Source organism: Brassica napus, chromosome A5, assembly GCF_020379485.1.
Source record: "Brassica napus cultivar Da-Ae chromosome A5, Da-Ae, whole genome shotgun sequence".
Lineage (NCBI taxonomy): Eukaryota > Viridiplantae > Streptophyta > Magnoliopsida > Brassicales > Brassicaceae > Brassica > Brassica napus.
In genome coordinates, this window is record NC_063438.1 from 14288154 (window position 1) to 14411671 (window position 123518).

The following is a 123518-nucleotide window of genomic DNA, read 5'->3' on the forward strand; positions in this document are numbered from 1 at the left end:
CTATTATTTTATGTTTTTAAAAAAAATTTAGAAAATTAAAACTTTAGTTTCTATTTTTTTATCGTACATAGCTGATATATTATTATATAATAAAATTTATTTATTTATTAACCCGCAGTTCACCCGCGGTCGACCCAGTAACCCAGCAACCCGGTAAATCGTCCGGTTCAGTGTCCGGGTCGGATTTAAAAACATTGACTTTTAGATAGCAATATTGTCCTTCGCATGCCACGTGTATTTTTTCTTGACACTGCATGGATTTAAATTTTAAATGTGTGTTAATATTCATCTAGTCAATAAATACACGCACATACTTTACAGCCACCTACGGAAGGAACATTTTTTCCCATAAAAGCATTATTAGTAAAATATATGTACGAAATTATCAATTAATTATATATATATATATATATATATAATATATTTATATAGTATTAGTTTCTTGTGAATAATAGATGGATAACTCACAGTCAAAGAATTAAGGGGCGAAATATTGTTGCATAATTCCCGCAGATGGAGCTGTCTGCAAAAAAGTTGATTAAATAAATGAATAATTGTAATTGTTTGATCAATTAGTGCGAGACATGTCTCTATTAAATTTTGTGTATACTTTTCACTTTATTCCGTATCTCTTGCGGCCCGTCCACGTTTTCGTGTCACCTTGTTCGCATTTGATGACTCTGATATTAGAAAGAAAAATATTTTGTTATTTTGACTGTGGGTACTGATGGAAAACTATACCATGTATCAACTACTATTGGTTAGGCTTTCTTATTCAACTACACGGAATACACGTTTATATAAAATACCAAAAATTGATTTTTATTATTTTGGGCTGAGAATGGGGCTTTAGGGCCTTTGATCAGAATCAATCGATAATGTTATTAAATCCACGCTTCAAATAGATAAAAACTGATAGGAATCAGAGAACTCCAGATGTTTTAATAGGCTGGTGAGAATGGTTTAAATGGGCTGCGAGATGGGTCAAATGGGCTGCAAAGGTGACTAAATTTTTTTAATTTCAAACCCAATCCGAAATGACATGGCTGAATGATTGGTGAGGATTTTTTTTGCCTTTGTGGCAGTGTTTAGGGAGCTTTAATTTAGCCCCTTTTATATAGTAGGATAAATGGGCTACAAAATCTGTTCAACGACTAATTACCCCACTCACATGAAGATAATATAACGAAATTGAATTAACAATATCATATATCTGCATATTGATAAGAACCATTAAGATTTCTGAAATTTTATTTGTTCCTTTATTTTTTGTTGTTTCGGTTCTCTTGTCTTTATATTCGGTAGTTCTATAATACTCTTATAGCTTAATGTGAATGATTTTGACGAACAATAAAAGAAACTTCAAAAATATGTTATCTACTGTTTTTTCTTTCATCGTTAAAAAATCATTGTTATTACTCAAATTTGATGTGGTTAGAAAAACCAAACAAGAATAGAACAACCAACAAAGTAAAGTTCTATATGAAAAACTTTAACAATCCGTTAGGATAAATTTGTGCAATAATTCGTACTCAGCTTTATGAAATAATAAGAATATGAAGACAATATGTCGTAGTGTTTTCTACTGCTCTAGTTGTTGATATAAACCAGGAGATCATATCTTTGGTCTACTACTAAGAAGACTGCTAGAGGTAGGCCGTTGTTGCGGATTTTTTTGCTGCGGCAGCTTCCTGCATCTCTTTATTTGTATCAGAATCCAAGTCGTCGTCTTATGCATGGTTGCTTGATCGTAGTATTGGTCCCATCAGTCGATTATCCATTTAGTGGTGGAGCCCGTCAGGTGGCATTGCCTCCTTTAGTCGGAGTTTACAGGGGTTGCATTGGTCAAACACGGATTCGGTACCGGCATTGTTTCTTGCTCATCGTGTTGAGAGATGAGTTTTCTTTTCGAAGAACTGAGTTTTCAGAATTAAGCTGTGAAGGTTTTTTCACGCTTTGCTTCAAGAGCTTGGAGTGCTCGTTCATCGTGTTTTCAAGACTTGAACCTCCAAGAAAAGTTCATGATTATCTGTAGAGGTGTTGTTTTCCCTCGCTGTGTGTAACTCGCTGAATTGACTTTATAAGGCTGCAACTTGAGCCCGAAACTCGATTTTGACCAGAGTGGTCAGAGGCTGTTCGTTATGCTTACTTTCTATCATCGTCACATGGTCTAGATTATCCCCCTCCTCCTTTTAACGCCAAAGTATTACGGTAAATTCGTGCAGAAACTTTGTTGGCACTACGAAAACGTAAAGTAAGCAGATAAAAAGCATAAAAAGAGATCAAAGGTAATGTTTTATTGATCTTTAGAGCTGGAGCTCTAATGTTTGGTCTATCAACCCTAGTTCTAGCCGCCTAACCCTAATATTTTTTATTGAATAGTTGATCTCTTATTCTAGGGTTTGGGTCCCCCTTATATAGACTGTTCGCAGTCATCAGTTAGGCTAGAAACTTCCATATTCGGAAATATGGAAGAATCTCATTTAGTAAAACTTTACCATTTTATCTGGAGGCAGGGATGGAGCTGAGATGTTTCTATGCAGGAATTTGAAGGGCGGTATCCTGCTCTGAAGCATGAGTAATATCTTCATGAATTATTAAGCATGATACTTCTTCCTGTCTCCATTCGTAGCTATATGTTTGACCATCTCCTTCCAGACCGATTTTGGCTGACGAGCACTACGAGCTCCTCTGCTGACCTCTTTGTTTTGATTCCAGACCATATTTATCCCATCTCTGCGTACATAAGGTGGGACAGACCGCCTAGGACTCTCGTTGAAGAAAATGTTGTACGATGAACCTGAGAGGCTGTGATGTTCGATCATAGGTGTACCGATCCTTTGCATTAGTTTTTTCCTTGTCCAAAGCCCTTTGGTTACGCTCATTGATGGGAAAGGGCCATGAAAGCTTTGGCATAGGCAACTGAACTTTAGAGAAAACATCCCTTGCCTTCTCTTTGATTCTCAGCCTTTATATCCGAAACCCTCTTCTCGTAAAAATCAGCTCGTGAGATAACAATCCACAGTAGGAAAAATATTAAAACATTTTTTGTACTTGATCTAGATCGTAACTTCCTCACCATCTTTAGACTGGAGTTTACGAGAGAATATCAATGGTTTACAGCTTTCTATTTCAATCAACATTCTACATTCAGATACCTGGACAGTCCTTACCAGACCGAGCTTTCCCCCAACATTGTGATCGAGGATCTAATTAAGCACTGTTTTCTGTTATTTACTGATTTTGTATTGTAATGTATACTACTAGGTTAAGATCCGTTCATTGCGCGAAAAGAAATATATATACTATTTTTATGTGTTATATGTTCTTTTACATATTTATAAAATAATAAATATATATTGAATAATTAAAAAGTTAGTAACTATTAAAATATAATTAAATTGATGTGAACACATAAATAAATTTCATTAATCCAAACAATCACTTTTTCTACTTTATATGGTATATAATTAAATTTAAATGACGTTAACATATATATATATAGTGTGTATTTTTAGTATTGATATATATATATATATATATATATATATATATATATATTAAATGATGCTTTCTACTCATATGATTTTTTAAATCAATTGTATATTTATTTTTTAACAAATACTTTACATCACTGATAACAAAATTTTCATTGTGTGATTAATAGTTTTAGTAATTAATAAATTTTAAAAAGTTCAAGGCTAAATTTAAAATTAAAATATTAAGTTTTCAATATTTGTTCAATAGCTTTTATCAAAAATATTGTTCAAATTTTGTCTTTAAAATTAAAATATTTATATATTTTATATGGTATATAGCTTAGTTTAGTATATATATATATATATAAATCTTTTACACTTCATATTTATTAAATGAGATTTTTTACTTATATGATTTTGTAATCAGTTGTATTATAAAATAATTTAAACCATGGATCACAAAAATTTGAATGTGAGACTTTTAATAGTTTTAGTAATTTATATTCGTTTAAAAAAAATCAAAATATAACATATACAGAAAAATCTAAATTTTTATTATATGGTTAATGTAGTTGTATAATTAAAATTTTTAATTTAAAATTTTAAAAAATATGATGGAGAAAAGACTAATTTTTATCAAATCTTTACTATTCAAAATCATTAATTTTCATATATATACTTTAGCCACATTAGAAAATTCAGTAATTTTTATTTAAGAAAAGAATGAAAAACATTAATAATGAATTTATAGTTAGTTTAATAAAAAACATATTATGTATTTAGATGAACGAACCTAATTCTCTAAAGATTCTAAGACTCATTATGGTGATAACACATGACTACCTCAAATGTTGTAATGCTTCTCCTTTAATATATATGAGACCAGATTTTGATTCGTGCAGCCGCATGGGTGTTTATATTATATTTTATATAAATATATATTTGTTGTGAGTAGACAGTGTTATATACTTTCTATTAAATGTTATTTTTTTTAAGTATAACATAATATTCCATATTTTTTAAAAAACATTTTGCTATTTATTTTTCATGTCACTAATATATATATCATATATCTTTTATCATATAATTAATGTAGTTTATATGTGCCATCATATAATTAATCATATAATTAATAGTATTTTATTTTTTTGATGAAATTTCAAATTTATTGATCATACTAGAAAGAATATATGTACAAGCCTATGTGGTTACAACTGAATAATGTGAGTAAACAGCCAAACTAAGTATCATGAAACAAATTATGAAACAGCCAAACTAAGTATCAATGGTAGAGAGAGAAAATTGAAAGGACTTTTTCACTCTTAAAATTGAAAGGAATTATGAAACAAATTACCTCCCTTCTTGTAGGCATGAGGATTTACTGTTCAAACTCGGACTTTCGGATATTAATTCCATCCAACACGCCTAACTTGCCAAACATGCCTAACCGCACGCTACGACCTTACGATGCATGGTCCTAACGGGCTGGGGGGCTAACTGTTGGGGTCAAAAACGGTCATGACGGAATTATCACCCGAAAACCCTCGGAAATCACATTTCCGAAAGAGATAGTAAAAAGAAAGATATAATTTTCGTAAAAAAATAACCAATACGAAGTTTTTACGAAGAAGTATCCTTGAAGATTCAAAGCAACAAACCAAGCTCGATCGTTGCGTAACTACCGCACATACACGCTGTCCGGTCACTACATAGCAACCAAGTCCGAGCCGATGTCGGTCGCTACGTAACGACCGAACTTCCGACCCGCTCGGTCGCTACGTAGCGACCGAGCTCGAGCCAAAGCTCGGTCGCTACGTAGCGACCAAGTTCAAGCCAAAGCTCGGTCGCTACGTAGCGACCGAGCTCAAGCCAAAGCTCGGTCGCTATGCAGCGACCGAGCCTGCGTTCCGCTCGGTCGCTACGTAGCGACCGAGCTCGGCCAAGCTCGGTCGCTACGTAGCGACCGAGCGCTCGTCCCGCTCGGTCACTATGTAGCGACCGAGCGCCCGTCCCGCTCGGTCGCTACGTAGCGACCGAGCGCTTGTCCCGCTTGGTCGCTACGTAGCGACCGAGCTCGGCCAAGCTTGGTCGCTACGTAGCGACCGGACTCGAGTCAAAGTTCGGTCGTTGCGTAGCGATCGGGCTCTTCCGAACATCGATACGACACCAGTCCATGCATTCTCGTCAAACCATCAAATGCTATCTCCCGAAGACCGTAGCAAGCTCATTCTATGTTTTCCGCTATTCTAAATCATCGATCAAACTTTGCGGATTAAAAACCGCGGAAAGTTCGTTCTTTATCGAAAGGACTCGTAGTAAACGTGTCGAGTCGGAAGACGGCCCAAAGGGACCTAAAACACGACTCGAGGCCCATCCTACGATTTCTTAACCAAAAGCCCGTAAACCACAGCACGGTTTACGCTTGATCCACAGGGAAGGATAAATGTCAAGTTTCCGCGGATAAATACGGAAGTTTTGAAGATAATTGTGAAGATCGGGAAAATGGAATATCTCCATTTTTATGCTATGACGGCTTAAGGGCAGAAGAGTAAAAGTGTAAACCGACCTTGGAGCTAGTATATAAGGAGTCCTAGGCGAGGAGCATGGAGAGAGAACTTTTCAGAGAAAACTTAGCACTTAGAGCAATTTAGGCATATTTCCGTTTTTGTTATTTCGAGCTGCGACTCAATTATGTTTAGCCGTCTTAGGGTTGCTAGAACTAGGAATCTCGCCGACAGCTCTCGAGCCCAGGCTTATACCTTGTTGTAAACGCTCATACGCAAATTCGGAATAAGATCTTCTTTGCTCTCTTTTTCGATTTCTTATACTTTATCGTTGTTATTCTCGTGTTCTGATTGTTTGACGTGTGGTAATTAGCAGATATCCGGGTCCTCTGGGAAATTAGGGTTTTCCTAGTTTCCTTATTTAAACGGAAATCGACAGTGCAAATTTCGGTTCCCACAAAGGGTATAGTCTTACAGGTTCGATTCCCCTTAGCAGCACTGGCCACATTTTTAATTTTTTTTGCTTCTAGCCCTATATTTACTAGGACCGGCTCTGGTCCGACCCGACCCGACACCTATCATACCAAAAATGTGCGACCATTCGGGTATTTCACAAGATCCAAACCCGACCCAAACCGGTTTTATCGGACCGGGTTCGGTTCGGGAGATCAGGTTTGGTTATTGTGCCCAGGCTTAGTTAAAATGTATCATTCAAAATTTATTCGCATATACGAGCCATCTATATTATTAAAATTGAAGTACCTTTTGGTACTGTTTGGAAACATAGATAGTAGATTAAATAAATGTTGTTTGGAAACAAGGATAGCAGATTAATTTTTTTTTTATTTACATATTTAGTCACTCTTTTCTTTTTTCATTTAAAGATTCTGTCGTTTGAAAACTTGGATAGCAGATTAAATGAGAATTGTTTGGAAACACAAATAACAGATTAATTATTTATTTTTATTTATACATTTAGCCATTGCATTTTTTTCTTATTTACAAATCTGCCACTTCACTTAATATCAAAAATGTTAATTAAATAATTACAATTAATAGTTATTTCTTTTTGTTGAAAATAAAAACTCAAACTGTAATATATAATATATATTAATCTGCTACAATACAATTTTCAAGAAAACCAAATATCATAAAATTAATAATAATTCATAAAAACCTACTGTAAAAAATTAAATCATTTTTAAATAAATAAACAAAAAATCAATAGGTTAATATATGAATATTACAATTACATCAAATTGCATCAAGTTATAAAATTATAAATATAATATTACGTACATATAAAAAATTATTATCAAACATTTATATTATAATATAATATATTCTACTCTAAATATATTTTACAAAACATAAAAATATAAATGGACATTTTATAAAATAAATGGTTTATAAATTTACATTGAACGCAAGTTAAATCTAACATCCGCGCGAGTCGCGGATCAAGATCTAGTATATTTTATTTTCAAAGCCATAAGGGGAAATGTATTGTCTAACCATAGGTGAATTAATCGTCGTCGTTGTCTTTGTTTTTCTTTTTGATTTTATTATTACGTCCTGTAGCCACTAAAATATGTGGATGTTGACAGTGGAATTTGCATTGTTAATTCCAATGTCTCTTAAAGCAAATTATGCTTTCAACAAAATAAAATAAAAATGAAAATGAAAAGGGGAAACAGTCTGAATCTTTAGTGACTTTGAGCAATTTTTCTTTATATATATAAATGGGCTACAAAATCTGTTCAACGACTAATTACCCCACTCACATGAAGATAATATAACGAAATTGAATTAACAATATCATATATCTGCATATTGATAAGAACCATTAAGATTTCTGAAATTTTATTTGTTCCTTTATTTTTTGTTGTTTCGGTTCTCTTGTCTTTATATTCGGTAGTTCTATAATACTCTTATAGCTTAATGTGAATGATTTTGACGAACAATAAAAGAAACTTCAAAAATATGTTATCTACTGTTTTTTCTTTCATCGTTAAAAAGTCATTGTTATTACTCAAATTTGATGTGGTTAGAAAAACCAAACAAGAATAGAACAACCAACAAAGTAAAGTTCTATATGAAAAACTTTAACAATCCGTTAGGATAAATTTGTGCAATAATTCGTACTCAGCTTTATGAAATAATAAGAATATGAAGACAATATGTCGTAGTGTTTTCTACTGCTCTAGTTGTTGATATAAACCAGGAGATCATATCTTTGGTCTACTACTAAGAAGACTGCTAGAGGTAGGCCGTTGTTGCGGATTTTTTTGCTGCGGCAGCTTCCTGCATCTCTTTATTTGTATCAGAATCCAAGTCGTCGTCTTATGCATGGTTGCTTGATCGTAGTATTGGTCCCATCAGTCGATTATCCATTTAGTGGTGGAGCCCGTCAGGTGGCATTGCCTCCTTTAGTCGGAGTTTACAGGGGTTGCATTGGTCAAACACGGATTCGGTACCGGCATTGTTTCTTGCTCATCGTGTTGAGAGATGAGTTTTCTTTTCGAAGAACTGAGTTTTCAGAATTAAGCTGTGAAGGTTTTTTCACGCTTTGCTTCAAGAGCTTGGAGTGCTCGTTCATCGTGTTTTCAAGACTTGAACCTCCAAGAAAAGTTCATGATTATCTGTAGAGGTGTTGTTTTCCCTCGCTGTGTGTAACTCGCTGAATTGACTTTATAAGGCTGCAACTTGAGCCCGAAACTCGATTTTGACCAGAGTGGTCAGAGGCTGTTCGTTATGCTTACTTTCTATCATCGTCACATGGTCTAGATTATCCCCCTCCTCCTTTTAACGCCAAAGTATTACGGTAAATTCGTGCAGAAACTTTGTTGGCACTACGAAAACGTAAAGTAAGCAGATAAAAAGCATAAAAAGAGATCAAAGGTAATGTTTTATTGATCTTTAGAGCTGGAGCTCTAATGTTTGGTCTATCAACCCTAGTTCTAGCCGCCTAACCCTAATATTTTTTTATTGAATAGTTGATCTCTTATTCTAGGGTTTGGGTCCCCCTTATATAGACTGTTCGCAGTCATCAGTTAGGCTAGAAACTTCCATATTCGGAAATATGGAAGAATCTCATTTAGTAAAACTTTACCATTTTATCTGGAGGCAGGGATGGAGCTGAGATGTTTCTATGCAGGAATTTGAAGGGCGGTATCCTGCTCTGAAGCATGAGTAATATCTTCATGAATTATTAAGCATGATACTTCTTCCTGTCTCCATTCGTAGCTATATGTTTGACCATCTCCTTCCAGACCGATTTTGGCTGACGAGCACTACGAGCTCCTCTGCTGACCTCTTTGTTTTGATTCCAGACCATATTTATCCCATCTCTGCGTACATAAGGTGGGACAGACCGCCTAGGACTCTCGTTGAAGAAAATGTTGTACGATGAACCTGAGAGGCTGTGATGTTCGATCATAGGTGTACCGATCCTTTGCATTAGTTTTTTCCTTGTCCAAAGCCCTTTGGTTACGCTCATTGATGGGAAAGGGCCATGAAAGCTTTGGCATAGGCAACTGAACTTTAGAGAAAACATCCCTTGCCTTCTCTTTGATTCTCAGCCTTTATATCCGAAACCCTCTTCTCGTAAAAATCAGCTCGTGAGATAACAATCCACAGTAGGAAAAATATTAAAACATTTTTTGTACTTGATCTAGATCGTAACTTCCTCACCATCTTTAGACTGGAGTTTACGAGAGAATATCAATGGTTTACAGCTTTCTATTTCAATCAACATTCTACATTCAGATACCTGGACAGTCCTTACCAGACCGAGCTTTCCCCCAACATTGTGATCGAGGATCTAATTAAGCACTGTTTTCTGTTATTTACTGATTTTGTATTGTAATGTATACTACTAGGTTAAGATCCGTTCATTGCGCGAAAAGAAATATATATACTATTTTTATGTGTTATATGTTCTTTTACATATTTATAAAATAATAAATATATATTGAATAATTAAAAAGTTAGTAACTATTAAAATATAATTAAATTGATGTGAACACATAAATAAATTTCATTAATCCAAACAATCACTTTTTCTACTTTATATGGTATATAATTAAATTTAAATGACGTTAACATATATATATATATAGTGTGTATTTTTAGTATTGATATATATATATATATATTAAATGATGCTTTCTACTCATATGATTTTTTAAATCAATTGTATATTTATTTTTTAACAAATACTTTACATCACTGATAATAAAATTTTCATTGTGTGATTAATAGTTTTAGTAATTAATAAATTTTAAAAAGTTCAAGGCTAAATTTAAAATTAAAATATTAAGTTTTCAATATTTGTTCAATAGCTTTTATCAAAAATATTGTTCAAATTTTGTCTTTAAAATTAAAATATTTATATATTTTATATGGTATATAGCTTAGTTTAGTATATATATATATATATATATAAATCTTTTACACTTCATATTTATTAAATGAGATTTTTTACTTATATGATTTTGTAATCAGTTGTATTATAAAATAATTTAAACCATGGATCACAAAAATTTGAATGTGAGACTTTTAATAGTTTTAGTAATTTATATTCGTTTAAAAAAAATCAAAATATAACATATACAGAAAAATCTAATTTTTATTATATGGTTAATGTAGTTGTATAATTAAATTTTTAATTTAAAATTTTAAAAAATATGATGGAGAAAAGACTAATTTTTATCAAATCTTTACTATTCAAAATCATTAATTTTCATATATATACTTTAGCCACATTAGAAAATTCAGTAATTTTTATTTAAGAAAAGAATGAAAAACATTAATAATGAATTTATAGTTAGTTTAATAAAAAACATATTATGTATTTAGATGAACGAACCTAATTCTCTAAAGATTCTAAGACTCATTATGGTGATAACACATGACTACCTCAAATGTTGTAATGCTTCTCCTTTAATATATATGAGACCAGATTTTGATTCGTGCAGCCGCATGGGTGTTTATATTATATTTTATATAAATATATATTTGTTGTGAGTAGACAGTGTTATATACTTTCTATTAAATGTTATTTTTTTTAAGTATAACATAATATTCCATATTTTTTAAAAAACATTTTGCTATTTATTTTTCATGTCACTAATATATATATCATATATCTTTTATCATATAATTAATGTAGTTTATATGTGCCATCATATAATTAATCATATAATTAATAGTATTTTATTTTTTTGATGAAATTTCAAATTTATTGATCATACTAGAAAGAATATATGTACAAGCCTATGTGGTTACAACTGAATAATGTGAGTAAACAGCCAAACTAAGTATCATGAGCTCCAAACCACCTTTGCATCAGACCTTGCAACCTTGGCCTTGAGTAATAACGCGTAGACGTTATACGGTTTCGAACCGTCTTGTCTACCAGTCTAGCAATATGCTCAACCGGCTTTGAAACATGGTTGTGGAGTCTCTCATTCCGTTCTCTCCAAATGTAGTAGACAGTAACCTGCAGCACAAGTCTGAGCAGAATAAATGTAAGCCGATCATAGTGACCTGTCAAGAGCCTCGTGATGGTAGTATCCCAATCAGGATCCGGGTCCATGCCAAATAAGTTTCCTGTAACCTTGAGCCAAAGTGTGAATGTTTACGGACAAGCAAAGAATAGGTGGTCTCGGGTTTCGTCTGGCTCCCCACAGTAGAGATAATATTGTGCTTGACCCCACTGTGCAGTGCGATGTCCAGTTGATAGCCTGTCTCTTACAGCCAACCACGTGATGAAAGCAAATCTCGGCACTCCTTGCTGAAACCAAATCAGCGGACTCCACATTACTTGATCCTTCTTCTTTCTAATATTATTCCAAGTGTTCTTGGAGTTAAACCTGCTGCTATAGGTGTCGTCTCCATCTCTCCATAACACCCCGTCAGGCACGTTTGCAGTCAAATTTAGTGGGAGCTCTCGAATGTCATGAACCAGATCTTGAAGGAAATGGTCACGACATCTACGAAATCTCCACTCACCATCGACTAGCACATCACAGATTCTAGCACATCGACTAGTATTTTATACCTACCATCATATAAATAATCATATATATATATTATATTTTTAAAACTTAATGTAAAATAAAAAACCATAATTTAAGTTGGTGTTTGAAATTGGGCTTCATATTGTATTTATCTTATATATATTTAAAACATTTTTATAATAGTTATTGGAAAATATTTTAGTTAAAAATCAATTTTTTGAATATATGTATATTTTTGAATCAATTTTGATATAAATCAATTTTAAATTAATATTTTCATTTGAAATATGTATATAAAGTTAAATTTTTATTTTATGATTATTTTAGACAAAAGATTTTTTAGTTAATTAGATTGAGCCATTTTCGTATATTTTAAGGCTGACCGAGATATAAAGTTCTCATAATATAATGAACTTTCAATTTTTCTTAATAACATAAGCCCATTACTTTTTTTTCTTAATATACTGCTATTCATCTTTTCAAAAAATATTATATTCTTTTTTTACGCTTCTAAACGCTTCTTAAAAGTACTACTACTTTAATAAGGGAGACTAGAGATTGACCCTACACACCCGCACAAATATTGGTTCTTAGATTTTTATACATTGATTTTTTTTTTCATAATTAATGTTATATATTTTGTAGATCGGTCGTAATATATAACTAATTGTATTCAAAAGACATGGAACAAATCATATAATATGGTTATTTTTAGTACAAATATCCGAACACGTTTCAAATATATTTGTTGCTTAGATATTTTTAGGTTCCTATACATCAGAACCGAATTCATCCAGACCCAGAAGCACCCAATTCAAAATTTACACATAAATTTATAATATTCAAGCGGAGCCTAATTTCAAAAAAAAAGATACTCGAAATGAACAATCCGTACATAAATGGATAGCCAATGTTCATGCCTAACTGATTTTATAAACTAATAAAAATGACACTTTCTATGTGTTTGGCTAAATTAAGTGATATAGAAAGAATTTTTTATTTAGTAAAAAAATTAAGTGACAATAAATGTAATACATTTTTAATATTTTGATTTAATTTATTATTTTATTCACAAAAACATGTTTTTGAATTATATTTTTGGCTACGTAATTTTTTACCGATTGAAACTAAAAAAAAAAAAGTTAAAGTAAAAAAAACTAAACCAAACGTTTAACCATATGCAAAACCCATTTATTTACATTTTTTATTTTTATAATTGGCACAAAGTTAATATTGATTAACTAATAAATAAAAATCTACACTATTATTATTATAGTAATATAATTAATGATGTGATGTATTATTAAGGTAATATAATAAATGAAATTGTTAAACTTAATAAAATATGAAAAAAAATTAATGTAATTATATTAAGAATGTAATAATGAGTTTTATTATTTATGAAATGGATTTGGTTACAAAAATCTATAATATAATAGGAGAGTTTCTCTCCTCCTGAGCCGACACGTCAGCATTTTGGTGGGTCCCACTTTTAAAAAGTGTGAAAAAGTGTCACTTTTTATTGAGATATAAACTACAACATTTATACCACTGAACTAAAGGATATTTTGTACATTGATGGCCGAAACTAATATATATTTATGAAGGTCGGAAACCTTTGCTTCTTCGGTTTTCTCTGTGGGCCGGGCCTACAAATGTATTATGAGTTTTATTTTTAAATGAGGTTCATCACGTTATATGAAAAAAAATAATTATAGTTTTTCCATATTGTAAACTGTCTTCGTTTAACATGAGTTAGGGTTCTTTTCATTATCTATGCGTTCTAATAACAGTTTTACGCCTTCAGCAAGTTGTGGGACCCACGTTCAATTTAGTTTGGTGATTTATTTCTCACGTTCAATTTAGTTTGGTGATAACTACAAATTCTGATGCCTAAGAGGGTATTTTTACTTAGAGGAAGCTTAGAAACAAGAGTTTCTGCAGAAGAGTTTGGTTTCTTGAAAGAGACATGTGACAGATACGGTGAACACGGTCCAGTGCTACATTCCAGGTGTATCGATTGTTTCAAAACGTTACCTATGGCATATGTACTATCAGATGGTGTCTACACAACTCATGAAGGCCTCTTTCAAAGCTCCTCTCGGGTCCATGAAGATAGCACTTTATTGTTGGGTTCATTAGAAGAACTTGACAAGGTTGACATGAGACAAGTTGGTGAGAATGATGATGGGAATATAACTCTTAACCATGTTTTATGGTCGTGTCTGTGGATGGCTGATGGTCTGAGCGAAAGTAATTATAAGGGACTTCTTTAGGGAGCTGATTGCACTGAGAGTTTTCTAAAACAATCGAACTTAAAAGGTAAATGTAAAGCTTCTAATAATGTTTTCATTTGTGATTATATAAACTTTAATGTGTTTATTTTTACCGTCTTTAGATGATTATAAGATCACATGAAGGCCCTGATGCAAGATCAAATCGAGAATACATAGGAAACATGCTATGCGGATACTCAGTAGATCATGGAGTAGAATCTGGAGAGCTTTATACAATCTTCAGTGCTTCACTACTCTCACAAGTCACTTCCCTTAAACAAAGAGAATCCAAATGCAACCTGTTCTACTGCTTTTCTAACTGTCTATATTCACTCTACATCTTCCACATGAATTGTTATTATTACTCTTCTTAACTACTACTAAAAATGAATACTTTCTCAACAGATTCTCTTTTCTACTGTTTCAGCTATCATCGTCTGACTACTATAAATGTGTGGCTTACAACGCCTGCAGCCCTCATAACAATTCCCTAAACAGATCTGTATTCTCATTTGCTTTTCCTCACTGTATTTTTTTTTAAATTCCTTCCTTACTATTTTCAACTCGAGGTTGAGAAACTTCTGTTTCTTGAGATCAAAACCAGCAATGTGCTTATTGGCATGGTTAATACTGGAGCTGTAAGGTGCACTGTCTATGGTAAGATTTATGATTAATTTCTTGCTATATTTTAATATTTGTAAATCATGAAAAGTGACAGTTAAAATATTTTTTTTTCCTTCTGCTGTTTTATTGGAATCATTATGACAAGCATCATGTGATAATGCAGATGAATCTTACCAAATGGAGAAAATATTGGATTTTTTCGGCAAGAACATGTTTTCGTTGATCCAAAATTTGACCGAAAGCAATATTGTTTGGATTACTCTAGCACTCTTAAGCTTCCGGTTAGAATTTTTTTGGTCGTAGTTCGTATGTATTTCCTGTTTCGATTATATAATTTCTCTGATCATGGTGAATGATTAACTTTTTCTCATCTAATGATAATAAAGCTACAAGCAATTGTGACTACAACACCATCCTCACTTGCAAGGACCTCAACATCACTTTTTGACGATTACTTTGTAGCGAAGGATCTCAATCTCAAGCCTTTGGTTCAGAACCCACCTCAAGCTAAGAAGTACAAAAATTTCATGGAAAATTGCTAGAGGGGAACAACCTTGACTTTCATTACGTAAAGCAACACTTCCATCAACGACCCCGCGCTTGCGCGGGGTATACGCACCTAGTAAAAAGAAATGGCTCAGTAGGCATGTTTGGTCCTTACTCCTTAATCTTCCTCTTTAATGGGTTTCCATCGCTTAGGACTCATCTGAGAAACAGAGTGATCCTTTGGGTTTCCATAAGCAATCGGAAGAGCGATCATCAGAATCTTATGATCCGCCATGGCTTCGTCGGCGCTCTCTAATCTGATGCTCGCCATTAACGAGAAGAAGACAAACTCACTCGATCACTACCGTCCTCTCCTCTCTGCAACTACATTGCTTTCACTTACTCCGAGCGCGAAGCACAGCTTCTAGAAGATGATCTAGAAACCCTAAAAGAGCCTCCGCTCCGATATACAACGCGTCACCGATCTGTCTCTCTCCGCCCGGAGAGAACTTCTCATCTCATATTACAAAGCTCTCTGCCTTGTGGAGACACGATTCCCAATATCTCCTAAGAAACATCACTTCAACGCCGTATCTTTTCCAATGGTATACATGATGCCTTCAAGCAAAAGTAAAAAGCCACTCAGGAGAACATTAAATTTGAGAAAGCAGCCTTTCTCTCAATACCACATACCAATAGTTGGTTGGCTTCTACTCAGTTTATCTGTTTGATTTCAGCCATGTTTGATTTTTATGTATTTTAATTTTACTGGAACAAGATTAAGAGATGAAAAACATTTGACTTTGGTTTAGATACTGAGACCTTAGATAAGACTTTTGTATCTTTAATTTTTGAGTTATTTGTTTCAGTATCATAATATAGAGCTTGATCATCAATATCCTCATAGAAATTTTGGGAAGATGTAACAATATAAATGTTTCAAGTCATCATCAGCTTCAAACCCAAAACTTAACAGACACAAAGCAGAGAGGTGAGAATTTGATTTATCTGTATTTGATGTCCCTATCCCAACTGAGTTTTTAGGTTGTTGTCTCTTTATTAGAACAACTACTACCGATTTCCAAACTAGCCACTTTACAACTACGCAGGGACACGTCTGTGTGTCTAAGTGTGTTTGGGGGCCTTGTCGGACTCCTTCACCAGAAATTGGAACCGACTCGGATTCTTTATATGAGTCTTCGGGTAAGGATACGGTTGTAGCGAAGGAAGGTGAATTTTCCGAGGTAAGAAGAGGCTCTAATACTGCCGTGGAAGAGAAAAAGAATTTTTTTCTGGTTCAGACAACTAGGCAAGTTAAGTAGAGTAGAGCTTGAGTGTAAAACAAAGAGAGATTTGAGGGTTGATTTTGTTGTGTGTTTGTTTTGGAAAAGCAGGTGGTTGTTCTTAAAGTGTCTCTTCACTGTCACTGTCGAGGATGTGAAGGCAAAGTGAAGAAACATCTATCTAGAATGCAAGGTCAATCTATTCTTATCGACAACTCTCTTACAGAGTTTTTCCTTTCTAAGGTTTTTCTTCTCATACATTTACGATATTCAAAAATGTGTTTTTTTTGTCTTCTAGCTGTCTCATAAGAAGCTCAAGTCTGATACAAGAATGCACAGTCGCTGGTGATATTGGCAAATTCGTTCAGATATGACAACGAGAAGGTTGACACATAGTAGGTACAATAGTCAATAGAAATGGGTATGGTACATGATGCTAGAAAAAGAAGCAATTAGATCATGATCATGTTCTGTACATATTAGGAATTCATAGTATCTATTAGCTCAGAGAAACCTCTGTTGCTTACAATCTTAATAAAATCTTAAGCTCAACTTTCATTGACATTTGTTTGTTTTTCTTTCCTCGATGCTTCATGTTGTCATTTAGATAGTACTTTTCTATATTTTTCAAATTTCTTTGCATTTTAGAAAAGTACAAGAGTTATGAATTTATGATCAAGAGAGATACCTGAGAATCATCTTTAGTTGACAATATACATTTGAATTATAATTGTACCAATAAATTATATATGTTAGTTTAGTCACTATAGATAGGAATTGGGGATGACCACCATTTCAGATTGCCCCTCATCAAAATATACATACAAAATAGAGTAAATGCATTCAAAAGAGAGACCTTGGAATACAGTAGTTGTAAGAAAGAATAACATAGAAGTTGTAATGTACTTCGTGCTATTTTTCTTTGATGGCTTTATGTCAATTAAGAAGAATAATGAGATGAAGACAGTTAAACATCACAATAGGAGAAAATGGTGAATCATGCTCGAGCCCAGTGTCTATTTTTATAATTGTACCAAACAAATGTTGTACATCAAAGATTAGGCAGATTCCATTCATTTTTTTTTATCAAAGACAAATGCCAATCTAAACAGCCCTTATATGCTTAAATTTAGTTTTACAATGAAAGAAGCCAGTTTTTATCAATACAAAATTCAGTATCAGTAATACATTACAAATTTATAATTTGATTATAAAAGTAAATTCAGCTAAACCCGAACTTAATATATGTATTATTCCAACAAAATAACGCAGTCAAACACATGAACAACAATAATATTCAGAAACAACTTATGAGCTACATAAAGGCGGCAAGATCACCACCAACATTTTTCTTACGTTTTCTTACGAATTGGCCTTACAGACCCAATATCGGTACGACCTGTAAATTTTATCTTTATAGAAAAATGTTTGCTACATTTTCGGCAATTAAAGCCCAACAACCACTTACACTTACCGTATCCAATTTTCACACAAATTACGGCCAATTACAAATTACAAAGAAGTAACACAAATATCTACCAAATTTGAGAATATAAACATTATTTGAAAATAAATACACCATCAAATAAATCCAACAATGTACACTACTCTGCCTACACAACAAATACACAACACCAACCACAAAAAAGTAGCACAGTTCATCACTCCACCTCAACCATATTACATTACAAATCTTGAAGAATCACCAACTTCACAAACATCTCCCCAGATTTAGATAGAGTAAAAACAACATCCACGACCCCGTGCTTGCGCAAGACTACGCCCCTAGTATATATAATAATATAATTAACGTAGAAGTATTAACACGACAATTAAATTGGTAAGTCATTTTTCATGCGCTATTTCATTATCTCAATACAAACAGATGAAATATAATATATATGATGAAAAATTAAATGAAAAGTTGAGAACCCAAAGAACAATGCCGTAAGTTTTAGTAGAAGTATAAATTTTAGAAATATATTTCAGTAAACAAACAATTATAAAACATTAAGCAAATTCTTGTTTTTCAACACTTCAATTTGAGTTATCGTGCTATATATTAAGGGAACCTTTAGTTTGGTTTAGTTTAGTTTTGTTTGGTTTTCTCCATTTAGTTTGGTTTTCTCCATTTATACTTCATGGTGAAAGTTCTTTGTGAAATATATTAAGGGAACCTTTAAAAGTTCCTTGGTGTATCATTTGGCTGAGTCTGGGTATGAGCAATCAAGAAATGTACTGTAATAGCTATTGGTAGTGTTGAAGTAGGTCTTAGAACCGAAGATGTGGTTACATGTAGTTCTTGACTTGGATGAGACGTTAGTGTGTGCATATGAGACCTCTAGACGTTAGACAACCTTTATGACATGGCAGACTATTTTTTAGAACTAATGAAACTAAAGTATTTGATTATAGAAGAACCAAAAAAATTTAGAATAATGATATATTTACTTTAGTATCAATGATTAAAATAATTTTAGCTTTGATTATTTTAATTTATTCACAAAACTATATTCTACCCCATAAATCCTAAAAAAAAATCAATATACTTTGTATTATAAGTCACTGAAGATTTGTATCATTTTTACCTTTTTATTAAGTACCGTAATTTCATCTTCAACTTTTGATCAAAATACGGTGGATAACGCCGAATATACAAAATAGAGTACTTTGTATATACAAAATCGTGTACATTTTATATGAACAAATTTCATTCCTAAATATAAGCAACATACATTTTTTGTGGTCTACAGTGAACTATTTTAAGCTCTTTTTTTTTTGAAACTACTAGCAATAACCAACATTATGCGAACATAATAATGTATTCATTTTTCTTTTGATAGAGAGGTCATTTTATAATAATAACCATATTTTATAATATACGATTAAAAAGTATTTAATATCTTAATCTTATGCTTAGTTCATAAATTGTTATATCATATAGTCTCCAAAAATACAATGAGTATCTTATTAAAATAAAAGAATACGATTTTTTGAATTACTAATATGCATTATAATACGGTTGAGAATGTAGTTTCTATTGAAATACTTTTTCAGTTTCAAACACTGAATATATTTAAAATGTATTTGTTTCGACTAAAAACATAATCTACTTTTTATAAATTTAAGATCAATAGCTAAACATTCACAATTATGTTTGTTATTACAAGAAAATAAAATTCATATAAAATTTAAATATTTAAACTAAAAGTATCATTTATAGCACAAGTAAATATTCTCTATGCCGTCCAAAATTATAATCTATTGAATAATAACAAATAAATGATTGACACAAATTTATGAAAAACATTATTATATAACTCTTATAAATTCTATACTTTATAATAAAAACTTAAAAAATTTATAAAAACTTTTGACCAAAATTTTTTTTTATAAAAGCTATCAATTTAATCAACAAAGGAATAATCTCGTGCTTTGAAAGCGCAAATCAAAATCTAGTAAAACTATAAAACAAGTTTTATTATGATTATTATTTTTGGGTTAAAACAAGTTTAAGTTTGGACCCTAGTAAAAAGGAAGATCCACCAAAAAAGGAGCCAAAGAACAAGACCTTGCCTTTGTCGTTGAATCTAATCCAATTTCCCATATCTGAAACCTATCTGTCACATTTTTTAATAACTGAATATACTACAAAACACAAAAGTTTCCGTTTGTGTTTTTCTCAGATTTAAAACATAAGAAAACGTATAGATTACGCAAGTGATTATGAGTCACAAAGTCTCCAAGAAGTTAGACGAAGAGCAAATCAATGAGCTCCGGGAGATTTTCCGTTCATTCGACCGGAACAAAGACGGAAGCTTAACACAGCTCGAGCTCGGATCACTTCTCCGAGCACTCGGGCTTAAACCGAGTCCAGACCAATTTGAGACACTGATCGACAAAGCTGACACTAAAAGTAACGGACTCGTGGAGTTCCCAGAGTTCGTGTCTTTGGTCTCGCCGGAGCTTCTTACAGAAGAGAAAACGAGGACTCCTTACACGGAGGAGCAGCTTCTCCGGTTGTTCAGGATATTCGATACTGATGGTAATGGGTTTATCACTGCGAAGGAGTTGGCTCATTCCATGGCTAGGCTTGGCCATGCCTTGACGGTGGCGGAATTAACAGGGATGATTAAGGAGGCTGATAGCGACGGAGACGGCCGGATTAATTTTCAGGAGTTCTCTAAGGCCATTAATTCTGCCGCATTTGATGATTTGTGGGGTTGAAATTTCTTCACCGTGGCTCTTCCCTGATTTGTCATTTACTATTTTTAGTTTCTATGAACACTAATCTACAAAAAAAAATTATGTACTTCGCATCAAAATAATACTTAAGTCGAAAGTCCGGTTCGATCTGGGAATTTTTTGGAAACGGTATGCTTACTTACATGCGCACCAGTATAAAGTGGAGACTGTGTCTGTGTCTTAGCCTTAGGCACATCTATCATTAACATGCACGCCAATTGTGGAGGCCAAAGATATGCTGCTTGGCTTTGTACTTACGGTCTCACAGAAAAGTAAACAACATAAACCCCTAAAAAGGCACCGTAAAGAGTGTTCTCAGCTCCTATTATCAGCTTGGTTTACTGGGTAACTAAGTCCTAACCTGTTCAAACAAGTCTAATCTATTGTAGCAACTCCTTGGGGTTCTTTTTTTTAGGCTAGCTCTCTGCTAATGCTTCTTGTAATCGAACATTTGCCTCTGGTACTAATATGATTTGCATTTTATCAAAACGAAAGAAAATGAGGGTGACATTCATGGGTGTTCTTGGTCTAATCAATGAAATCATAATTTACAATGTTGATTGTGAAATTCAGTAACAAAGATTACGGGGAGAAATCCATACACTATAACTAATGTTAGACAGACTCGTTTAATTTAACCTGAATCACTAGAATTTCTATCTGATTCTTTAGCTTCCCCTTTTTCCTTTTGCTTCTTTTTCATCGTTGAACACACCAAGTCCGCACCAATAAGACAACCTTTAAACATTTATTTCTGAAAAACAAAACCCTCGCCAATAAAACTCCCTGTTTTATCTACCAACACATCATCTACTTCATCAGACCACCTAAGATATGTACCCACACACAGCAGTTTTTGGATGGATCATCGAATACAAATTTCACTTCCACCTACGCATCAAATATATGGGTCAGTACATATGCGTTTTGTGTTATGTCAAGAGTGTACTTATTCATGACACAGTGTCTAGTTGAACTTGAAACAAATCATTTTAGTATTTATTTATGGCTATCTGATACAGAAACATGGTAAGGTTAACTGAATGGTTTAACAAGATTACTTGGAGATTTATAGTAGTAAGATACAGTGTCACCAAAACAAAACGGTTACCTTTGCTCTGAGGTTACATGAGTTAATCTGATAAGCTTGGTGAAGTCTTCATTTGCTGAGCTGGCATTGAGGAGATACTCTACTTGCTTTACCGACTTTGCAGTTGAACAAGAATCAAGTATAAAAGCACATGATCGTCCTCTCGGGAAAGATAGCTTTGTATTTTGGATTGAGTCGCGACTCGCGAGACTTGAGGAGAACTCGTCTGGGTTAAACCAGCGATTCTCAATTGATTCTTTATACAAAGTGCAATTACATTGATTTATTGATTCTTTACATCTGTGATTGAGTTTGTGAAAGTTCCGATAGCTGAAACTCAATCATAATCATAAAAGTTTAAAAAGGAAGACACTAACCTGACATTCGATGTCGAGATCTCTAACATGTCCTGGAATGACACTTAATTTTAAAATTGCTGAAAGTTTATTCGCTCGGGCAGAAGCTTTAGAATCCATCTCAACTTCTTCTAATGTTGTATCACCTTCACTGTCATATAATCTAGCACTACAACATGCAAATTCTGAACCACAACCTCTTTAAAGGGGAGACATTCTCAGTGCGATTTCATCCCCGAACAAGGGATGTAACCAAAAATTGATAAGCCATCCATCCCCAAGTGTACACCATAAATTCATCAAGATCTTGGATCAATTTTACATATTCAAAAGTTATCCGCGGGATGTGAGATGTGGACAACAACATAGTTGACGTAATTGCTAGACAAGATAAATTAATTTATTCTTGTTTCCATACCCTTAACTTTTCTCTTCTTTATAGCATTTCGAACTGGGGTTGGAGAGGCAGTAGATAGACGCAATGGATAATGGAGACGAAAGGTACATCACAAAACCAATTAAGACAGCTAAAAAATTCAAATTTGATAAAGGTTAGTTGGATAATGAGGAACTAAGGCAAGTCATTCTTGATGGATGGAAATCAGATGATTTGGGTCCTGAAGCGAATATAATGGAACATATTGCTAGTTGTCGAAAAGCCTTGGGCCAATGGAGGAGGTAGAACAACCTGAATTCAGAAAAGGTAGTGGAAGAGCTCAAGGAGAAGGTGGAGAATCTATATTCGAATGATGATGCTACTTCAGAGGAAATAGCAGAGGCTTTAAAGGAACTATCTACTGCTTTTAAGGCAGAAGAGATGTTTTGGAGACAAAAAAGAAGGGTTCTCTGGTTAAGGGAAGGCGATAGGAACTCAAAATATTTTCATGCGCTAACAAAGCAAAGAAGAGCGAGGAGTAGGATCACACAACTTTTAGATGAAAATGGAAATATGGTTGAGGGTGAGGAGGGACTAGTAGCCATTGATCCTAGCTATTTTAGGCAAATATTTGAGTCATCCAGCCCATAGGATATAGCAGATGCATTAGCTGAGGTCTCGACAACGATCACTGGGACAATAAATGAGGATCTTACAGCACCGGTAACTGAGTGGGAGGTTAAACTAGCAATTTTCGCTATACAGCCAGAAAAAGCCCTAGGACCAGATGGAATGACATCCCTCTTCTACCAGAAGTTTTGAGATACTGTAAAAGAAGATTAACTCGTATGGTTAATCAATTTCTTTTTGAAGGAACAATGGCTCAAGGGCTAAATGATACAAATATATGCCTAATCCCTAAGACGATTAAGACAAATGAGATGACAAAGTTTAGACCTATTAGTCTATGCAATGTAAGCTACAAAATCAGATCTTATCCCAAAGATTAAAGAAGGTCCTTTGATAACGGATATCTGAAACCCAGTTAGCCTTGTTGTTAGAAGACATATTACAGATAATATCATGATAGCTCAAGAGATGTTCCATGCGTTGAGAATCAAGCCAGGTGGAAGAGTTAAGAGAATGGCCGTAAAAACGGATATGAGTAAAGCATACGATAGGATGGAATGGTAATTCATTGAGGTAGCCATGCAAAAAAATGGGTTTTTTCAGAGATATGGATTGACTGAATTATGAGATGCATCACCTCGGTCAAATACAAGGTTCCTATGAGTGGAGAGCCAAGGGGAAACATTGTCCCGGAAAGAGGTTTACGTCTATGCACGGAAGCGCTCGTTAGCCTTTTTAAACATGCAGAGAATCAAGGAAAGATAACGGGGATGCGGGTTTCACGCGCTAGCCCCTCGGTATCTCACATTTTCTTTCCTGATGATATCCTTTTCTTATGTAAGGCGGAGTCCCGTAAATATGAAGAAGTTATGAAAGTAGTCAGGAAATATGGACAAGCATCAGGTCAATGTATCAACTTTGACAAATCCTCCTTATTCTTTGGTAAGAGGATTCCAGCAAATGATAGGCATCAGATTAAAGATACACTTGGAATCCAAAATGAAGGTGGAATGGGTTCTTACTGTGGAATTCCAGAGGATATTATTGGATCCAAGTGTAAGCTATTTGCTTTCTTAAAGGAAAAACTTCTACACATAGTGAATGGTTGGACTGGTAGATGGTTATCAAAAGGAGGGAAGGAAGTACTAATCAAATCTATTTTGTTAGCTATTCTGACATAGGTCATGTCCAGTTTATTGCTTCCACTAGAGATATGTGAAAACCTTTCAAGTGTCATTGCACAATTTTGGTGGAGCTCAAATCAACCAAAAAGATGAATTCACTGGGTAAAATGGGAAAAGTTGTGTGTATCGAGAGAGGAGGGAGGAATTGGTTTCCGTATGATCCATGAATTCAACCTAGCACTTCTAGTAAAGAAGCTTTAGGGTCTTATTCAATTTCCAGATTCACTAGTGGCAAGAGTATTACGGGAAAAATACTATCAAACGAGCTCGCCTTTGCAAATATGCCCAGTGGACAACCCATCTTATGTGTGGACGAGAATTACTGAGACAAGGAAGTTATTACTTATGGGTATCAGAAACAAAGTGCAATCAGGATACAAAATTAATGTGTGGGAGGATCTATTAATTCCCTCAACACGAGCCAGGCTGGCTCACCCATGGCCTTAGTTGTACATCTAAAATGACCGTCAGTGGCCTTATTAATTTTGAATCAAAAGAATGGGATGTTCAACTACTGGAACAATATGTTGATCATGAGGATATACCAATGATTTGGAGGTTGTCTATTAGCCCTACTCATCATCGTGATACTTTCTGCTGGAGCTACATGGTCAATATACGGTCAAGTTTGGATATTGGGTGGCTAGAAATATACTGAAAATGATGAAGAAAATGAAGCTCTAGAGCCCAGTATAACCAAACTCCAAGCCTTTGCTTGACAAGTAAATGCACCTCAGAAGATATGTCATCTTATATGGCAATTAATTACAGGGCATGTAGCACTCACAAGGAATCTGGTCCGCCGCAATATGCGATGTGATAACTATTGTCCAAATGTGGAGAACGAGAAGAAATTGTTAATCATGCGATCTTTGAATGCCCACCGGCCTTACATGCATGGGCATTATCATCAACTACGCCAAGCCCACAAACATTTTCTATCTCGAGTATTTATGCCAATATGGACTATCTTTTTTGGAAGAAGAACATTATTCTGGAGCCGGAACATGATAGGGATCTTTATCTTTGGATAATCTGGTATATTTGGAAGGCTATGAATGATAAGCTATTCACAAGTATAGATAGGGACCCATTGGACCTTGTCAGGTATGCAGAGAGTGAGTCTCAAGCTTGGTACAATGCAAATGAGACAATACTTGCTCCCCCACATGCACATATTGTTGAAGGACCACAAGTCTTAAGCTTGGGTAATATTTGTATGGTGGATGGTTCATGGACCTCTACAGTTCAATTCAGTGGAAGTGGATGGGTATATAAGGATAATATGGGAAAGATCCAACTTATGGGGACGCGAAACTTAAGAAGCCGTGAGTCGGCATTGCACTCAGAACTGGAAGCGCTAAGATGGGCAATGGAGAGCATGCTACAATATTCGTCATGTCAGAGTTTTGGTACAGATTGGAAGGACATGATTGCAATGATAAAGAACCCACAAGTTTGGCCAAACTTCTCAACAGAGCTGGATGTCATTCAAACTCTTCAGAATTGCTTCTCGGACTTCAAGATCTCCTACATTCCAATGGCGCAAAACAAAATTGTTGATTTGCTAGCTACGACTGCTTGCTCATTTCACATATATCTTTGTGTTTATTGATTGTTCTATTCTGGTTTGGTTACCCACACCACCTCAAGTTTGAGTAATTGAATAGACGTTTGTTGGCAAGAAAAAACATATACAGTGAGAGAAATGTGATTTTACGATTTTAACGAGAAAGTCTGATTTTGAAAATTTGCCGAAAACGTGATTTCACGGTTTTGGCGAGAAAACATGGTTTTGCGGTTTTGGCGGGAAAACGTGGTTTTGCGGTTATGGCGGGAAAACATGTTTTTCGGTTTTGGCGGGAAAACATGATTTTAAAGTCTTGACGGAAAAACGTAATTTTACGGTTTTGGCGGGAAAACATAATTTTGCGGTTTTGGCAGGAAAATGTGATTTTGTGAGAAATTTAGTTTTGCAGTTTTGGCGGGAAAACGTGATTTTTGGTTTTGCAAATTTGGCCGGAAAACATGTTTTTAATTTTCTGATTTTTTTTTTATTTTTTCACAACTTAAAAAAATCTATATTTTTAGGTTTATTGGATGTCCATGTCAAAATGGTTTTAGCCCATCTAATTTGATGTTAATTGGTGTCAGTCCAATTGGACAAATTTAATTTTTGGGTCTGATATGATCAGACCATTTGGATTTGGTCTTGGCTAACCCATGGTCATTAAGCTCATTTGACATCCCTACTCTCCGGTGGCATCTTCCTCTATCTGAAAAAGTTGTTCTTCAATCTCCGATAGTATCGGAAACTTCGTTCACTCACTTTCTTCCTCCCCAACAAGCATATATAAAGAGAAAAAAGAGTAAAGTAAGAATAGAGTAATAGTGAATAAATGCATCGATTCGGAATCGTATTGTTACACCAGTAAAGTTGGTGTAAATTATATCTCACTTATTGGAAAATCGGCCAATTCCTACATCAACAAATGTCAACGGTCCTGATCAGTACATAAACATGTTACCTTTGCGAAAACATACATCAACTAGTATATAATTTAATTTTCATACATCAACTTTCTAAATTTGGTTTTATCATACATTGACCTAATTTCCGTTAGTCAAATGTTGAGTTGTCGTTAACCGGTAATAGACAATCAGCTAATTCCTACATCAACAGGAACCAATAATACACATCAATACATAAACACTTCACTTGTGGAAAAACATACATTAACTAATACAAAATTTAAGTTAAATACATGAACTTTTGAAATCTGGTTTTAACATACGCTAAAGCTTGACATTTACCTAATTTCCACTAGTCAAATAATATCGAAGATAAATTGTCTGTCAAGTATTGATTAAGTAAGGTTTTATTGTATTATGTGGTAATTAAACTATATTACGTAGTAATTGAATGAGAAAAAATAAATCATGTAGGTAAAACGATTTCTTTCTCGTGTAATTCATTAGTTAGCTTTTCTCTTTAATTTTTTTCTTCAACTTTTTCAATAACAGAAAACACCAACACCGAGAAAACGAAAGAAGACAAAATTGAACAAAGAGAAAAGAGAATATTTTCGATAAGCTAAACATTCTCATTTATCTCTGTCAATTACTACGTACTATGCTTTAATTATCACATAATACAATAAAATATTTACTTAATCAACACGTGACAGACAATTTAATTTCAGTATTATTTGAGTAGTGAAAATTAGGTAAATCTCTTTTATTAAATTTAAGTACAAAATAAAACTAACATTATTTTCAACAGATTTATTACATCTTTTCTTTTCTCATTTTCACTCAACTTAATTACTTTATCAATTGCATTTTTTCCAAATAATTTGACAGCATGTCTTATAGAAATATAAAACAGAACTTACCTATATTTAAGTGTTTAATTATATCTTTTACATTTTTATACTTCTTAACTACTTCATTAAGATATGTATATCAGATATGCGGTTGTGTATGGATTGGTTTTTTCGGATATTGAGTTTTTTTTGAGTTTTGAAATTATGTTTTGTTCGGGTATTATAAATTTTCTGGTAGGATTCAAATAGGGGCTTTCCAGATCCGGGTGGGTTTGGTTTTTATGTGTAGGAACATAAAAATGAACAATTTTTTTTTATATTTAGGAACGTCATTAAACAATTTATAAAAAATTAACAACAAATATCCGCGCGGACGCGCATGTCAAGCTTTAGTATATGTTAAAAGTAGTTTTCGAAAGTTCATGTATTGAATTTAAAGTTTGTATTAGTTGATGTATGTTTTTGCACAGGTAAAATGTTTATGTTTTGATCTGGACCATTGGTCTCTGTTGATGTAGGAATTAGCCGATTTTCTGTTACTGGTTAACGGCAACTCAACGTTTGACTAACGAAAATTAAGTCAATGTATGATAAAACTAAATTTTGAAAGTTCGCGTATGAAAATTAAATTTTGTACTAGTTGATGTATGTTTTCACACAGGTAACATGTTTATGTACTGATCGGGACTGTTGGCTCTTGGGATATATCCGAAATAAAAGACAAAATTAAAAGTAAAACATAAAAAAACACTTATATTGAATAGAATTTAATCCAACACACATCAAATTGATAAATAACGATAAAATGTTAAATCAAGCATAAAAACAATACCGTTTGTAAATAATATCCACTGCCTTATAAATAGAATAGACTTGTTATTTAAACAAACAAATTTATAAAGTACTTATTTATACCTAATTAAGTTTATAAGGTATTTATTTAAATTTAACTTTTTCCATATCATATCATATCAACATAAATATTGAATTGAGTATTTGAAATGCTTATATATATATTTCAAATATTTATATTGACTTTTAATTTCGGATTTTTTTGGGTTACCCATTCGGATTCGGTTTAGAACACTTCGGGTTTGGTTATGTTTCGTACCACCCTACAAAACCCGTTCGGGTATTTTTACATTTCGGATCGGATAAAGGATCATATTTTTTGGTTCGGGTTTCGTTCGGATCTCAGGTTTCAAATTTTATGCCCATGCCTAATCATATTACTCATTTTATATAGCTTAATTAATTTTATTATAATTGTATTGTGTAATTTATCTTGTTAATAATTTATATTATAATCAGTTTAAATTATTTTTTAACAATTAGTGTTAAGAATTTTTCTTTAGATAACATATATTTTGAACATTTTTCATAATTATTTTGGTTTATTGTACAATGTATAACATTTTTCATAATAATATGGTACTTTAATTGATTTTTTTATTGATTGAAATGTTTTTGTAGTATTTAAACCTGTTAAAATAAGTTATATTAATTTTCTGTTTTTATAAATTATTGGATTTTTTTCAATTTTTAATCTATTTAAATAATGTGAAATAAAATTGTTAGCAATTATTAAAATATAATTTATAATATTTTATATTGTTTGGACATAAAATTAATTATAGTGTTGTTTGGAAACATAGATAATAGTATAAAGAAAGAAGTATATTATTTGGAAACATAAATAGTAGAATAAGGAAAAGAATATTTTTGATTTATTTCAGATTTAATTATAAAGTAGAAATATGTATTTAATTTAAAAATTTACAAAATAAATGTTAAGTATAGCACAATGTTCTGTTTTAATAATATAGATAGATGAAATTGATAAGAGAAATGTTAAAGATAATTTCTTAATAAGTGTGAGTGTATACATCTTAATTTAATATATGTAATAATAATATTTTAATAATTTTAAAATGAAAAGGAAATAAATGTTTAGTATAAAATTACTTGAGAATGATCAAAAGAAAAAAAAGGGCAATTGTCAATAATAGCACCATTTAAAGTTTATGTCTCAAAAATAGCACTAAAAGAAGAAAGTCACAAAAATGACATTCATTAAAGGGTAAAATATCCCTAATACCCTTGGTTTAATATTAAATAAACAAACAAAAATAAATAAAAATAAATAAAATAAAAATAAATAAAATAAAAAAAGAAATTTTTTTATAGTTTCAGATTATATGTTTTCAGATTCGAAATTTTTATAAATTTTTTTTTCGAAATCTTTTTTTTCGAAATCTTTTTTTTTTATTTTTTTTTTCAAATTTTCTTTTTATAATTTAAAAATACTTTTTGAAACTGTTTTTAAAATTTTTATTTTTTATTTTAGTATTTATTTTTTATAAAATTTTAAAGCCTAATTCCAAAACCCCACTCCTTAACTCTAAATCCTAAGGTTTGGATTAATTAACCCAATAGGTATAAATGTATATTTACCTTTTTAATGAAACCTATTTTTGTGAGTTTGACCCTTGAATGCTATTTTGGAAAGAAAAACTTGGTTTGGTGATATCTAGTTTTTTTCTCGAAAAAAAAAAGTCCATCACGAACTTTATTTCAGTTTGATTTTACTGTCTGGTCCAATCCGAAACTTCCTACTTTTTGGAAAGGGAATATTTCCGATATCGGATTGAGGAAGTAGGGTGATGAACGGCGCATCTCCAGCTCATTCATCGGTATCGACAACAGCCGTAGCAGGAGGCGGTGGAAGCAGCGGAGCCGCAGCTGGACTAGACGATTTCCCATTTCCACCGGATATTCCTTCTATGCAGGACCGAAAGGACGAAGCCCTGCGAGGTCTCTCTCTCTCTCTTTCCCTTCGATGTGTTTTCGCTTATTTAGGGAGCCGAATTTTCTCATAGATTTGGGATTGCGTCTTTGAATTGGATCCTTAGAATCATCTTTGTACCTTGTTTAGATATGATTTGGTACTCTCTGCTAATTACTCAGAAATAACTAGGGGACATGAGAGGATCAACAAATATTTTGGGTATTATGATGCAGTTTTGAAAACTGATTTGATGGGAGAGCTAGAGAAAGAGGTTAAATCATTGGAAGAAGACAGTTGGATGTTCCAAGGTCCTCGTTCTCGTATCCATCTTATCTCCAGAAGAGGTTACTTGCTTCTCTCTCTCATTTATTCAAAACAATGATAGATCACTAAGACACACTGCTCATTCATATATTGGGTTTCTGAGTAGGTAACTTTCTCAAGAGAGACGGTGAAGCTGTGGTTAAATCAAGCATTGTTCAGCTGCCCAGATGATCAGATTTAAAGATGAAAAATTCAGGAAAAATGGGTTTGTGAAAGCTTTGCTTGATACATCATCTCTTTGGTTACAAATGCCACTAAAACGTTGACTCTCTTGTTTGTTTTCCTCCCTTTCCTACTGCTATTTTTTTGTTAAAAAAAAAGTCACTGGCTTGATTGATGCCAAAAAGAAGAAGCCACTGTATCTAATTGATTTTTGAATCTAACATCTCAAGCTTCTGAATCAGTGTTTCGTTTCCAGATTTTATATCTTACAACAGCATTTGGTTAACTGGTTGTTAAGTCTTAACTCTATGGTGTTGTATAATGGTTGATTCCATTGAGTACTACAAATATCAAATCTGAGTTTGACCACAATGTATAAACAAACATTCCGTGAAAAGTAGTAAAATGAACAAGCGAAACACTTATTGGTCACAAGAACGAATTTCTCTTCTCTCGAGCTATTTCATGGCCAAAAACAGCAAAGTACTTCATACATATTACTCTCTCCTTGCAACTTAACGATCACTGAACTGTCTTCAACAAGTTTTGGTTTCTCTTTGATGCCCCCCCCCCCCCCCCCCATAACCTCAGATATAAAACAGAGTTTTTCAATAGCAAAACTCGGATGTTCAAATAATTGACCTCTCCAAGTGTCTCAGCCTCCTACTAGGGTAACAATTACTCTGACCCTTTCAAAACTACTTCATGGTGTCAAAGTGGACCTATGTATTTCATGGGGACATCAGTAACTGACCTCTCCAAGTTTCTCACCTTTCATGGTTTCATCGTTTATAACCTACTAAATCCATTACTAGCTCACTTTTTTGTGTGTGTTGGATTTCTGTTAATTCATGATCTTGGAAGTCTCCATGCCTCTTTCCATGACTGTAAATACAAGCTTTAGAGATTGAATGTACTCTCTCCACCCTAAATCCATGCATCATTGTATACATCAGCATGAATCAGAAGCGATTAACATGAATAAATAAAGCGATATATAAAAAAAAAGGACAAGACTGAAGACATAAGCTCTATTTTGTACAAACAAACTTAGGGTATGTTTGTTTCTCCGTCCGGATGAACCATCGAGAGTTTTCTTCGTTTATGCACTAAAAGTGCAATTCATACACATAAATCATTTGGATGACTTTCGAAAATTTGGATTTAATTTTAAAGTCTATTCAGCTGATCCAATTTGGACAATTTGGATGGAGATGGTTCATTTAATATGGTATAATATCTATTATGCCCCTGATGTAATTCACAAATTACAAACATAAACATAATATCATTTTGTCACACACAAAAATTAACAAAACCACAAAAACATATTTTTCCGCGAAAACCTAAAATCGAATTTTCCACCAAAAACCCTAAAATGAATTTTCGCACAAAATTGCAAAAACGTGTTTTCCCGCCAAAATTGCAAAAAATGTCTTCCCGCAAAAACATGTTTTCATGCCAAAATCACAAAAACGTGAAAACACGCCAAAACCCCAAAACATATTTTTCCGCCAAAACACAAAAAACATGTTTTCCCGCCAAAACCACAAAACGTGTTTCCCGCCGTAACATGTTTTCCCGTCGTAACATGTTTTCCCGCCAAAAACCGAAAAATACGTTTTCTCATAAAAATGCATTTCCCGCCAAAACTGATTCTCGTGAAAACCACAAAAACATATTTTCTGCCAAAACACATTTTCCGCAAAACCCAAAAAACGCGTTTTCATGCCAAAACTACAAAAATGCATTTTCACGCCAAGAACGCAAAAACGCGTTTTTCCACCAAAATGCCAAAATCGTAAAACATGTTTTCTCGCCAAAATCGAAATTATCATTTTCCTGCCAAAACCGAAAAATCTTGTTTTTCCGCCAAAACCAAAAAAACGTGTTTTCTCGCCAAAACCGAAAACTGAATTTTCCCGCCAAAACCAAAAAAATCTTGTTTTCCCGCCAAAACCAAAAAACATGTTTTCCCGCTTAAACCAAAAAAACTCGTTTCCCGCCAAAACCGCAAAAATGCATTTTCTCGCCAAAACCAAAAATTGTATTTTCCCGCCAAAAAAAAATCTTGTTTTCCGTCAAAATCGAAAAATCTCGTTTTCCGTCAAAATCGAAAATCTCGTTTTCCGTCAAAATCGAAAAATCTCGTTTTCCGTCAAAACCGAAAAATCGTTTTCCGTCCAAACCGAAGTTATAGTCGGTTTATTATTAATACTCTTTTAGTTTGAAACTCTAAAGTTTTTTTTTCAAATACATGTTTATCAATTTTTTTGTTTATTAGAAGTTATTATTGTAGTAAATTTTAACATATGATTAAATCAAGACAAAATGTATTTTGGTAATTTGTTTACTAAACTCATTTGGATGGAAATGAAAATAATGAAACAAACATAAAATTCATTTAAATGATTCATCTAGAAGAACCATCGGGATGGACAAACAAACAGTCTCAAAAATCTGAATAAATCATCTGAATAGATCATACAAATGAAACATCTTGATGGAAATGATAAATGGTGAAACGAACAGCCACTTAGTTTCAACTAATAAGCCCAAATACACCTCATAAACACACTAACTGTGACTTTGTCTCTTCCAACTAGATCAAATATTCTAAGAAAGCATATCCAGAAAGCTTTTATTCAATCTACCATCAGATAACATATTCATAACTATATTTATGGTGGAAGCATCTGCAGAGCACCCATAACTCTTCATTTCTTCAAATAAGTTTAGCAGATTTGGCTAAGTCACCATCTGGGAAATGTTCTCGGAGCAGTGAGTTGTATGGACTACTATCTGTTGCAACCCCATCCTCTCCCATTTCTTCAATAATGAGATGAAATATTTTCCTATGGTCTCTAAAATATTAGTGGTTAATATGTATATATTGTTTGGCCCCCAAATGATTCAAGGGGTTTTTGCCAAAACTAACCCACAACTTGATTTTAATCCCAAACCTATACCCAAACTTGAATCAAATGCAAAACTAACCTAAAAGCCTAGTGAAATTACAGCTCAGCCCCTTGTGACCAAACAAAAAAAACAGAAGCCATTTTTACGAATATAGCCCCAGTAAATCGTCTGAGTCGTCTGAGATGTTGGAAGTCGTCTGGACGACTGAAGTGTAAGTCGTCTGGTACCAGTTTATTTTAAAAATAATTTATAAATCTTGTAAAAAAATATTTTGATGCGTAAAAAATAAAAATCAAGTAATTATAAACAGTTTTAACTAATATAAATTAAGATATGATAAAATTGATTTGTTTTGAAGATAGATGAGTGAAAGTAGTGAATCATGAAATACTTTGGTTTAGGAGTTTGGCAAACATATGTTGTAGTATTGTATGTATTGTTAGGGTTAGATTTTGGAAAACTAAAATAGTTTTTTCAAAAATTAGTTTTCACCTATATGTGTTTATTTTTGTGTATAGTAAACACTTTTCAAGTTTGATTTGGTTTTATGAAGTGTTTAATTAGATAATTAAGTTTAGGGGTTATGTTTAGGGTGTGGACGACTTATATTTCAGTCGTCTGTTGAATAATTTACCCGGACGACGTATATTTCAGTCGTCCAGACGACTTACTTGTAAGTCGTCTGGGAAGTCTTCTATTTTAGTTTCCCGCTAAAAATATTTAATTTCCCGCTAAAAATATTAAACTCTTCTGGACGACTTACATGTAAGTCGTCTGTTTTAATTTCTTCACCAGACGACTGAAATGTAAGTCGTCCAGGAAGTCGTCTGAGTCAAAAATATTTAATCTAATTGGATTTTTTGTCTCCCTATAAAAAGAAAAAATTACACATTCTCTCTCCTCCTCTCAAATGGCTGCAACAAAAATGTAATGTTCATCATTCTAAAACTCTCCAACCTCTCTCTAATCTCTTTGACTTAAAAACACCAAACTTTATATGAATTTTTCAGTTTTGTCTCATATATTTCTTACTAATCTATCTCTTTTGCAGGTTTTTAATCAAATGGTACTCATCTTCCACTAATTTAGAGGTAGATCTATTAATTTTAGATATGTATTTTTGTGTGTTCTATAAATGTAGATTTATCTAATCTTCCACTCATTTTCTCTATTTTTAAGTCATTTGAACGTTTTTGGATATGCAGGTTTTTCAGATCTGGATTTGATGTGCAGGTTTTTCAGATCTGGAAGACTTCTGGGACGACTTACCTGTTAGTCGTCTGGAAGTCGTCTGGAAGTCGTCTGGACTTCTTGGAAGTCTTCTGACAAAGTCGTCTGGACTTCCAGGAAGTCGTCTGGACTTCCAGGAAGTCGTCTGGACTTCTAGGAAGTCGTCTGGATTTTTCTGAGCGTTTTGGTAAGTTCTTATGTCTGATTTTTCTTCATTTGGTAACTTCTTGTTGTATAAAGTTCTTACTTTTTTCCCAAACTAAAACTCTCCAAACCCACTCTAATCTCTTTGACTTGAAAACACCAAACTTTATATGAATTTTTCAATTTTGTCTCATGTCTTTGTTACTAATCTATTTTTTTTTTGCAGGTTTTTAATTAGATGGTACTCATCTTCCACTAATTTAAAGGTAGATCTTTTATTTTTAGATATGTATTTTGTGTGTTCTGTAAAAGTAGATTTATCTAATCTTCCATTCATTTTTTCTGTTTTTAAGCCATTTGAACGTTTTTGAATATGCAGGTTTTCCAGATCTGGATTTAATATGCAGGTTTTTCAGATCTGGAAAACTTCTGGGACGACTTACTTGTTAGTCGTCTGGAAGTCGTCTGGAAGTCGTCTGGAAGTCGTCTGGACTTCCTAAAAGTCGTCTGGACTTCCTAAAAGTCGTCTGGACTTCCTGTAAAGTCGTCTGGAAGTCGTCTGAACTTCCTAAAAGTCTTCTGGCAAAGTCGTCTGAACTTCCTGGAAGTCGTCTGGACTTCTTAGAAGTCGTCTGGACTTCTTAAAAGTTGTCTGGTCTTGTCTACTCAAGTGGAATCCAAGCTTGTCTTTGTAGATGAATGATCTATAATAGTTTTGTTTGTGGTCTGTTTTGTGAATTGCATGTATACTCTTTTAGTTGTGAATTTTTTGTAAAATCAGTAATAATATTTTCCAAGATGTATTAAATGTGCTAACAATGTGTTTACACATTTACAAATCAATGAAATAATAGACTTCAGTAGCCTTTTTCTTATCTTTGGATCTCTCATATGCAATAATAAACTCCAATGGCCTTTTTCTCATCTTAATAAACAAGAATGTTGGTAAGAGATGGAAACAAATAATAGTAACTAGTCAAAACATATCATATTTTTTATAAGTTTGCATTGAAAAACTTAGTCAAATTTAGTAAAACTAAGGGAGAGAACATATTTTGTAAATATGAGTTTTACATATCTTGAAGTTACTTATCACTCTTAAAAATACAAGTTATTCAAAAACTAACGTAGAAGACTTAAAAACTAGTGGAGAAGACGCGGACGACTTCAATCTAAGTTGTCTAGACGACTAAACTATATGTCGTCTGGTCAACGCAGAGGTTATTTTTGCAATTGACTTTGAAATCTGTTATTTCGGACGACTGAAAGTTAAGTCGTCTACTATTGTTTGGTTAAAAAAAAAACTCCAAAAAAGCTAGACGACTTACATTTCAGTCGTCAGAGGTTAGTTTTGCATTTGACTGGATTATTTCAGAAGTTTGACTTTTTGGACGACTTACATTTCAGTCGTCTAGTGAAAATTAAAATAATAATATTTTTTTAAAAGTAGACGACTTACAGTTAAGTCGTCATAGGTTAGTTTTGCAATTGAAAAAAAAACTTCAAGATTTAATTATATACAGACGACTTATAATTCAGTCGTCCACGAGACGACTGAAATGTAAGTCGTCCAGGATTTACGAGGTTTGACCAGAATCTCGGAAAAAAGTCCTAGACGACTTACAATTAAGTCGTCTGGTGGACGACTGAATTATAAGTCGTCTGTGTATAATTAAATCTTGAAATTTTTTTTTTCAATTGCAAAACTAATCTATGACTACTTAATTGTAAGTCGTTTACTTTAAAAAAAATATTATTATTTTAATTTTCGCCAGACGACTGAAATGTAAGTCGTCTGGGGAAGTCAAACTTCTGAAATTATCCAGTCAAATGCAAAACTAACCTATGACGACTGAAATGTAAGTCGTCTAGGTTCTTTGGAATTTTTTTTGAAACCAAACAATAGTAGACGACTTAACTTTCAGTCGTCTCAGGTTACAGATTTCAAAGTCAATTGCAAAAATAACCTCTGCGTTGACCAGACGACTTCCAGGTAAGTCGTCTACAGCCAGACGACTGAAAGGTAAGTCGTCTACAGCGAGACGACTTCCCAAGTAAGTCGTCTGACGAACAGATCTGGAAAAAAACTCGATGTCATACCTTAAATTGGTGAGATAAGTTCCTTAGCATACATAAGGCTTCTCCAAGCACACAGAATCACAAACGAAAGTCACCCACCCATAATCGTTAGCTTCTATGACTTTATGAACCATAAAAATTTTAGAATCAAAATCTTGGGTTTTTTTAGCTCATTGTGGAGAGAAAGTGAGAGATATGTTGTGTTTAGTTCACAAGAATGGAAAAAGAAGAAGGGTAAATCGATTTTGGGAGCATTAAGAGCTTCAAATTGGTTGTTCATGGTGGTTGTGGTATTGATGACAATGGCAATCTTGTAATTACTTGAAGATGATGAGGGTGAGAGAGTAAAAATGTCATTTTCGAAAAGAAAAAAATAAAAAAAAATTGATGGCATTTTCGTAAATTATATGAACTTGTGGGGTGAATAGGGCAAAACCAATTTTCAAAAAAAAGGGAGGTTAGTTTTGTGTTTGACTTTAAGTTGTAGGTCAATTTTGCAAAAATCCCATGATTCAAACATACTTGTTTAGTAATTGTTTTAAATCCCATAAATCTCATAGCCTGCCGTGCGTGAGACTAAAGGAGGAGGAAAAAAGAATAACGCAAGGAGGAAGAGATAATATCGGTCGCACGAGAAGCCATTTCGTCTGGGAAAGTTACTACAGAAGGGATAATATTGGTCACATCTCGTAATAATGATAAGTCTCTTTTAAAACGGTGAGACACAACAGCGTAAATATTAATATTAATATTAATAAGTTTTGGTTTACCAGAAAGATGATCAGCGGACAGCTAGTTTTTCTGATTCTGTAGTAGAGTTATTAGTACCATGATCTGATCGGTTGGAATAGGAGTTGTATTTGTAGAGGCGGAAGCAGTAGTATAACGACCTTGTCATCCTCCACTGAGTGAGAGACGACAACCACGACCTCTGCTGTCTGTTTCCGGTGTGCCGCTTGATGCCGAGCATTGCTGTTATACACTCAGATGTATCATGAATGGTTCATTTGCAGTGGGTGCAGGAGAGATCGCGAAAACGAGAACTAGCAGCAGAAAGAGTAGAACAAGAAGGTAGGATTAAGGGCTCTATTTTCGCAGAGAGCCCTAAAATGCTTGTTTGTTTTCTACTAAGCGAATGTTATTGATATGTTACTCAGCTTAAAAAAACCATGAATAGAAGGCGTTGATGTTACAGAATTTATAGCTCTAATATCACTTGTAGAGTTCAATCAAAACTCTAACAAAAACTTGTTGGGGATTCGAATCTATGGTATCGTTCGCTCCTTATCACAGGTCCCTTGATCTTTCCCATTGATTTAATCCTTGTTCATGACTCAAGAATTTTTCACCCAGTTCACGGCCGCACCGTTACATCTGGGGTGGATCCATGATCCACGACATCCACTATGAAGTATCGGAAAACACCTCCGATGTGGTTTACAAGATCGTTACTCTCTATGTTCTGTGTATACAAACCCTAGAGAGTATACAAGAGATAATACAAGAGAATACATGGCTAAGAACTACGCCTAGAATAACATATTTATGTCTAGCTTACTTTATCTCGCCAAGAGACGCCATGGAAGCACTCTCTTGGATGCTTGAGGCTCCTGCCCTTCCCCTAGCGACTTGGCTTGGGATTAGAGATCTCTGTCGTGGTCTCTCCTTCTTTGCATTGTCAGCATTTGACCTAGTGAGCTTCTTCGATTAGCCCATAGATTATCCGCGTGTGACTTGTGCAAGTCGGCCCAGCCGATGAACAAGTCCGATGAGCTTGACCAAAACTCACAAAACTCCACCTGTTTGATCCAAGTCCATAACCCTTCCTTTGTGGCGACACCTCTTGATGTTTGAGCAAACCAACTCATCTTCTGCTTCTCCTTGTCTTCTTTTATCTCTTCTCACTTCTTTCAGCTCCACCTTGACACAAGCTTGAAGTCCCTTCATGATCTTCTTGAAACCTTCATCTATTGTCTTGAGCTGCGAACCCAGCTGTTACACTCCAAGTGTCAAGATCAACTCCTCACTGATGTCGTGTTACTTCATATCTTGTTTATTCTCGTGAACTTATCAACAACACAAAATTTCTGTCAAAATCACGAACATGTTTAAGTGCTTGAACAGAAACCTGAACATCCTTCTGCAAATTTATTTTCTCCTTGGCCTTTTGATTCCACTCATGCGCATTGAGCCTTGAATCAAAGTCTTTGAATACGGTGCAACAACCTTCGAACCACATATGCTTCAGACCTGAAACAACCTCTGACTTTCTACTTGTTTAAAAACACTGCAGCCTTGAACACGTTTTGTACCGTTGTTACTTTGAACAAGACCCGCCATCCAACCATCACTGCTGGACAGACTTTCGACAAAATCTTGGTTCACCCTTCATGTTGTTAACATAAATTACTACCACATAATTCTTCTTGAATCAACCGCAAACCCTTGAAGACACTTATGCTCCATATCTCTGAAACAGTCTTTGACTTACCCTTGATTTTCTTGAACAGATTACACTTGAGCATCACTTTGTACCGCTACTATCACAAGTAGGTCACGCTGCCTAAAACCACATGATTAGGAAGACTTACGACACAAATATCTTTACTCCACTATCTGATCAACCTGTTCTGCAACAACAGAATCTCCACTAACAGATTTACACCGCACTACTACTTAAATGAACTGACCCTCGTACCATCTAATCCATGATACGCCTTGGTTCTCCTCACGAGCTGCCTATGACATCTTATCTAGAATCCCTGATATCTCTCATTTACTCAGCTGTGAATTCATTATCTCAATACCCTTCTTGTATTAAGATGTCTCAAAACACCGAAACATGTGCATCACCATAAACAACTTGAACATGCTTGTTAGTCATTGAACCCGCCATTAGCCTGATGAGTACCTGGCCATCGATGAGTATCTGGCCATTTGCTAATGTACTTTCCTGAGGAAAACTGTCTCAATACTCCCCCTTTGATGCGAACATATATCCAGAAATACACTTGTTATGTTCCATAAATGCAACCGGCTTTTTCTGCATTTATACCCTTCATGAAACTTCTTTCAGTTCGATGACCTGAGCTTAAGATGAGTCTGCTTGTGGAGAACAAGTTTTACCCTACCTGAAATGGACAAACTGTAAGACAATTCTCTGCAATCCCTGCAATGTCTTCTAACAGTTTCTTACTTTGCTTCATCTCACCATCCTTCATCGCTCAATACCTCTGTTTAAATAAGTATCCCACCACGTGTTACCCTGCATCATACTCAGATCAGATTTCTTGGTCCTCTGTATGAAACCTCACTGCAGTGTATTCCTGATACATATGTCGATTTCACTTGTCTCGCGTACAAGTTACCTTATGTAAGACTCCTCTTACAAATCTCCTTATGATGTGCCTTATACTTGTTAACAGATCTTGACACTCCTGGCCTTGACATTCTGAACATGTCCACGAACCAATTTCCCTTTCAGCTCTTACTCTCTTGAGCTGACCAAGTTGCTAACCAAAACTTTTACCCTTCAACTGAACCAATCAAGACATCTTCTAAAACAGAAAACCAGTGATTCACTCTACCTGGAATCAGATTATATATCCATGATGAATCAATCCTTATATAATCTCAGTGGTTCTACATGAATCAAATAACCCTTTAGAAGTACCATGTCTTTGTAACTAAGTTTCTTCAACTGTTCGTTGTTTCTGTAGGCATATTAACCATATCTCTCATCATCCACGCATGTGATGTTCCTAAGATATTCCCATCCAGCTTCTCCCATGTCAAACTCAAGCACATGATGAGTTTCTCTAGCTGTAATTATACTTGAACCTAAACATGTTCAAGCATGAAGTTCCGACCTGGTCAAGTCTGCAAATTTCTCATTTTGCTTCCAAGCTTTGATTTTTGTTCGAGAGCTCCACCTTGACACCTATAGTCATGACACCAGACCGGCATCCCTACTTCTCTTCTGAGTCTATTCATCTTGAATTTCCGACTCAGACATCCTTGACGATTCCCCTAAGGTATAACTCACACACGCTTCTACTAGCTGTGGTAGCGACTTTCGGCTTCTTGAAGAAGTGTTGATGACTGTTGTCTCATATCATTTATCCTCAAGATTACAACTAGTCGTAATAACATATTCAACTCGATTCCACCTGGACATTTTTCTCTGCCTTTGACCAGAATCTTCAAGCTAAGTCTAACCTTGAATCGCCTTTTCCCTTAGGTTTTTCCTGTCACTCTCACAAACTTACGAAAGCTGCTACATCTTGTTACCACAAATAGCCATTTGCTCCAACATACCCCTTTGTAGGGTTTTACACACTTTGTCCTTGCCCTAGTTGCTTTTTCGTGGAGGTACAACATGTTTTAGCCGCACTGACTTGGTGACTCTTCTGGCTTTCTTCTCACAGCCAAAAACCTTTTCTCTCATGCACCCACGAGACTAACTTGAACTGATCCAAAAAAAATCACCTCTGTTTCGTCATACTGTTGTCACACGACAACCAACCTGTGCACTGCAAGATCTGTTGATCATCTTTCGCAAAGATAACCTGCATTCTTTGTGATCTCTGAAAAACCTTCATTCCTTGTGAGATTGATGACCTTTGATTCTTTCTCCTTAAGCATAACTTTGACTTAATGTGAGTCTGTCTTCCCTTGAGATATTCTTCATCTAAAACGACTCAATCAATCTCCAACTGCAAATCATGAACACGCGCACATGTGCAGCTGTTCTTGCTGCAGCTTACGCGGGTCTTCTCTTTCTTGCAAATACCGTTGCATCCTTTGCAAGTCTCTCATCATGATTTCACCAACCTAAAACCATCACGTGCATTGAGATAATCCTCTGTGAACATTTCTTCTTCTGTCTCTGACGTTGTCATTGACTACCACAAACTAACGCCACCTGCTTCTTCCTTGATAATGTCTATCTTTCAGCATCATCCTTGGTTCGTCACACCTTAAAATAGTCATAAGATCGTGACTACAAATTTACTGATTCTTTTTCTCCAGAATTTCAAGCTGATGTCAAAGCTAACTTGAAGCTCCTGCGGAACCTGAATCACCACTGCCTCAAACTAGAAGCCCTTTGATTTAATCCTAACCAACCTCAATAGCCTGCAGACACCAACTTTCTAAGAATTTCCTTTGTAACAATCTGAATGAACACCTTGCCTTGTACATCACTCGGAACCGCTGATGTTGCCAACAAAACCCGCCGCTTAGCACAACTTACTAAGAAGGCTTTCGACGCAAATAATCTCTGCTCAAACAAATCATTACCTCTGCAAACGTGATACCATGTAGACCCATTTGTTTCCCCTCTCACATGCTTTGAGAAGCCAAAACAAACTACTACTGAATCCCATGCAGAAAACCCGAAACATACATGTTTCCATTCTGAATCAATCTCGATTTGACACCATCACCTGTTCAGCCAAACTCTGCCTTAAACAAGTAACTCCTCGTTCTTGCAGATCCATCCCAGCATAAAACTATGTGTTACGCCAAACACATATCTGCTTAGAAAGGCACACTGCATTCCCTTTGAAAATAGCAGCCTTATAGTATCTTGTTTTCTGAACTGTAGACTCTCATGATCACACATAGACGAACCTGCATGAGTCGATTCCCTTCAACCCTTTTGCAACACCCTTCACGCTGACTAAGAATACCATCTGAACAGCCATGAAACACTCATATCATTCAAGGTTCTTAGGAGTCCCCTAGTTCCAAGAATTCCATGAGATACCGAGCTGAAATAACCACACATATTAGAACACCACTTGCAACTGATATACCATGTAGAGATAACCCAAAAACACTGTGAAATGCCTAACTGAATCTTCAGACAATCCCATGCAAAACCAGTGTGAAACTCCTTGTGTTCCACTATGCTTTCAGTTTCAATAACCTGCAGAATATGAAGAAATACAAAACTCCAATGCATATAGTCACACACGCCTTGTGACTGTCACACACTCCTTGTGACTGCAGATCGAAGACAGCTCTGAAACATCTCTCTCTTGTGCTAGCACCCTGCCACCATCTTATCTTGTGAGTAACCCGAAGTCCTTGTCACACAGTAGCAGATTCTTGCACCCTTAGAGAACTCCAGAGAAACCCTGATTTCATAACTAGAAATCATCTCAACCGATTAAACTGACTCGTGAATCCTTCCTCTATAAACTTGTGCAGTTGCAGCGAAGAACGTCCAACAGTTTTCTTTTTTCTCTTGTAAACCAAAAATCTCTTTTACCTGATCTTGATCTCGGTGTATCATCTGATTTTTATCCTAATCAGATTTTCACGTGTGTAGAACCACATGACCACCAGCTTCCATTGAACCCTACGATTCTTCTGTCTTGCTAGGAAGGTTCTTCATATGTCTCTCCTCCATGAGACGTGGAATCCGTGATTCAATGAACATGTGCACTGATACCAATTGTAACGGAATTTATAGCTCTGATACAACTTGTAGAGTTCAATCGCAGCTCTACCAAGAACTTGTCGGGAGATTCGAAGCTACTGTATCGTTCGCTCCTAATCCCAGGTCCTTTGATCTTTCCCATTGATCCAATCCTTGTTCATGACTAAAGAATTTTTCACCCAGTTCACGGCCGCACCGCGACATTTGGGTGGATCCATGATCCACAACATCCACTATGAAGTATCGGAAAACACCTCCGATGTGGTAACCCTAGAGAGTATAGAAGAGATAATACAAGAGAATGCATGGATAAGAACTAAGCCTAGAATAACATATTTATATCTAGCTTACTCTATCTCTCCAAGAGACGCCATGGAAGCACTCTATGGATGCTTGAGGCTCCTGCCTCCCCGAGACTTGGCTTGTGCTTAGAGATCCCTTTTGTGATCTCTCCTTATTTGTATTGGCAGCACTTGACCTAATGGGTTTCTTCGACTAGCCCATAGATTGTCCGCGTTTGACTTGTGCAAGTCGGCCCAGCCGATGAACAAGTCCGATGGGTTTGACCAAACCTCACAGTTGAGATAACGTAGTGGTTCTTTGTCAATGATTTGAGAATGGAGTGTGCTGAGGTGTATTTTGTCGAAGCCGAAGAGAAATTTGTAAACCTTTGCAACTTCGAGTTTTATTTTCAGTTTTGGTTGACGCTGCACAGGTACATATGTTGTATGAAAGCATCTTATCGAGAATGAAATCACCAACTGCAAACAGAATGGACAACATGTTCTTGAGTGTCGAGTGAGAGAATCCCATAGCTTTAAATCATCTGGAAGAAGAGAAACTATGGATCAAACCTAGGCTCAGTAGATGTTCGTATCCATCCTACAAACATAAGATAGTAGAGGTCCAATGATTTAGATCAGGATTTGAGGTTGATTTTTGAATTGTGTCATCAAGAACACAATCTTCTGTTTAGCTTGGAGAGAATTCCAAACCTCCATCGCCCATTCCGAGTAATTGTCTCCTTGAAGCAGAACCGGTGTGATTAATGCAAATAGGTTATCCGAGGGATGTAAAGTGTATGTAATAAGTGAAGTGGAGCTGTCCATTACGCCATACGTGGCAATAGATGTTGTCGCCATTATCTAGAGAGCTTTCCATTACGCCATAGGTTGAAATAGATGTTGTCGCCATTATCTAGAGAAGACGCAGCCATGTAGAAAGTAGGAGTACTAGAAAATAAAATTTAAGCTAAAAAAAGTAAGTCAAAAATTCTTTTAGTTTAGTACGTGTGTGTCTTACAGATGTACAAAGTAGTGTTTATATACAATAAGTAGAATCATAATCTTTAGGGGTTTGTATATATGGATAATTACAGGTATGGATGTTATCATTTTATATAGAGTTGATCCTTATCTCTACAGCTCGGCAAAATATCAGAACTCGAAAACCCGAACCCAACCGGAACAAAAAAAGTTGTATTGAACCCGAACCAAAACTAGAAAAATATCAGAATGGATAAAATTTTGGTATTAACTTGCATATGTTTATCTAAATATTAATGATTTGATGAAGTCTATGACATTCTCATTCTTTTGGCTATCAAATTTTTCTAATAAACTCAATTTTACATTTCTTTTCATGCAAGACCATGGAGAAAACACATTAGTCTAAATCAAGGTAATCTATGTACTTTATATCACATTTATCTATTTTAGATTTTTGTTGTTGTTGTATAAACCTCATCTTAGAACTCTTAATTTTTTTATAGCCTCTTTCCCATTGCTATTAGTGAAAGTTCAATTGAAGTTTAAGCGCGACAAATAAAAATTTCCATTGCGGAAAACATCATATTCAACAAAAACCATCTTATCGTTTTAAATGTTTAAAGACGCACAAAAACCGTTTATAAAAGAATGTTATGATCTTTTTTTACGTCAAAAGGCTATTCTGTTACTCAAACTTGAGTCGGTCTGGGTAATCATACCGGAATAGAACAACCAATAAAAAGTAACTCGAATATAAGCGTATTTTATAATATCCCTTCTCTCTTTAGATAGGAAAAACTTTATATATATATATATATATATAATACTTGATATACAGACAAATTGTTTTCTGGTCACATACTAGTAACTCCATATTTCGTTTAATCATCAATATATGAATACTTCCTCCGTTTCTTTATTTCTCAAATACATTCATCTATTCGAAGAGGTGTTTTTTTTTTCTCCAGCGTCTAATAAGAAGGATGGTATTCCTCTGGAGATTTTGGAGGATTGGTTTTTGAATGTTTCTCATCCCAAAAAATGTTATATTAAATGTTTACTAGATTGATTATCTCGTGATAGTACCATCTCCCAACTTATCTCTTCAATCAGCTTCTGAATCTCTGATATCACTCAAATTACCCTAAAGAGTGTTACTCTCATCAAAAGAGATTCAGATATAGTACTTAGGGATCGAATCCACAGAGACTCTAGGATTACTCAACAGACTTAAATAATTAGAAATGAATATAGACTGAAAGGTTTTAATAGTTTTAAAAGCAATAAATGATAAATCGAAAACAACAGTGATTCAATAGATTGAATTGAAGGGGTTTCAAGATTAGGAAAGTAGCTAGATCCAGGTAATTCTCAGGTGTAAAATGTATGCACTTAGTTTAGACTAAAGGGTTCAATGGTTCTTGAACTAAACGTTAATTAAACCGGATAGGTTATCTTCACTAGATCTCGGATCTCAACTGTTGTATTTTGATCTCGAGAAAGTGTCGATCGATGTGACTTTATGTACATCGACCGATACACCTTTGTAACGATCGACCGACAGAACGATAGTTGCGTCGATCGACGGTTATTCTAGTGAGCTTTACGAACGGGTTTAAATTGTTCTCTAACCTTCTCAGACCAACTGTCGTTGCGCCTGAGTCAGTTAGATCACGCAAATGGGTTCAGGTATTGAGCGGAAACGGTTAGTCGGACTCAATTAATCCTAGGATCTAAAATGAAGGTGATCAATCTCAATTTTAGCATTAAGTTCATAAGCAATGAAAGAACAATCAAAACACCTTTTTAACAGTCATATTAGCAGTACATATTTTCAACCATGGTGAGAAACCTAAATCTAATAGTTGGTTTACTCAAACATATTCATGAGAGACAAAGTCATGATGGTGTGAAATAAACTCAAATGAAACATAGAACACAAATAGATAGAGTAATAGAAATAAAAGAGTTCAAGATCTTCTCTGTTTTGCAGTCTCAGATCTATCTCTCCAATCCTAAGCTCTCCTAATGGTAGCCAAAATGCTCCTTTTCCAAACTAGGTCTTTTGCAAGTGTCCTCGAAATGATACAAAACCCTAGTATAAATAGCCTAACAGGCGGCCAGGGACTTAAGTTGTAAATAATAGATCTTCTGGGAAATGAAATCTTTTAGTTTGCGATTTCATCAGTGTGACTGCGTATCGATCGATGCACAAGACTGTATGTCGATCGATAATAAGTGATTAAGATCGACCGATGTTGCTCTTCTAAAGTCGATCGATTTTCCTTGCGTAAAAGCATTCCAAATTGTCCCAAAAGTATCATTTCCTTCAATCAGGTGAATAGACCTGTATTTGCTTTGAAAAGACTCTAAAACATGATTAATATATCTTAAAACCTTTATATACCATGTATAAAAGCGGGTGAAAATCATGGTATATCAACTCCCCCAGACTTATCTTCTGACTTGTCCTCAAGTTAAACCAATGGACAATCTCTCTGGCAGAGGGTTGAAAACATCAGGGACTCACAGATTTGAAATATTGAAGTCATCACCTCTATAATATTGCATTCCACATCTAAGGTTCCTTCTTACAGATATACATTATGCAATATCCTAGCTTAGCAATCAAAATCATCTAGCCAACAATCTTAACCAATCTTATTATCAATCTCCTCAACCAACCTCATTTCTTAGTGTAAAAAGTGTAGGCTTTACCTTGGGAGTATCGATCACAGGATGCAAGGATTTCAGACAAGTATCTGGAGCTGCAGGTAAAAGTTAGTTCCTAGTTTCTCTCTCTCTAAATTTCTCTCTTGGGTCAAAATCTGCTTCCATTGCAGGATCAGTGACCAAGATTGGACAGGCTTCCACGAATCAAAACTTAATGGTGGTTGCCACCAAGTTCTGTTCACTTCTTTTTGACCTATATCCGAGAGTTCTTTGCGAAAGCGAGCCTTGAAGATTGCCGCCTCCAAGTCCCGTTTCGAACTCTTTTATTTGAGTCTTTATGAATCAAGCCTTAATGGTTTTAGCCACCAAGTCCTGTTCAGACTCATCCTAATTAAACAATAGATCTTTTTTTTTTTTTTAACTCATCTAGGATCGAAATCTAGAGAGAGAAAATGTGATAAATAATCTAAACCAGGCGTTACCTTCCAGAATTGTCTGAAAAATCCGATCCCATGTATACCAAGCCCCAAAACAAGCAGTGAAGTCAGGTTAGTGTTGAAGGTTAGCTTCGGTTCTTTCTAACAAGTTAGCAAGTGTGCATAGTTGACTGGTCGATCCACTTTAGCATCTATAGTATTGTCTGCAGTCAGTAAATCTAGAATGGTGCTAGAAAGTGGTTAGACATTCAAGTAGAAATCAGTAGTTCATAATCCTCTTCTTGATTCAATAAAATTATCTTTGAAAAGATTTTTGGCAAAAACTCAAGAAAATGGTGTTAGTAACTACCTCCCCCAGACTTAAATTGCACCGACCCGGTGCAAAGCGTCCAAGGGTAGGTTAAAATCAAGTTAGTTGTTTGAGAAATGTTAGAGTAAAAATTAAGTACCTATCCGTACTACACATCGATCGATGTAATCCTCTCCATATCGATCGATGTTACTCGCTTATAATCGATCGATGTAATCCTCTCCATATCGATCGATGGCGGAGCGCATATATATTCGCATGTGCTTGGAGTCAAACTCGATGTTCCTTGCCTATTGTTAGCTCTGTTTAGACAATCAAGCATACGAAATAATAAGCATCCTCAAACATAAAACATAAGTTTAAAAACATAAATCCTACAAGTGCGGAAAATAAATAAATAAGTTCATAATAAGAGGAGAAAGGATAGAAATGGGAGGACTAGTCGGTGTCCTCGTCAGTAGCCTCATCGTCCTCTGGGGATGGGTCCCTGCGAGCTGCTGGTGCTGGTGCCTGCGCTCCTGTGGCTCTCCTGCTGTGACAAGACACTCTAGCCCAGATGGCCTGAAGAGCGTCCACCACGAACCTCTGGAAGTCTCCCTGGTCTTGCATGGGGATGTCCGGAATGTTCGGGAAGTCAGGAAGAGGAGGTGCCTGTGCGTCGCGAGTTCTGGTGCGGCGAATGCTGGGAGGTCGGCGTGACATGTTCCGCGGGTTGCGGAGGAATGCCTCGTCTGGCATGCATCGAAGCTGCGCCACGTTGTTGCCGAAGTCAGTGATCCTCCTATCTGGTAGAGGTAGAAGGCGATGCTCGTCGCGGATCCTGAGGCGCCAGAGCTTCCCTTCCTCGAGCCATAGCGAGTGCATCAAGTGCTGCTCGTCGAGGAAGGCGTGGTCGCGGTCAGCGGTGCGAGAGTCGAGGTGGATGCCGAGATACTGGAAGATCAGGGTCAGGAGGCTCCCAACTGTCTCCTTCTTGTTCTTGCCCTTGCTGGTGAAGGGCTTCTTCTTCAGCTCCACCAAATGCGCGGCAAAGACAGCTCCGAGGTTTGGTGGGCTTACCTCGCCATCCTCGTCCAACTCAACCAAGTCCACCACGCCGTTCACTGCGCAGAAAAGCAGTGTGAGCTCCTTTATTCGGACCTTGTTGGGCTCCATCTTGCAAACAAGTGTGTTTGCAAGGATCCGTAGAAAGTAGCGAAGTGCAGGATGGCGGATATCTGATAGCACGGCACTGTTCGTGTCCCAAACTCTTGTGCCAACGATCTCCCAGAATCCCTCAATGTGTGAGAAGGGTGGGACCTCGTAAGAGGCGATGCTCTCATCGAAACCGTAGATGCGGCAGAGCTCGGAGATACTGATCCTGTAGCGTGTCCCTCTGGCGAAGAAGGTCAAGGTGCCATCTCCCGCTACTCTCGCAGCTGAAGTCCTGTAGATGACCTCGACAGTGGCCATGAACTGGCGGACGAGATCGGGGTAGAGGTCGTAAGCGCGAGAGGGCATGGTACCGAGTCCAAGCTGCGTGATCATGTCCTTAACATCCCCCTCGATCCCGAGTTTCTTCAGGATGGGTCGGTCAAGGAATTTGGTGGGCTCGTTGGAGATGCCTAGCCAGGCATTGTAGAAGAGGCTGTCGTAGTCGTCCCAATCATCGGACAGAGGATGCTGACGGCACTCTTTGCTGTTGATCGCTGCCTTAGGATTAGCGTAGCCCGGAACATCGAATGGTGTGTTTTCGGGGCTAGGCCATGGATGACGCTGTGGGTTGGAGGAGCTGCTAGTCTCGTCGAACCTCCTTTTCGACCTGAGTTCTCTGTTTCTCGCGTTTGTCTCTGAGCTGCTCATCTGAAACCAAGAAGAAAAGAAGGTTAGCATTGTCGCATATAATGTAATATTGATCGATGGGTTCTTTTGAACATCGATCGATATCGTCGTGTCGGAACAATCCGACAAGAGAGCACCGGTCGATGCGAACAAGTTCATATCGACCGATGTCGTATCGCGAAACCTGCAAAATCACTCAACTCCAAATCGCGTTTAAACTAATCTAAATGCATAGAAATCACATACCGAACTCTAGATAAGCAATATGAACTACAAAAACGTCTCCTAATCGCCCTAAATCAAGCGTTCTAATCCAACTCAAAACGAAAACCCTAATTTTTCGAAAAGTTGAAAATTTCGAGTGCATACCTTGAATGTTGATTTCGGGAGTGGATTTAACAGTTACAGAGTGAAAAATCGAGTGGATTTGGGCGAAGAACGGACGAAATCCGTAGAGAATCGAGAGAGAAAGTGGGTGTTTTCGTTTTCGGTTGTGTTTGTGATGTTGGAAGAGGAAGTGGGTTGATATCGATTGAAGTTAATGTTAAAACCGTCGATATGCCCGCATCGATCGATGACAGTAATGTCACGTCGATCGATGTCCTTTTATTTATAGATTCTAATTACTAAATTTTCTAAATAATGCTAATACTAAGAAATACGAAAATTACTATTAATTTCTAGTAAATGTAATTTATTAATTTTAATTATTGAATTATTATTTTATTATTTTTATAAAAATAAATGGGTTGCCTCCCATTCAGCGCTTAATTTTACGTTTTTAGCTCGACTTCCTGATTAAACTAATTATCAGGTTCATACAACACCATGGGCACTTTCGCTAGTGGTTTTGCCCAATAATGCTTAACTCGTTGGCCATTCACCGTAAATTCCTGGCCTTTCTCATTTTGTAAGGTGATAGCTCCGGAAGGTTGAACGTTTGTTACGGTGAAGGGTCCAGACCAACGGGATTTTAGCTTTCCAGGAAATAAAGTTAATCCAGAGTTATAAAGGAGGACTTGATCATCTGGCTCGAAGTGCCGGGATATGATCTTTTTATCGTGATAGGCTTTAGTCCTTTCTTTATAGATTTTTGAATTTTCGAAAGCTAAATGTCTGATTTCATCAAGCTCGTTAAGCTGGATGAGTCTCCTTTCTGCAGCCGGTTTGATATCAAAGTTCAAAAGTTTTGTAGCCCAAGCTGCTTTATGTTCCAGTTCGACTGGTAGATGACACGATTTTCCATAAAGGAGGTGGAATGGTGTTGTTCCTAACGGCGTTTTGTAGGCGGTCCTGTAGGCCCAAAGTGCATTATCTAGTTTCCTAGACCAATCTTTTCTGGAGATTCCTACGGTTTTCTCTAAGATTTCCTTAATTTGCCGGTTAGAGACTTCTACTTGTCCACTAGTGTTGGGGTCAAAAACGGTTACGACGGAATTACCACCCGAAAATCCTCGGAGATCGTATTTCCGAAAGAGATAGTAAAAGAAGAGATGTAATTTTCGTAAAAATAACCAATACGAAGTTTTTACGAAGAAGTATCCTTTGGGATTCAAACCAAACAAACCAAGCTCGGTCACCACGCATACACGCCGTCCGGTCGCTATACAGCAACCAAACCCAAGCCAAGCTCGGTCGCTATGCAGCAACCGAGCGCTCGTCCCGCTCGGTCGCTACGTAGCGACCGGGCTCGAGCCAAAGCTCGGTCGCTACGTAGCGACCGAGCGATCGTCCCGCTCGGTCGCTACGTAGCGACCGAGCGATCGTCCCGCTTGGTCGCTACGTAGCGACCGAGCTCGAGCCAAAGCTCGGTCGCTACGTAGCGACCGAGCGATCGTCCCGCTCGGTCGCTACGTAGCGACCGAGCTCGAGCCGTAGCGACCGAGCACTCGTCTCGCTCGGTCGCTACGTAGCGACCGGGCTCGAGCCAAAGTTCGGTCGCTGTGTAGCGATTGAACCTTTCCGAACATCGATACGACACCAGTCCTTGCATTCTCGTCAAACCTTCGAATGCTATCTCCCGAAGACCGTAGCAAGCTCAGTCCATGTTTCCCGCTATTCTAATTCATCGATCAAACTTTGCGGATTAGAAACCGCGGAAAACTCGTAGTAAACGTGTCGAGTCGGAAGACGGCCCAAAGGGACCTAAAACACGACTCGAGGCCCATCCTACGATTTTTCCTAACCAAAAGCCCGTGAACCACAGCATGGTTCACGCTTGGCCCACGAGGAAGGATAAATGTCAAGTTTCCGCGGATAAATACGGAAGTTTTGAAGATAATTGTGAAGATCGGGAAAAATGGAATATCTCCATTTTTATGCTATGACGGCTTAAGGACAGAAGAGTAAAAGCGTAAACCGACCTTGGAGCTAGTATATAAGGAGTCCTAGGCGAGGAGCAAGGGAGAGAACTTTTTCAGAGCAAACTTAGCACTTAGAGCAATTTAGGCAATTTTCCGTTTTTGTTATTTCGAGCTGCGACTCAATTAGGTTTAGCGCTTAGGTTTGCTAGAACTAGGAATCTCGCCGACAGCTCTCGAGCCCAGGCTTATACCTTGTTGTAACGCTCATACGCAGATTCGGAATAAGATCTACTTTGCTCTCTTTTCGATTTCTTATTTTTATCGTTGTTATTCTCGTGTTCTGATTGCTTGAGGTGTGGTAATTAACAGATATCCGGGTCCTCTGGGAAATTAGGGTTTTCCTAGTTTCCTTATTTAAACGGAAATCGACAGTGCGAATTTCGGTTCCCACAGTTTGGCGCTAGAAGGAGGGGGACTTACGGATCAATCTAACCCGCAAAAGCCACACACAATCTGACATGTCAACCAACGACGCGGATAACGTGCAAACTCCTCTTAATGGAGGCAGCGGCACCGATCTCCACACTCCAGTAGATGACGTATCCGCGGCCAACGCGCAAGCCAACGCCGCGACGCTCGAGGAGTTCAAAAAGATGTTCGCCACCTATGAGAAAAGGTCGGAAGAACAGGATAAGCTCGTGAATACCTTGACCAAACAGGTTGAAACCTTAACGGCAAGAACCCAAGCTATCCGTCCCCGCGGAACCACCAAAATCCGCGGGAAGAGGCTCGACTTCGCCACCCCACTCGATAGAGCAGGACTCGCACGGGAACGACCTTCCGGTCAAAACCCTAGCGAGAAATCTCCCGTCGAAAAGGGTAACCCTGAAAATCTTCCGCCCCCAGCAAAGGACTCGGAGGATAACGAAGCCGAACACATTGACCTGGATCCTAGCGATGTCTCCAACGACACCAACGAGGATGTCGACAGACATCCAAGAAGGACCAGAAGCCGATCCGCTCGGGAAGGCTCCCCGTTCGAAAAACCAATGACGGAAGAAGAAGAAGTCGCCTATTGGAACGAACAAGAGGAGCTGGCCGAAAGGCAAACCGAGCTCACTCGCAGTAAACGCCGACAGGCTCGGAAATCCACTGACGAGACATCGGATATCCGCGATCTTCGCGACTACATCACTAAGACTGCGGCAGAAGTGAGAGCCGTAAAGTCTCAAATCCATCATGCTACTAGTGCTGCCCCCGAGATCGATCGACTGCTGGAAGGAGCTCGAAAGACCCCCTTTACCAGTCGCATTTCGGACATGAGGGTGTCCGATCCGGGAAAGATCAAAGTACCGAAGTACGATGGTACGGCCGATCCAAAAGCGCACCTTCAGGCTTTCCACATCGCGATGGGAAGAGCAAGACTGAAGGACGGCGAAAAAGATGCCGGCTATTGCCGCCTGTTCGTCGAAAATCTCGAAGGAGCAGCGCTCGAATGGTTCGCACGCCTTCGTCGCAACACCATCGGGAGTTTTCGACAGCTCGCATCGGAATTCCTCAAACAGTACTCTGTATTCATAGACAGGGAAACCTCCGATGTTGACCTCTGGAGTCTCTCCCAGAGGGAAGACGAACCCCTCCGCGAGTTTATCAGTCGATTCAAGCTGATAATGTCCAGGGTCAGCGGGATAAGCGACAAAGTGGCCATCGACGCGCTGAGAAAGACGCTCTGGTACAAGTCGAAATTCAGAAAATGGATAACTCTCGACAAACCGCGAACGATCCAGGACGCCCTCCACAAAGCAACGGACTACATCATAGTCGAGGAAGAAACTAAAGTCTTATCGCAAAAACATAAGCCGGCAAGACCATCCTCGAAAGACGCAGATCCGAAGGGGAAAAAGAAGAACTCTCGTAACGACAAGTACGTCCATCACGAGGGGGAAGATCTCCAAGGGGCGCATAACTATGCGATCAGTTCGGATCAAGGCCGGACCACGGGCAACACATGGACTCGCAATCAAGGGTATGACGAAAACACCTTCTGCGAGTTCCACCAATCCCGAGGACACTCCACGACCAATTGCAAAGTCTTGGGAGCAAGACTGGCCGCGAAGCTACTCGCTGGAGAGCTTTCGGAAGTAACTAGCGTCAAGGATCTCATCCTCGATTCTGATCGGCCTCCAAAGACGGATAGAAATCCGCCCGCTGAAAAATCCCCTCAACGAAACCATCCTGGGGATAAACGCGGTAGGAGGCCGGATGACAAAGGGAACGATAACAATCGTCGCAGAGTCAATATGATCATCGGAGGATCACAATACTGCGGCGATACCGTGTCGGCCATCAAGGCTTACCAACGGAAGGCAGAATCAAGTGCAAATTGGCCTACATGGTCTCCTCCTCGAGACGGCCAAAGTTGCTCGATCACCTTCACAGAGGAAGAAGCCGGCGGTATCGACCAACCTCACTGCGACCCGCTCGTCATAGATCTCGTCATACGAGATTTAGAAGTCGGAAGGGTACTCGTCGACACGGGAAGCACGGTCAACGTAATCTTCCGCGACACTCTCAAGCGGATGAGTATCAAACTCGGAGAAGTAATTCCGACGCCAAAACCACTCACGGGTTTTTCAGGCGAAGTGTCGATGACTCTCGGATCAATCCAATTGCCAGTCATGGCCAAGGAGATCACGAAAATCGTCGAATTCGCGGTAGTCGATCATCCCGCTATCTACAACGTGATCATGGGAACCCCATGGCTCAACGCCATGCAGGCAGTTCCGTCAACCTACCACCTGGGTCTCAAGTTCCCAACGCCGAGCGGAGTCGCGGCCATCTGGGGATGCCAAAAACAGTCGCGACTATGCTTCCTCGCGGAGCATAAGTTAAGGCAAATCACGGCTTCCGCAAACGGCAAACGCGCGAAGATAGATCGATCTTCAGCCAAAAGCGCCCCGGGAGAAGACGAAGTAAAATCGTCTATCAACGCAAACGCATCGGACGTCGAAGCTCGACATAAATCCGAAGCCCACGCGACAACTCAACCGGAACATCCGGAAAATAGCGTCGACCCAGCCACGATCGACACGGTCAAGGCGGACATCGCGACATCTACCGCCGAGTAAGAACACTCGCGGCATGAAACAGAACTACGAGATGGCTTGATCCTCGAAAGGGGTACGTAGGCAGCTCGTCAAAAGACGAGTTCAGCTATCCCCCTCTCTAAAAAGGGGGGGGGGAGTGGGTGCGTATACTCGTATACTCCCACTTAGAAAAATCTTCATTATTGTAATCGAGTTTTTAGAAACTTCAAAAACTTTTACTACAATATACGTTGTCCTTTTTATCGAAAACGTTTACGCTTCAGTAAAACACAAAAGAAACTTTCAGGACACGCCTGAAAACGTTAAGACTCTTGTCTGCGGCCCCTTCCGGCCCAAAAATCGTAAAGATTATCGCCTTTCAAACACGCAAAAATACACGTATAAGCCTCGAAATAACTGCGAGACGTCGCAAAAGTTAAAATTCGAGGACAATACTAACAAATTGTCCGAACGCGACCACCAAAAACCTTACACCCCGTTCGTCGATTGGCCCCGACGAACACGCCAGCCGTCTTAAACAAACGCAATCCGATCACTCTTTTGATCTTTAAAAACGTCCAGCACAAGGACAAAAGCGCGCTACAACAAAAATCCGAAATTTTGGTTTAGCACTTCCAGTTGATTCTGAGAAGATGCTCGATTCGTACCATACAAGTCATATAAGCCGAGAACATATCGCGGACTTTAAATCGGTGCGAGTCAGGAAGAAATCGCAACAGGAAAAACGATAGCCGGCTAGTCACCGCACAAACCTTAACCGAAAGTAAACCTAGGTCTTGCCCTAAACCCAACGCTCTGGTCTCAAACATCTCAAGGCATGATATCTAAAAGATACGAGATCCTAAACCATGTCTCTCCGTTCATATCTCAATGTTCTCGAAAATCGTAAAGATAAGTAAATTTTTACGAAAATCACGAACGAACCAACAGATTGAACGTCTAATCAGAACTAAATACGAGACGACAACTCGTATTTACTTCAACCCTACTCAGGAAAACTCGAAACAAAACATTTATCATATAAATAAACCGCGTAAAGCGGCAAGGGATTCAAAGCCACCAACGGCCAGTCCCGGTAAATACAAATACGGCCATCTAGGCCTAAACAAAATCCAAATTCAAAGGGCCACACTTGGCCGAAAACAGATAAAAGGATAACTAATCCGCTCTCATAATCCAAAGTCAAAGTCCCCGGACAACGAAGCACCGAACGCATCCGCGGGACGATCCACTTCCTCGCCACCATCGGGAAACCCGGTCGGAACCTCCTCGGTATCAGGGGAAACCGGGATGGAATCCCAGAACCCTTGAATCTTCTCGTCAATCGGAGGGATAAGCGCCTCAGCATGGGCACGTTCACTCATCCCACTCTTCATCAAGCTCATTTCCTCTTCAAACACATAGTCATCGGCTCGCGTCCTCCAAAGACTTCCGACCGAACCGCGGCACTCGCGAAAGTCACCCACCGAGGTAAAGGCATTCTTGAGGTTCCCATACTCAACCTGGAATTGAGATGCACGAGTCTTCATCACCTCGACGATTTCTCTTTTGCCTTTCCTCTCCGCTTTACGAACAGCCCGCGCATGATCACGAGTAAGTTGCGCCTCTCGCTCCAGCATCTCGCCTTGCACGCGAGCGAGATCCCGCTCCGCTTTCTCCGCTTTGAAGCGGTAGACCATGGCTTCTCTATGGCCCGCCTCAATGGCCGAGCCCAGCAAGCTCAGGCCCTGCAAAATCGATTGGCATGTTATAAATATATACATAGGACAATCACCAAAAATTCTCAAAAAACTAACCCCATTGATGATGCGAGATCCTTTTGCAACAACTCTCGGCCTCGCCGATTCTTTCGTAGGAGGAGGAGCATCAAAACCCGATGGCAGCCCAGCAAAGAAATCATCGAAATCCGGAATAGGGGCCTCGCTCGAACCGCTCCCGTCGCCGTAAGCAAGGTTCGGATCCCATCCTGGAAGCATAGAGTCATCCATCGAAAACTCTATGTCGCCAAGATCGACATCTTTTCCCTTCCAAGAGCTCGACTCCGGCACAGCTGTTGGAGCTTCGGCGGGATTCTGGTCGTCGGGTTCGGAGTCGCTTCCCGTGTCCGCATCCAAAGCGGGACCAGGTTGCACGAATTTCAGTGCCTTCCGAACCCTCTTCGGCGTAAAAGAAGTCCAGAAGAAGGGACCATTCCTGAGAAGATCCCTCACCGAAATGATGTCCTCGGGGAAAGGAGCAAAAGGGTTGATGAAGGGACGATCATTTGGCAACCTCCGGAACAGTGGAATGCAACTCTCTTCGACGGATGCAGCGTCTATACGAACAAAGAAAAAGAACTTCTTCCACGAGTTGAAGTTCGAAATGAACTTCTTAACCACTGACATAAATTTCCGAGGGACCAACCTATGCTTATCCGTACCCCTGACAAGTTGAAGCCTCAAAAGCGCTTCATAATGATCGACGGAAAGGGAAAGGCCATGCTCGTAGCTTAGGATCAGGATCCCAATAAGATGCTGAATGGCAAGGGGTGTCAACTGACTTATCGCAACTTCGAAACGGTCCAACACTCGGACGAGAATTTCGGGTATGGGGAACCATAGGCGACAACGCACTACGAACGCCTCATAGCAAGTAAAGTAACCCTCCGGGGGGCTGTTAGCACATTCCCCGCGGCAGGGAACCCGGAACTCCACAGCATCCGGGATGTGGTAGAACGATCGCATCGTCGCGAGAAACTCGTCAGTAGTCCTGCTTGCATCCTCTTCCTCGACTCCACGATGGACCAGGACCGGGAACGGCTTCTCCTTGGGAGGGGTCAACGAGCCATAATGAGCAACCCACCATGCCTCGTTCTCGGCAGGATGCACCGAGTGAGGCACGAACTCCATCTTCGGAACGACAAGCTCTTCATAAGGACTCGCGGACGAAGACCCTTTTTTCGCAATCTTTTTCTTGCTCGACATCTTTACACTTCTCTTGAGAAAATAGAGAAAAGGGTGGAGAGAAAGATAGAAAGTTTTTTAAGAAAGATCTTAGAGAAAGACAAGAAAGTGAAAAAATTATGGAACAAGTTACCTCCCTTCTTATAATACATGAGGATTTACTATTCAAGCTCGGACTTTCGGATATTAATTCCAGCCATCACGCCTAACTTGCCAAACATGCCTAACCGCACGCTAGGATCCTACGATGCATGATCCTAACGGGCTGGGGGGCTAACTGTTGGGGTCAAAAACGGTTACGACGGAATTACCACCCGAAAATCCTCGGAGATCGTATTTCCGAAAGAGATAGTAAAAGAAGAGATGTAATTTTCGTAAAAATAACCAATACGAAGTTTTTACGAAGAAGTATCCTTTGGGATTCAAACCAAACAAACCAAGCTCGGTCACCACGCATACACGCCGTCCGGTCGCTATGCAGCAACCAAACCCGAGCCAAGCTCGGTCGCTATGCAGCAACCGAGCGCTCGTCCCGCTCGGTCGCTACGTAGCGACCGGGCTCGAGCCAAAGCTCGGTCGCTACGTAGCGACCGAGCGATCGTCCCGCTCGGTCGCTACGTAGCAACCGAGCTCGAGCCAAAGCTCGGTCGCTACGTAGCGACCGAGCGATCGTCCCGCTCGGTCGCTACGTAGCGACCAAGCTCAGCCAAGCTCGGTCGCTACGTAGCGACCGAGCGATCGTCCCGCTCGGTCGCTACGTAGCGACCGAGCTCGAGCCAAAGCTCGGTCGCTACGTAGCGACCGAGCTCAGCCAAGCTCGGTCGCTACGTAGCGACCGAACGATCGTCCCGCTCGGTCGCTACGTAGCGACCGAGCTCGAGCCAAAGCTCGGTCGCTACGTAGCGACCGAGCAATCGTCCCGCTCGGTCGCTACGTAGCAACCGATGTGGGAACCGAAATTCGCACTGTCGATTTCCGTTTAAATAAGGAAACTAAGAAAACCCTAGTTTCCCAGAGGACCCGGATATCTGTTAATTACCACACGTCAAGCAATCAGAACACGAGAATAACAACGATAAAAATAAGAAATCGAAAAGAGAGCAAAGTAGATCTTATTCCGAATCTGCGTATGAGCGTTACAACAAGGTATAAGCCTGGGCTCGAGAGCTGTCGGCGAGATTCCTAGTTCTAGCAACCCTAAGACGGCTAAACCTAATTGAGTCGCAGCTCGAAATAACAAAAACGGAAAGTTGCCTAAATCGCTCTAAGTGCTAAGTTTGCTCTGAAAAAGTTCTCCCTTCTGCTCCTCGCCTAGGACTCCCTTATTAACTAGCTCCAGGGTGGTTTACGCTTTTACTCTTCTGCCCTTAAGCCGTCATAACAAAAATGGAGATATTCCATTTTTCCCGATCTTCACAATTATCTTCAAAACTTCCATATTTATCCACGGAAACTTGACATTTATCCTTCCTCGTGGGCCAAGCGCGAACCATGCTGTGGTTCACGGGCTTTGGTTAAGAAAAATCGTAGGATGGGCCTCGAGTCGTGTTTTAGGTCCCTTTGGGCCGTCTTCCGACTCGACACGTTTACTACGAGTTTTCCGCGGTTTCTAATCCGCGAAGTTTGATCGATGAATTAGAATAGCGGGAAACATGGACTGAGCTTGCTACGGTCTTCGGGAGATAGCATTCGAAGGTTTGACGAGAATGCAAGGACTGGTGTCGTATCGATGTTCGGAAAGGTTCAATCGCTACACAGCGACCGAACTTTGGCTCGAGCCCGGTCGCTATGTAGCGACCGAGCGAAACGAGTGCTCGGTCGCTACGTAGCGACCGAGCTTCGGCTTGAGCTCGGTCGCTACGTAGCGACCGAGCGGGACGATGCTCGGTCGCTACGTAGCGACCGAGCTTCGGCTTGAGCTCGGTCGCTACGTAGCGACCGAGCGGGACGATCGCTCGGTCGCTACGTAGCGACCGAGCTTGGCTGAGCTCGGTCGCTACGTAGCGACCGAGCGGGACGATCGCTCGGTCGCTACGTAGCGACCGAGCTTGGCTGAGCTCGGTCGCTACGTAGCGACCGAGCTTTGGCTCGAGCTCGGTCGCTACGTAGCGACCGAGCGGGACGATCGCTCGGTCGCTACGTAGCGACCGAGCTTGGCTGAGCTCGGTCGCTACGTAGCGACCGAGCTTTGGCTCGAGCTCGGTCGCTACGTAGCGACCGAGCGGGACGATCGCTCGGTCGCTACGTAGCGACCGAGCTTGGCTGAGCTCGGTCGCTACGTAGCGACCGAGCGGGACGATCACTCGGTCGCTACGTAGCGACCGAGCTTTGGCCCGAGCTCGGTTGCTACGTAGCGACCGAGCGGGACGATCGTTCGGTTTGAATCCCAAAGAATACTTCTTCGTAGAAATAACCTCGTATAGGTTATTTTTACGAAAATTACATCCCTTCTTTTACTAACTCTTTCGGAAATACGATCTCTGAGGATTTTCGGGTGGTAATTCCGTCGTAACCGTTTTTGACCCCAACAGTTAGCCCCCCAGCCCGTTAGGATCATGCATGGGGGGATCCTAGCGTGCGGTTAGGCATGTTTGGCAAGTTAGGCGTGATGGATGGAATTAATATGCGAAAGTCCGAGCTTGAATAGTAAATCCTCATGTCTTATAAGAAGAGAGGTAACTTGTTCCATAATTTTTTCACTTTCTTGTTTTTCTCTAAGATCTTTCAAAAAACTTTCTATCTTTCTCTCCACCCTTTTCCTCTATTCTCTTAAGAGAAGTGTAAAGATGTCGAGCAAGAAAAAGATTGCGAAAAAAGGGTCTTCGTCCGCGAGTCCTTACGAAGAGCTCGTCGTTCCGAAGATGGAGTTCGTGCCTCACTCGGTGCATCCTGCCGAGAACGAGGCATGGTGGGTTGCTCATTACGGCTCGTTGATCCCTCCCAAGGAGAAGCCATTCCCGGTCCTGGTCCATCGTGGAGTCGAGGGAAAGGACGCAAGCAGGACTACTGACGAGTTTCTCGCGACGATGCGGTCGTTCTACCGCATCCCGGATGTTGTGGAGTTCCGGGTTCCCTGCCGCGGGGAATGTGCTAACAACCCCCCGGAGGGTTACTTTACTTGTTATGAGGCGTTCATAGTGCGTTGTCGCCTCTGGTTCCCCATACCCGAAATTCTCGTCCGAGTGTTGGACCGTTTCGAAGTCGCGATAAGTCAGTTGACACCCCTTGCCATTCAGCACCTTATTGGGATCTTGATCCTAAGCTATGAGCATGGCCTTTCCCTTTCCGTCGATCATTATGAAGCGCTTTTGAGGCTTCAACTTGTCAAGGATACGGATAAGCATAGGTTTGTCCCTCGGAAATTTATGTCGGTGGTTAAGAAGTTCATTTCGAACTTCAACTCGTGGAAGAAGTTCTTTTTCTTTGTTCGTTTGGACGCTGCGTCCGTCGAAGAGAGTTGCATTCCACTGTTCCGGAGGTTGCCGAACAATCGTCCCTTCATCAATCCTCTTGCTCCGTTCCCTGAGGACATTATCGCGGTGAGGGATCTTCTCAGGAATGGTCCCTTCTTCTGGACTTCTTTCACGCCGAGAAGGGTTCGGAAGGCACTGAAATTTGTGCAACCTGGTCCAGCTTTGGACGCGGATACGGGAAGCGACTCCGAACCCGACGACCAGAGTCCCGTTGAAGCTCCGACAGCTGCGCCGGAGTCGAGCTCTTGGAAGGGAAAAGATGTCGATCTTGGCGACATAGAGTTTTCGATGGATGACTCTATGCTTCCAGGATGGGATCCGAACCTTGCTTACGGCGACGGAAGCGGTTCGAGCGAGGCCCCCATTCCGGACTTCGATGATTTCTTTGCTGGGCTGCCATCGGGTTTCGATGCTCCTCCTCCTACGAAAGAATCGGCGAGGCCGAGAGTCGTTGCGGAAGGATCTCGCATCATCAATGGGGTTAGTTTTTTTTTGGGAATTTTTTAGTGATTATCCTATGTATGGATTTGTAACACGCCCATTGATTTTGCAGGGCCTGAGCTTGCTGGGCTCGGCCATCGAGGCGGGTCATAGAGAAGCCATGGTCTACCGCTTCAAGGCGGAGAAAGCGGAGCGGGATCTCGCCCGCGTGCAAGGCGAGATGCTGGAGCGAGAGGCACAGCTTACTCGTGATCATGCGCGGGCTGTTCGCAGAGCGGAGAGGAAAGGCAAAAGAGAGATCGTCGAGGTGATGAAGACTCGCGCATCTCAGTTCCAGGTTGAGTACGGGAACCTTAAGAATGCCTTTACCTCGGTGGGCGACTTTCGCGAGTGCCGTGGTTCGGTCGGAAGTCTTTGGAGGACGCAAGCCGACGACTATGTGTTTGAAGAGGAAATGAGCTTGATGAAGAGTGGGATGAGTGACCGTGCCCACGCTGAGGCGCTTATCCCTCCGATCGACGAGAGGATTCAAGGGTTCTGGGATTCCATCCCGGTTTCTCCTGATACCGAGGAGGTCCCGATCGATTTTCACGATGGTGGCGAGGAAGTGGATCGTCCTGCGGATGCGTTTGGTGCTTCGTTGTCCGGGGACTTCGACTTTGGATTATGAGGGATGGATCAGTTATCCTTGTTTTCGGCCGAATGTGGCCCTTTGAATTTGGATTTCGTTTAGGCCAAGATGGCCGTATTTGTATTTCGGGACTGGCCGTTGGTGGCTTTGAATCCCTTGCCGCTTTACGCGGTTTATTTATATGATAAATGTTTCGTTTCGAGTTTTTCCTGAGTAGGGTTGAAGTAAATACGAGTTGTCGTCTCGTATGTAGTTCTAATTAGACGTTCAATCTGTTGGTTCGTTCGTGATTTTCGTAAAAATTTATCTGTCTTTACGATTTTCGAGAACATTGAGATACGAACGGAGAGGCATGGTTTATGATCTCGTATCTTTTAGATATCATGCCTTGAGATGTTTGAGACCAGAGCGTTGGGTTTAGGGCAAGACCTAGGTTTACTTTCGGTTAAGGTTTGTGCGGTGACTAGCCGGCTATCGTTTTTCCTGTTGCGATTTCTTCCTGACTCGCACCGGTTTAAAGTCCGCGATATGTTCTCGGCTTATATGACTTGTATGGTACGAATCGAGCATCTTCTCAGAATCAACTGGAAGTGCTAAACCAAAATTTCGGATTTTTGTTGTAGCGCGCTTTTGTCCTTGTGCTGGACGTTTTTAAAGATCAAAAGAGTGATCGGATTGCGTTTGTTTAAGACGGCTGGCGTGTTCGTCGGGGCCAATCGACGAACGGGGTGTAAGGTTTTTGGTGGTCGCGTTCGGACAATTTGTTTAGCATTGTCCTCGAATTTTAACTTTTTGCGACGTCTCGCAGTTATTTTCGAGGATTATGCGTGTTTGAAAGGTGATAATCTTTACGATTTTTGGGCCGGATGAGGCCGCAGACGAGCGTAAACTGAAGCGTAAGCGTTTTCGATAAAAAGACAGTGTATATTGTAAAAATTTTTATGTTTCTAAAAACTCGATTACAATAATGGCGATTGTGGGAGTATACGAGTATACGCACCCACTCCCCCCCCCTTTTTAGAGAGGGGGATAGCTGAACTCGTCTTTTGACAAGCTGCCTACGTACCCCTTTCGAGGATCAAGCCATCTCGTAGTTCTGTTTCATGCCGCGAGTGTTCTTACTCGGCGGTTGGTGTCGCGATGTCCGCCTTGACCGTGTCGATCGTGGCTGGGTCGACGCTATTTTCCGGATGTTCCGGTTGAGTTGTCGCGTGGGCTTCGGATTTATGTCGAGCTTCGACGTCCGATGCGTTTGCGTTGACAGACGATTTTACTTCGTCCTTGTGCGGGGCGCTTTTGGCCGAAGATCGATCTATCTTCGCGCGTTTGCCGTTTGCAGAAGCCGTGATTTGCCTTAACTTATGCTCCGCGAGGAAGCATAGTCGCGACTGTTTTTGGCATCCCCAGATGGCCGCGACTCCGCTCGGCGTTGGGAACTTGAGACCCAGGTGGTAAGTTGACGGAACTGCCTGCATGGCGTTGAGCCATGGGGTTCCCATGATCACGTTGTAGATAGCGGGATGGTCGACTACCGCGAATTCGACGATTTTCGTGATCTCCTTGGCCATGACTGGCAATTGGATTGATCCGAGAGTCATCGACACTTCGCCTGAAAAACCCGTGAGTGGTTTTGGCGTCGGAATTACCTCTCCGAGTTCGATACTCATCCGATTGAGAGTGTCGCGGAAGATTACGTTGACCGTGCTTCCCGTATCGACGAGTACCCTTCCGACTTCTAAATCTCGTATGACGAGATCTATGACGAGCGGGTCGCAGTGAGGTTGGTCGATACCGCCGGCTTCTTCCTCCGTGAAGGTGATCGAGCAATTTTGGCCGTCTCGAGGAGGAGACCATGTAGGCCAATTTGCGCTTGATTCTGCCTTCCGTTGGTAAGCCTTGATGGCTGACACGGTATCGCCGCAGTATTGAGATCCTCCGATGATCATATTGACTCTGCGACGATTGTTATCGTTCCCTTTGTCATCCGGCCTCCTACCGCGTTTATCCCCAGGTTGGTTTCGTTGAGGAGATTTTTCGGCGGGCGGATTTCTGTCCGTCTTTGGAGGCCGATCAGAATCGAGGATGAGATCCTTGACGCTAGTTACTTCCGAAAGCTCTCCAGCGAGCAGCTTCGCGGCCAGTCTTGCTCCCAAGACTTTGCAATTAGTCGTGGAGTGTCCTCGGGATTGGTGGAACTCGCAGAAGGTGTTTTCGTCATACCCTTGATTGCGAGTCCATGTGTTGCCCGTGGTCCGGCCTTGATCCGAACTGATCGCATAGTTATGCGCCCCTTGGAGATCTTCCCCCTCGTGATGGACGTACTTGTCGTTACGAGAGTTCTTCTTTTTCCCCTTCGGATCTGCGTCTTTCGAGGATGGTCTTGCCGGCTTATGTTTTTGCGATAAGACTTTAGTTTCTTCCTCCACTATGATATAGTCCGTTGCTTTGTGGAGGGCGTCCTGGATCGTTCGCGGTTTGTCGAGAGTTATCCATTTTCTGAATTTCGACTTGTACCAGAGCGTCTTTCTCAGCGCGTCGATGGCCACTTTGTCGCTTATCCCGCTGACCCTGGACATTATCAGTTTGAACCGACTGATAAACTCGCGGAGGGGTTCGTCTTCCCTCTGGGAGAGACTCCAGAGATCAACATCGGAGGTTTCCCTGTCTATGAATACAGAGTACTGTTTGAGGAATTCCGATGCGAGCTGTCGAAAACTCCCGATGGTGTTGCGACGAAGGCGTGCGAACCATTCGAGCGCTGCTCCTTCAAGATTTTCGACGAACAGGCGGCAATAGCCGGCATCCTTTTCGCCGTCCTTCAGTCTTGCTCTTCCCATCGCGATGTGGAAAGCCTGAAGGTGCGCTTTCGGATCGGCCGTACCATCGTACTTCGGTACTTTGATCTTTCCCGGATCGGACACCCTCATGTCCGAAATGCGACTGGTAAAGGGGGTCTTTCGAGCTCCTTCCAGCAGTCGATCGATCTCGGGGGCAGCACTAGTAGCATGATGGATTTGAGACTTTACGGCTCTCACTTCTGCCGCAGTCTTGGTGATGTAGTCGCGAAGATCGCGGATATCCGATGTCTCGTCAGTGGATTTCCGAGCCTGTCGGCGCTTACTGCGAGTGAGCTCGGTTTGCCTTTCGGCCAGCTCCTCTTGTTCGTTCCAATAGGCGACTTCTTCTTCTTCCGTCATTGGTTTTTCGAACGGGGAGCCTTCCCGAGCGGATCGGCTTCTGGTCCTTCTTGGATGTCTGTCGACATCCTCGTCGGTGTCGTTGGAGACATCGCTAGGATCCAGGTCAATGTGTTCGGCTTCGTTATCCTCCGAGTCCTTTGCAGGGAGCGGAAGACTTTCAGAGTTCCCCTTCTCGATGGGAGACTTCTCGCTGGGGTTTTGACCGGAAGGTCGTTCCCGCGCGACTCCTGCTCTATCGAGTGGGGTGGCGAAATCGAGCCTCTTCCCGCGGATTTTGGTGGTTCCGCGGGGACGGATAGCTTGGGTCCTTGCCGTTAAGGTTTCAACCTGTTTGGTCAAGGTATTCACGAGCTTATCCTGTTCTTCCGACCTTTTTTCATAGGTGGCGAACATCTTTTTAAACTCCTCGAGAGTCGCGGCGTTGGCTTGCGCGTTGGCCGCAGATACGTCCGCTACCGGAGTGTGGAGATCGGTGCCGCTGCCTCCGTTAAGGGGAGTTTGCACGTTATCCGCGTCGTTGGTTGACATGTCTGACTGTGTGTGGCTTTTGCGGGTTAGATTGATCCGTAAGGCCCCCTCCTTCTAGCGCCAAACTGTGGGAACCGAAATTCGCACTGTCGATTTCCGTTTAAATAAGGAAACTAAGAAAACCCTAGTTTCCCAGAGGACCCGGATATCTGTTAATTACCACACGTCAAGCAATCAGAACACGAGAATAACAACGATAAAAATAAGAAATCGAAAAGAGAGCAAAGTAGATCTTATTCCGAATCTGCGTATGAGCGTTACAACAAGGTATAAGCCTGGGCTCGAGAGCTGTCGGCGAGATTCCTAGTTCTAGCAACCCTAAGACGGCTAAACCTAATTGAGTCGCAGCTCGAAATAACAAAAACGGAAAGTTGCCTAAATCGCTCTAAGTACTAAGTTTGCTCTGAAAAAGTTCTCCCCTTCTGCTCCTCGCCTAGGACTCCTTATATACTAGCTCCAAGGTCGGTTTACGCTTTTACTCTTCTGCCCTTAAGCCGTCATACAAAAATGGAGATATTCCATTTTTCCCGATCTTCACAATTATCTTCAAAACTTCCGTATTTATCCGCGGAAACTTGACATTTATCCTTCCTCGTGGGCCAAGCGCGAACCATGCTGTGGTTCGCGGGCTTTGGTTAAGAAAGATCGTAGGATGGGCCTCGAGTCGTGTTTTAGGTCCCTTTGGGCCGTCTTCCGACTCGACACGTTTACTACGAGTTTTCCGCGGTTTCTAATCCGCGAAGTTTGATCGATGAATTAGAATAGCGGGAAACATGGACTGAGCTTGCTACGGTCTTCGGGAGATAGCATTCGAAGGTTTGACGAGAATGCAAGGACTGGTGTCGTATCGATGTTCGGAAAGGTTCAATCGCTACACAGCGACCGAACTTTGGCTCGAGCCCGGTCGCTATGTAGCGACCGAGCGAAACGAGTGCTCGGTCGCTACGTAGCGACCGAGCTTCGGCTTGAGCTCGGTCGCTACGTAGCGACCGAGCGGGACGATCGCTCGGTCGCTACGTAGCGACCGAGCTTGGCTCGAGCTCGGTCGCTACGTAGCGACCGAGCGGGACGATCGCTCGGTCGCTACGTAGCGACCGAGCTTGGCTGAGCTCGGTCGCTACGTAGCGACCGAGCGGGACGATCGCTCGGTCGCTACGTAGCGACCGAGCGGGACGATCGCTCGGTCGCTACGTAGCGACCGAGCTTGGCTGAGCTCGGTCGCTACGTAGCGACCGAGCGGGACGATCGCTCGGTCGCTACGTAGCGACCGAGCTTTGGCTCGAGCTCGGTCGCTACGTAGCGACCGAGCGGGACGATCGCTCGGTCGCTACGTAGCGACCGAGCTTGGCTGAGCTCGGTCGCTACGTAGCGACCGAGCGGGACGATCGCTCGGTCGCTACGTAGCGACCGAGCTTTGGCTCGAGCTCGGTCGCTACGTAGCGACCGAGCGGGACGATCGCTCGGTCGCTACGTAGCGACCGAGCGGGACGATCACTCGGTCGCTACGTAGCGACCGAGCTTTGGCCCGAGCTCGGTTGCTACGTAGCGACCGAGCGGGACGATCGTTCGGTTTGAATCCCAAAGAATACTTCTTCGTAGAAACAACCTCGTATAGGTTATTTTTACGAAAATTACATCCCTTCTTTTACTAACTCTTTCGGAAATACGATCTCTGAGGATTTTCGGGTGGTAATTCCGTCGTAACCGTTTTTGACCCCAACAACCGAGCTCGGCCAAGCTCGACCGAGCGGGACGATCGGTCGGTCGCTACGTAGCGACCGGGCTCGAGCCAAAGTTCGGTCGCTGTGTAGCGATTGAACCTTTCCGAACATCGATACGACACCAGTCCTTGCATTCTCGTCAAACCTTCGAATGCTATCTCCCGAAGACCGTAGCAAGCTCAGTCCATGTTTCCCGCTATTCTAATTCATCGATCAAACTTCGCGGATTAGAAACCGCGGAAAACTCGTAGTAAACGTCTCGAGTCGGAAGACGGCCCAAAGGGACCTAAAACACGACTCGAGGCCCATCCTACGATATTTCCTAACCAAAAGCCCGTGAACCACAGCATGGTTCACGCTTGGCCCACGAGGAAGGATAAATGTCAAGTTTCCGCGGATAAATACGGAAGTTTTGAAGATAATTGTGAAGATCGGGAAAAATAGAATATCTCCATTTTTATGCTATGACGGCTGAAGGGCAGAAGAGTAAAAGCGTAAACCGTATGAGTCAAGGTTTTGCATCTTTCTTTTGCATTAAATATTTGATGGCAGCGTGATCAGTGTGAACTATTACACGTGAGCCAATCAAGTATTGACGGAATTTTTCAAAAGCGTAAACTACAGCTAATAGTTCTTTCTCTGTTGTTGCATAATTACCTTGTGCTTCATCAAGCGTGCGGCTGGCATAGTAAATAGCATGTAGCTTTTTATCTTTCCTTTGGCCTAGAACTGCTCCAATTGCGAAGTCACTCATATCGCACATGATTTCGAAAGGAAGATTCCAATCGGGGGCTTGTACGACAGGGGCAGTGATAAGGAATTTCTTTAAATCTTCAAAAGCTCTCATGCATTCGGGGGTAAAATCGAATTTAATATCCTTGCACAGTAAGTTATTTAGAGGTCTAGCGATTTTGCTGAAGTCCAGTATAAATCTCCTGTAAAATCCGGCGTGTCCGAGAAAACTTCGTACGTCCTTAACAGTTTTAGGTGGGGGTAAACTGGTCATTACTTCAATCTTAGCTCTATCGACCTCTATTCCAGCAGCGGAAACTCTATGTCCTAATACTATTCCATCGTTTACCATGAAATGACATTTTTCCCAGTTTAGGACAAGGTTCTTTTCTTCGCACCTTTCCAATACCTTGCATAAATTGTCGAGGCAACTCTTAAAATCTGATCCATAGACTGAAAAATCATCCATGAATACTTCCATAAAGTCCTCGATCATATCTGTAAAGATTGACATCATGCATCGTTGGAAAGTAGCGGGGGCGTTACATAGACCAAATGGCATTCTGCGATATGCGAAAGTTCCATAGGGGCATGTAAACGTTGTCTTTTCTTGATCATCCGGGTGTATAGGAATTTGGAAAAATCCGGAATATCCATCAAGAAAACAGTAATACTGGTGATTAGCTAATCTCTCCAGCATCTGATCAATAAAGGGAAGGGGAAAATGGTCTTTCCTAGTAGCGGCATTCAGTTTCCTATAATCAATGCATATCCGATGACCAGTAACGGTACGAGTCGGAATGAGTTCATCTTTTTCATTCTTCACTACAGTGATACCTCCCTTTTTGGGTACGACATGTACGGGGCTTACCCATTTGCTATCCGAAATGGGATAAATAACTCCAGCATCAAGGAGTTTTATAATTTCCTTCTTAACTACTTCTTTCAGATTTGGATTCAATCTCCTTTGCTGTTCTATTGACGTTTTAGCATCATCTTCCAAGTTAATCCGATGCATGCAAAGGTCAGGAGAAATTCCAGGAATGTCATCGAGAGAATACCCGATTGCTTTCCTGTACTTGCGTAATTTATTCAGCAATAAAGTAAGTTCTCCGCTAGTGAGATTGGCGTTGACGATAACAGGGTAGGATTGATCATAAAGGTAAGCGTACTTAAGACCGCTGGGCAGAGGTTTTAATTCTACCTTTGGTGCTTTATTTTTAGACCAATTTGATTGTGAAGGAGGTTGTCGATCGATGGTATCTTGAAGGTATCGATCGATGACAACTTCGGAATCGTCATTTTCTTCTACATTTGCAACGTCGATGCTAGCGTCCATTAGTTGCGTGTAATCGTCTGTCCTATCTGATATGCTAAACACTTCATTTTCCACGTGGTTAAGGGTATCTTCTAAGGGGTTGTCTGAACACATGTTAATGAAAGAGTCTCGTTCATCCTCAGAAAACTTTTCCACGTAGAAGGCCTGGTCATCTATTTGAGGTCGCTTAATCAGTTTTTCCATATCAAAAGTCATCGAGATATCCTCTATGTTCAAATTAATTCGTCCTTCCTTGACGTCAATGATCGCTCCAGCTGTAGCTAGGAATGGCCGTCCCAAAATGAGGGGGTCTTTGGGTTCTTGTCTGTATTTCAACACAACAAAATCCGTAGGCACGATGCAATCGTTAATCTTTATGGGAACATCTTCGAGAATTCCTTCGGATATCCTAATAGATCTATCAGCTAAAACCAGGGTGATCGGAGTTGGCATGAACTCTCTGTATTCTAACGTCACAGCAACAGAGTAAGGCATAAGGTTCACGCTAGAACCGAGGTCACATAGTGATCTAGGGAAACACGTGTTTTCTATCTTACAATCTAGGACGAAACTACCAAGATCGGATCTCTTCGTTGGAGTTTCTCCTTTAATCATAGCACTTACTTCTTCTGAAATCATCATCACACTCTGTTCTACGATTGGATAGTTTGGAGATGTCATATCTTTTATATACTTCTTAATTGAAGGTGCTATTTTTATAGCATCGCTAAGAGACATCTCGACAGAAATCCTATCTAAGGCTTTCTTGCAGATTGCGTTCTCTAATGATTTCTTAGTTTCCGTTTTAGGAGGAAAAGGGGGTAAAGTTCTATAGACTCTTTCAATTATGGGTTCCGGTTGAGTAGACCGTCGATCGATGGGTTTCTCCGGTTGTTGATCGACGGTGGGTGTTTTGGGTCGATCGACGTCAGTTCCGTACTGTCGATCGATCTCATCCTCAATCTCCGTATCTTCTTCTAAGTCTATTGCTTTTTCCTTAGCCTTTTCAGCGGTGGTTTTCCGGTTGTCTTGAGATGGATTTGGGTCTAGTTTGTCAAGAAAAATGGGATGAGAGTTGCTTTTCCCGGTCTCATCGGCATCGTCAGGTTTTCCTATATCTGAATTATTCCTCGGGCCTGCTGCGAGGTTTTTCCCGCTGCGCAGTATTACGGCACTGACTTGACGTCTTGGGTTTAGATCAGTCCTTCCGGGAAGACGTCCAGCATCTCTCTTTATTGCTGTTGCTATCTCAGCTACTTGACCTTCTAATTTCTGGATTAGTTCTCCTAAAGAATCTGCTTTTTCCATCAATTCTCCGTAAACCATATTTATCTTTCCGTAAAACTCCGATTTCGTCTTACGGTTGCCAGTAAGAGCTTGTCTGATATTGAACCTTTCTCTTCTGGTACGTGATTTTAAAGCAGTGTCATAAGCTTGGGTAAAGCTCTCGACATGAAAAACAGAGGAAGGATCAGAGCAGTTCGTTTCTTCATCCGAATAATCATCGGTGTCAGACAGAGCGTTTTCGTCGATTTGGGCTATATCAGATCGGTGTTTGTTTTGAAGAAAGGAATGAAGGGTTTTAAGGGAATTCTTAATTTCTAATAAATCAGAATTTTCCTTTGGATTTGTAGTTTTTTCTATTTCTTCATCCACTTTTTCATAGGACCTTCCCGTTGTCATATTCTTGATAAGGCGTCTAGCTCCTTCGGGATTCCTAGTGATGAAATTTCCATCACTCGCTGTATCGAGTGTGGTTTTGTAGCTCAAATTAACACCTCCATAAAAGATGTTAAGAAGTTGTGGTTCTGAATAACCATGATGAGGACATTCAAGTTCATAGCCTCTGAGTCTTCCCCAAGCATTTTTAAATGATTCGCGTGGACCTTGGCGAAATGTAGAAATTTGTTTTCTTACTTCCTAGTAGCGTTCATCAGTGAAAAATTCTCTAAGGAAAGCCCTTCTAATCTCTTCCCAACAAGTAATGATCCTGTTGCTAAACAGTTCAACCACCTGAGGGCTTCTCCTTCTAGGGAGAATGAGAATAGTTTGCAACGATCATATTCATCTGGTATTAATTCTTCCAAAGTCTCAATATGATCTTGTGGGTGTTCTGGGAGGGATCCACGGAATGGGTTTTGACGAACCATACGGTAATAATCTGCGTTAAACTTAAATTTCTTGGTATCATCTCCTGGTATTTTAATAGCGGACCTATTGGAATAGGTCCTACCAGGATCAAGGTAGTCTTGTATGGACAATTTTATATCTTCACCTTTAGTTAAGGTGGAATTTTCCTTAACAGGGATTTCAGTCCCCTATTTAGTTTGGCTAGTTTCATTGCTCGTTTGACCATTTAGTTCAGTTTGGACTACTTTCTCATTAGCGGGCTTGGTAAGAGAATACTTACCTGCTTCCGGCTGGGCGGTATCGATCGATGTTGGTGACTCCGTATCGGTCGATTCCTCCGACTCATCGTCGCTCGATGGAAACGTATTCCCATCGATCGATGGTTGGTCGTGCTCTATGTTCTCCATTCTTTGTGTCTGAATAACAGATTAAGACAGAAAACTTTAGCAAGATTTTCGTAACAAGTCTATACTAAATTCTAAATTAAATCTAATGGTAATAAGAAAGAGTCCCCGGCAACGGCGCCAAATTTGATATCACTCAAATTACCCTAAAGAGTGTTACTCTCATCAAAAGAGGTTCAGATGTAGTACTTAGGGATCGAATCCACAGAGACTCTAGGATTACTCAACATACTTAAATAATTAGAAATGAATATAGAATGAAAGGTTTTAATAGTTTTAAAAGCAATAAATGATAAATCGAAAACAACAGCGATTCAATAGATTGAATTGAAATGGTTTCAAGATTGGGAAAATAGCTAGATCCAGGTAATTCTCAGGTGTAAAATGTATGCACTTAGTTTAGACTAAAGGGTTCAATGGTTCTTGAACTAAACATTAATTTAACTGGATAGGTTATCTTCACTAGATCTCGGATCTCAACTGTCGTATTTTGATCTCGAGAAAGTGTCGATCGATGTGACTTTATGTACATGGACCGATACACCTTTGTAACGATCGACCGACAGAACGATAGTTGCGTCGATCGACGGTTATTCTAGTGAGCTTTGCGAACGGGTTTAAATTGTTCTCTAACCTTCTCAGACCAACTGTCATTGCGCCTGAGTCAGTTAGATCACGCAAATGGGTTCAGGTATTGAGGGGAAACGGTTAGTCGGACTCAATTAATCCTAGGATCTAAAATGAAGGTGATTAATCTCAATTTTAGCATTAAGTTCATAAGCAATGAAAAAACAATCAAAACACCTTTTTAACAGTCATATTAGCAGTACATATTTTCAACCATGATGAGAAACCTAAATCTAACAGTTGGTTTACTCAAACATATTCATGAGAGACAAAGTCATGATGGTGTGAAATAAACTCAAATGAAACATAGAACACAAATAGATAGAGTAATAGAAATAAAGGAGTTCAAGATCTTCTCTGTTTTGCAGTCTCAGATTTATCTCTCCAATCCTAAGCTCTCCTAATGGTAGCCAAAATGCTCATTTTCCAAACTAGGTCTTTTGCAAGTGTCCTCGAAATGATACAAAACCCTAGTACATATAGCCTAACAGGCGGCCAGGGACTTTAGTTGTAAATAATAGATCTTCTGGGAAATGAAATCTTTTAGTTTGTGATTTCATCAGTGTGACTGCGTATCGATCGATGCACAAGACTGTATGTCGATCGATAATAAGTGATTAAGATCGACCGATGTTGCTCTTCTAACGTCGATCGATTTTTCTTGCGTAAAAGCATTCCAAATTGTCCCAAAAGTATCATTTCCTTCAATCAGGTGAATAGACCTGTATTTGTTTTGAAAAGACTCTAAAACATGATTAATATATCTTAAAACTTTTATATACCATGTATAAAAGCGGGTGAAAATCATGGTATATCAATCTCTGTTCCGTTTCCTGCTTGAAACCAAAGGTTATAGATCAGATTTAATATTTTGATATTATATCTCTTTAGCTTTGTCTATAGACAACAAAAAATTAACCTGGTTGATCATAATGTCTGGTGGATCGTAAAAACCCACAAATCCTATGACTTTTTTCCTATGGTTGTTGCCTCAGCTATTGATGCATTTCTTGTACCGAGAAAGGAAGTTCGCCATCCTTATAGGTGCGGTAAGTGACACAATCCGACATAAAATAGAACTTTATATGTGAATGATGTACTAAGAGATGGTGTTATGTTAAGAGATGTTTGTTTAAACCGTCTAAAACTGTCTAAAACAAAGACAAGCTACCTGAAAAAGGTATGTGTGCCCACCGCAAAATATGCATACAGACAAACTTTCCAGCTTGAGGCTTCCATCATAAGCTTGAAATAGCTAATTATCTTAATAAATCGATGGTCCTAACTGTCACAGATTTTATTGGCCTCCGATGAAAAATCTGAATATTGTAGTGAAGAGTAGCTTTCAAAAGAGAGACAAAGAATACAAACAATTTAGTAGCCATTGTTGAGGAAAATAATTTCCCTGGAAGGATAATAAGATAAGGATTTTTTTTTTGAACTACTGACATTTCTTTTGTTACACCAGATCTGCAACTTCAGTTGTTAGTTATGACCTGCAACTTCTGTTGTTAAGTTCTACATTCAATTCCTAATACATTCCCAGTGTCCGGAGAACTTATACTAATTGCATAGCACCTTAAAGCTTTACAGTTGACAAAGTACCCAATATGTTTGATAATTATAGTACCTTAAATTCTGATTCCCAGAAAACAATTTAGAGAGACTAAGTGGTTTAGATGTTTGGAAATATATATACTATTTCCTTTCTAAGAAATTTGCTAACTTTTATTTATATTCAGAAGTTTGAATTGATATGTTTTAAATTAAAAAAAAAAAACTAGACAGAGAGTTGTTATATCAATCCCAAATCAAAAGGTTTAATATATTAGGATGGCGATTCAACGGCGACTCGAAGGCGACTCCAAGGAGTTCTTCACCTTCTCCCATGGAAGGGGCTTTTTAGTTATTCCTAGGGGAGTTTCTTGTCAGAGGGTGTATTTCCATGCTGCGATTGAGATAAACTTGAAAGATTTCCAAAATATTCTTGGAGATTTACAAAAATCTTTGGAAAATATCCTTTTTTCCAAAAAATCCTCGAAGAAGATATGTGTTTTTCTAGGGTTTGGGATTTCGGCGCTATTAATATCAAATCAAGGCTCTTGCTCCCTTCGAACTTGTCGAGCAAACTCTCTTTTCTTATTACTAATGGATGAGAATTTGGCTGAAGTCTTGAAAGGGATGTCGCTCGGTGAAGACAAATCTATTATCATACCGGAGGATGATGATTTCTGTGCAATAGAACGTGGTGGCCGCAGTATACTGGGACGTCTGTTGAATCCGGAGTGTCAGAACATGGGTAGAATGCTGAAGATGATGCCCAAAATCTGGAAGGTGTATGAACGGGTTCGAGGTCTAGCACTCACGAAGGAAAGGTTCCAATTTGTTTTTGACCTTGAGACCGATATTCAAATGGTTCTAAAGCAAGGGTTTTGGACTTTTGATGAATGGGGTATGGCTATGGAGAGATGGGTGGAAACGCCATCACCAAACTACCTGCAAACAGCAACAATCTGGGTGAGGTTACATAATATCCCAGTCAATTACCTTATGTTGAAGACTATTGATGCAGTGGCAGATGGCATAGGACATGTGAAATTGATTGAGTTTGATCGCTCGAAGCCGCATCTGCTTGAGTACGTAAGGGTCCAAGTGGTGCTGGACGTCAATCAACCTTTAAGGGATAGGAAATCGCTAACGTTACCTGGAGGCAGAATTGAGTATGTAGATGTTGAGTATGAAAGAGTGAGGAAGAAGTGCTTTCACTGCCTGAGACTTTCTCATGAAAAACAAAAGTGCCCTTTGCTTCAGGGTTCCCGTAACAAAGGGAAAGGTGTGGTATCTCGTCAGCATGCAGTTGAGGTTCATCCGGCTGGTGTGAGACAGCATCATAACGATCTTGTTGACAAGTTGATGCCTTTAATGGCACCAACTATACCACCTGGTTTTGAGCCACCTCCGTCCATAGTGGCCCCAGAAGTATTTGAACAAATGCGGCTCTACATGGAATGTGTGGATCCAGAGGAAAGAAGAATTAGAGAGGCTAAAATGAGAAAGACGCTTCAGGAGCTGTCCACTGACCCAATTGCGCAGAGATCATGCCTCAGATTGGAAAGAGCACCAGTGATTTCCGCTGACATCAACAGAGACAGGGGAAGGGTTTTTGACTTTAGTAGAGTCGGTACTGATGCAATCATTAATGTAGCAGAATCATCATCTTATGGATCACAGAGAAGAGTAGATTTGCTGGAAGATGGTGAAATCAGAAGGACGATGGGAACTGTTTCCACAAAGAGGGTAGGGGAGAATACAAATTTGGAGCAACGTCAGCGAGAGGACACGCAAAACGAGCCTCGGTATCCTAGAAAAGAAGTGAGACATAATGATGCTCGACTGGGAGGGTCTCAGTTGGTTAATGAGAGAGATAGAGGTTTTGTAATGGGAGCTGAAACCTCCAATGGATCAGAACGGAGCAGTCGTAGCAGAAACACAAGTAGTAGCCGTTCGTCTTGGACACGCCGTAACCAGAACAAACGTAGAGTCACTCAGGTTTCAGAACAAGGAAAATCAGATGCTATGGCTCAGAGGAACATGGAGGAAGGACCTGCTAAACGCAAGGCGCAAGATGAGGGTGAAGTGTCGTCTAAGATGGCGAAACAAGTGAAGGGTTTGGTGGTTTCCCCGAAACCATCCCATGCTCAATGACAACGCTCAGTTGGAACTGTCGGGGTTTGAGGAGCAACCTGACAGTTCGACGCCTAGAGGAGATGTGTCGTGAGCATCTCCCGGATTTCTTGTTTCTCCTAGAGACTAAAAACTCTAGTGATCACGTGGAAAGAGTTACAAGGCCACTGGGTTATGACCACTCTTTTTTGGTGAATCCAGTGGGTCTGAGTGGTGGTTTGGCACTGTTTTGGAAGCAGTCGCATGAAGTGGAGATCTTGAGTTCAAGTAACAGATTTATAGATACGAAGGTGAAGGCTGGCAACCTTGTATACTACATGACCTTTGTTTATGGTGATCCCGTAAGACAGTGAAGGAATGAGGTATGGACTGTCTTGAAGTCTATTGGAATGAACCGTCTTGGAGGATGGGGCTTAGTGGGTGATTTTAATGAAATAATGTGTAGTGATGAAAAGCTTGGTGGACCTGGGCGCAGTGAGAATTCCTTTTTTCAGTTTCGGTCTATGGCTCGTGTCTGTAAGATAAAGGAGATTCCGAGCTCTGGAGATAAGCTCTCATGGGCAGGAGTACGAGAGGTGATCACCAATGGTGTTAAAAGAAAATGTCTGGAGTCAGTGTCGGCTTGATAGAGCCTTCGGAAACGCAGAATGGTTTAGTCTCTTCCCCCGCACTCACCTACAATATCTGGAACGCTTGGGGTCTGACCACAGACCTATCTTTCTCAGTATGGTGTCTCAGACTCAGAGGCGAAGAGGAAGATTTATGTTTGATAAGCGATGGTCCACGCAACCGGCAGTGTGTGATATAATAAAAAAACATTGGAGACCGGTGGAACGATCAGATGGTAGAGATGTGACCTCAGTGATCTCATCGTGTCGCAAAGATTTGGCCCAGTGGAAAAGAAGTGACGCAGGAAACTCTAAGAAACAGATCATGCAGCTACGGCTACAACTCGAAGGGGAGGAGAAAAAATGTTTTCCCAATTTGGCGATGCTTGCTGATCTGAAGGTGAAGTTGGCCCAGCTGTATCAAGAAGAAGAAAGCTTCTGGAAACAGAAGAGTAAAAACACGTGGCTGGTGGTGGGGGATTTAAATACGAAGGTCTTTCATGGGTGGGCAAAATCAAGGAAAATGAAGAACTTGATACCTGCTTTAGTTGACTCGGGAGGTGTTGAACAAACCGAGGAAGATGCGAAGGGAGAGATCGCAGTACAATACTTCACAAACCTTTTCCGTTCATCTTCTCCATCTGATGCTACAGAGCTGTTGCTAGGAATGGAGCCCAAGGTAACAGAGTTGATGAATACGAGATTAACCAAAGACGTGTCAGATGCAGAGATTAAGAGAGCTGTAAAGGCGATTAAGAGTGATAGTGCCCCGGGAGCTGATGGTATGTCGGCACACTTTTTTCAGAAACATTGGTGCCACACTGGTCCTATGATCACAAAAGAAGTGCATCGTTTTTTCCGAGAAGGAATTCTCCCATCTGAATGGAACTATACCCAGCTATTCTTGTTACCAAAGAAGCCAAACCCGAAGCTGATGTCTGATCTCAGACCTATTAGTTTGTGCTCGGTTACTTACAAGATCATCTCGAAGGTGTTGTGCTCGCGTCTTAAAGGAATCCTTCCACAGATTGTGTCTCCCACCCAAGGAGCTTTTGTTGCAGGAAGGCTTATCTCGGACAACCTGTTGATTGCACATGAGATGGTGCATGGCTTGAAGACAAACCCCAACTGTAAGGAGGACTTCATTGCAATCAAAACAGACATGTCAAAGGCATACGACAGGGTTGAATGGTCGTTTTTGGAAGCACTTTTCGTGAAGATGGGTTTCCATAGGAAGTGGATTGATTGGATCATGCTGTGTGTAAGTTCTGTCACGTATACGGTTCTTCTAAATGGACAGGAGTTTGGTCACATCGTTCCAGAGCGGGGACTGAGGCAAGGGGACCCTCTCTCCCCCTTTCTTTTCATTCTTTGTGCAGAAGCGTTGGTGCACGTGATGAACAGAGCTGAGGAAAACGGTCGAATCTCTGGAATGAAGCTTACTCGCCATTGTCCTGCAGTACAACACCTACTCTTTGCTGACGATAGTTTGTTCCTGATAAAAGCTGAATTACAGGAATGTGTTGCTTTTCTGAGATGTTTAGAGCTGTATGGAAAGGCATCGGGGCCGGAAATAAATTTCAACAAATCTTCTATCACCTTTGGAGAAGGTATTGATGAGGTTATGCGGAGACTGATTGCTGAGCTTCTGAATATTGAAAATGTGGGAGGTGCTGGTTCATACTTGGGTCTACCTGAGTGTTTTAGCGGGTCGAAGCAGAAATTGTTAGCTTTCATTGGAGAAAAACTTGACAAAAGACTGAATGGATGGTATACCAAAATGCTTTCTCTTGGGGGAAAGGAGGTACTCCTTAAGTCGATTGCAATGGCTCTTCCGGTGTATGCGATGTCATGCTTCAAGCTTACTAAGCACCATTGCCAAAAAATCATGAGTGCGATGTCTGCCTTCTGGTGGAATGAGAGTGGAGATAAGAAGAAGATTCATTGGATAGCTTGGGATAAACTGTGTGAATCCAAAGAGAATGGAGGCCTTGGGTTTAGAGACATAGAGGATTTTAACCAGGCTTTATTGGCAAAGCAGGCGTGGAATTTAATGAATGAACCTCAAAGCCTGCTAGCACAGATTTACAAGGGACGCTACTACGCAAAGACGTCTCTGCTGGAGGCTGGAAAGGGATTTCGACCCTCTTATGCGTGGCGGAGCATCGTCTTTGGTAGAGAGCTACTGAAGAAAGGTTTAATTACGTCTATTGGTAACGGTAAGGATTCCATGGTTTGGCTAGATAAATGGATAATGGATGAGGAACCTCGACGACCAGTCAACAAGCAGATCCATTTTGACGGGATTCTTCGTGTGGCTGACTTATTGAATCAAAACGGTACATGGAATTTGGAGGAGCTTAATAACCTCTTTCCTGTGAATGAAGTGAGTCGAATCATGGCGCTTCAGATTGGAGGTAGAGAAGGCAAATTAATTTGGGCTTACACAAATCATGGAACGTATACAGTCAAGAGTGGCTATGGATTGTTAGTAAACGCGGAGGCACGTAGGAATGCTCAGATGACAGTCCAGGAACAGAGGTTGTTAACACTCAAGCGTAGAGTGTGGAAGATTGCGTGTTTACCAAAAATCAGAATGTTTCTTTGGCGTGCTCTCTCTGGGGCTCTAGCTGTGGCTGATAGGTTGCAATCTAGAGGCCTGAATGTACAAGGTAGATGCCCTTTGTGCCAATCGGAAGCGGAAACAATCAATCATATGCTGTTTCGGTGTAGCAAGGCGTTGGAACTGTGGGATCTAACAGAGTGCCCCAAGCCGGCGCAAGGGTTTTCCAATGGACTCGAGGCCAACATAGCTTTCTTGTTTGATGCTTTGGATGGAAATGGAGCTGGAGACAGCAAGGTTAGGTCCATTCCTTGGGTTTTGTGGAATGTGTGGAAGAATAGAAACGCCTTATTGTATGCTGAGACGCAGACTTCTCCAAGTTTCTGGGTGCTTAATGCTGAGGAGGAAGCTACTTTGTGGTTTGAGGCAAACAAACAAGCTCAACACATTGAGGCGCAGAGTCATAGAATGGGTGATATGGAACGGTGGTGTCCTCCTTCAACAGGTACTGTTAAATGTAACATTCATGTCAACTGGAGGAGTGCAGCCTTGATTAGTGGAGGAGCGTGGATAGCAAGGGACCATACGAGGAACGTTTTATTCCATGGTCGTGATGCCTTTACTCCCTCATCAAACAGGATGATCGCAGAGCTGAGGGGTATATTATGGGTGATGCAGAGTGCGCGGGATCTACATTTCCATTCAATATGCATCGCCTCAGATCATCGAGATACCGTTGAAGCCTTACTATCCCCTGCATCATGGCCACGGTTTCGATGTCTCTTGGAACAAATCATGGCACTGTGTAATTCTTTCTTTTCAGTCGCCTTTGAAGTGGAGAAAGTAGGGGCAAACTCAATAGTTCGAGATATCGCAAAAGTGTAATGAGAGACGGTCGTCTGCAATCATATCTTGCTCTAGGCGGACCAGCCTGGCTTCATAGCCGCATCATCCGAGAAGCTACAAGACAAGACTAATTCATCTTTCCTTTAAGAATGTGTCTTTGTCCTTTGCATTTGTTTTGTTTCATGTCTTTGGTGTGGGGTTAACATCCTCTTTTGGTTTCCCAAACACTTTATTATTAGACGATCAAAAAAAAAAGAGTTGTTATATCTAACATATAACAAAATGAAATCAAACTCTTTATTAACATGTCTACCAAAATGTTAAAAACAACTACTTTTGAGTAAAAAGTGGGGATAAATCCATACGAGTTTTTGTATATATTTAAAAATCTGGAAAATCATATATATACTTCTCGTTGTCAAGTTAGTAAAACAGTTATTCAATGCTCATACATAATATTTGATCAACAAAAACAAGATATTTATTATATGAAAAACATAGGTTGTCGAGAACATTATTTTTATCGCCTTTGTGAAAAATGGAAAGTAGTAAAATGATTCCAATTTAAATTGTTTAAACATGTAGATTAATATAAATATGATGCTTTTAAGATTCAAAATTATTTACGAAACAGTTAACTTTATTATTCAGACATGTTTTAAGATATAATGAATTGAAACCAAAGTTCAACAACCAAGCTATATCGATTCAGTTTTTTTTGGCATAAAATCTATTATTATCCAAATCAAATCTAAATTGTATATCTGGATAAATGCATTTTGTTACTGTCACGATAATTATTTTTAAATAATAAAAATTTAGAAATAAAATTTCAGTTAAAATTTTAGCTTTTTATTTCAGAAAATCTATAATTATCTAAATTATCTGTAAGTAACAATTTTATGCCGCTATAAAAAGCTTTGTTTTCTTCCATATTTCTTCATTAAAAAAAATTCTAAATAAATATGGCTTCTCTAAGATTTATTTTATGTTGTGTCTTAGTAAATTGTGCATGTGCCACAATAGTTTCTCATGATGGTCGAGCCATCACCATTGATGGTCATCGCCGAGTCCTCCTTTCTGGTTCAATCCATTACCCTAGAAGCACTCCTGAGGTATTTAAAATACCATACATCGAACACTATGAGTCGCTTATTCTTCTGTGTTTACTACTAATTATATTTGTTTTGTTAATATGTTTAGATGTGGCCAAATCTTATAAAAAAGGGTAAGGAAGGTGGTCTTGATGCGATCGAAACTTATGTTTTCTGGAATGCGCATGAGCCTACTCGCCGTCAATATGATTTCTCTGGAAAACTAGATCTTATTCGATTCCTAAAAACCATTCAAGATGAAGGACTGTATGGTGTTCTTCGCATAGGACCATATGCATGTGCCGAGTGGAATTACGGGTAATATAATAAAACAGATTTAACTAGTCTCTTTAACTGCAGTATATATATCAGTTTAATTAGTCTTCATAATTAACATCTTGTGTAGTGATACAACTATTTCCCATATATTGTTTAGATCGGTAAATGGTCCACTGGATTGATTTTATTAATCAATATACCAAAACTTATATATCGTAAATGTCCTCATCTAGTCTCTTTAAATTATATATATATATATAATAAATTATCATAATGAGTGAGCCTCTTGTATTATGATATTATGATTTCCCTTGTAATATTTTTAATTTGTGAGTTATCTAATCATTTTTAAATAGAGGATTCCCTGTGTGGCTGCACAACATGCCCGGAATGGTGTTCAGAACTACAAACAAAGCATATATGGTAATTTTACCGATCAGAAATATTCTTTTTTTTTATCAAATATGTATTCTTCTTAATTAAATTTTATATGGATCATTTATGTATAGGATGAGATGCAAAACTTCACAACTATGATAGTAGACATGGTCAAAAAAGAAAAGTTGTTTGCATCACAAGGAGGTCCAATTATCCTTGCTCAGGTGATCGATCTATGTCCGAAATACATTATCCCGTCTGGTAATGTTATATAAAGTTCTTAACATAATTGTTTTAATTTTTTTTATTAATCATACAGATTGAAAATGAGTACGGAAATATAATGGGACCCTATGGAGAAGCGGGTAAATCATACATTAAGTGGTGTGCAAACATGGCTCAGGCTCTCGATGTTGGTGTTCCATGGATAATGTGTCAACAAAATGATGCCCCTCAGCCTATGGTAACAAGATCAGCCTAGTTATAATGAATATTTATTTTAAGATATTCAAAGGTTAACCATTTTAAATCGTTTTTTTATAGTTGAATACATGTAATGGCTTTTATTGTGATAATTTTACACCAAACAATCCCAACACTCCAAAGATGTGGACTGAGAATTGGACCGGATGGTTAGTTTTATTTTCAGTATGATTAAATATTTTTCTTGCTTTTAAAATATTTTATCATATATAAATATTGTGTGTCTTATATTTGTTTAGGTTTAAGCAATGGGGTGGTAAAAATCCTCATAGAACAACTGAAGATGTTGCATTTTCTGTTGCAAGATTCTTCCAAAGAGGAGGAACTTTTAATAATTATTACATGGTAAAATATAATAATTAAAAAATAATTTATTTAATTACGTAAGCACACAAAATAGTCATTAATTAGAATAATAAATTGAAATACTTTTACTTTTATAGTACCATGGAGGCACCAACTTTGATAGAACCGCAGGTGGTCCATACATCACAACTTCATATGATTATGATGCTCCCCTAGACGAATATGGTAAATTTAAATTATAGTCATATTTTAATCTATTTTTGAAGTTTCTATTTTTTTAACATGGGATTCTACTAGGTAATTTGAACCAACCAAAATACGGTCATTTGAAACAACTTCATGATGTTCTTCATTCTATGGAGAAAACTCTCACATACGGAAACATCTCCACCATTGACTTTGGAAACTCCGCATCGGTAATATTCTTGTAATTTTTTATCAGTATTGTACATGTTATTCTTGAATTAGTTACTTATCACAAAAATGTTTTATAGGCAACAATTTATACAACCCAAGAAGGATCTAGCTGCTTTTTTGGAAACGGAAATGAAAATTCAGATGCAGCAATTAGTTTCAGAGGAGAATCTTATGTTGTCCCAGCTTGGTCTGTTACCATTTTACCGGATTGCAAAACAGAGGCTTATAACACCGCCAAGGTTATTTCTTTTAGATTTTTCTTTTGTGGATTTTAAAATTTCATGCTAACAACCATTGTTCATTCAAAGATGTAACAAAAATTCATTGTTTTGTTGGTTTTAAATTTTAGATTACCACTCAGACTTCAATGATGGTTAAGAAACCAAATGAAGCTGAAGAGGACCCTTCAACTCTAAAATGGTCATGGAGACCAGAGAACATGGACAATTTCCTTTTGAGAGGAAAAGGAGAATCTACAAACACACAACTCTTTGATCAGAAAGTAGTAAGCAATGACCAAAGTGATTATCTATGGTATATGACTACCGTTAAGTTTAGAAAACGAGATCCATTTTTGGGTAAAAACATGTCTCTCCGCGTCAATAGTACTGCTCATGTCCTTCGTGTTTTTGTCAATGGAAAACATATTGGTAAGTAATCTCATGTATATGTTTTTAAAATCTCTACAATACTAGCTTACAATAAAAAAATCTTTGATTTATATTTTAGGTAGTCAACACGCTGAAAATGGAAAATTTCACTATATTTTTGAGAAAGATGCAAAGTTTAAGTCCGGCCGTAATGTCATTTCTCTCCTTAGCATAACTGTGGGACTTCAGGTAACTTATAAAATATTATATTATGTTGCATTTTTAAGTTCTATTCTAACAAAAAATAAAAATTTCTTTATAGAACTACGGTGCTTTCTTCGAAAGTGTTCCAGTTGGAATCACTGGACCGATTTCAATTATTGGAAGAAATGGTGATGAAACCATAGTTAAGGACTTGTCTTCTCATAAATGGAGCTATAAAACCGGTTTAAATGGGTTTGAGAACAAACTCTTTAAAACGGAATCACCGTCTAAATGGTCATTCCAAAGTGTACCATTGAACCGAACCATGACTTGGTATAAGGTAATTAGATATTATTATTCATAAGATTACTAACCAAACACTTGTTGATTTAGTATCAAATAATATCATATCATTTTGTCTTTCAGACTACGTTCAAGGCTCCATTGGGAAATGATCCAGTTGTTGTCGATCTTTTGGGACTTGGAAAAGGTACAGCTTGGGTCAATGGAAACAACATTGGACGCTATTGGCCGGCATTCATTTCAAGCTCTGATGGTTGTTCTGCGAAATGTAACTATAGAGGGGCTTATTATGCGGAAAAGTGTCAGACCAATTGTGGAGAACCTACACAAAGATGGTACATTTTCTACAAATTATTAGGTTACAAATTCAAATCTTTTAAATATAAAACTGAGGAACATTTATTGGATTTTTTTTTCTTGATTCCTTTCATGAACAGGTACCATGTTCCTCGTTCTTTCTTGATCACAGAAGGAGATAACACACTAGTTTTGTTTGAGGAGATGGGAGGAAACCCATCGCTTGTCAATTTTCAAACTACTATAGTGGGAAGTGTATGTGCCAACGTCTATGAGAAAAATGTTATTGAGCTTTCATGCGATAGGAAAACTATTTCTGCCATCAAATTTGCCTCTTTTGGTAACCCAGATGGAAATTGTGGATCTTTCGTAAAGGGAACCTGCGAAGGAAGTAAGAACGCTGTTGATATTCTAACAAAAGAATGTGTCGGAAAAGAGAAGTGTTCCATTGATGTCACTGCAGAAAAGTTTGGAGTACCAGATTGCAGTGGTGCTGCTAGAAGGCTCGCTATTGAAGCTATATGTTAAGTGTTTTCTAGATTTATGGTGTTTTATCGTATTTCTAAATTATGTAGTACTTTTCATTTTCAAATATTTAGTTCAATTTACTCATTACTGGTTGTGAACTTATTCAATAAATGTACACATTATTCTTTTTCTCTTGGAAAATCCATGGTCATTTCTTCTCAACAATCCCCATTCTCTCTCGAAAATAAGATAATTGTTCTCTTCAGTATCTATTGCTTTTCTCTTTTGTTTATATTTATATCTTTCTTATCTACTACATATATATTCTCATATGATTTTATCTAATCATTAATGAATTCAATGACATTTTTATTCTCTTGTATATCAAATATTTTTAATGAACATGCTTTTTTTTACGTCAAACGGCCATTCTATTACACAAACTTGAGGTGGTCTGGGTAACCAGACCGGAATAGAACAACCAATGAAAAGTAACTCCCTATGGATGGATCTAGAAGTCTTAGCTAAAAAATCTGAAATTTGATTACGCGCTCATGGAACATGAGTGATGCAGAAATCCGGGAAGCATATCTGTAGCGTCTCTATCTTCTCCAATTCTATCGCAAAGCTTGGCCAAGGATGAGGTTCCTCTAACATTGCAATCAGCTCCTTACAGTCCGTCACGAAGCTCTGGCATGTTTAGTGTTGGAGCATATTCTCCATTGCCCACCGCAGTGCTTCTACTTCCGAATGCAAGGCTGATTTCACGTCTAGTAAGATTTCTTATCCCTATGAGCTGAGTATTCCCCTACTGTCCATCCAAACCCATCCACATCCACTTAAATTGGCAGATGCTGTCCAAGATTCAGCTAACAAGCATATATTACCCAAGCTTATGACTTGGGGGCTGACCACATTGTTCTCTTGTACCACTGGTTGTACCACTTCGTTCGCATCAAACCAGGCCTGACATTCACTCTCTGCATATCGAACCAACTCCAAAGGATCTCTATCTATCCCCCTAAACAGTTTATCATTCCTAGCCTTCCGGATATACCAAATTATCCAGGGAAAAGGGTCCATGTCTTGTTCCGACTCGATAATAGAGTTTTTCCTCCAGAATAGGTAGTCCATATTTGTGTAGACACTTGATACTGGAAATACCTATGGGCTTGTTGGAGTTGCTGATAAGGTCCAAGCCTGTAGCGCTGGCGGGCATTCAAAGATGGCATGTGTTACAGATTCTTTTAATTCTCCACATCTTGGGCAATAGTTATCACATCTCATATTGCGTCTTGCTAAATTCCTTGTTACTGCCACATGCCCAGTTAACAACTGCCATATAAGATGACATATTTTCGTAGGTGCCTTCAGCTTCCAAGCAAAGGCTTGAAGCTTGGTGATACTCGGTTCCAAGATTTTCTACTCTTCTCCCGTCTTTAATAAATTATGGACCACCCAATATCCAGATTTAACCGTGTATTGGCCATTTCTTGTGTAGCTCCAGCAAAAAGTATCACGACGATGAGATGAGTTTATGGCCAAACTTCTTATGAGCGGTATGTCATCAAGATTGACGTAGTTCTCCAATAGTCCAACATCCCAATCCTTTGCTGTCTGATTAATGAGATCACTGACTCTCATATTGGGATGCATAACTGGTGTAACAGGGATAGCCGGCCTCGCTGGGACCGTTAGGATCCATGGATCCTCCCACACCTTAACATGTTTAATGAACATGTTTAGAATTATTTCTGATGTAAGAACATGGAGAAACACATGCATTCTTCTAAGTCAATGTATTCTATGTCTTTATATCACATTTCTCTAACTTAGACTTTTGGTTTTGATCTTTATCTTTGAAACTCTTATGCATATTGTATTATATTCTCCTTCCTATAGATATTACTGGAAATTCAATAAAATTTTAAGCGCGTAAAATAAAAAATTTCATCACGAAGACAACATATTTCATAAAAAAATCATTTTATATTATTTCTAGATCCTTTAAATATTTAAAGTCATGCAACGACTTCTTAAAAAAACATTTATGCCCTTTAAATTATGAATTTAAGTGTATTATATCATACACTTTAGATCTACAAAGCTCTTTAGTTATATAAGATTCTATATATATAAGTTTTTCCGCCTGTCACATACTAATAAATTTATATTTTGTTTCATAGTTAGTATATGAATATATACTATGTTTCCTTGAGGATTAAGTAACAAAATACATACATCTTTTGAGATGTTTAGATTTGAAATGACCTCTATGAAAGCATAGTTCCCAAGTATCACTAAATGACATTGGGCATGTTTATTTGCTCATCTATCAATTCCATCTATATAGTTTATTCAGTTATTTCAGTCAAATGATTCATCTTAATGTTGTTTTTTTATATTCAAATTTTCAGTTGGATAGAGCATCTGAAAAGAAATGGTTTGCTTCCTTATTTGTTGTTAATTTCCATCTCTATATATAGAAGTTTCAACTAGAAAATTAACTATAATCCTCATACTTTGATCTAAATATATTTAGAACTTGATTTTGCAATTTTGAAGAAAAAATCAAATTTTATGGTTTTCATGGTTAATCATTATTTCTTTTGGCGGTTTCTTGGGAAAATGTGATTTTTAGGTTTTTACGGAAATGATATTTTGTAGTTTTTCCAGAAAAAATGTAATTTTTCAGTTTGGAGGGAGGGGTGGGTGGGAAATATAATTTGCGGTTTTGACAGAAAGTTATTTATTTATTCTTTTTTAGCAGGAAATGTGATTTTACTAGTTTGACGGGAAAATATGTGTGGGAACAAAAATTCGCACTATCGAATTCGTATGGGGAGAAAGCGTAGCTTTTACGCCTTCTCTGAGCATCCGGGTCTCTTTGAATACAACGACAAGTGATCAAGCAATATTCGAAAAAGAGAAGGAAAATAGTAACAAAATTGAGAGCAAGAGATTAATATGCTTATGATCCGGGTCTTCTCTGAGGATCCGGGTCTCTTCGAATACATCATAAGAGCGTTTGCGATGTTACAACAGATTGTAAAAGTCGTGGCAGCAAGACCTGTGAGCGAGTTCTCTAGTTCTGACCACCTAAACCTTAAACCTAGTTGAGTAGCAGCTCGGTAACTTAAACGAAAATAAGCCTAAAATTCTTTAAATTGTATATCGGTGTCCGGAGAACTTATACTAATTGCATAGCACCTTAAAGTTTCACAGTTGACAAAGTACCCAATATGTTTGATAATTATAGTACCTTAAGTTCTGATTCCCAGAAAACAATTTAGAGAGACTAAGTGGTTTAGATGTTTGGAAATTATATATACTATTTCCTTTCTAAGAAATTTGCTAACTTTTATTTGTATTCAGAAGTTTAAATTGATATGTTATAAATTAAAAAAAAACTAGACAGAGAGTTGTTATATCTAACATATAACAAAATGAAATCAAATTCTTTATTAACATGTCTACCAAAATGTTAAAAACAACTACTTTTGAGTAAAAAGTGGGGATAAATCAATACGAGTTTTTGTATATATTTAAAAATCTGGAAAATCATATATATATTTCTCGTTGTCAAGTTAGTAAAACAGTTATTCAATGGTCGTACATAATATTTGATCAACAAAAACAAGATATTTATTATATAAAAAACATAGGTTGTCGAGAACATTATTTTTATCGCCTTTGTGAAAAATGGAAAGTAGTAAAATGATTCCAATTTAAATTGTTTAAACATGTAGATTAATATAAATATGAAGCTTTTAAGATTCAAAATTATTTACAAAACAGTTAACTTTATTATTCAGACATGTTTTAAGATATAATAAATTGAAACCAAAGTTCAACAACCAAGCTATATCGATTCAGTTTTTTTGGCATAAAATCTATTATTATCCAAATCAAATCTAAATTGTATATCTGGATAAATGCTTTTTGTTACTGTCACGATAATTATTTTTAAATAATAAAAATTTAGAAATAAAATTTCAGTTAAAATTTTAGCTTTTTATTGCAGAAAATCTATAATTATCTAAATTATCTGTAAGTAACAATTTTATGCCGCTATAAAAAGCTTTGTTTTCTTCCATTTTTCTTCATTAAAAAAAATTCTAAATAAATATGGCTTCTCTAAGATTTATTTTATGTTGTGTCTTAGTAAATTGTGCATGTGCCACAATAGTTTCTCATGATGGTCGAGCCATCACCATTGATGGTCATCGCCGAGTCCTCCTTTCTGGTTCAATCCATTACCCTAGAAGCACTCCTGAGGTATTTAAAATACCATACATCGAACACAATGAGTCGCTTATTCTTCTGTGTTTACTACTAATTATATTTGTTTTGTTAATATGTTTAGATGTGGCCAGATCTTATAAAAAAGGGTAAGGAAGGTGGTCTTGATGCGATCGAAACTTATGTTTTCTGGAATGCGCATGAGCCTACTCGCCGTCAATATGATTTCTCTGGAAAACTAGATCTTATTCGATTCCTAAAAACCATTCAAGATGAAGGACTGTATGGTGTTCTTCGCATAGGACCATATGCATGTGCCGAGTGGAATTACGGGTAATATAATAAAACAGATTTAACTAGTCTCTTTAACTGCAGTATATATACCAGTTTGATTAGTCTTCATAATTAACATCTTGTGTAGTGATATAACTATTTCCCATATATTGTTTAGATCGGTAAATGGTCCACTGGATTGATTTTATTAATCAATATACCAAAACTTATATATCGTAAATGTCCTCATCTAGTCTCTTTAAATTATATATATATATATATATATATAAATTATCATAATGAGTTAGCCTCTTGTATTATGATATTATGATTTCCCTTGTAATATTTTTAATTTGTGAGTTATCTAATCATTTTTAAATAGAGGATTCCCTGTGTGGCTGCACAACATGCCCGGAATGGTGTTCAGAACTACAAACAAAGCATATATGGTAATTTTACCGATCAGAAATATTCTTTTTTTTATCAAATATGTATTCTTCTTAATTAAATTTTATATGGATCATTTATGTATAGGATGAGATGCAAAACTTCACAACTATGATAGTAGACATGGTCAAAAAAGAAAAGTTGTTTGCATCACAAGGAGGTCCAATTATCCTTGCTCAGGTGATCGATCTATGTCTGAAATACATTATCCCGTCTGGTAATGTTATATAAAGTTCTTAACATAATTGTTTTAATTTTTTTTATTAATCATACAGATTGAAAATGAGTACGGAAATATAATGGGACCCTATGGAGAAGCGGGTAAATCATACATTAAGTGGTGTGCAAACATGGCTCAGGCTCTCGATGTTGGTGTTCCATGGATAATGTGTCAACAAAATGATGCCCCTCAGCCTATGGTAACAAGATCAGCCTAGTTATAATGAATATTTATTTTAAGATATTCAAAGGTTAACCATTTTAAATCGTTTTCTTTTATAGTTGAACACATGTAATGGCTTTTATTGTGACAATTTTACACCAAACAATCCCAACACTCCAAAGATGTGGACTGAGAATTGGACCGGATGGTTAGTTTTATTTTCAGTATGATTAAATATTTTTCTTGCTTTTAAAATATTTTATCATATATAAATATTGTGTGTCTTATATTTGTTTAGGTTTAAGCAATGGGGTGGTAAAAATCCTCATAGAACAACTGAAGATGTTGCATTTTCTGTTGCAAGATTCTTCCAAAGAGGAGGAACTTTTAATAATTATTACATGGTAAAATATAATAATTAAAAAATAATTTATTTAATTACGTAAGCACACAAAATAGTCATTAATTAGAATAATAAATTGAAATACTTTTACTTTTATAGTACCATGGAGGCACCAACTTTGATAGAACCGCAGGTGGTCCATACATCACAACTTCATATGATTATGATGCTCCCCTAGACGAATATGGTAAATTTAAATTATAGTCATATTTTAATCTATTTTTGCAGTTTCTATTTTTTAACATGGGATTCTACTAGGTAATTTGAACCAACCAAAATACGGTCATTTGAAACAACTTCATGATGTTCTTCATTCTATGGAGAAAACTCTCACATACGGAAACATCTCCACCATTGACTTTGGAAACTCCGCATCGGTAATATTCTTGTAATTTTTTATCAGTATTGTACATGTTATTCTTGAATTAGTTACTTATCACAAAAATGTTTTATAGGCAACAATTTATACAACCCAAGAAGGATCTAGCTGCTTTTTTGGAAACGGAAATGAAAATTCAGATGCAGCAATTAGTTTCAGAGGAGAATCTTATGTTGTCCCAGCTTGGTCTGTTACCATTTTACCGGATTGCAAAACAGAGGCTTATAACACCGCCAAGGTTATTTCTTTTAGATTTTTCTTTTGTGGATTTTAAAATTTCATGCTAACAACCATTGTTCATTCAAAATGTAACAAAAATTCATTGTTTTGTTGGTTTTAAATTTTAGATTACCACTCAGACTTCAATGATGGTTAAGAAACCAAATGAAGCTGAAGAGGACCCTTCAACTCTAAAATGGTCATGGAGACCAGAGAACATGGACAATTTCCTTTTGAGAGGAAAAGGAGAATCTACAAACACACAACTCTTTGATCAGAAAGTAGTAAGCAATGACCAAAGTGATTATCTATGGTATATGACTACCGTTAAGTTTAGAAAACGAGATCCATTTTTGGGTAAAAACATGTCTCTCCGCGTCAATAGTACTGCTCATGTCCTTCGTGTTTTTGTCAATGGAAAACATATTGGTAAGTAATCTCATGTATATGTTTTTAAAATCTCTACAATACTAGCTTACAAAAAAAAAATCTTTGATTTATGTTTTAGGTAGTCAACACGCTGAAAATGGAAAATTTCACTATATTTTTGAGAAAGATGCAAAGTTTAAGTCCGGACGTAATGTCATTTCTCTCCTTAGCATAACTGTGGGACTTCAGGTAACTTATAAAATATTATATTATGTTGCATTTTTAAGTTCTATTCTAACAAAAAATAAAAATTTCTTTATAGAACTATGGTGCTTTCTTCGAAAGTGTTCCAGTTGGAATCACTGGACCGATTTCAATTATTGGAAGAAATGGTGATGAAACCATAGTTAAGGACTTGTCTTCTCATAAATGGAGCTATAAAACCGGTTTAAATGGGTTTGAGAACAAACTCTTTAAAACGGAATCACCGTCTAAATGGTCATTCCAAAGTGTACCATTGAACCGAACCATGACTTGGTATAAGGTAATTAGATATTATTATTCATAAGATTACTAACCAAACACTTGTTGATTTAGTATCAAATAATATCATATCATTTTGTCTTTCAGACTACGTTCAAGGCTCCATTGGGAAATGATCCAGTTGTTGTCGATCTTTTGGGACTTGGAAAAGGTACAGCTTGGGTCAATGGAAACAACATTGGACGCTATTGGCCGGCATTCATTTCAAGCTCTGATGGTTGTTCTGCGAAATGTAACTATAGAGGGGCTTATTATGCGGAAAAGTGTCAGACCAATTGTGGAGAACCTACACAAAGATGGTACATTTTCTACAAATTATTAGGTTACAAATTCAAATCTTTTAAATATAAAACTGAGGAACATTTATTGGATTTTTTTTCTTGATTCCTTTCATGAACAGGTACCATGTTCCTCGTTCTTTCTTGATCACAGAAGGAGATAACACACTAATTTTGTTTGAGGAGATGGGAGGAAACCCATCGCTTGTCAATTTTCAAACTACTATAGTGGGAAGTGTATGTGCCAACGTCTATGAGAAAAATGTTATTGAGCTTTCATGCGATAGGAAAACTATTTCTGCCATCAAATTTGCCTCTTTTGGTAACCCAGATGGAAATTGTGGATCTTTCGTAAAGGGAACCTGCGAAGGAAGTAAGAACGCTGTTGATATTCTAACAAAAGAATGTGTCGGAAAAGAGAAGTGTTCCATTGATGTCACTGCAGAAAAGTTTGGAGTACCAGATTGCAGTGGTGCTGCTAGAAGGCTCGCTATTGAAGCTATATGTTAAGTGTTTTCTAGATTTATGGTGTTTTATCGTATTTCTAAATTATGTAGTACTTTTCATTTTCAAATATTTAGTTCAATTTACTCATTACTGGTTGTGAACTTATTCAATAAATGTACACATTATTCTTTTTCTCTTGGAAAATCCATGGTCATTTCTTCTCAACAATCCCCATTCTCTCTCAAAAATAAGATAATTGTTCTCTTCAGTATCTATTGCTTTTCTCTTTTGTTTATATTTATATCTTTCTTATCTACTACATATATATTCTCATATGATTTTATCTAATCATTAATGAATTCAGTGACATTTTTATTCTCTTGTATATCAAATATTTTTAATGAACATGCTTTTTTTTACGTCAAACGGCCATTCTATTACACAAACTTGAGGTGGTCTGGGTAACCAGACCGGAATAGAACAACCAATGAAAAGTAACTCCCTATGGATGGATCTAGAAGTCTTAGCTAAAAAATCTGAAATTTGATTACGCGCTCATGGAACATGAGTGATGCAGAAATCCGGGAAGCATATCTGTAGCGTCTCTATCTTCTCCAATTCTATCGCAAAGCTTGGCCAAGGATGAGGTTCCTCTAACATTGCAATCAGCTCCTTACAGTCCGTCACGAAGCTCTGGCATGTTTAGTGTTGGAGCATATTCTCCATTGACCACTGCAGTGCTTCTACTTCCGAATGCAAGGCTGATTTCACGTCTAGTAAGATTTCTTATCCCTATGAGCTGAGTATTCCCCTACTGTCCATCCAAACCCATCCACATCCACTTAAATTGGCAGATGCTGTCAAACATTCAGCTAACAAGCATATATTACCCAAGCTTATGACTTGGGGACTGACCACATTGTTCTCTTGTACCACTGGTTGTACCACTTCGTTCGCATCAAACCAGGCCTGACATTCACTCTCTGCATATCGAACCAACTCCAAAGGATCTCTATCTATCCCCCTAAACAGTTTATCATTCCTGGCCTTCCGGATATACCAAATTATCCAGGGAAAAGGGTCCATGTCTTGTTCCGACTCGATAATAGAGTTTTTCCTCCAGAATAGGTAGTCCATATTTGTGTAGACACTTGATACTGGAAATACCTATGGGCTTGTTGGAGTTGCTGATAAGGTCCAAGCCTGTAGCGCTGGCGGGCATTCAAAGATGGCATGTGTTACAGATACTTTTAATTCTCCACATCTTGGGAAATAGTTATCACATCTCATATTGCGTCTTGCTAAATTCCTTGTTACTGCCACATGCCAAGTTAACAACTGCCATATAAGATGACATATTTTCGTAGGTGCCTTCAGCTTCCAAGCAAAGGCTTGAAGCTTGGTGATACTCGGTTCCAAGATTTTCTACTCTTCTCCCGTCTTTAATAAATTATGGACCACCCAATATCCAGATTTAACCGTGTATTGGCCATTTCTTGTGTAGCTCCAGCAAAAAGTATCACGACAATGAGATGAGTTTATGGCCAAACTTCTTATGAGCGGTATGTCATCAAGATTGACGTAGTTCTCCAATAGTCCAGCATCCCAATCCTTTGCTGTCTGATTAATGAGATCACTGACTCTCATATTGGGATGCATAAATGGTGTAACAGGGATAGCCGGCCTCGCTGGGACCGTTAGGATCCATGGATCCTCCCACACCTTAACATGTTTAATGAACATGTTTAGAATGATTTCTGATGTAAGAACATGGAGAAACACATTCTTCTAAGTCAATGTATTCTATGTCTTTATATCACATTTCTCTAACTTAGACTTTTGGTTTTGACCTTTATCTTTGAAACTCTTATGCATATTGTATTATATTCTCCTTCCTATAGATATTACTGGAAATTCAATAAAATTTTAAGCGCGTAAAATAAAAAATTTCATCACGAAGACAACATATTTCATAAAAAAATCATTTTATATTATTTCTAGATCTTTAAATATTTAAAGTCATGCAACGACTTCTTAAAAAAAACATTTGTGCCGTTTAAATTATGAATTTAAGTGGATTATATCATACACTTTAGATATACAAAGCTCTTTAGTTATATAAGATTCTATATATATAAGTTTTTCCGCCTGTCACATACTAATAAATTTATATTTTGTTTCATAGTCAGTATATGAATATATACTAAGTTTCCTTGAGGATTAAGTAACAAAATACATACATCTTTTGAAATGTTTAGATTTGAAATGACCTCTATGAAAGCATAGTTCCCAGGTATCACTAAATGACATTGGGCATGTTTATTTGCTCATCTATCAATTCCATCTATATAGTTTATTCAGTTATTTCAGTCAAATGATTCATCTTAATGTTGTTTTTTTATATTCAAATTTTCAGTTGGATAGAGCATCTGAAAAGAAATGGTTTGCTTCCTTATTTGTTGTTAATTTTCATCTCTATATATAGAAGTTTCAACTAGAAAATTAACTAGAATCCTGATACTTTGATCTAAATATATTTAGAACTTGATTTTGCAATTTTTTTTTAAAAAATCAAATTTTATGGTTTTCATGGTTAATCATTATTTCTTTTGGCGGTTTCTTGGGAAAATGTGTTTTTTAGGTTTTTACGGAAATGATATTTTGTAGTTTTTCCAGAAAAAAATGTAATTTTTCAGTTTGGAGGGAGGGGTGGGTGGGAAATATAATTTGCGGTTTTGACAGGAAAGTTATTTATTTCTTTTTTAGCAGAAATGTGATTTTACGAGTTTGACGGGAAAATATGTGTGGGAACAAAAATTCGCACTATCGAATTCGTATGGGGAGAAAGCGTAGCTTTTACGCCTTCTCTGAGCATCAGGGTCTCTTTGAATACAACGACAAGTGATCAAGCAATATTCGAAAAAGAGAAGGAAAATAGTAACAAAATTGAGAGCAAGAGATTAATATGCTTAAGATCCGGGTCTTCTCTGAGGATCCGGGTCTCTTCGAATACATCGTAAGAGCATTTGCGATGTTACAACAGATTGTCAAAGTCGTAGCAGCAACACCTGTGAGCGAGTTCTCTAGTTCTGACCACCTAAACCTTAAACCTAGTTGAGTAGCAGCTCGGTAACTTAAACGAAAATAAGCCTAAAATTCTTTAAATTGTATATCAGTGTCCGGAGAACTTATACTAATTGCATAGCACCTTAAAGCTTTAAAGTTGACAAAGTACCCAATATGTTTGATAATTATAGTACCTTAAGTTCTGATTCCCAGAAAATAATTTAGAGAGACTAAGTGGTTTAGATGTTTGGAAATTATATATACTATTTCCTTTCTAAGAAATTTGCTAACTTTTATTTGTATTCAGAAGTTTGAATTGATATGTTATAAATTAAAAAAAAACTAGACAGAGAGTTGTTATATCTAACACTAGGTTAAGACCCGCGCCTTGCGCGGGATAAACATTATATATAAAAATTATTTTATATATTATATGTTTATAACATATTATGAAATAAATAAATATATATTGAATAATTAAAAAATTATTATCTACTACTTATATAATTAAATTGGTGCAAACATATAAATAAATTTTATAAATCGAAAAAATATTTTTTCTATTTGATATGATATATAATTAAATTTAAATGATAGTAACATATATATATAGTATATTTTAATATTAATATTTATTATATGATGATTTTTGCTCATATTTTTTTATCATTTGTATCTGTTATAGCAAAAGTCTAAATTAGTGATAACAAAATTTTCACTGTGGGATTAATGGTTTAAGTAATTTATAATATTTTAAAAACTTAAGTTGTCAATATTTTTTCAAATTTTTTATCAAAAAATGTTCAAAGTAATTTCAAATTAAGATATTTATATATTTTTATATGGCATATAGTTTAATTAAAAATAATACATATATTTATATATCTTTTCTTTTTGATACTTATTAAATGAAACTTTCAACTTATATTATTTTTAATTATTTGTATCATGTCATAACAAAAGTTTTAAATCATAGATCACAAAATTTAAATGTGAAACTTTTAACAGTTTTAGTAATTTATACTCATTTTAAAAAATTCAAAATATAATATATAAATATTTTTTAAAATTTTTATTATATAGTTATTATAATTGTTTAATTTATTTTAATAGCTTAAAATTAAACAAATATAATTATAATACACACTTATTTTTATCAAATCTTTATTATTCAAATCATTAATTGTCATATATACTTTAGCCACATTAGGCAATTCTGTAATCTTATTTAAGGAAATAATGAAGCACATTTAATAATGTATTTATTGTGGTTTAATAAAAAGCTTATTATATATTTAGATGGACCAACCTATTTCTCTAAGGATTCTAAGAATCATTCTAGTGATGACATGTGGCTACAAAAAAATGTTGCAATGCTTCTCAAATAATATATAGGAGATATAACAAAATGAAATCAAACTCTTTATTAACATGTCTACCAAAATGTTAAAAACAACTACTTTTGAGTAAAAAGTGGGGATAAATCAATACGATTTTTTGTATATATTTAAAAATCTGGAAAATCATATATATATTTCTCGTTGTCAAGTTAGTAAAACAGTTATTCAATGCTCATACATAATATTAGATCAACAAAAACAAGATATTTATTATATAAAAAACATAGGTTGTCGAGAACATTATTTTTATCGCCTTTGTGAAAAATGGAAAGTAGTAAAATGATTCCAATTTAAATTGTTTAAACATGTAGATTAATATAAATATGAAGCTTTTAAGATTCAATATTATTTACAAAACAGTTAACTGTATTATTCAGACATGTTTTAAGATATAATAAATTGAAACCAAAGTTCAACAACCAAGCTATATCGATTCAGTTTTTTTGGCATAAAATCTATTATTATCTAAATCAAATCTAAATTGTATATCTGGACCAATGCTTTTTGTTACTGTCACGATAATTATTTTTAAATAATAAAAATTTAGAAATAAAATTTCAGTTAAAATTTTAGCTTTTTATTGCAGAAAATCTATAATTATCTAAATTATCTGTAAGTAACAATTTTATGCCGCTATAAAAAGCTTTGTTTTCTTCCATATTTCTTCATTAAAAAAAATTCTAAATAAATATGGCTTCTCTAAGATTTATTTTATGTTGTGTCTTAGTAAATTGTGCATGTGCCACAATAGTTTCTCATGATGGTCGAGCCATCACCATTGATGGTCATCGCCGAGTCCTCCTTTCTGGTTCAATCCATTACCCTAGAAGCACTCCTGAGGTATTTAAAATACCATACATCGAACACCATGAGTCGCTTATTCTTCTGTTTTTACTACTAATTATATTTGTTTTGTTAATATGTTTAGATGTGGCCAGATCTTATTAAAAAGGGTAAGGAAGGTGGTCTTGATGCGATCGAAACTTATGTTTTCTGGAATGTGCATGAGCCTACTCGCCGTCAATATGATTTCTCTGGAAAACTAGATCTTATTCGATTCCTAAAAACAATTCAAGATGAAGGACTGTATGGTGTTCTTCGCATAGGACCATATGCATGTGCCGAGTGGAATTACGGGTAATATAATAAAACAGATTTAGCTAGTCTCTTTAACTTCAGTATATATATCAGTTTAATTAGTCTTCATAATTAACATCTTGTGTAGTGATATAACTATTTCCCATATATTGTTTAGATCGGTAAATGGTCCACTGGATTGATTTTATTAATCAATATACCAAAACTTATATATCGTAAATGTCCTCATCTAGTCTCTTTAAATTATATATATATACATATATATATATATATATATAATATATATATATATAATAAATTATCATAATGAGTTAGCCTCTTGTATTATGATATTATGATTTCTCTTGTAATATTTTTAATTTGTGAGTTATCTAATCATAATTTTTTTTATTAATCATACAGATTGAAAATGAGTACGGAAATATAATGGGACCCTATGGAGAAGCGGGTAAATCATACATTAAGTGGTGTGCAAACATGGCTCAGGCTCTCGATGTTGGTGTTCCATGGATAATGTGTCAACAAAATGATGCCCCTCAGCCTATGGTAACAAGATCAGCCTAGTTATAATTAATATTTATTTTAAGATATTCAAAGGTTAACCATTTTAAATCGTTTTCTTTTATAGTTGAACACATGTAATGGCTTTTATTGTGACAATTTTACACCAAACAATCCCAACACTCCAAAGATGTGGACTGAGAATTGGACCGGATGGTTAGTTTTATTTTCAGTATGATTAAATATTTTTCTTGCTTTTAAAATATTTTATCATATATAAATATTGTGTGTCTTATATTTGTTTAGGTTTAAGCAATGGGGTGGTAAAAATCCTCATAGAACAACTGAAGATGTTGCATTTTCTGTTGCAAGATTCTTCCAAAGAGGAGGAACTTTTAATAATTATTACATGGTAAAATATAATAATTAAAAAATAATTTATTTAATTACGTAAGCACACAAAATAGTCATTAATTAGAATAATAAATTGAAATACTTTTATTTTATAGTACCATGGAGGCACCAACTTTGATAGAACCGCAGGTGGTCCATACATCACAACTTCATATGATTATGATGCTCCCCTAGACGAATATGGTAAATTTAAATTATAGTCATATTTTAATCTATTTTTGAAGTTTCTATTTTTTTAACATGGGATTCTACTAGGTAATTTGAACCAACCAAAATACGGTCATTTGAAACAACTTCATGATGTTCTTCATTCTATGGAGAAAACTCTCACATACGGAAACATCTCCACCATTGACTTTGGAAACTCCGCATCGGTAATATTCTTGTAATTTTTTATCAGTATTGTACATGTTATTCTTGAATTAGTTACTTATCACAAAAATGTTTTATAGGCAACAATTTATACAACCCAAGAAGGATCTAGCTGCTTTTTTGGAAACGGAAATGAAAATTCAGATGCAGCAATTAGTTTCAGAGGAGAATCTTATGTTGTCCCAGCTTGGTCTGTTACCATTTTACCGGATTGCAAAACAGAGGCTTATAACACCGCCAAGGTTATTTCTTTTAGATTTTTCTTTTGTGGATTTTAAAATTTCATGCTAACAACCATTGTTCATTCAAAGATGTAACAAAAATTCATTGTTTTGTTGGTTTTAAATTTTAGATTACCACTCAGACTTCAATGATGGTTAAGAAACCAAATGAAGCTGAAGAGGACCCTTCAACTCTAAAATGGTCATGGAGACCAGAGAACATGGACAATTTCCTTTTGAGAGGAAAAGGAGAATCTACAAACACACAACTCTTTGATCAGAAAGTAGTAAGCAATGACCAAAGTGATTATCTATGGTATATGACTACCGTTAAGTTTAGAAAACGAGATCCATTTTTGGGTAAAAACATGTCTCTCCGCGTCAATAGTACTGCTCATGTCCTTCGTGTTTTTGTCAATGGAAAACATATTGGTAAGTAATCTCATGTATATGTTTTTAAAATCTCTACAATACTAGCTTACAATAAAAAAAATCTTTGATTTATGTTTTAGGTAGTCAACACGCTGAAAATGGAAAATTTCACTATATTTTTGAGAAAGATGCAAAGTTTAAGTCCGGACGTAATGTCATTTCTCTCCTTAGCATAACTGTGGGACTTCAGGTAACTTATAAAATATTATATTATGTTGCATTTTTAAGTTCTATTCTAACAAAAAATAAAAATTTCTTTATAGAACTATGGTGCTTTCTTCGAAAGTGTTCCAGTTGGAATCACTGGACCGATTTCAATTATTGGAAGAAATGGTGATGAAACCATAGTTAAGGACTTGTCTTCTCATAAATGGAGCTATAAAACCGGTTTAAATGGGTTTGAGAACAAACTCTTTAAAACGGAATCACCGTCTAAATGGTCATTCCAAAGTGTACCATTGAACCGAACCATGACTTGGTATAAGGTAATTAGATATTATTATTCATAAGATTACTAACCAAACACTTGTTGATTTAGTATCAAATAATATCATATCATTTTGTCTTTCAGACTACGTTCAAGGCTCCATTGGGAAATGATCCAGTTGTTGTCGATCTTTTGGGACTTGGAAAAGGTACAGCTTGGGTCAATGGAAACAACATTGGACGCTATTGGCCGGCATTCATTTCAAGCTCTGATGGTTGTTCTGCGAAATGTAACTATAGAGGGGCTTATTATGCGGAAAAGTGTCAGACCAATTGTGGAGAACCTACACAAAGATGGTACATTTTCTACAAATTATTAGGTTACAAATTCAAATCTTTTAAATATAAAACTGAGGAACATTTATTGGATTTTTTTTCTTGATTCCTTTCATGAACAGGTACCATGTTCCTCGTTCTTTCTTGATCACAGAAGGAGATAACACACTAGTTTTGTTTGAGGAGATGGGAGGAAACCCATCGCTTGTCAATTTTCAAACTACTATAGTGGGAAGTGTATGTGCCAACGTCTATGAGAAAAATGTTATTGAGCTTTCATGCGATAGGAAAACTATTTCTGCCATCAAATTTGCCTCTTTTGGTAACCCAGATGGAAATTGTGGATCTTTCTTTAAGGGAACCTGCGAAGGAAGTAAGAACGCTGTTGATATTCTAACAAAAGAATGTGTCGGAAAAGAGAAGTGTTCCATTGATGTCACTGCAGAAAAGTTTGGAGTACCAGATTGCAGTGGTGCTGCTAGAAGGCTCGCTATTGAAGCTATATGTTAAGTGTTTTCTAGATTTATGGTGTTTTATGGTATTTCTAAATTATGTAGTACTTTTCATTTTCAAATATTTAGTTCAATTTACTCATTACTGGCCTTGTGAACTTATTCAATAAATGTACACATTATTCTTTTTCTCTTGGAAAATCCATGGTCATCTTCTCAATAATCCCCATTCTCTCTCGAAAATAAGATAATTGTTCTCTTCAGTATCTATTGCTTTTCTCTTTTGTTTATATTTATATCTTTCTTATCTACTACATATATATTCTCATATGATTTTATCTAATCATTAATGAATTCAATGACATTTTTATTCTCTTGTATATCAAATATTTTTAATGAACATGCTTTTTTTTACCTCAAACGGCCATTCTATTACACAAACTTGAGGTAGTATGGGTAACAAGACCGGAATAGAACAACCAATGAAAAGTAACTCCCTATGGATGGATCTAGAAGTCTTAGCTAAAAAATCTGAAATTTGATTACGCGCTCATGGAACATGAGTGATGCAGAAATCCGGGAAGCATATATGTAGCGTCTCTATCTTCTCCAATTCTATCGCAAAGCTTGGCCAAGGATGAGGTTCCTCTAACATTGAAATCAGCTCCTTACAGTCCGTCACGAAGCTCTGGCATGTTGAGTGTTGGAGCATATTCTCCATTGCCCACCGCAGTGCTTCTACTTCCGAATGCAAGGCTGATTTCACGTCTAGTAAGATTTCTTATCCCTATGAGCTGAGTATTCCCCTACTGTCCATCCAAACCCATCCACATCCACTTAAATTGGCAGATGCTGTCCAAGATTCAGCTAACAAGCATATATTACCCAAGCTTATGACTTGGGGGCTGACCATTGTTCTCTTGTACCACTGGTTGTACCACTTCGTTCGCATCAAACCAGGCCTGACATTCACTCTCTGCATATCAGACCAACTCCAAAGGATCTCTATCTATCCCCCTAAACAGTTTATCATTCCTAGCCTTCCGGATATACCAAATTATCCAGGGAAAAGGGTCCATGTCTTGTTCCGACTCGATAATAGAGTTTTTCCTCCAGAATAGGTAGTCCATATTTGTGTAGACACTTGATACTGGAAATACCTCTGGGCTTGTTGGAGTTGCTGATAAGGTCCAAGCCTGTAGCGCTGGCGGGCATTCAAAGATGGCATGTGTAACAGATTCTTTTAATTCTCCACATCTTGGGCAATAGTTATCACATCTCATATTGCGTCTTACTAAATTCCTTGTTACTGCCACATGCCCAGTTAACAACTGCCATATAAGATGACATATTTTCGTAGGGGCCTTCAGCTTCCAAGCAAAGGCTTGAAGCTTGGTGATACTCGGTTCCAAGATTTTCTACTCTTCTCCCGTCTTTCATAAATTATGGACCACACAATATCCAGATTTAACCGTGTATTGGCCATTTCTTGTGTAGCTCCAGCAAAAAGTATCACGACGATGAGATGAGTTTATGGCCAAACTTCTTATGAGCGGTATGTCATCAAGATTGACGTAGTTCTCCAATAGTCCAACATCCCAATCCTTTGCTGTCTGATTAATGAGATCACTGACTCTCATATTGGGATGCATAACTGGTGTAACAGGGATAGCCGGCCTCGCTGGGACCGTTAGGATCCATGGATCCTCCCACACCTTATCATGTTTAATGAACATGTTTAGAATGATTTCTGATGTAAGAACATGGAGAAACACATTCTTCTAAGTCAATGTATTCTATGTCTTTATACCACATTTCTCTAACTTAGACTTTTGGTTTTGATCTCTATCTTTGAAACTCTTATGCATATTGTATTATATTCTCCTTCCTATAGATATTACTGGAAATTCAATAAAATTTTAAGCGCGGAAAATAAAAAATTTCATCACGAAGACAACATATTTCATAAAAAAAATCATTTTATATTATTTCTAGATCTTTTAAATATTTAAAGTCATGCAACGACTTCTTAAAAAAACATGTATGCCCTTTAAATTATGAATTTAAGTGTATTATATCATACACTTTAGATATACAAAGCTCTTTAGTTATATAAGATTCTATATATATAAGTTTTTCCGCCTGTCACATACTAATAAATTTATATTTTGTTTCATAGTCAGTATATGAATATATACAATGTTTCCTTGAGGATTAAGTAGCAAAATATACATACATCTTTTGAGATGTTTAGATTTGAAATGACCTCTATGAAAGCATAGTTCCCAAGTATCACTAAATGACATTGGGCATGTTTATTTGCTCATCTATCAATTCCATCTATATAGTTTATTCAGTTATTTCAGTCAAATGATTCATCTTAATGTTGTTTGTTTATATTCAAATTTTCAGTTGGATAGAGCATCTGAAAAGAAATGGTTTGCTTCCTTATTTGTTGTTAATTTTCATCTCTATATATAGAAGTTTCAACTAGAAAATTAACTAGAATCGTCATACTTTGATCTAAATATATTTAGAACTTGATTTTGCAATTTAAAAAAAAAAATCAAATTTTATGGTTTTCATGGTTAATCATTATTTCTTTTGGTGGTTTCTTGGGAAAATGTGATTTTTAGGTTTTTACGGAAATGATATTTTGTAGTTTTTCCAGATAAAAATGTAATTTTTCAGTTTGGAGGGAGGGGTGGGTGGGAAATATAATTTGCGGTTTTGACAGGAAAGTTATTTATTTCTTTTTTAGCAGGAAATGTGATTTTACGAGTTTGACAGGAAAATATGTGTGGGAACCAAAATTCGCACTATCGAATTCGTATGGGGAGAAAGCGTAGCTTTTACGCCTTCTCTGAGCATCCGGGTCTCTTTGAATACAACGACAAGTGATCAAGCAATATTCGAAAAAGAGAAGGAAAATAGTAACAAAATTGAGAGCAAGAGATTAATATGCTTAAGATCCGGGTCTTCTCTGAGGATCCGGGTCTCTTCGAATACATCGTAAGAGCGTTTGCGATGTTACAACAGATTGTAAAAGTCGTGGCAGCAAGACCTGTGAGCGAGTTCTCTAGTTTTGACCACCTAAACCTTAAACCTAGTTGAGTAGCAGCTCGGTAACTTAAACGAAAATAAGCCTAAAATTCTTTAAATTGTATATCGGTGTCCGGAGAACTTATACTAATTGCATAGCACCTTAAAGCATTACAGTTGAAAAAGTACCCAATGTGGGAACCGAAATTCACACTGTCGATTTCCGTTTAAATAAGGAAACTAAGAAAACCCTAGTTTCCCAGAGGACCCGGATATCTGTTAATTACCACACGTCAAGCAATCAGAACACGAGAATAACAACGATAAAAATAAGAAACCGAAAAGAGAGCAAAGTAGATCTTATTCCGAATCTGCGTATGAGCGTTACAACAAGGTATAAGCCTGGGCTCGAGAGCTGTCGGCGAGATTCCTAGTTCTAGCAACCCTAAGACGGCTAAACCTAATTGAGTCGCAGCTCGAAATAACAAAAAAACGGAAAATTGCCTAAATTGCTCTAAGTGCTAAGTTTGCTCTGAAAAAATCCTCCCTCTTGCTCCTCGCCTAGGACTCCTTATATACTAGCTCCAAGGTCGGTTTACGCTTTTACTCTTCTGCCCTTAAGCCGTCATAGCATAAAAATGGAGATATTCCATTTTTCCCGATCTTCACAATTATCTTCAAGACTTCCGTATTTATCCGCGGAAACTTTTCATTTATCCTTCCTTGTGGACCAAGCGTAAACCAGGCTGTGGTTTACGGGCTTTTGATTAGGAAAATCATAGGATGGGCCTCGAGTCGTGTTTTAGGTCCCTTTGGGCCGTCTTCCGACTCGACACGTTTACTACGAGTTTTCCGCGGTTTCTAATCCGCGAAGTTTGATCGATGAATTAGAATGGCGGGAAACATGGACTGAGCTTGCTACGGTCTTCGGGAGATAGCATTCGAAGGTTTTGACGAGAATGCAAGAACTGGTGTCGTATTGACGTTCGGAATGGTTCAATCGCTACACAGCGACCGAACTTTGGCTCGAGCCCGGTCGCTTCGTAGCGACCGAGCGGGACGAGCGCTCGGTCGCTACGTAGCGACCGAGCTTGGCTGAGCTCGGTCGCTACGTAGCGACCGAGCGGGACGATCGCTCGGTCGCTACGTAGCGACCGAGCTTTGGCTCGAGCTCGGTCGCTACGTAGCGACCGAGCGGGACGATCGCTCGGTCGCTACGTAGCGACCGAGCGGGACGATCGCTCGGTCGCTACGTAGCGACCGAGCTTTGGCTCGAGCTCGGTCGCTACGTAGCGACCGAGCGGGACGATTGCTCGGTCGCTACGTAGCGACCGAGCTTTGGCTCGAGCTCGGTCGCTACGTAGCGACCGAGCGGGACGATCGCTACGTAGCGACCGAGTTTGGCTGAGCTCGGTCGCTACGTAGCGACCGAGCGGGACGATCGCTCGGTCGCTACGTAGCGACCGAGATTTGGCTCGAGCTCGGTCGCTACGTAGCGACCGAGCGGGACGATCGCTCGGTCGCTACGTAGCGACCGAGCTTGGCTGAGCTCGGTCGCTATGTAGCGACCGAGCGGGACGATCGCTCGGTCGCTACGTAGCGACCGAGCTTTGGCTCGAGCTCGGTCGCTACGTAGCGACCGAGCGGGACGATTGCTCGGTCGCTACGTAGCGACCGAGCGGGACGATCGCTACGTAGCGACCGAGTTTGGCTGAGCTCGGTCGCTACGTAGCGACCGAGCGGGACGATCGCTCGGTCGCTACGTAGCGACCGAGATTTGGCTCGAGCTCGGTCGCTACGTAGCGACCGAGCGGGACGATCGCTCGGTCGCTACGTAGCGACCGAGCTTTGGCTCGAGCTCGGTCGCTACGTAGCGACCGAGCGGGACGATTGCTCGGTCGCTACGTAGCGACCGAGCTTTGGCTCGAGCTCGGTCGCTACGTAGCGACCGAGCGGGACGATCGCTCGGTCGCTACGTAGCGACCGAGTTTGGCTGAGCTCGGTCGCTACGTAGCGACCGAGCGGGACGATCGCTCGGTCGCTACGTAGCGACCGAGCTTTGGCTCGAGCTCGGTCGCTACGTAGCGACCGAGCGGGACGATCGCTCGGTCGCTACGTAGCGACCGAGCTTGGCTGAGCTCGGTCGCTACGTAGCGACCGAGCGGGACGATCGCTCGGTCGCTACGTAGCGACCGAGCGGGACGATCGCTCGGTCGCTACGTAGCGATCGAGCGAGACGGATGCTCGGTCGCTACGTAGCGACCGAGCGAGACGGATGCTCGGTCACTACGTAGCGACCGAGCTTGGCTCGAGCTCGGTCGCTACGTAGCGACCGAGCTGTGTGCATGCTTGGTCGCCGCGTATCGATCGAGCTTGGCTTGTCCGCGGTCTGATTTCCATACTCGAGCTTGTCCGCGGCCGATTTGGATACATGTCCGTTGCCTTCGGACAATCGGTATTTAGTGGTTCGATTGAGATTTGGACGATATTTTACTGCAAGGCTGTTCGTAAAGATATCTTTACGAAGATTACTTTTCGTAAAAACGGTTATGCTGATTTTTACGGACTTTCAGACATTGATTCCGTCGTGACCGATTTTGACCCCAACAGTTAGCCCCCCAGCTCGTTAGAATCATGAGCTTCTAGCGTGAGGTTCTAGCGAGTGGCTTGGCAAGTTAGGCAAGTTAGGTGAGTTAGGCGGAATTAATGGTTGAAAAGGTCTGTGGTAAGTGATCTTCTCGCTCTCCTAAAAGTAGAAAACGCGATAAGATTGGGGCTGCGCCTTATGACGGCTGCCTACGTACCCTTGTTGAAGGGATCAAGCCTTTCGTAGTTCATCTTGGAGTTAAGGTTCTTATGACTAGTTTTCCAGTAGGACCTTTATGGTCTAGTTTTTATGTAGCGGTTATAAGGCGTGTTGCTGCCGATGGCATTTTGTATGGGTGTAGAGGAAAGACTACGAGTTGTCGTCTCGTAATCTAACTCTGTGTGAATTGCCATATCCATAATCTGTTTCGAGAGTTTTCCGCAGTGTGTAAACTTGCGGGATTTTCTGAAGACGTTCGAATATTGGCAAAGAGACAAATTTTGGGATCTCGTATCAGGGTGTTTGATACTATGCCTAGAGATGTTAGAGACCAGTGCGCTGGGTTTAGGGCAAGACCTAGGTTTACTCCTGGTTTTAGAGGGTGCGGTGACTAATTCGACTACGTATCCCGTTTCAGTTTCATCCTGATTCCATATCGATTTAAAGTCCGCGATAGGTTCTCGGCTTATACGACTTGTTTGGTTGGAATCGAGCATCTCTCCGGAGACCGGAAGTGCTGGACCAAAATTTCGGATTTCTTTTATAGCGCTATTATCCTTGTGTCGGATGTAAGAGAGTCATCTTCTACGAGATGGCTAAGTCTGTTTAGGACGTTAAGAGTTTGTTGTGATCAGCAACAAACTTAATGGTAAAAATTACTATTTTGAGTCTTCGCGAAGAATATGTTTTGAGAAGATGTTAGTGCGTATGACTGTCTGGTCTTCCATGAAGGTGTTTTTATCGAGGAAGGAAATTTCGTCGAAGAACTAATCTTCAGGCGTCCGCGACGTCTCGCGATGCTGAAGATTTGTTATTCTTTCGTATGCCACGTTTCGTGCTTGAAATGTTCGCGGGCTTTGAAGATATTTCGCGATGTTGCGAGGGTTTAGTATTAGCCCTGTGTTTGAGAAACATTCTGGTTTGACTAAGAATGTTCGCAGCCAAAAATTGTTGTTCCTGCTCGGATGCTAATAGTTTTGTTTGCGATCGAGGAATTATGACTGAGGTGTCGTGTAAATTTGTCCATGGGAACAAGCGTTTTCCTTCATGGTGCTTTGTGAAGAGTTGGCCTTCCGAGATGTATTTCGTGCATTTTTTAGGATGTTTCGTATAGCTCTAGAAGCTTTGTTACGAATTTTTCCTTACATGCCGCGTATTATGGTTAAAACGTTGCGGGCTTAAAGTGAATTGTGGAGCGTATTGAACTTGGTCAATTTTCGAAAAGTTTAGATTTTCCGTTAACCGTTTGGTTGTTAGGACTTAGTTTCGTTACGAAGAATTTATCATATGATTTCCGACTGTGGGCTATACGATAATTTATCATATCATATAACCGATTTTACGAAGGTCGTAAATCAGTGATATGTATACATATGTCAAAGTAGCATTGTTTCTGCGGGTTCTACGAGAAACGTTCCCGCTGTGATTTTGATCTTAGGTGAAAGTTGCTTGGAGTTACCCATGGAGTATTACCGAAGTTTATTTCAATACGATCTAGTCGCGGAACGTTTTTCATAGGTTTTTCGAGAGGATTCTCATGACACATTTGTTTCTTGAACGAATTGGTCAACCAGAAGTGGATCTAGCTAACCATCGGGAGGAAAGTGATCCTTTTAATGTGCACGATGCTACATATATTCTCGAGTTTTCTTCGTCGCAAATGTTTTCGATGCTTTTCCGTGACTTACTTGGTACAACGGAAACTGAAAGAAATGCTTTGGTGATTGAAGATTTCTCGTAGAAATTTTAAAACGAAACTGGCTTTCTGAAGCCGGAAAAGGCTTCAATACTTTGGCTAATCGTCGAGTTTCAGTTTGATATTGGTACAAGTTTTCTGTACGCATGATTGCGACAAGAAATGATGTATAGTTTTTGAGATTATGTTCATGATCGTCTGGATATGTTGCTAGCGTTTAGACGAATATTAAGATTGTCGTTTGCCTATTCTTGACGATTTGCAGAAGTTTTTTGAAGTTTGGGAGTATACGAGTATAGTATACGTACCTACTCCCCCTTTTTTTTTTTTTACGAAAGAAAACGGTTGAACCGATACTTTGAAGGGTTGTGTACGTTTCCTCTTCTGATGTTTGGAATGATCGATAATTCGGGGCGATTTATAGACGACGCTTGGACTGTGATTTGGTTGTTTCCACGTTGACGACTTGGGATATGTCGGTTCCGAGAAAATTGCCAGAAACGAATCGGTTTTAAGACGACGTTCATGTCTCTAACTTTTTCTCTCTTTAGGAAGCGAGCATGATATGCGTGGCGATCGTTTCTCGACTTTCGGAGAGTTTAGATCGGTTTGCAAGATCTGGATGAACAATTATGGAACAATATACCGAGACAGGAAAAATCGCCTAAGACTTATTTCGCTAGACTATCCACCTAGGTTTTAAGTTCCCTAAAGTTCTACGGCAGTCTCTTAGGCGTTTCTATTTCTTAGTAATTTTCTACGAAATTCCAAGCCTGATTTCAAGTCGGGAATACCTTAGTTCTCTCGTAGATCTGGGTTAGCCTCTTCTCTGTTTTGCTTGCTCATTTGCCCTTACTCTTTTCGTGTCTGTCTGCTCATTTCGAATAGCAAGAATATTGATTCTTCCTGGATATCTATGCTTTCCTGGCCGCGTTTAGGCAGCTACCAATTTTCTCGATTTTCGTGATCCATGTTTCGATCTTAATATCATTGGATTTACGAAAATGAATGAGCATATCGTCGAAAAAATCGAGTTGTGAGAGGAAGGATTGGGAGATCGTGGAGAGAGGCGGATGGGCGAATTCTGATTCTCGGATTTTGCTCCATCGCTTCCCTTATCAGAGATTCTTTTTCTACGATTGTTGTTAGAATTTTGAAGGTTGTCAAATGTTGCTTATTTTAGTTTTACGAAAGTTTTTCCGAAAAAATAATAGCGATCGACTCGTTCGCAGGTTGGTCACTACGTAGCGACCGACCGAGTGGCTAGGTCGCTCGATACGTAGTGACCGACCGAGTGGCTTGGTTGCTCAATACGTAGCGACTGACAGAGTGGCTTGGTCGCTCAATACGTAGCGATCGACCGAGTGGCTAGGTCGCTCAATACGTAGAGACCGATCGAGTGGCTAGGTCGCTCAATACGTAGCGACCGACCGAGTGTCTTGGTCACTCAATACGTAGCGACCGACTGAGAGTCTTCGTCACTCAATACGTAGTGACCGACGGAGTGTCTTGGTCGCTCAATACGTAGCGACCGACTGAGTGTCTTGGTCGCTCAATACGTAGCGACCGATCGAGTGGCTAGGTCGCTCAATACGTAGCGACCGACCGAGTGTCTTGGTCGCTCAATACGTAGCGACCGACTGAGAGTCTTCGTCACTCAATACGTAGTGACCGACGAAGTGTCTTGGTCGCTCAATACGTAGCGACCGATCGAGTGGCTAGGTCACTCAATACGTAGCGACCGACCGAATGTCTTGTCACTCAATACGTAGCGACCGACGGAGTGTCTTGGTCGCTCAATACGTAGCGACCGACTGAGTGTCTTGGTCGCTCAATACGTAGCGACCGACTGAGAGTCATCACTCAATACGTAGCGACCGACGGAGTGTCTTCCTCGCTCAATACGTAGCGACCGATCGAGTGGCTAGGTCGCTCAATACGTAGCGACCGACCGAGTGTCTTGGTCGCTCAATACGTAGCGACCGACTGAGAGTCTTCGTCACTCAATACGTAGTGACCGACGGAGTGTCTTGGTCGCTCAATACGTAGCGACCGACGGAGTGTCTTCCTCGCTCAATACGTAGCGACCGATCGAGTGGCTAGGTCGCTCAATACGTAGCGACCGACCGAGTGTCTTGGTCGCTCAATACGTAGCGACCGACTGAGTGTCTTCGTCACTCAATACGTAGTGACCGACGGAGTGTCTTGGTCGCTCAATACGTAGCGACCGACTGAGTGTCTTGGTCGCTCAATACGTAGCGACCGACTGAGAGTCATCACTCAATACATAGCGACCGACGGAGTGTCTTCCTCGCTCAATACGTAGAGACCGATCGAGTGGCTAGGTCGCTCAATACGTAGCGACCGACGAGTGTCTTGGTCACTCAATACGTAGCGACCGACTGAGAGTCTTCGTCACTCAATACGTAGTGACCGACGGAGTGTCTTGGTCGCTCAATACGTAGCGACCGACTGAGTGTCTTGGTCGCTCAATACGTAGCGACCGATCGAGTGGCTAGGTCGCTCAATACGTAGCGACCGACCGAGTGTCTTGGTCGCTCAATACGTAGCGACCGACTGAGAGTCTTCGTCACTCAATACGTAGAGACCGACTGAGAGTCTTCGTCACTCAATACGTAGTGACCGACGGAGTGTCTTGGCCGCTCAATACGTAGCGACCGACTGAGTGTCTTGGTCGCTCAATACGTAACGACCGATCGAGTGTCTTGGTCGCTCAATACGTAGCGACCGACTGAGTGTCTTGGTCGCTCAATACGTAGCGACCGACTGAGAGTCATCATCACTCAATATGTAGTGACCGACGGAGTGTCTTGGTCGCTCAATACGTAGCGACCGACGGAGTGTCTTCCTCGCTCAATACGTAGCGACCGATCGAGTGGCTAGGTCGCTCAATACGTAGCGACCGACCGAGTGTCTTGGTCGCTCAATACGTAGCGACCGACTGAGTGTCTTCGTCACTCAATACGTAGTGACCGACGGAGTGTCTTGGTCGCTCAATACGTAGCGACCGACTGAGTGTCTTGGTCGCTCAATACGTAGCGACCGACTGAGAGTCATCACTCAATACATAGCGACTGACGGAGTGTCTTCCTCGCTCAATACGTAGCGACCGATCGAGTGGCTAGGTCGCTCAATACGTAGCGACCGACCGAGTGTCTTGGTCGCTCAATACGTAGCGACCGACTGAGAGTCTTCGTCACTCAATACGTAGTGACCGACGGACTGTCTTGGTCGCTCAATACGTAGCGACCGATGGAGTGTCTTCCTCGCTCAATACGTAGCGACCGATCGAGTGGCTAGGTCGCGCAATACGTAGCGACCGACCGAGTGTCTTGGTCGCTCAATACGTAGCGACCGACTGTGTGTCTTCGTCACTCAATACGTAGTGACCGACGGAGTGTCTTGGTCGCTCAATACGTAGCGACCGTTCGAGTGGCTAGGTCACTCAATACGTAGCGACTGACTGAGAGTCTTCGTCACTCAATACGTAGCGACCGACGGAATGGCTAGGTCGCTCAATACATAGTGAGTGACCGAGTGCCTTCGTCGCTCAATATGTAGCGACCGACCGATTGGCTTGGTCGCTCAATACGTAGCGAATGGTCGGACCAAGGCCGATCTACCCCCAGTTTTATCCGTACTTCCACAGTTTGGTCGTTACCGCGCGGTTCCAGGCCTATCGAGTGGTGTTGCGTAGTCGAGTCTTTTCCCGCGAACTTTAGTGGTTCCGCGGGGATGGATTGTGTGGGAACCGAAATTCGCACTGTCGATTTCCGTTTAAATAAGGAAACTAAGAAAACCCTAGTTTCCCAGAGGACCCGGATATCTGTTAATTACCACACGTCAAGCAATCAGAACACGAGAATAACAACGATAAAAATAAGAAATCGAAAAGAGAGCAAAATAGATCTTATTCCGAATCTGCGTATGAGCGTTACAACAAGGTATAAGCCTGGGCTCGAGAGCTGTCGGCGAGATTCCTAGTTCTAGCAACCCTAAGACGGCTAAACCTAATTGAGTCGCAGCTCGAAATAACAAAAACGGAAAGTTGCCTAAATCGCTCTAAGTGCTAAGTTTGCTCTGAAAAAGTTGTCCCCTGTGCTCCTCGCCTAGGACTCCTTATATACTAGCTCCAAGGTCGGTTTACGCTTTTACTCTTCTGCCCTTAAGCCGTCATAGCATAAAAATGGAGATATTCCATTTTTCCCGATCTTCACAATTATCTTCAAAACTTCCGTATTTATCCGCGGAAACTTGACATTTATCCTTCTTCGCGGGCCAAGCGCGAACCATGCTGTGGTTCACGGGCTTTTGGTTAGGAAAAATCGTAGGATGGGCCTCGAGTCGTGTTTTAGGTCCCTTTGGGCCGTCTTCCGACTCGACACGTTTACTACGAGTTTTCCGCGGTTTCTAATCCGCGAAGTTTGATCGATGAATTAGAATAGCGGGAAACATAGACTGAGCTTGCTACGGTCTTCGGGAGATAGCATTCGAAGGTTTGACGAGAATGTAAAGACTGGTGTCGTATCGATGTTCGGAAAGGTTCAATCGCTACACAGCGACCGAACTTTGGCTCGAGCCCGGTCGCTATGTAGCGACCGAGCGAAACGAGTGCTCGGTCGCTACGTAGCGACCGAGCTTCGGCTTGAGCTCGGTCGCTACGTAGCGACCGAGCGGGACGATCGCTCGGTCGCTACGTAGCGACCGAGCGGGACGATCGCTCGGTCGCTACGTAGCGACCGAGCTTGGCTGAGCTCGGTCGCTACGTAGCGACCGAGCGGGACGATCGCTCGGTCGCTACGTAGCGACCGAGCTTTGGCTCGAGCTCGGTCGCTACGTAGCGACCGAGCTTGGCTGAGCTCGGTCGCTACGTAGCGACCGAGCGGGACGATCGCTCGGTCGCTACGTAGCGACCGAGCTTTGGCTCGAGCTCGGTCGCTACGTAGCGACCGAGCGGGACGATCGCTCGGTCGCTACGTAGCGACCGAGCTTGGCTGAGCTCGGTCGCTACGTAGCGACCGAGCGGGACGATCGCTCGGTCGCTACGTAGCGACCGAGCTTGGCTGAGCTCGGTCGCTACGTAGCGACCGAGCGGGACGATCGCTCGGTCGCTACGTAGCGACCGAGCTTTGGCTCGAGCTCGGTCGCTACGTAGCGACCGAGCGGGACGTCGCTCGGTCGCTACGTAGCGACCGAGCTTTGGCTCGAGCTCGGTCGCTACGTAGCGACCGAGCGGGACGATCGCTCGGTCGCTACGTAGCGACCGAGCGGGACGATTGCTCGGTCGCTACGTAGCGACCGAGCTTGGCTGAGCTCGGTCGCTACGTAGCGACCGAGCGGGACGATCGCTCGGTCGCTACGTAGCGACCGAGCTTGGCTGAGCTCGGTCGCTACGTAGCGACCGAGCGGGACGATCGTTTGGTTTGAATCCCAAAGAATACTTCTTCGTAGAAATAACCTCGTATAGTTTATTTTTACGAAAATTACATCCCTTCTTTAACTCTTTCGGAAATACGATCTCTGAGGATTTTCGGATGGTAATTCCGTCGTAACCGTTTTTGACCCCAACAGTTAGCCCCCCAGCCCGTTAGGATCATGCATGGGGGGATCCTAGCGTGCGGTTAGGCATGTTTGGCAAGTTAGGCGTGATGGATGGAATTAATATGCGAAAGTCCGAGCTTGAATAGTAAATCCTCATGTCTTATAAGAAGAGAGGTAACTTGTTCCATAATTTTTTCACTTTCTTGTTTTTCTCTAAGATCTTTCAAAAACTTTCTATCTTTCTCTCCACCCTTTTCCTCTATTCTCTTAAGAGAAGTGTAAAGATGTCGAGCAAGAAAAAGATTGCGAAAAAAGGGTCTTCGTCCGCGAGTCCTTACGAAGAGCTCGTCGTTCCGAAGACGGAGTTCGTGCCTCACTCGGTGCATCCTGCCGAGAACGAGGCATGGTGGGTTGCTCATTACGGCTCGTTGATCCCTCCCAAGGAGAAGCCATTCCCGGTCCTGGTCCATCGTGGAGTCGAGGGAAAGGACGCAAGTAGGACCACTGACGAGTTTCTCGCGACGATGCGGTCGTTCTACCGCATCCCGGATGTTGTGGAGTTCCGGGTTCCCTGCCGCGGGGAATGTGCTAACAACCCCCGGAGGGTTACTTTACTTGTTATGAGGTGTTCATAGTGCGTTGTCGCCTCTGGTTCCCCATACCCGAAATTCTCGTCCGAGTGTTGGACCGTTTTGAAGTCGCGATAAGTCAGTTGACACCCCTTGCCATTCAGCACCTTATTGGGATCTTGATCCTAAGCTATGAGCATGGCCTTTCCCTTTCCGTCGATCATTATGAAGCGCTTTTGAGGCTTCAACTTGTCAAGGATACGGATAAGCATAGGTTTGTCCCTCGGAAATTTATGTCGGTGGTTAAGAAGTTCATTTCGAACTTCAACTCGTGGAAGAAGTTCTTTTTCTTTGTTCGTTTGGACGCTGCGTCCGTCGAAGAGAGTTGCATTCCACTGTTCCGGAGGTTGCCGAACAATCGTCCCTTCATCAATCCTCTTGCTCCGTTCCCTGAGGATATTATCGCGGTGAGGGATCTTCTCAGGAATGGTCCCTTCTTCTGGACTTCTTTCACGCCGAGAAGGGTTCGGAAGGCGCTGAAATTTGTGCAACCTGGTCCAGCTTTGGACGCGGATACGGGAAGCGACTCCGAACCCGACGGCCAGAGTCCCGTTGAAGCTCCGACAGCCGCGCCGGAGTCGAGCTCTTGGAAGGGAAAAGACGTCGATCTCGGCGACATAGAGTTTTCGATGGATGACTCTATGCTTCCAGGATGGGATCCGAACCTTGCTTACGGCGACGGAAGCGGTTCGAGCGAAGCCCCCATTCCGGACTTCGATGATTTCTTTGCTGGGCTGCCATCGGGTTTCGATGCTCCTCCTCCTACGAAAGAATCGGCGAGGCCGAGAGTCGTTGCGGAAGGATCTCGCATCATCAATGGGGTTAGTTTTTTTCTTGGGAATTTTTAAGTGATTGTCCTATGTATGGATTTGTAACACGCCTATCGATTCTGCAGGGCCTGAGCTTGCTGGGCTCGGCCATCGAGGCGGGTCATAGAGAAGCCATGGTCTACCGCTTCAAGGCGGAGAAAGCGGAGCGGGATCTCGCCCGCGTGCAAGGCGAGATGCTGGAGCGAGAGGCACAGCTTACTCGTGATCATGCGCGGGCTGTTCGCAGATCGGAGAGGAAAGGCAAAAGAGAGATCGTCGAGGTGATGAAGACTCGCGCATCTCAGTTCCAGGTTGAGTACGGGAATCTTAAGAATGCCTTTACCTCGGTGGGCGACTTTCGCGAGTGCCGTGGTTCGGTCGGAAGTCTTTGGAGGACGCAAGCCGACGACTATGTGTTTGAAGAAGAAATGAGCTTGATGAAGAGTGGGATGAGTGACCGTGCCCACGCTGAGGCGCTTATCCCTCCGATCGACGAGAGGATTCAAGGGTTCTGGGATTCCATCCCGGTTTCTCCTGATACCGAGGAGGTCCCGATCGATTTTCACGGCGGTGGCGAGGAAGTGGATCGTCCTGCGGATGCGTTTGGTGCTTCGTTGTCCGGGGACTTCGACTTTGGATTATGAGGGATGGATCAGTTATCCTTGTTTTCGGTCGAATGTGGCCCTTTGAATTTGGATTTCGTTTAGGCCACGATGGCCGTATTTGTATTTCCGGGACTGGCCGTTGGTGGCTTTGAATCCCTTGCCGCTTTACGCGGTTTATTTATATGATAAATGTTTCGTTTCGAGTTTTTCCTGAGTAGGGTTGAAGTAAATACGAGTTGTCGTCTCGTATGTAGTTCTAATTAGACGTTCGATCTGTTGGTTCGTTCGTGATTTTCGTAAAAATTTATCTGTCTTTACGATTTTCGAGAACATTGAGATACGAACGGAGAGGCATGGTTTATGATCTCGTATCTTTTAGATATCATGCCTTGAGATGTTTGAGACCAGAGCGTTGGGTTTAGGGCAAGACCTAGGTTTACTTTCGGTTAAGGTTTGTGCGGTGACTAGCCGGCTATCGTTTTTCCTGTTGCGATTTCTTCCTGACTCGCACCGGTTTAAAGTCCGCGATATGTTCTCGGCTTATATGACTTGTATGGTACGAATCGAGCATCTTCTCAGAATCTGGAAGTGCTAAACCAAAATTTCGGATTTTTGTTGTAGCGCGCTTTTGTCCTTGTGCTGGACGTTTTTAAAGATCAAAAGAGTGATCGGATTGCGTTTGTTTAAGACGGCTGGCGTGTTCGTCGGGGCCAATCGACGAACGGGGTGTAAGGTTTTTGTGGTCGCGTTCGGACAATTTGTTTAGCATTGTCCTCGAATTTTAACTTTTTGCGACGTCTCGCAGTTATTTTCGAGGATTATGCGTGTTTGAAAGGTGATAATCTTTACGATTTTTGGGCCGGATGAGGCCGCAGACGAGCGTAAACTGAAGCGTAAGCGTTTTCGATAAAAAGACAGTGCATATTGTAAAAATTTTATGTTTCTAAAAACTCGATTACAATAATGGCGATTGTGGGAGTATACGAGTATACGCACCCACTCCCCCCCCCCTTTTTAGAGAGGGGGATAGCTGAACTCGTCTTTTGACAAGCTGCCTACGTACCCCTTTCGAGGATCAAGCCATCTCGTAGTTCTGTTTCATGCCGCGAGTGTTCTTACTCGGCGGTTGGTGTCGCGATGTCCGCCTTGACCGTGTCGATCGTGGCTGGGTCGACGCTATTTTCCGGATGTTCCGGTTGAGTTGTCGCGTGGGCTTGGATTTATGTCGAGCTTCGACGTCCGATGCGTTTGCGTTGACAGACGATTTTACTTCGTCCTTGTGCGGGGTGCTTTTGGCCGAAGATCGATCTATCTTCGCGCGTTTGCCGTTTGCAGAAGCCGTGATTTGCCTTAACTTATGCTCCGCGAGGAAGCATAGTCGCGACTGTTTTTGGCATCCCCAGATGGCCGCGACTCCGCTCGGCGTTGGGAACTTGAGACCCAGGTGGTAAGTTGACGGAACTGCCTGCATGGCGTTGAGCCATGGGGTTCCCATGATCACGTTGTAGATAGCGGGATGGTCGACTACCGCGAATTCGACGATTTTCGTGATCTCCTTGGCCATGACTGGCAATTGGATTGACCGAGAGTCATCGACACTTCGCCTGAAAAACCCGTGAGTGGTTTTGGCGTCGGAATTACCTCTCCGAGTTCGATACTCATCCGATTGAGAGTGTCGCGGAAGATTACGTTGACCGTGCTTCCCGTATCGACGAGTACCCTTCCGACTTCTAAATCTCGTATGACGAGATCTATGACGAGAGGGTCGCAGTGAGGTTGGTCGATACCGCCGGCTTCTTCCTCCGTGAAGGTGATCGAGCAATTTTGGCCGTCTCGAGGAGGAGACCATGTAGGCCATTTTGCGCTTGATTCTGCCTTCCGTTGGTAAGCCTTGATGGCTGACACGGTATCGCCGCAGTATTGAGATCCTCCGATGATCATATTGACTCTGCGACGATTGTTATCGTTCCCTTTGTCATCCGGCCTCCTACCGCGTTTATCCCCAGGTTGGTTTCGTTGAGGAGATTTTTCGCGGGCGGATTTCTGTCCGTCTTTGGAGGCCGATCAGAATCGAGGATGAGATCCTTGACGCTAGTTACTTCCGAAAGCTCTCCAGCGAGCAGCTTCGCGGCCAGTCTTGCTCCTAAGACTTTGCAATTAGTCGTGGAGTGTCCTCGGGATTGGTGGAACTCGCAGAAGGTGTTCTCGTCATACCCTTGATTGCGAGTCCATGTGTTGCCCGTGGTCCGGCCTTGATCCGAACTGATCGCATAGTTATGCGCCCCTTGGAGATCTTCCCCTCGTGATGGACGTACTTGTCGTTACGAGAGTTCTTCTTTTTCCCCTTCGGATCTGCGTCTTTCGAGGATGGTCTTGCCGGCTTATGTTTTTGCGATAAGACTTTAGTTTCTTCCTCCACTATGATATAGTCCGTTGCTTTGTGGAGGGCGTCCTGGATCGTTCGCGGTTTGTCGAGAGTTATCCATTTTCTGAATTTCGACTTGTACCAGAGCGTCTTTCTCAGCGCGTCGATGGCCACTTTGTCGCTTATCCCGCTGACCCTGGACATTATCAGTTTGAACCGACTGATAAACTCGCGGAGGGGTTCGTCTTCCCTCTGGGAGAGACTCCAGAGATCAACATCGGAGGTTTCCCTGTCTATGAATACAGAGTACTGTTTGAGGAATTCCGATGCGAGCTGTCGAAAACTCCCGATGGTGTTGCGACGAAGGCGTGCGAACCATTCGAGCGCTGCTCCTTCAAGATTTTCGACGAACAGGCGGCAATAGCCGGCATCCTTTTCGCCGTCCTTCAGTCTTGCTCTTCCCATCGCGATGTGGAAAGCCTGAAGGTGCGCTTTCGGATCGGCCGTACCATCGTACTTCGGTACTTTGATCTTTCCCGGATCGGACACCCTCATGTCCGAAATGCGACTGGTAAAGGGGGTCTTTCGAGCTCCTTCCAGCAGTCGATCGATCTCGGGGGCAGCACTAGTAGCATGATGGATTTGAGACTTTACGGCTCTCACTTCTGCCGCAGTCTTGGTGATGTAGTCGCGAAGATCGCGGATATCCGATGTCTCGTCAGTGGATTTCCGAGCCTGTCGGCGCTTACTGCGAGTGAGCTCGGTTTGCCTTTCGGCCAGCTCCTCTTGTTCGTTCCAATAGGCGACTTCTTCTTCTTCCGTCATTGGTTTTTCGAACGGGGAGCCTTCCCGAGCGGATCGGCTTCTGGTCCTTCTTGGATGTCTGTCGACATCCTCGTCGGTGTCGTTGGAGACATCGCTAGGATCCAGGTCAATGTGTTCGGCTTCGTTATCCTCCGAGTCCTTTGCAGGGAGCGGAAGACTTTCAGAGTTCCCCTTCTCGATGGGAGACTTCTCGCTGGGGTTTTGACCGGAAGGTCGTTCCCGCGCGACTCCTGCTCTATCGAGTGGGGTGGCGAATCGAGCCTCTTCCCGCGGATTTTGGTGGTTCCGCGGGGACGGATAGCTTGGGTCCTTGCCGTTAAGGTTTCAACCTGTTTGGTCAAGGTATTCACGAGCTTATCCTGTTCTTCCGACCTTTTTTCATAGGTGGCGAACATCTTTTTAAACTCCTCGAGAGTCGCGGCGTTGGCTTGCGCGTTGGCCGCAGATACGTCCGCTACCGGAGTGTGGAGATCGGTGCCGCTGCCTCCGTTAAGGGAGTTTGCACGTTATCCGCGTCGTTGGTTGACATGTCTGACTGTGTGTGGCTTTTGCGGGTTAGATTGATCCGTAAGTCCCCCTCCTTCTAGCGCCAAACTGTGGGAACCGAAATTCGCACTGTCGATTTCCGTTTAAATAAGGAAACTAAGAAAACCCTAGTTTCCCAGAGGACCCGGATATCTGTTAATTACCACACGTCAAGCAATCAGAACACGAGAATAACAACGATAAAAATAAGAAATCGAAAAGAGAGCAAAGTAGATCTTATTCCGAATCTGCGTATGAGCGTTACAACAAGGTATAAGCCTGGGCTCGAGAGCTGTCGGCGAGATTCCTAGTTCTAGCAACCCTAAGACGGCTAAACCTAATTGAGTCGCAGCTCGAAATAACAAAAACGGAAAGTTGCCTAAATCGCTCTAAGTGCTAAGTTTGCTCTGAAAAAGTTTCTCCCCTCTGCTCCTCGCCTAGGACTCCTTATATACTAGCTCCAAGGTCGGTTTACGCTTTTACTCTTCTCTCCCTCCTTAAGCCGTCATAGCATAAAAATGGAGATATTCCATTTTTCCCGATCTTCACAATTATCTTCAAAACTTCCGTATTTATCCGCGGAAACTTGACATTTATCCTTCCTCGTGGGCCAAGCGCGAACCATGCTGTGGTTCACGGGCTTTTGGTTAGGAAAAATCGTAGGATGGGCCTCGAGTCGTGTTTTAGGTCCCTTTGGGCCGTCTTCCGACTCGACACGTTTACTACGAGTTTTCCGCGGTTTCTAATCCGCGAAGTTTGATCGATGAATTAGAATAGCGGGAAACATGACTGAGCTTGCTACGGTCTTCGGGAGATAGCATTCGAAGGTTTGACGAGAATGCAAGGACTGGTGTCGTATCGATGTTCGGAAAGGTTCAATCGCTACACAGCGACCGAACTTTGGCTCGAGCCCGGTCGCTATGTAGCGACCGAGCGAAACGAGTGCTCGGTCGCTACGTAGCGACCGAGCTTCGGCTTGAGCTCGGTCGCTACGTAGCGACCGAGCGGGACGATCGCTCGGTCGCTACGTAGCGACCGAGCTTGGCTCGAGCTCGGTCGCTACGTACGCGCGACCGAGCGGGACGATCGCTCGGTCGCTACGTAGCGACCGAGCTTTGGCTCGAGCTCGGTCGCTACGTAGCGACCGAGCGGGACGATCGCTCGGTCGCTACGTAGCGACCGAGCTTGGTCTAGCTCGGTCGCTACGTAGCGACCGAGCGGGACGATCGCTCGGTCGCTACGTAGCGACCGAGCTTTGGCTCGAGCTCGGTCGCTACGTAGCGACCGAGCGGGACGATCGCTCGGTCGCTACGTAGCGACCGAGCTTGGCTGAGCTCGGTCGCTACGTCGCGACCGAGCGGGACGATCGCCTCGGTCGCTACGTAGCGACCA

At 39.7% G+C, this 123518-nt stretch overlaps 8 protein-coding genes and 1 pseudogene across 8 annotated transcripts; all 9 read left to right on the forward strand.

Moving 5' to 3' along the window:
- The first annotated feature begins 13582 nt into the window (after positions 1–13582).
- Positions 13583–21279, forward strand: LOC125608901 (probable calcium-binding protein CML17). Its single transcript, XM_048779530.1, has 2 exons — positions 13583–14328; positions 14405–21279. The coding sequence occupies exon 2, from the start codon at positions 20402–20404 to the stop codon at positions 20900–20902; it is 501 nt and encodes a 166-aa protein (XP_048635487.1). The 5' UTR covers positions 13583–14328; positions 14405–20401; the 3' UTR covers positions 20903–21279.
- Positions 21280–30383: 9104 nt separating this feature from the next.
- LOC111216017 (protein SAMBA-like) lies at positions 30384–31442 on the forward strand. Its single transcript, XM_022720292.2, has 3 exons — positions 30384–30696; positions 30904–31014; positions 31101–31442. The coding sequence occupies exons 1-3, from the start codon at positions 30546–30548 to the stop codon at positions 31163–31165; spliced, it is 327 nt and encodes a 108-aa protein (XP_022576013.1). The 5' UTR covers positions 30384–30545; the 3' UTR covers positions 31166–31442.
- A 44748-nt stretch (positions 31443–76190) lies between these two features.
- On the forward strand, positions 76191–77747 carry LOC106355554. Its single transcript, XM_013795476.1, has one exon. It carries the CDS (start codon positions 76191–76193, stop codon positions 77745–77747), a length of 1557 nt encoding a protein of 518 aa, XP_013650930.1.
- A 564-nt stretch (positions 77748–78311) lies between these two features.
- Positions 78312–81782, forward strand: LOC106355555. Its single transcript, XM_013795477.1, has one exon. The coding sequence runs from the start codon at positions 78312–78314 to the stop codon at positions 81780–81782; it is 3471 nt and encodes a 1156-aa protein (XP_013650931.1).
- Positions 81783–82708: 926 nt separating this feature from the next.
- On the forward strand, positions 82709–83975 carry LOC125608601 (annotated as a pseudogene).
- A 125-nt stretch (positions 83976–84100) lies between these two features.
- Positions 84101–87035, forward strand: LOC106429583 (beta-galactosidase 15-like). Its single transcript, XM_048779020.1, has 10 exons — positions 84101–84126; positions 84217–84322; positions 84421–84508; positions 84581–84699; positions 84778–84939; positions 85050–85350; positions 85430–85539; positions 85613–85834; positions 85921–86132; positions 86235–87035. The coding sequence occupies exons 1-10, from the start codon at positions 84101–84103 to the stop codon at positions 86620–86622; spliced, it is 1734 nt and encodes a 577-aa protein (XP_048634977.1). The 3' UTR covers positions 86623–87035.
- Positions 87036–89529: 2494 nt separating this feature from the next.
- Positions 89530–92513, forward strand: LOC125575711 (beta-galactosidase 15-like). The gene is made up of 9 exons (XM_048779021.1): positions 89530–89650; positions 90752–90840; positions 90929–91137; positions 91460–91526; positions 91612–91704; positions 91800–91943; positions 92026–92114; positions 92205–92310; positions 92409–92513. Exons 1-9 carry the CDS (start codon positions 89530–89532, stop codon positions 92511–92513), a joined length of 1023 nt encoding a protein of 340 aa, XP_048634978.1.
- A 543-nt stretch (positions 92514–93056) lies between these two features.
- Positions 93057–94607, forward strand: LOC125608602 (beta-galactosidase 15-like). The gene is made up of 5 exons (XM_048779022.1): positions 93057–93336; positions 93416–93525; positions 93599–93820; positions 93907–94118; positions 94220–94607. The coding sequence occupies exons 1-5, from the start codon at positions 93057–93059 to the stop codon at positions 94605–94607; spliced, it is 1212 nt and encodes a 403-aa protein (XP_048634979.1).
- Positions 94608–99700: 5093 nt separating this feature from the next.
- On the forward strand, positions 99701–104069 carry LOC125608603 (beta-galactosidase 15-like). Its single transcript, XM_048779024.1, has 14 exons — positions 99701–99850; positions 99939–100147; positions 100266–100269; positions 100505–100654; positions 100737–100825; positions 100916–101021; positions 101119–101206; positions 101279–101397; positions 101476–101637; positions 101748–102048; positions 102129–102238; positions 102312–102533; positions 102620–102831; positions 102933–104069. The coding sequence occupies exons 1-14, from the start codon at positions 99701–99703 to the stop codon at positions 103318–103320; spliced, it is 2310 nt and encodes a 769-aa protein (XP_048634981.1). The 3' UTR covers positions 103321–104069.
- The last annotated feature ends 19449 nt before the right edge of the window (positions 104070–123518 follow it).

Bases quoted from the DNA above. Each gene is read 5' to 3' on its own strand.
- LOC125608901 (XM_048779530.1), top strand. From the start codon at position 20,402: ATGAGTCACAAAGTCTCCAAGAAGTTAGACGAAGAGCAAATCAATGAG.
- LOC111216017 (XM_022720292.2), top strand. From the start codon at position 30,546: ATGAACGGCGCATCTCCAGCTCATTCATCGGTATCGACAACAGCCGTA. The intron at 30,697-30,903 runs GTCTCTCTCTCT...ATTATGATGCAG, and splicing joins AAAGGACGAAGCCCTGCGAG to TTTTGAAAACTGATTTGATG. The intron at 31,015-31,100 runs GTTACTTGCTTC...GTTTCTGAGTAG, and splicing joins CCATCTTATCTCCAGAAGAG to GTAACTTTCTCAAGAGAGAC.
- LOC106355554 (XM_013795476.1), top strand. From the start codon at position 76,191: ATGGATGAGAATTTGGCTGAAGTCTTGAAAGGGATGTCGCTCGGTGAA.
- LOC106355555 (XM_013795477.1), top strand. From the start codon at position 78,312: ATGGTGTTAAAAGAAAATGTCTGGAGTCAGTGTCGGCTTGATAGAGCC.
- LOC106429583 (XM_048779020.1), top strand. From the start codon at position 84,101: ATGTGGACTGAGAATTGGACCGGATG. The intron at 85,351-85,429 runs GTAAGTAATCTC...TTTATATTTTAG, and splicing joins TGTCAATGGAAAACATATTG to GTAGTCAACACGCTGAAAAT. The intron at 85,835-85,920 runs GTAATTAGATAT...TTTGTCTTTCAG, and splicing joins GAACCATGACTTGGTATAAG to ACTACGTTCAAGGCTCCATT.
- LOC125575711 (XM_048779021.1), top strand. From the start codon at position 89,530: ATGCTTATGATCCGGGTCTTCTCTGAGGATCCGGGTCTCTTCGAATAC. The intron at 89,651-90,751 runs GTTCTGACCACC...GTGCCACAATAG, and splicing joins ACCTGTGAGCGAGTTCTCTA to TTTCTCATGATGGTCGAGCC. The intron at 91,527-91,611 runs GTAATTTTACCG...ATTTATGTATAG, and splicing joins CTACAAACAAAGCATATATG to GATGAGATGCAAAACTTCAC.
- LOC125608602 (XM_048779022.1), top strand. From the start codon at position 93,057: ATGGTTAAGAAACCAAATGAAGCTGAAGAGGACCCTTCAACTCTAAAA. The intron at 93,526-93,598 runs GTAACTTATAAA...ATTTCTTTATAG, and splicing joins GCATAACTGTGGGACTTCAG to AACTATGGTGCTTTCTTCGA. The intron at 94,119-94,219 runs GTACATTTTCTA...TTTCATGAACAG, and splicing joins GGAGAACCTACACAAAGATG to GTACCATGTTCCTCGTTCTT.
- LOC125608603 (XM_048779024.1), top strand. From the start codon at position 99,701: ATGGCTTCTCTAAGATTTATTTTATGTTGTGTCTTAGTAAATTGTGCA. The intron at 99,851-99,938 runs GTATTTAAAATA...TAATATGTTTAG, and splicing joins ACCCTAGAAGCACTCCTGAG to ATGTGGCCAGATCTTATTAA. The intron at 100,826-100,915 runs GTTAGTTTTATT...ATATTTGTTTAG, and splicing joins ACTGAGAATTGGACCGGATG to GTTTAAGCAATGGGGTGGTA.